At 46.7% G+C, this 128,551-nt stretch overlaps 5 protein-coding genes across 14 annotated transcripts; 2 read left to right on the forward strand and 3 right to left on the reverse strand.

Annotated features, from left to right (window-relative positions):
* Positions 1-19,396: 19,396 nt before the first annotated feature.
* Batf3 (basic leucine zipper ATF-like transcription factor 3) lies at positions 19,397-30,761 on the reverse strand. Its single transcript, XM_048439415.3, has 3 exons — positions 30,595-30,761; positions 28,240-28,344; positions 19,397-19,857 (listed from the first exon to the last, which is right to left on the reverse strand). The coding sequence occupies exons 1-3, from the start codon at positions 30,661-30,663 to the stop codon at positions 19,678-19,680; spliced, it is 354 nt and encodes a 117-aa protein (XP_048295372.1). The 5' UTR covers positions 30,664-30,761; the 3' UTR covers positions 19,397-19,677.
* Positions 30,762-45,182: 14,421 nt separating this feature from the next.
* Positions 45,183-62,468, reverse strand: Nsl1 (NSL1 component of MIS12 kinetochore complex). Its single transcript, XM_048439425.3, has 6 exons — positions 62,183-62,468; positions 60,123-60,201; positions 57,311-57,441; positions 55,661-55,715; positions 48,436-48,503; positions 45,183-47,473 (listed from the first exon to the last, which is right to left on the reverse strand). Exons 1-6 carry the CDS (start codon positions 62,414-62,416, stop codon positions 47,195-47,197), a joined length of 846 nt encoding a protein of 281 aa, XP_048295382.1. The 5' UTR covers positions 62,417-62,468; the 3' UTR covers positions 45,183-47,194.
* Positions 62,469-62,539: 71 nt separating this feature from the next.
* On the forward strand, positions 62,540-76,901 carry Tatdn3 (TatD DNase domain containing 3). 8 transcript variants are annotated; one of them, XM_048439417.3, is made up of 11 exons: positions 62,541-62,664; positions 64,780-64,812; positions 65,232-65,305; positions 65,581-65,601; positions 66,264-66,348; positions 69,123-69,185; positions 70,304-70,413; positions 70,783-70,838; positions 72,568-72,680; positions 74,454-74,534; positions 76,372-76,901. In XM_048439417.3, the coding sequence occupies exons 1-11, from the start codon at positions 62,593-62,595 to the stop codon at positions 76,513-76,515; spliced, it is 852 nt and encodes a 283-aa protein (XP_048295374.1). In that variant the 5' UTR covers positions 62,541-62,592; the 3' UTR covers positions 76,516-76,901. The 8 variants fall into 8 exon arrangements, with proteins under 8 accessions (XP_048295380.1, XP_085543653.1, XP_085543654.1 ...); XM_048439418.3 differs by having other exon boundaries at positions 74,457-74,534; XM_048439419.3 differs by having other exon boundaries at positions 74,460-74,534.
* Positions 76,902-80,008: 3,107 nt separating this feature from the next.
* Spata45 (spermatogenesis associated 45) lies at positions 80,009-96,546 on the reverse strand. 3 transcript variants are annotated; one of them, XM_087906028.1, is made up of 5 exons: positions 96,082-96,546; positions 92,643-92,740; positions 92,411-92,487; positions 82,391-82,702; positions 80,009-80,120 (listed from the first exon to the last, which is right to left on the reverse strand). In XM_087906028.1, exons 4-5 carry the CDS (start codon positions 82,662-82,664, stop codon positions 80,101-80,103), a joined length of 294 nt encoding a protein of 97 aa, XP_087762154.1. In that variant the 5' UTR covers positions 82,665-82,702; positions 92,411-92,487; positions 92,643-92,740; positions 96,082-96,546; the 3' UTR covers positions 80,009-80,100. The 3 variants fall into 3 exon arrangements, with proteins under 3 accessions (XP_087762154.1, XP_048295384.1, XP_085543655.1); XM_048439427.3 differs by having other exon boundaries at positions 96,066-96,546; XM_085687529.1 differs by lacking the exons at positions 92,411-92,487; positions 92,643-92,740; positions 96,082-96,546 and adding an exon at positions 85,800-85,921.
* Positions 96,547-96,580: 34 nt separating this feature from the next.
* Flvcr1 (FLVCR choline and heme transporter 1) lies at positions 96,581-114,694 on the forward strand. Its single transcript, XM_085687526.2, has 10 exons — positions 96,581-97,396; positions 101,114-101,258; positions 106,934-107,074; positions 108,099-108,166; positions 109,004-109,107; positions 109,563-109,673; positions 109,931-110,036; positions 110,777-110,888; positions 111,760-111,827; positions 111,985-114,694. Exons 1-10 carry the CDS (start codon positions 96,677-96,679, stop codon positions 112,054-112,056), a joined length of 1,647 nt encoding a protein of 548 aa, XP_085543652.2. The 5' UTR covers positions 96,581-96,676; the 3' UTR covers positions 112,057-114,694.
* Positions 114,695-128,551: the final 13,857 nt, after the last annotated feature.

Here is a 128,551-nt window from a genome sequence, read left to right on the forward strand (position 1 = left end):
GTTGTCATTTCTGAGATACCGTTCAACTTATTTATTTGTTTGTTTGTTTTTTAAGACAGGGTCTGACTGGCTTGCCTGACCAGCTAGCTCTGGGCCCCCACCTGCCTCCACGTCCACTGAACTAGGATTACAATCTCACCACAGCACCAGTGCCTTTTCCACCTTGAGATCAAGTCTTTCCTCAACAACCCTGCGGCTTGCACTGCCCCATGCCCAGCGCGTACTCCCGGTGCCCAGACAGATGGCTGGCAGCACACAATCGTGCTGTGTGTGTTGGCGGGTCACCTGACACCCTGGCTTTCAGGCCTGATCAAGTTGAACCTCAGTCAGTTCTTATTTTGTTAGGGGGGTTGTTTTTCTGTTTTTGAGACAGGAGACAGGGTTTCTTGTTGGTTGTCCCGGAATTCTCTGTAGATCAGGCTGGCCTCGAACTCACAGAGGTCCTCCCTCTCCTGCCTCCTAAGTGCTAGGTTCAAAGGTGTGCACCACCATGCCCAGCTCTCGGCCACTTCTTTTTTTGTTTTGCTTTTTGAGACAGGGTTTCTCTGTAGCTTTGGAGCCTGTCCTGGAACTAGCTCTCTTGTAGACCAGGTTGGCCTCGAACTCACAGAGATCCGCCTGCCTCTGCCTCCTGAGTGCTGGGATTAAAGACGTGCGCCACCACCACCCGGTGGTCCCAATCAGTTCTTAAATGAAGCTGCCATCCATCATTCTGGATTCTGTCAGAGGGCCACGCTGAAGCTGCTCTCATTGAAAAGCTAACCACATATGCAAATGCAGTGCTGGAGGGGTGAGGCCCCCCGCAGGGTAGAAAGTACCGCTGGTTTGTCTAGTAACACTTCCTGGTGGTCGGGTGAGCGGCTCAAGCCTTCACTGAAGCCATGCCTTTTGATAAAGACGGGGGAGAGTGTGGTTTCAGGCCATAGTCCACCCTTTACTGGTTCAGGTCTCCACTTGAGTCATCCCAGAGTTCCCCTGACAGCCGCTGGGAACATTCCAGAGTGTGACATCTCCCAGGAAATAAGCTCAGTTCCTGGAAGTGTCCACAGAGAGCAAGCCTCACCCCCACACGTCTTTCTTAGAACCCTACCTGCCAGCAGCTGGGATGAATGGCAGAGGTCAAGGGGTCATCCACTGGGGTCTGGAGAAACCTGGCTTCTGTCTGCCTTTCAGAAAGGTCCCTAGATAACTCTGCTCCCTGGGGAGTCACAGTCAAACGAGAGAAATTAATTGAGCACAGGGAAGGGTGGAAAGGCAGTAGGAGTCCTGGCCTCTTGCTGGCTAAGCCAACAATTTCCAAGTCCTTAGTCTTTCTGCTTCCTTCCAGGGACCTGGAGAGGGGCGCTGAACCCACTCTGACTCATTTAGATGAGGTTTGGCAAGAGTCCATGGGAGTCTTGGGAGAATTCTTATTTTGCCTTCATTTCTTCTTGTAGTGTTTCTCTTGAAATAGAAAGTCTGGTTTTACCAAAAGCGGATGGAAAGACCAGAGTTGTTAGGGGCTGCAGACCCCGGCCCCTTGACTTTCTTTGCCTGCCTCAGACCTTTGGCCTGCTCGAGTGAACTGGGCAAAACAACTTGTTTACCTGTGCCTGCAGCTGCTCTGAGCACGAGACCCTGATGGCAGGGGAGTGGGCTCTGGTGAGGCCTGCAGCTGAAAGATCCCAAGAGCTGGTGCATGGCAATCAGTTAAGGATCCCTATATAAGCTTCCCTGAGCACAATAAAGTTGGCATTCTTGTATCAAGGATGACCTGAGTCTCTGTGTCTCTGTCTGTCTGTGCGCGTGTTTTTAATTCTCCAGCCTAGTTCCCGGCTTGCATACCCTCCCATAGTGGAGGCACTACACAGAGTATTGTTGGATCAGAGCGGAAGAAACTAAGAATTTGTCCTTTGTTTCCTAATTTGGGGGGAATGTGCAAGCTTGTGTTTGTGAGTGCGTGCATGTTCACCTGTGTGTATGTGTGTGTTTGTGAGTGTGTGCATGTGTGTGGAGGCCAGAGGTGGATGCTGGGTCTCTCAGGCATTTACTATTATTCTTTTGAGACAAGGTCTCTCACTGAACTCTGAGCTCAGCTATTCTGCTAGAATAACGGGCCGCAGGCCCCGGGATCCTGCCTCTGTCTATCGAGTGTTAGCGGTACTGGTGCACCTGGCCTTTTTTTTTAAGAATGGGTTCTGGGGGATCAAACTCAAGTGCTCGGACTTGTTTAGGAGACAGCTTCCCAGCTCAGCCATCTCCCCTCCCCTGTTCTCCACTGGGGTTTGAGGCAAGAGGATTAAACAAGTTCACAGCTTGGTGGGGAGAGGGTGGAAACCAATTTCAAAATTACCTTTAGGCAGGGTGTGATGGCATATGCCTAATCATGGCACCTAGGCAGAGGCAGGTGGATCTCTGAGTTTGAAGCCAGCTTGGCCTACACAGAATGTTCCAGGCCAGCCAAAATTAAATGACAAGCCCCCGTGCAAACACACAACAACAAAAACCCCTACCTTTAAGGTTTATTCTTTTTTATATTTCACACTGAAGACTCACATTTTATCTAGCACCTGTTTCATCCATCACTATCAGCTGAAGTCATGTAAACTTTTTGTTTGGTTGTTTTTCAAAACAGGGTTTCTCTGTGTATCCCTGGCTGTCCTGAAACTCATTTTGTAGACCAGGCTGGCCTCAAACTCAGAGATCTGACTGCCTCTGCCTCCCTGGTGCTGGGATTAAAGGCGTGTGCCACCACCACCCTGATCATGCAAACACTTAAGTGAGTACCTTGCATCACCGGTTAACAGGAGTGTATTTATTGTTCCACCCCATCAGTGATTAACTAATATTCATTCCTGGGGAGTTCTTGTTTGCCAACAATAAGCTATCTGTCCAAAGGCCACAAGAAGCCATCTCACTTCCTTAATTTGCATTTAAACAACATCAAGCATTGCAGCATGGTTTCCATGGAGCGGACCAGTGGTTTACAAACAGCTCAGAGCTGGGGCTGGGGAAAGATGTACAAAGAGACAAGCAGAGCAGGAATTCCTCTGGGTGGTAGTGGTGGGGGTAGCACACATTTATATTTTTGGTTCTGAAAGCATCCAGAAAAGTAAACATGAACTTGAAGGACAAGCTTATTTACTCTCTGCCTATTCCAGAAATCTCTAAAGGTTTCCATACTACACACATAAGGCAGCAAGACTCTTTTAATAAAAAGTAACTGGTGTCAGGCAGATCAGCAGCCTGAGCTACATACTGAGCCGCTGACACACAAAAGTGGGAAAGAGAAAGAACGGGCTATGATTAACCCTCTTTGTCATCTTCACTGGATTTGAGATCACCTAGAAGACTCACCCCTGGCCACATCTAAGAGAGCATTTCCAGCATGCTTTAACTGGGGAGGGAAGAGCTTCCCTGGTCAGGTGCTTGCCACGATGAGCAAAGCAACTGATAACAGAATGTAAAACAGTGGTTGGGAAATTCAGAGGTCCTTGGTAAGACTCACGAGCAAAACTAGGCTGAGAGCAAGGGTTGCAGCTGGCGGGCAAAGTTCACAGAAAGGGCAAGAGGACACATTGTTTCTTTTAGAATGCTCTCACATCCTGGAAAGGAATCTTTGTAGACGCCTCATGAGTCTCCTAGAAGAATTATTTGACTTTGAGCAAGCACGCTCTCCATCCTGACACCATCACAGTCCGTACGGACTTAGCAAGTAGAGTCTGCGCTGCATGTGGCCATCCTCATTCTTTGGTCACACCTCCCTCCCACAGGAGCAGACACGCTCCAGCCTCCCTTCAGCCTCTGGTAGTAATTTGGTCAACTTGACTAGACTGAGACTTGCCTAGGAGATCAGTGAAGCATAACGCTACACGTGGTGGGGTTTCAGAGGTCACGAAGGTGCTGAGCAAAAGAAAGGATTAACCACAGGTGGCTTCAAGATGCAGGGACCTTACTGGAGGTGACACCGAGAAGGAGGTGTAGCTTACTGGAACAAGAAGGTCATGGGAGTGTGTCTTTGGGGATGTATATCCCCATGGCCCCTCCTGGTAATCCTTTCCTTTGCTTCTTGTCTTCAATAATGTCTCCTTGCTTTTCTATTGTATTTTAAAACACCATGACCAAAGTACCTTATTTGGACTCACGGTTCTAGAGGGATAAGAGTCCGTACCATCACGGCCGGGAAGCAGAGCAGCTGGCAGGGATGGTGGCAGCAACGGCTTGAGAGCTCACATCTCAAACGGAAGAGAGAGAACCAGCCTAGGTGGTCATGGTGGTAGGCTTTGACACTATGCCAAAGCCACCTCCAGTGACACTCCGTCAAAGCCCCATCTCCAGTGACACACTTTCCACAGCAAGGTCATGCTGCCTAATCTCAACTAGGGATAAAGAATCCAAATTCTCACTCAAAGCACATGCATGGCATAAAGTTTCTACACACAGTGTGAACTTTTTACACATGGTGTGAACTTTTTACACACAGTGTGAACTTTTCTTTGCACAAGTCCTCACTGCTGTGATGTTCTGCCTAAGTGCCTTGAGCCCAGTCATCAGGAATAGAACCTTTCAAACAAAGCCAAGCACCTCTTTCTTCCCTTCAGTTTGCCTCTTGGGTATCTTGCTCATAGCAATGGCAAGAATAACTAATGTGTCTACCCCTATCCAAAAAGATTAAAGATGGGACTGAAGAAATGGCTCAGAGATTAGAAGCACTTGCTCTTGCAGAGGACCTGAGTTCGATTCCCAGCACCCGCATGGCAGGTCACAACCTTCCCTAATCCCAGCTTCAAGAGTCACATGATAGATGTATGTTTGAACAAAACAATTATACTTGTAAAATAAGATTAATAAATCTTAATAAAATCCCCCCACAACAAAGAATGTGCTTCAATGTAACCTAATGGTAGAATACTTACTTGGTATAGTTAGGGCCCTGAACACTACAAAAGATTGTGTGTGTGTGTGTGTGTGTGTGTGTGTGGTGTAGAGAGATAGAGAGATAGAGATAAGAGAGAGATGGATGACTGACAATCACGAAATTTCATGCCCTGTAGAACGGTTCATGTCTAACACGCACATCAGGCAAACACCGCGACAGACACTGGTAAGGTCCCTGCTTTGATTCCAGGAAGGAGGATGGGCAAGGGAGGCTGTGGAGTGGAAGGGATTTCAAAGATAAGAAATACTTTATTTGCCAGCAGAGAGGTCACTAGACAGGCAGCCGATCACGGGGATCCAGATACAAGTCAGTACAGACAGGCTACACAGGCAGGCACAACATACATACAGACCACTACACAGGCCCCATGAAGGAGGGCACACAGTCCTACAGAGGTTCCTGACCTCAAAGCCATTTTTGTGTTTTGTTTTTGTTTTAATTGTTTTTATTGAGGTATATATTTTTATCCATTTCCCTTCCTTCCTCCTCCCTCTCCTTCTACTCCCTCCATGATCCCCATGCTCCCAATTTACTCAGGAGATCTTGCCTTTTTCTACTTCCCATGTAGATTAGATCCATGTATGTCTCTCTTAGGGTCCTCTTCATTGTCTAGGTTCTCTGGAATTGTGAATTGTAGGCTTGTTTTTCTTTGCTTTATATCTAAAAGTCACTTATGAGTGAGTACATATTATATTTATCTTTCTGGATCTGGGTTACCTCACTCAAGATGTTTTTTTTCTAGATCCATCCTTTTGCTGCAAATTTCAAGATGTCATCTTTTTCTGCTGTGTAGTACTCCATTGTGTAAATGTATCACATTTTCCTTATCCATTCTTCGGTCGAGGGGCATTTAGGTTGTTTCCAGGTTCTGGCTTGACAAATAATGCTGCTATGAACATAGCTGAGCACATGTCCTTATGGTACGATTGAGCATCCTTTGGGTATATATCCAAAAATGGTATTATTGCTGGGTCTTGAGGTAGGTTGTTTTTTAATTTTCTGAGAAATCACCAAACTGATATCCAAAGCGGCTGTACCAGTTTGCACTCCCACTAGTAACAGAGAAGTGTTCCCTTAACTCCACAACCTCTCCAGCATAAGTTGTTATCAGTGTTTTTGCTCTTGTCAAAGTTATATTTGTATAGAATCAATAAAAGTGGCATTCTACAGAAAAGTAGTTATACTACAGATTACATCACTATTTACTTTTGGGGTCCCCAGACAACTGGTGTCAGTCACTTGGTGCTGACTCATAGACCCCCCCCATGTCCTTTGTCAGCTATATTTTTGATTATTGATTCTGAATAAACCATGTTGTCTGAACATGTTGATCCCTTACACGTGTGTGTGTATGTGTGTGGCGAGTACATGCATGCATGTTGCATGTGTTTATGTGCAATATATGTGTGCATGATTGTGCGTGTATGCATGTATGTGTGATATGTGCATGCGTGCATGTGTGTGTATGTGAGTGCACACACTCAGACATGTGCATGTTTGAAACCAGGTTTTCTGTATTTTATTTATATTTTGTGCAGTTTTTTGAGACAGTGTTTTTCTGTGTAGCACTGGCTGTCCTGTAATATGCTCTGTAGACCAGGTTGGCCTCGAAATCACAGAGATCTTCCTGTCCCTGCTTCCTGAGTGCTGAGTTTAAAGGTGTGTGTCACCTCTGCCTGGCAGTCTTCTGTATCTTAAGAAGACCTCAAATTTCCTATGTATCAGAGCATAACCTTGAACTTCTGATCCTCCTGCCCCTACCTCCCAAGTGCTAGGATTATAGTCATGTGCCACCACATCTGTTTTTGCAGTGCTGAGGACTAAACCATGTACTTTGTGCATGCTAGGCTAGGCATGTTGTCTACCCGCTGAGCCGGCTCCTTTCCAGTTCTTTACACATAGACTCCTTCTTACCACTGTGGCAATGTAAAAATGGCCCCCAGAGACTCACACATTTGAACGCATAGTTCCCAGAGTGTGGCACTATTTGAGAAGGATTAGGAGGTGTGGCCTTGTTGGAGGAGGTGTGTCACTTGGGGTGGGTTTTGAGGTTTCAAAAGCCTATGCCAGGCCCTTTGTTTCTCTCTTGGCCTATTGGTCAGGATGCAGCTCTCAGCCAAGGCCCCTGCGTCATTCCTGTCATGGTGTTCTCACCAGAGTCACAATAGACAAGCCTCTGAAACTGCAAGCAAGCCTCCACTTGAATCCTTTCTTTTAGAAGGGTTGCCTTGGTGTTTCTGCACAGGAACAGAACAGTGGCTGAGACCCAGCATAACCACTGTGTGGTGCTAACGCTGACTTATTTTTATTTTATTAGTTGTTTTTGTTTTGTTTTGTTTTTTGAGATAGAATCTCTCTGTGTATCCCTGACTGTCCTGGAACTCACAGAGATTCACCCACCTCTGCCTCCCGAATGCTGGCCTTAAAGATCTGCACCATCACGCCTGGCTTAGTACTTGAATTTAATAGATCAAGACACGGAAGCATACGGAAGTTAAGCCAATCATTCAAGGTGTATGGAGCTCAGAACTGAGTACAGTTTGGCTCCATACTCTGTCTACCTTCCAGGGCAACCTCTCAGTTGCCAACATGTGACAACTTCTGACCAAGGCTGGGAACTCTCACTGTTCCCGAAGCCGAAGCCCCTTTGTTTTAAGGAAATATCCCTCCAGTCAAACCGCCACCATCCTCAGCAGCTCTTCTAAGCCCGTTTGAAAAAGAGCATCAGGGTTTGGCCTCTTGACTGTCTTTTCTCTTAGAAGGAGACAGGTTAGGGAACCCTCACCTGAGTGGTCGGCCACCCAGTTGGAAGCAATTCTGCCCTAATTGCACATGGTCTTGAGGGAGGAGCAGAGCTATAGGTGGGCAAGATGGGAGGGGAGTTCCATTTGTGTGTGCGGATCGTCCCTGTCGGGTGCAGACTTTCCAGTGTGGTTGCTTTAAGGTCATCAACACACCTGCCCATCCCCCTCACCACTGCTCAGTAAGGAAACCTAATAAATTCATTGATTCCACAGTGAACTTTGTGGAATCATATCTCAAGGTATTGTCAGGACCTTAGGAGGGGAGAGAAAGGATTTTCGGAGCACTCACTTAGCCACAGCACGGTTTCTCTTACGGGGAGACCTCCAGTGCCTCCCTGGGAGAGTGCAGCCAGGAAGCAGAGTCTATCTGCTTGGTTCAGAATTCAGCTATTCCCAACGACAATCATCTGAAGACAGGCAACGTTTGTGGGTATTGTCCTATCTAACCCTGACCATGACCGAGCAAGGAAGCTCTTACGGGCCTCACTGTCCTCGAGGAAGCTGAGGCCCTGAGTACCCAGCTACTCCTATCTCACCTCTGCTTCAGTTTGGTTTGGTCTGGCCCCTTTGCACAGAAGTTTCTTGGCAAGCGGTCTCTGAGTCTTACCTAAGCCAAGAATGCCTGTTTCCTAGCTGCCTTCCTCTCTCTCTCCTCCAATGCCAAAGGCTTCCTATGGGATTCTCTGTAAGCTGGACCCTAGTACACTCTGTGACCTCACAGCTAGGCATGCACTGGTGTGACAGGTCTCTTCGCTGGAAAGGTAGAAATGAGGAACCAATCAAAAAGAAAGTCCCTGTTTGGCCTGGTGAGCTTCAGAGGTCAACTTGTCACAGCCTAGAGCCATCTGAGGGAGTCTCAAGTGAGGGACTGCCCGGGTCAGCTTGGGCTGTAGAATGATGTGAGAGCCCAGCCTAGGCAGGTAGACTTGGGCTGTGTACGCGCTGGTAGAGCATGAGCCTGGGAGAGAACCAGTCAGCTAGCCAGCCGGCAGTTCCTCCATGCTACTGCCTGGAGCTTCTGCCTTGACCCTAGCTGGGAAGTGGCAACTAAATTAACCCTTTCCTCCCTAAGTTGCTTTTAGAATGTTTTATCACGGTCACAGAGGAAACCAAATACTCCCCACTCCTAACAGCCCCAGACTCTGCGCAAGCACGAAGCAGGACCTTCCCATAGACCCCTGGGATAAATCTCCCCAGAGAGTCTGAAGCCAGACCAAGCACCTCCTCGTGCAAAGAAAGGGACATTTGTATTCTCTCATACCCAAACACAAGCAGGAAAACCCCTTGCTCCAACCTCACGCCTGCCCTGATGACCCAGGAAACCACAAAGCTGTTTACTTAGCAGCCTTCAAAGAAGTCTCTTCCTTTCCCCACCAAGTTGCCTGTGCCTGTTCCTTCCCAGGTCCAGGAGCAGTGGCCGCAAGCAGGCCCTTGTATACCTGGTGCCCTCACGGGACTGAGACTGACTGTTCAGTCCTGCTCAGAAATCACGCCCACCCTGGGGCACACCTGTGTGTCGCCTTGGAAGGTGTGACTCTGGGCTTGATTTTATGGCTGGGGGAAAATGTCATTAGTCTAGACTGTGAAGAACGTGAGGAGAAGGGAGCTGGCTGGCGTCTGAGCAGATGAACCCTCGCTTGCTCAGGTTCATAGATACGTAGATGAGAGAAGGCTGAAGGAGAGCTAGAAAGATGGGCAGTGGTTCACTTATTCAGAAATTCCAACTGCCCAGGAGTGAGGCCTGGGGAAACGGCTCAGCAGTAAGAACATTTGCTGCTCCTCCAGCATGAGGACCTGAGTTCAGATCTCAGCTCCCAGGGAAGAATTCCTGCTGTGTTCAATCCTGGACCTGCATGGTGAGAAGAGAGAACCAATCCTGCAAGTTCTCCTCTGCCTCCACAAGCACACTGTGGCGCAAGTGCGCGCTCCTGCCGATAAACAAACAAACCAATGAATAAACAATGTAATAGAGATTTCTAAAAGCAAGGTGTTGGACTAGACAGATGGGGACTGCAGACCGCCAATTGGAAGAGACGTTGGAATCAAACCAGACCAGAGGAGCTTTGCTCGGTCAGGCACTTGGGCTTTTATGACTGCAGTCATTAATAAGAAGAACGGTGAGGGGGCTGGAGAGATAGATGGCTCAGTGGCTAAGAGCACTGACTGCTCTTGTAGAGGACCCAGGTTCAGTTCCCAGCACCCACATGGAAGCTCACAATCCTCTGTACCTTCAGTTTCAGGGGATCTGATGCCCTCTCTCGCTTCCATGGATACCAGGCATGCAATGCCTTCACCTGCATGCAACAAAGCCCTCATACACATACATATTAAAAAATACTTTTGTTTGATTGTTTTGTTTGTCTACTTTTTGAGACAGGGTCTCACTATGTAGCTCTTGCTACATAGTAGCACATAGTGTAGAACAGGGGGCTCACTATGTAGCTCTTGCTACATAGTAGCACATAGTGTAGAACAGGGGGATCTCCAGCTCACAGAGATCCGCATGCGCTGACTCCCAAGGACTGGGGTTAAAGGCGTGCATCTCTTCACCTTCCTTTAGAGTCTTTAAAAGTTAAAAGGAGGCATTTCACAGGCATAGGAACCCCTTTCAAACCTGGACTTCGTCTCTGCAGTTCGCCTCTATCGCCTCCCTGGGCTGTCCAGCCAAGGTTGGTGGTCACCAAAAACTGCCTGCAGCTCATTGGGTAAGAAAATAGAGAAACCTGGGTTTAAGAACCGAAACTGTCTAGGGACGGGAGAAAGCGATAATCTGATTGGGCTTCTAAGCAGATAGTTCTGAAAGCAGATGGAGGGAACAGCGGAGGACAGAGGTCTTCTGCGTTTGACGTGATGGTCACAATCAGGAGCTGATGAGCATGCGCAGCATAGACACACTAATAAGCGGAGGGATGCGGAGCAGCCAGCAACCGGGAGGAGCTATTACCATACCGAAGCTGTAGGCTGCGTGACCAGGGCCCGTGGGAGCCCATCTGAGCTCCAGGAAAAAGCTCATGGTCCCGGAAGAACTCAGCCGTTGTCACACACCAAGGGCTTGGGACAGAAAAACAAAAACAATGCCCAGACTCCATTCTCCCTGCACCCTCCAGGCTCACAGTGCTGCCTCCCACAAAGTCAATCCTCGGAAGCGTGGGCAGAGAAGTGTGGGAAGTAGATCTGGTCAGTGTGGACCTAAGGGCAAGTGAGGTCAGTCAGTGCCTGTGCCGAGCATGGGTAACTGGGATGGTGAAAACGTCAAAAGCCCTGGTCCCAAGTCCTCTTGTGTGTGTGCTGAGTAAGTTGGACCAGGGAACCCGGGGTGCCTTCCTGCAGAGGGTGCCAGGGCTGCAAGGTACTGAAGTTCACCCTCACTGGGTCCACACTGGGATCCACCCATGCAGCCAGGGGTGTGTGGGACAAGGCCGATCTGCGGGGTTCGTGGGATTGGTCAGCATCTGGGAGTTAGTCCTGGTGCTCCCCTTTTCCAGTGAACCCATAGGATGCGTAGAGTCAGTCAGGGACTTTCTCAAACGTCCTGTACACCACAGTGAGGTACATTCAAAAAGAAAGAAGACTGTATTCATCTCCAGAGTGCAATGTCTTCACGGAGCTGTGCGGCTGCAACTCGCTGCCTTGCCCCCCACCCCTCCCCACCCCCACTCAGTTCCTGATAACCAGAGCTGAAACTTGAACAGCAAAAAGGAAGTCTCCAGGCTCCTACGGGGCATCAAATCCTGTTTCTAGATGGTTTCAGTTCTTAAAGACACAGGATTCCATATTTTCTCACCTAATGAGCAGGAGACATCTTCAGTGACTGCCAACCACATCAGCATGGCCCGGGGGGAGGTGGAGACAGACTTTAGAGGCTGTCTGGAATTTGGGTCTGAAAGGGTGTGAAACATTTCATCTTCTTCTTAATGTGAAGACTTGCACAGTGGGCTCAGGGCTCTATTAGCACGCTCCTGCTTTTCCTTTCCTAATCCGCTGCAGGGTTGCTCCGGGGAACCCAAACAATGGCTCTGATTGAAGATGGGAAGACCCAAGCACATACCCTTAGGGTCACTTTGCACGGTGACCTCAGAGCGAGGCCAGACTCATCATAGTGTCTCCAAAGCACCCGAGCATCCTGAGAGAAACCGCCAGGGGTCCTGCAATCTTCAAAGTATTTGTTCACAAATACAGATTCTGTTTTGGCTTTTGTAGTTGGGCTAGGACAGAGCAAAACCAGAAGATGAAGCAAAAAAATAAATAAATAAAAAAAGTGGGGGTGATGGGCTAGGAGAAGTAAGGGGCCCAAGCATGGGAAGATGGCTCATGCAGCACCTGTCACACAAACATGAAGGTCAAGGTTGAGATCCCCAGACACTCGTGGAAAATGCCAAGTCGGTTCAGTGGCTCACCTATAATTCCAGCCCCGAAGCTGGAAATGGCTTTACAGAGCCAGTGGGGCTCGTGCCATTCTCTGTATCCTCGAGCTCCAGGATCGCCTGAGAGACTCTGCCTCAGTGGATAAGGCAGAAGAGCAGTGGAGGATCGCTTCAGGCATCAACCTGGGGCTGCCACACGTCTGTGCACAACCGTGCAGAAGCTCACACATGTGCACACGCCAGTGTGCATGAAGAAGAGAAAAAGACGAAAGGAATAGGATCCACTGAGAAGGAAGAGAGGAAGCGTCTCTTCAAGTATTTCCATGAGGCCCAAGAGGGCCTTCCATTGGGAAGACCCTGGTAAGGATCTTAGAACAGTGGGGTCTTCCACATCAGGACGCTGACATGTGTGCATTTGTTCATCTCAGTGAGCAATGACAACAGGAGGCAGAAAAGCTGTGTCTGACCCACAGGTCTGTCAGAAACATGGAAGGCTCTGAAGAAAGCAATAGCTTAACCTGTGACCAGGATGCCTCCAGTGTGTCAGGAAACACAGAGGAAGGGGGACTAGGCCCTAGATTCAGGTGGTGCTTCCCAGGGCAGCAGAACAGGTGAGGCCACCAAAGCCTCTGCCTCTTGGGAATGTCACTCAAACATCAATCAATATTCTGCCTGCTTTCATCCTTGGTCTCACACAGCCTTTCTGAAAGTCAAAAGCTCTAGCTGCAACAGATTAACTTTACGATCGAGGGTCACCACGCACGAGGCACTATTGAAGGCACAGCATCAGGAAGGCTGAGAACCACTGCTGTAGAGCATATTTACTTTCTCGTTTGTTTTAGATATTGTTTTTTTTTCGTCTGAGACTGGGCCTCCAGTACTCCAGGCTGGCCTCAATCTACGCAGCTGAGGATAACTTTGAACTATAAATGTCTGATCATCCTACCTTTACCTCCTAGTGCGAGGATTACAAATACTACCACACCTGGTTTGTGATACAGGGGATTGAACCCATTGCTGTGTGTGTTACACAACCAATCTGCTAAATGAGCTTACATCCCGTTCTTTTTATTTTCAGATAATTCTCATTTTGTAGCCTGGTACTTTTTATTTTTTGGTTCCTTTCTAATGGATTTTATCAAGCTCTACATTTTTCTCTGCTCCCCTCCCTTTCTGCCCCCTCCCAAGGTCCCCAGGCTCCCAATTTACTCAGGAGATCTTGTCTTTTTCTATTTCCCATGTAGATTAGATCCATGTATGTCTCTCTTAGGGTCCTCATTGTTGTCTAGATTCTCTGGGATTGTGAATTGTAGACTGGGTTTTCTTTGCTTTATGTCTAAAAGCCACTTATGAGTGAGTACATATTATATTTATCTTTCTGGGTCTGGGTTACCTCACTCAATATGATGTTTTCTAGATCCATCCATTTGCCTGCAGATTTCAAGATGTCATTATTTTTTTCTGCTGTGTAGTACTCCATAGTGTAAATGTACCACATTTTTCTTATTCATTCTTTGGTAGAGGGGCATTTAGGTTGTTTCCAGGTTCTGGCTATGACAAACAATGCTGCTATGAACATAGTTGAGCACATGTCCTTGTGATACGATTGAGCATCCTTTGGGTATATACCCAAAAGTGGTATTGCTGTGTCAACCCCACATTAGACAAAGGGCTGATCTCCAAAACATACAAAGAACTCAAGAAAGTGGTCATCAAAAGAACAAATAATCCAGTAAAAAAAAATGGGGTACAGACCTAAACAGAGAACTCTCAACAGACGACTCTCAAATGGCCAAAAAGACACTTAAAGAAATGCTTAACATCCTTAGTCATCAGAGAAATGCAAATCAAAACAACTCTGAGATTCCATCTTACACCTGTAAGAATGGCCAAGATCGAAAACACTGATGACAACTTATGCTGGAGAGGCTGTGAGGTAAAGAAAACACTTTTGCATTGCTGGTGGGAATGCAAGCTAATATAGCCCCTTTGGGTGTCAGTGTGGCGATTTCTCATAAAATTAGGAAACAACCTTCCTCAAGACCCAGCAATAGCCTGGTACCTTTGTAGTCTGAGCTGGCCTCAAACTTGTGGTGATCCTCCTGGCTTGGTCTCCCAAGTGCTGGGGTTACAAGTGTGTAACTCTACACCCAGTTCTGCGTCTGTCCTTTAAGTTACCACTGACACATCTCAAACCGCTTTCTCTCTCAACTTCAAGAGGTGCCACCTGGGAAATTGAGCCTGCGATGTGTTTGTGAATTTGGGACATTCTGGAAGGGGCTTTTGGGCCCTGCTACTGGTCTAGAGGAAGGATTTGGAGTAAACTCCATGAGATCTGGAGATTCTCAGAAGACCTCACTGCCTAAGAACCCAGAGGGCTGGGCACAGAGCAGAGCACTGGGCACGGACTGCTCCAGAAGTCTTGCCTAACAGGCAGACTAGCATCTGGTTGTTAAGGGAGTCAGGGACATCCCAAGGACATCTTTGGCCTTTCAGGGTGCAAACACTGGACTCTCCCTCACACTTTCCTGCGGGCTGTGGTCAGAATTCTGAGCCAGTAGTGTTCGGTCTGATCTGTGGTGACATTTCTGGTCTTCTTAAGAATGCTGGACTTGAAAACATCATGCTAGAACACCCAAAAGTGGAGGTAAGCAATCTCAAGGGACAGGTGTGTACTGAGCGCAGCCGGGACTCCGGATAAGAGCCCATCAGGGAAGTCCCACTAATGCTCACTGACTACAGACAGACTTCTGGTAAGGGTCACTCTAATGACAGTGGTGAGGACAACAGGGAGGCGGGAAGCCACACTCATCTCCCTTGTCCCAACAGACGTGGCGGGGGGGACACCAATTTTAATCTATTTTCTAATAGCTGTGACCAAATACCTGGTAAGAAGCAACTCAAGAGAGAAGGGTTGATTTTGGCTCTGTTTAAGAAGGGATAAGAGAGCTGTTAGATGGTTTAATGAACAAAAGTGTCTACGGCCAAGTCCGATGACCTGACTTCAATCCCTGGCACTCGCATGGCAAAAGGGGAGACCTCCACTTGTGCACAGTGGCATGTATGTGCCCCTCCTTCCACAGACAAATAAATGTAAGTTTTAAAATTTAGAAACAACCAAAGAAAGGCTCTGGCCCATCATGTCGGGGAAGGGACAGAAGGCAGGGTAGCTGGTGACATCTGCATCAGCCTAGATGATCGCTGCTGCTCAGCCTTCTTTCTCCTTTCTCTTCAGCCCGGGATCTTGGCGTCACATTTAACTTGGGTCCTCCCACCTCAGTTAACTCAATCTAGGAAGCCCCTCCCTGACAAGGATAGAGGTTTGTCTCCCAGATGACTCCAGACCCTGTCAAACTGACAGCGTCATGGTGAGGTTTCCGGTTGGGCAGTCCTGAGACTTGACTGTGAACATTTCAAGTTGTGCTGCATTTCTGAGGGTTTCCAACAAAGCTTTGCCCTAAGGGGGCCTCCCAGGTCCAAAACTCTTGAATCACCACCATCTCCCTCCCTCTGCCCTTTCCCCTTTTCTCTACGCGCCCCAACCTTAAATGCCTTCTTGTGAGGCATAGATGACCCCACCAGGACCTCCTGAGTAGGGGAAGGCAGGCACATTAGTGGGTATTGGGGCTGCACCTTGTCTCTGAGCTCCAGCTGGGGCAAAGCCTACAGTCTCCTGTCAGTAAACAACACCCCAGGGATGCGGAGAAAGACCCCCGTCATTGGGTAAGAGAAGAGGGTCTCAAATCTTTCACTTTCCCATCCAATAGAGTCATTTTCTTTACAAGGCTCCAGGTCAAGCTGGGTCCTAATTCAGCAACCCCGAGCTGTTCACAGCTAAGCTGGTGCAAAATGTAGCAGGATTTCGGACAGGAAGCTGTGTGGGTGCGTGGGTGTGAGGGACCAGTTTCCTCCCTCTCTGACACTTTCTATGCTTTGGGGACCTTGCTTAGTAACCGCCCTTCCCCCAAGCCCAGCAGACCCCCCCTGAGGCCTCTGCTACAGCAGCCGTGAAGACAGCAGGATGAGTCCCATCTTCAAACACTAGTGCTGGCCCTTGTCTCCCCTAGACACAGGTTCGCTTCTGACACCAAACAGGACTTTCACTTCTGCAGAGTGGGGGTAGCTTGGCGAGGGTTTGGTTTTCAGGATGCCTGTCCTCTCCTGCTTTTTCAGAGAGGATTCAATGCCCTGCACCCTGGGCTATCCTTGCCTGGGTTCCCTGCCTACATAGCACTGCTTAGGGAGCAGGCAGAGGCCATCTGGGCCATGAGTACTCTGCAGCTGCGGAGGAAGTCTCGAGAGTTCAGAGACTAATTTGAATACCGTAGTAGATAGAGCAGTTTACACATTGGAACTCAGTGGGTGGATCTGGGAGCCTTAGGAAACAAGCAGCCGAATGTGTAGATTCAACCCCTCACAGATGGGCTAACCTCAACCCCTCACAGACGGGCTATCCTCAGCCACAGTCCCTGCGAGCATTCTGCTGCCAGGAGAATACGTCACACTCAGACTCCAGTAATAGGAGCCTGCCCCAGCCAGCTGCTGGGCAGGGACCTTGGCCTAACTCTAGGCACCCAACAGGGAGCACTCTTGAACCAGTGACTTCCTCTTCTTGGGCCTGAGACCCTCATCTGTAAAGTGAAGGGTAGACGGGATGACTTGAACATCTCTTGTACTTAAAAACACACCATTCTGTGGGAAAAGATCTTCACCACCCCACACTGGACAGAGGGCTGATCTCCAAAATATACAAAGAACTCAAGAAAGTGGTCATCAAAAGAACACATAATCCAATTTAAAAAAATAGGGTACAGACCAGAGAACTCTCAACAGACGAATCTCAAATGGCTGAAAGACGCTTAAAGAAATGCTTAACATCCTTAGTCATCAGAGAAATGCAAATCAAAACAACTCTGAGATTCCATTTTACACCTGTAAGAATGGCCAAGATCAAAAACACTGATGACAACTTATGCTGGAGAGGTTGTGGGGTAAAGAGAACACTTCTGCATTGCTCGTGGCAATACAAGCTAGTACAACCCCTTTGGATGTCAGTGTGGCAATTTCTCAGAAAACCAGGAAACAACCTTCCTCAAGACCCAGCAATACCACTTTTGGGTATGTATCCAAAGGATGCTCATTGTGCCACAAGGACATGTGCTCAACTATGTTCATAGCAGCATTGTTTGTCATAGCCAGAACCTGGAAACAACCTAAATGCCCCTTGACCAAAGAATGGATAAGGAAAATGTGGTACATTTACACAATGGACTCATAAGTGGCTTTTAGACATAAAGCAAAGAAGACCATCCTACAATTCACAATCCCAGAGAATCTAGACAACAAAGAGGACCCTAAGAGAGACTTACATGGATCTAATCTACATGGGAAGTAGAAAAAGACAAGATCTCTTGAGTAAATTGGGAGCCTGGGGACCTTGGGAGAGGTTAGGAGGGGAGAGGAAAGGAAAGGAGTGAATATATATATATATATATATATATATATATATATATATATATATCACAATAAAAACAAACAAGCAACCAAAAATCCCACCATTCTGTGGTTCTCCCAGCAGATATAAACCCCATCTTCTAGCACTATCCTTCTTAGGCCTCATAAAGGAATTATGCAACTTTAACCTTTGCATGGCATTGACCCATATGGGGGCTGCCTTTCAGGACAGGGGGATCTCAGGAGTGGCCAATCTCAAGTCCTTTGCCTAGGACGGGTCACAATCTATTCTCTTTCCTCTTGTTTTTTCTTTCTCTCCTTTTATTATTTTTTTTAGTGTGTGTGTGGTACATGTGTACGTTTTCATGTGTGCCAGCACATGTGCTTTCATGCATGTAGAGGACAGAGGTCAGCACTGGATGTCCCCTAACATTGCTCACGACCTCGCCCCCATTTTTTCTTCTTTCACTTTCTTCCCTGCCCCCCAGACAGCGTTTTCCACCAAACCCAGGACTCACGGATTGAGCCAGACTGCTAGCCACTGAGGTCCAGCGACCCAGCTGTCTCTCCTCCACTGAGGTCACAGGTGTGCTCCACAGGCAGCTGGCTTTCCCACTTACACAGATGCTGAGGGTGGAACACAGGTCCTCCGGCTCGCACGGCAAGTCCCTCCCTGGTTGCGTGACCTCGCCCGCATCGTCTCTCTTCCCTTTTTTCTTCTTTCGTTTTTCTTCTTTAGCATCTACACCAAAGTCCTTTCCTTTCTGGCCCCACTTCCTGTTCCCTTTATAAGATGACTCCACCTAGCCGGACAATGGTGGTGCAAGCCTTTAATCCCAGCAGGTGGATCTCTGTGAGTTCGAAGCCAGTCTGGTCTACAGGGTGAGTTCCGACCGCCAGGGCTACACAGAGAAACCCTGTATTGGAAAACAAAATAAAGCAAGCAAACAAACAAAAAGACAATGTTGACGGTCCAAGGAAAATGTAAGAGGCAGAGACCGCTTTCCTAGGGCCTTTCTCCCACGCTGTCCTTGGCTTGATTTGGCATTTCTGCAAAAAGAGTAAGCAGTTCAGGGGGGCGGGCAGTCTGTTTACTGACTCTGTTCTGTCTTACAGAATGCCCAAGCTGAGCAGTTGGGAGCCCCAACCAGGAACAGAAAATTCTCAGGGCTGGAGAGAAGGCTCAGCAGTTAAAAGCACTGGCTACTCTTGCAGAGGACCCAAATTTGGTCCCCAGAACTCACAGGGTGGCTCACAACTGCCTGTAACTCCAGTTCCAGGGGATCCAACAGGTTCTTCTGACCTCTGGGGACTCCTGCTATTAACATTGCAGCGTTAGTTTCTGGATGTGAACAAACAGCCATTCCGGCAGATACATAAAATAAAAAATCATTATTTTTTGAAAAGAAGGAAAGAAAAGAAAAAAGAACCATACCACCAGTGTGGTGTGATTCCAGAGCTTAAAAGCCTAAAGCAGGGGGATTTCTGTGAGTTCTAAGCTAGCCTGGGAAAGAGTAAAATCTTACTTCGAAGAAAATAAATAAAAACAAAAATAGAATTCTACAGCTGAAGTAAGATAAGGTGGACCAGAGAGAAGACTGCATAGTAAGTGAGCCAAGCGTGAGTCACAGTCAGCTCGCCCACTGGGACCAAACTGGGTCAAAGACTTATTGGAAGCTTCGGTGGCAAAGGAAATCCCACAGTCTTACGTTCTGCCATAGCCAAGGGTACTTCCCCATCTGCTTTGAATGTGGCTGTCAGGGGGAGGAACAGCAGAGGGACCTGCCTGTATAGTGTGACCTTCCCAAGGAAGGAACTCTATGTGCTCTCCAGTCCAAGAAGTTGGACAAATGAAACACGGTAACTATCTTTATTATCCAAATTCTAGATGAAAGAGCCTGCCTAAGGCCAGGACCGGTTAGCTGCCAAAGTGGGTGAGGAGTGATTCCTGTGGGCGCCTTCTGGGTCCACCGCTCTAGAGCTTAAAGACAGGTTCCTTCTGAGTGCATGCTGAGCCCAGGCTGGCCCCAGAGCTCCTAGGAGGGGCACAGGTACCTCTGCACTCGTGTGCGGAGGGAAACTCTTGGGTGTGCAAACCCAGGTTCTGAGCTGGACAAAAGAGGAGCGAGCTGGGGTGTCATCGTGGCAGACAGCTGGCCACAGGGTCTGGCCGAACCTGCACAAAGTTCATAGGGCACAGCAGCGGGCACATCTTCTCATGCTCCTTCAGGGCCTCGCCCAGGTGTCGCAGTTCCTCCTTCAGCTTTGAAATCTCCCTGCGCAGGACGGTGTTCTCCTGCTCCAAGCACTCGTACTCCTGTTCAAGAAAGAGGGCAGGTAGAGACCAGTGTGGAGGTGCAAGACAGCAGTCCCAGCGCTTGGGAGGGAGAGGCGGGAGGGTCGAGAATTCAAGTCCAGCCTGGACTACAGAGGACTCTTCCCTTTTATCCTGAGACAGGGTCTCACTCTGTATCCCGGGCTAGCCTGGTGCTTGCTGTGTGTCTCAGGCTCCTTCAAGCTTGTCATTTTCCTGCCCACCTCTCGGGTTACTAGGGTTTCAGATGCGTACCGTGATGCTGGGTCATCTCGTGCTTACTGGCTTCAGATCTCTCTCTCTCCACAAGAATGAAATAGTCCTAACAGTACAGCTTTCCTTTTTGAATCAACACTACTGGAATATAATTTACACGAAATGTGTTTATATTAAGTACCTGTAATTCAGGGAGCAGTGTCAGAAGTATCTATACCCCTGTGTTAATATACAGACCATCTCTGTCACCCCAAAGTGGTCCCTTCTGCTCATTTCCATCAGCCCTCATCCCCAACACTGACCTGCTTTTTGAAGGTGTCTGGTGGGTTCTTGGCCACCTTACTACCCATAACAGGACCTGGAACAGCATGCCACTGGCTGCACTAATAAATGCATGGACGCATGCCATTGGCTGCACTAATAAATGCATGGACACATGCCTTTGGCTGTACAAAGTGCATGGATGCATACTGTTCCTTACAACACTCTCTTGCTGTCTCCTTCTGCATCAGAGTGTAGAGGTTCAGAACTGGAGGGGATCAAAGAGCTCCTTTTCATCTCCCCCAAACTGTGGAGGTACTTCTCACATGCAGGGCTAGTTCACACATCCATCTTGGGCTGGGCACCTCACCTTCAAGGGACAGTCCCTGCCATTTCTGCGATACTCTGTCCTCTTTGTAGTGACTGAAAACTCCTCCACATCCGCTCAATCGAGCTGGGCTCTGCCTAATGGGGCCGCACAGAATGAATCCAACCTCGTAACCTCAGTTCTTGAAATGATAAGCGACAGACTTGTCCCTCCCCCTTAGATGTTCTCTGAGCCTAAATTGTTCTCTCTCTGAGTTCCTTGTGTGGGACTACTAGCCCCTCTGCCCTCCTGACCACCATCCCTGGCATACGCTCCAAGTTACCAGATTCAGAACGCAGTGAACATGCAAGGGAGCACGCAGGGGCCTGACGTATGGATCGCCCTCCCTCATGCTGGACCTCAGGCCCTGGAAACGTCCGAGTCTGCAGAAAGCCGAGCTCCACGCGCAGGAGCTGCTGACGCCTCTTGAGTGACTGATAGAGACTGAGGACAGGGCTTCCCCGACCACTGAGTCCCCACTCCGTTCATTCTGAGTCTCCACGGTGTCATCTCATGGACACGTGCGGTCACACAACCTTGTGCCATCCAGGAACGTGGTTAGCACTTGTCTCTCTTTAATCCAGGCCATTGATAAAGTCTATGGGACTCAGTCCATGGCACTCTATCGATCACCATCAGTGGCCCTCTCTGGGCTGAGATGTCTTTAGATATTGCTGAGCCATCATTCCCATTCATGCCTAGCTCAGTTTGTTTGGATAGACTGTGACGCAAGCATACGGGGCACTTACTGTGCTGAGGACCCCACCTCATTTCCCACTATATCTTCTCAATTACTAATCATTTTTAGTAAACATCAGTAAGAAGTCTGGCCTTAGAACCCCTAAGATACACGAGCATCCCTGGTTTGCACTGGGTTCCATACTCCAAACCACCTTTCTATAGTTCCTGAGTCTGCAGCAAGATGCCCGGAGCTTCTGAGATGTGTCTCTGGACTCAGAAGGGAGCCTAAGCCTGACTCCACTCTAAGGTGTCACGGCTTCCCCAGACCACTGTTCCGAAGGTTGCCAGAGGATTCAAGCACAGGGGACGGACACCTCCGTGTGTGTGTGTGTGTGTGTGTGTGTGTGTGTGTGTGTGTCTGGTCTCAGTACCTCAGTACCACCCCTCCCTAGTCTCTTTCCACATATATGCATTGTGCAAAATGATGGATTTCATCACGATGTGCGCCGAGTACCTTGCTCATATCTGTGCTCCACCCTCATCCTCCTCTGCACCCCATGCCTCACCGCTGGTCCCTTCCTGTTACCCGCAGGGACTTTCTTTCCTGGGATTTAAGTTTTATTCTTAAGTTGACTGAGGGACTTTTACTGATCTGGTGGAATAGGAGGCAAAAATAAAAAGAGAAGCACTAACAACATCCAGGCAGGACTAATAAGAGGCCCTGGGAGGGGAGGAGGGGGGCAGAGAACACCAAAGTGGGAGAAAGGAGCAAAGAACATAACCATCTCTCAGTGAGGAGAGCGGAACTACAGCTCAGTGGTGGAGCATTTGACTGCAGATCAAGAAGTCACCGGTTCAAAACCAGACAGACACCCTCTGTGACATGCTTTCTAGTTCAAAGTCTGTTTACTGCCTGGGGAGTTTGAGGCTCCTTGGCTAAGAGAGCATCAGAGAGCACTACCCTCCCCCAGTTATTTAAGTCACACTCTCAAAGCAGAGCCCTCAAAAACATGGGTGGTGGAAATGACTAGATGCCAGGTATGCCCTCAAAACTCAGGTTGCTTGAGCTGGGATGTGGCTCAGTTGGTAGAACGCTCGCCTAGCATGCACGAAGCCCTGGGTTTGGTCCCCAGCATCACACACACAACATATAATGTAGTCCTGTAATCCTAACACTCAAGAGGTAGAGGCAAGAGGATCAGAAGTTCAAGGTCAACCTCGGTTATATACTAAGTCTGATGCCACTGTGGGTTACACAAGACACTGTCTCAGAAGAACCTGGTGGGTAACAGGTGCAAGGTAGGAGAGAACTGGCTCCTGCAGGTGCTCTCTGACTTCCAGGTGCCCTCTGACCTCCACACATATGCACTGGCACATATGCACTCAAATGCACACAATAACATGTAATAAAGCTGTGGTCTTCTGCCAGGATTTCGGAGTATGTATCACTGATGAGTGGTAGGTGATCTTGTATCCAGTGGGCAGAACCAGGGATCCTGTTCAACATTCTTGAGGGCCCAGCCCAACCCCCACCCAACACATACAGCAAGGAGGCTCAATGCCACTTGTGCTGAGATTGAAGTCTAGAAGTCTGGGATCTCTAGAGTCAGAGTCATTTAAGGCCGGGGACACAAATGGGGATGACTAGAAAAAGTGACGCGATGGACCGGAGGAAGCAGAGACCCCAGGAGGACATGGCCACACAGAGAACCCATTTCACAAGTGAGACAGCTAAGCTCTGAGAGGCCCAGAGATCCCATCCCCAGTGTCAAGGTCAACCCCAACTCAGGCATCACCAACTTTGCCTTCTTTTGGCAGTGTGGGCCCATATTTCCCCACAGTAGTTACCAGAATTGAGATCGCAGGACTCTACAGTTGGTCTGTCCTGAGTACTGAAGGAAGAGCGTTCCCACCTGAAAAGCAGGGCTATCAGCAAGAGCTGTGCAGATTCAGTTTCTAAACCTGTGTGCGCTGTCACCAGAATTCTCTCCGAACACGCAATAGTTGACAACCCCAGGGCAACACTCACCACATCACATTGCCCAAGCCATCTGTCAGGTTGACATTTAAGGTTCCCGAGGCTGGCACTGTTCCCACCCTCGTCTGACTCAAAATTTTTTCTCAGTCTGACGTCTTTGGGTGCCTGGTCAAATCTGGCCCACTTCTAAGCCAACGTTCAGTGTGGCACAGCCCACTCTGTGGCTCCATCTTGGTTTCCATCGGGGAATGCTGACTCAGCCTAACTGTCTAGAGAGAGATGCAGATCCAAGCCCCAGAAGAAGTGTGAACACCAAACACCGAGGGCCAGGGACCCTTCTCGTCACAACTATCAGCAACCATGACCTTGGGGGAAATTCCTGACTGTCTATCTTGAGTGCCAGGCTGCAGGCTTTGGTAATGGACAACCAGAAAGAGAGGGAAGGAGCCGAGAAACACAAACGTGGGAGGCCCAGGTATTGGGTTCAGGACAACTGGGCTGAGTGAGGAGCACAGAAGAGAGAAGTAGCCTTTGTGAGCAGTCTTGCTCCAAACACCCCCTTTCGTGACATTCATAGAAAGTCGGAAGCACACAGCTACTGTGCTATTCAGGGCTCTGCTCTGTGCTTCAGGACTGGGAGAGGAGAAGATAAGGAAGCGCCTAGGTCACAGGTCACTCCCCACACAGTATCCGGTAGTCTCAGCTACCAGCAGGCCTCTCATCAGGTGTGAAGTTTCCAGGCCTCACATCGTGTCCTTTCCTCAACCTAGGTGTGGCCTGGGAGCCCCACAGGTCCCCTGGGCTTTCCAACATAATCTACCGCCGTGTGCCAAGTGTCCTGCATTTGGGTCACTGGGTCTCAGCGACAATACTATTTACCCCACTTTCTACCAGCACCTCACCTCCAGGATGCAGTTAGTCAATCAGTGCCCTACTCAACATAAAACACAGATTCTCCATAGCTATGGCATCCTATGGAAGGAGGTTGGGAGGTGACCATGAAGGGACTCCCCACAAGGTGTCTTTGGGACCATAGCTGACAGCTTTAGATTCGTGGACAGATGCAGCCAACGCAGTCATTGCTCTGACCGACTTGACAGCGTTTCTCAACAATGCTGGCCCTGCAGAGGTGAGGCGCACAGGTGATTTCCTCAGCTGTGTGTCAGTCCTGGTGAGGCAGAGAGTGACTCATTCTCTCCTGAGGAGACTGGCTTCAGATCAATTTGCCCTCTTCTGGGAAGGGCACAGCTGCTAGGCCACACAGATGTTGGGCAGAAGAACATCTCAGGGCACTGTGCAAGGAATGCTACCCCTGGCTTTCCAAGGGGCAAGGCGGGCAGAAAGACAGTTCTCCTTAGTTCCTGGTTTGCTTGGTTATCACGGTTAGCTATGAGACACTGAGAGAGAACGAATGTGCCCTTTGCATGCCCTTTCTTGGTACTCATAAGGCTATAAGGTCATCTGTTACCTTCTGTGGCAGGAAAGACATTGGCCCCTAAAGATGCTTCCATCCTAATATCTGGGACTTGTGAACAGGAACCTTATTTAACAAAAGGGACTTTGTGGATGAACATGAAATGGGGGAGAGGAATCATCCAATTGGGTTCAGTGGAATTGGGGGAGTCCTAAGTCAGGAGGGAGAGGAGCAGATGCCACAGTGGGACAGCGTTGCTTTGAAGATGGAAGAGCACAAACCAAGAAACAAACTAGAAACTCCCTAGACGTTGACAAAAGCAGAGACATGGATCCCCTCCAGAGCCTGCAGCAGGAACGCAGCTCTGTCAACATCTCCACAGTAGCACGGTGGAATGCGTTTTGGACAGCTCACTGTCAGCACTGGAGGGTCATGAATTTGCTGGAATTCATTACAGGAAACGAAGCCTGTGCTTCCCAAGGACACACACGAGGTCTCTTCTCCCTGTGACTCCACAGCAGGGCTGCGCCCAAGGAAGTGCTTAGTCAGTGTTTTGGATTAACTGTGTTTTGTTGCATGAAAAACCTTGTCTAAGACACTTGGTCATGTCTGCATACACGATCACTCTGAACTTACAGATGGCAATACACCTGACTTAAACTGGGAGTTTCTTGAGGGAGGGACCTGGCTGTCCAGTGGGCACACATGGCCTGAATTTGGGGCTAGGCACTAATGGGGAGTCCCTGGTCCTCAGGAGGTTACTTGGCAACACAAAGCCTTAGGACCTTAGGACTTAAGAACCACGACCTTAGGAACAAGGGGGAAGAAGGAGGCGAAGGGTATGTCACGCTTCTGTGGAAGGTTTAAGATCTCATGAAGATGGGGAAGCCCATCGGGAGATCCTGGCCTCCAGGCCTCAGTCTTGCTGCATCCAGTAAAGACTCTGACACTTTGAATGTATGCCAGGGTGTGGGTTTCTGTCAGTGAGTCTCAGCTCCCTGCGTTGCATGCATTCTAAACATGTTTGGTTGTGGTGAGGGAGTTTTTAGATATTCTCTCCTCTCTAAGGACTGAATTCCTGAGCTGTCAAAGCCTTGGCCAGCTTTGGGGAAATGTGCCTGGTGAGAGAGCAGGGCAGCGCCGTCCGGCAGGAGAGAGCTAGACCACATCTTAACTCCCACACCAATGGCGCACAGCAAAGTGTAGAAACACCACCCACCCCTCACCAGTCCTGGCGTGGGATTGTGTGGGTTCACACACGCGGGTCAAGGAAAGCAGAATCATGAGGACAAACGGCAGTGCTATGGCTGAATGTGCCCTGAAAACTTGGTCCCCAAACAACAATGCTGGGAGGAAGAACCTTGGGGAGATCAGTCACGGATATTCTGCTCTGACGAACAGATTAAGTCACTAATGGACAGTTGAGCTACAAACGGAGTGGCTGCGTATGGAAGCAAGTTCTCTGATTTGTTTGCTGTCTGGCCTTCCTGTCCTCCACCATATGACCACATAGCATAAAGCCCTCACTAGGTGCTGAGCACAAAATCCTCACTAGGTGCTGAGCACAAAGCCCTCACTAGGTGCTGAACACAAAGCCTTCACTAGGTGCTGAGCACAAAGCCCTCACTAGGTGCCGAGCAGACACCAAGTAGATGTGGCACTGTGTTTTGAGACTTTAGAGCCTCCAGAACCCTGGGCCAATAGTCTCTCTTTATCGATGACCTAATCTGTGGTATTCAGTAATAGAGAAAACAGACTCAGATAGAGGCTCCTGATGTGAGAGATAAGGAAGGTGGTTTTAAGTTCCACTAGCTACCGTATGGAGGTAGTGAGAAGAGAAAGTCTCAGGGTGAAGAGACCACATTCTGCCTCGGAAGCGCATGTGAGGAGCCTGCAGCAGAGCCCGGGGGATGCCTAAGTAAAAGTGAAGTCCTGGCTGAGCAATGGTAGGACCAGTTCGTAGAGAAACATCCCACTGCAAAATGAGAAAGCAGCGGAGTATCAAACCTTAGTCAACACTAACACTTAAGAAATAGAGTTGGGCGGTGGTGGTGCACACCTTTAGCCTTTAATCCCAGCACTCAGGAGACAGAAGCAGGCGGATCTCTGTGAGTTAGAGGCCTGCCTGAACTACAGAGCAAGTTTCAGGAGAGCCAGGGCTATTCAGAGAAATTCTGTCTTGAAAAGAGAGAGAGAGAGAGAGAGAGAGAGAGAGAGAGAGAGAGAGAGAGAAGAAACAAGGAGGAGGGGAGGAGGAAGAGTGTTGGCACAAGCTGCAGCAGGCTGCAGCAAGACTGAGTCTCTAAATGCTGGGCTACATAGTGAGACTGTCTCAAAGAACAAACAAAACCAAAAACCAGAGGCAGAAAAGCTTGGCACCAGACAGGTGGTATGTGGAGCAGTAGCAGAGAGTTTATATCTGATCCACAGGTAAAAGGCAGCAGGAGAGAGCTAAATGGGAAAGGTGTAGGCTTTTGAAACCTCAAAGCCCACTCCCAGTGACACAGCTCCTCCAACGAGGCCACACCTCCTAATCCTTCCCAAACAGTTCCACCAACTACTGGGCATTATAACGTATGAGCTTATAGGGGCCATTTTCATTCAAACCATACACACAGGATGAAGCAAGAATCTGAAAATTAAAAGCACCAAGAGCCATTTTGTTTAGCTTTTCAATTTTTATTTTTGATTGGGAGAGGGTCTCATGTAGCCTAGGTTGGCCTCAAATTTGCTATGTCGCCAAAAAAAAAAAAAGGCCTTGAACTCCTGATCCAAGCAGGTGTCACCTCACCTGCTTCTTTTATTTATTTATTTTATTTTCAAGACAGGGTTTCATTATAAAGTTTAATAGAGCTGGGTGGCCTCAGACTCACAGAGATCTGCTGTCTCTGCCTCCAGAGTGCTGGGGTTAAGGCTTCTATCATTGCCCCTGTAACTTTTCTCTTTTTCTCTTGTCAAAATCACTATAAAGCCAAGGCTGACCTTGAACTTGTGGCTCTGCCTCTACACCTGAGTGCTGAGATTACAGGCGTGCACCGCCATGCCTGACTTAAGTGGTGCCAAGACTCAGACCCAGGGCATCTGTATGCAGACTAGGCAAGCGCTCCACCGAACTGCTCCCCCAGCACTTTAACTATTGTTATTGTCACTTATTGAGACAGTGTTTCTGTAGTTCAAACTGGGTATCCTCGTGCCTCCACCCCTTCCCTCAGTGCCAAGTATAGGCGCGTGCCACCACACTCGGCTTCTGTTTGGTTCTAAAGTTAGAGAAAATGGAGTGTGGGAAGCACCCAGGGCCTGGGGTTGAAGGGAGGAGGCCCGGGAATAAAGAAGCAAGACAGTGGGCTGGAAAGATCCAGCACAATCAGATGTGCAGTACCGGTGACGGGCACCGTGGTGCCATCCCCGGAGCCCTCCCCAGGGCACAGGATGGCTGCCCCTGTGGTCCTGCCCTGATCTCAGCCTCACCTCATGGAGCTTGTCAGCTTTCTGGGTCTGCTTCTTCCGGCTTCTCTGAGCAGCAACCCGGTTTTTCTCTCTCCTTCGAACCTTCCTGTCATCGTCCTCAGGGCTCTGGGGAGGACATGTGGCAAAGAGACATGCTCAGTCCACTCAGCTTAGTCCACTCAGCTTTGCTCCCTGGGCTCTGCCAGTTCACCTGCTGCCATGGACAGTACCCACTGCAGGCCCTTGTCGAGGGGCCACCCACTCAGTGCTGGGGCTTTGCTGCACGGCAGGCTCTGCCCCCATCCTGAGACATGTACAGTGCAACCGTCATTTTAAAAGGGTGCAGCCTGGTGGTGCCACGTTCGTGCAGGATACGTGAGGCCCTGTGTTCCATACCCAGGACCACAGAAAAAAAAAAAAAGTACAAAGAGACGAGGAATAAGAAACTCAGGTTAGGGAAGTTCTCCAGGTATCACGGCCGGCATGGCGGTGAGTGGGAAGTGGAACTCAGGTCTGCTGGTCTCCAAACCAACGTTCACAAACCTCTACCCCACAGGGCGTTTGCCTGGAAGAGCTGTGGAGGCACTGCTCATCTGAGAGCAGGAAAGACCGGGGTACCTGCTCTCTGGAACATTCTGCACAGCTTTTATACTGTCACACACCGGCAAGTCCTTTTGAATCCGTGCAGACCAGGACCATGCATTTATTACTAATTGCGACCACTCAACCCTACCAGGGCTCGGAGTATCTGGACCACCAAGGACGATGTGCTGCCTTGAGCAATGGCTGACATTTTCTTTCAGAGGTCAGGGTTATTCCAAATGCAAATTTGTGATGTATCTTGAAACTTTTTACCAAATATCCAAAAATTCTTCATGAGGAGGCATGAAATGGTGCAGGCAGAAAAATGCAGCTACCACAGTGAGGGCTTATTCAGCCGAAAGGGCTTGCCTTCCAGCACTGCCTTGGAACCATCAGGGGAGAGAAAAAAAAAATCCTTCAAGACTGGGTCCAAAACATGTCTACAGGGGGAGGGAACTCAGTGACAGGGCTCACGTCCAACCTGTGTGCGGCCCAGGGTGAATCCCCAACCCCCGGCACAGGTAAGAAGAGACAGCACACACAAGGGGAGTGGAGCATGGAGATACTGTTCAGGAGAACACGGAAGGGTCTTGAATTTTGACTTCTAGAAGTAGTCTCTTTTTTCTTTTTTTAACAGAATTTCATATAGTCCAGATTGGCCCTGAACACCCGACCTTCCCTGTGCCTCCCTAGCTCTGGGATCATAGGCCTGCATCTCTGCATCCAGCATCAACATCAGGGGGGACAGGCTGTATAAACGACAAAACATGAGCTTTGCGCCCTTGCAGATCCTACCATAAACCCAACTCATACCCATTCTTCCAATGCATGTATTAACTAGGAACCTGTCACATACTCGGAACTCTGCTAGGCCCTGGGGACAGCTGTTCCCAACAGTGGCGGGTCTCGGCTGCTGAGGCTGGCCTGGGATACACAAACCTCACTCATGCTTGTCAGGAAATAATACTGCGTTATTCTCCAAAGCCAACAGGTCTTGGGGCAGGGGGCAGCCTGCCTTCTGTCCTCAGGATCTGTCACTGCAAACTTGACGTATCACCTCTCCCAGGTGACCACACCTGCCCACTCAGCAGAAATCTTGAACGGAGACACAAATCCTCCTTGGTTCACCTAATCTGTACAAACACCCTCAGGAGTTGATGCTATAGGGTTCAACTTATAGATAGGAAAACTGAGGCTCGGAGAGGCGAAGCAAATGGTACAAGGCTACTCCACCTAGGTGGCTCAGACTTCAGGGTCATCCTGGGACACTACAGGTGAAGCACAGAATTGGGAGGCGGGGGACTAGGAAAGATAAGACCAACTGTTGATAATGCAACTAGCTGGTTAATAAGTGTCCCAATAGCTGTCTCAACTTCTTGTGGTGCAGCTGTGAAAGCTGGAGACAACAGAGGGGGCTGACCGAATGGAATCGAGGAGTTTCCACCCGCGCTGGGGGTGGAGTCTGCCCACTAGAGGCAGAACCCCACACCCACAGGTTGACCGGTCCCACGGTCCCTCGTTCCCCGTGCGAACCTTAGCGGGTGTGTTGGATGCAGGGACGAACCGCCCCTTTGGGCTGAATTCCCAGTATCGGAGCTCCGGCCCCCTCCCTCCAGCGCGGGCAGCGGGCAAGGACGCAGTGGCCTCCGGCAGCGCGGACCCACGTGTCTGGCGCCGGCAAGTCGGGGGGGACCACAGCCTTCCCAGGCTCCCGGGGCGCACGGCGGGGACGCACGTCAAGCGGTACCCTCACCCTTCACTGCCCTCCCCGCACCCGGCCCCCGTGTCCACTACCTGAGGCTGGTTCCCAGGAGCTGCCACACTCCTCTGCAAGACGCTGCCCGCCGGGGGCCCTTGAGACATGCCGCGCGCTAACCACACGGGGCGCCCTGAACGCGGGGCTCTGCTACCCGCGCTTCGCCCGCATCCCCGCACCTGCCGCCCCGCCCCGCCGCTTCCCGCTCTCCCGGCTCCGCCGCGCCCGCCTCCCCACCCCGCGCGTCCCGTCCTGTCCCGTCCCCGTCCCCGCCCCCTGCTCCTACCCCGCCCCCGTTTCCTCCTCTCCCCGCCCCCTCGCCGCACTTCGGGGTCCAGGATCCCACCCAAGTTGCTGTTTTCCGCTAGGGGCCCCCGCGCTTCGTGGAAGTCACGTGGCAGCCCCGAAGCCCACCCACGGGAGGGGACGCTGGGTGGTTGGGGTCGGGGTGCTGCCGGGTCCTCCGGCCGCTCTCGGGGAGTTCGGGTGAGAAGCACGAGTGAGTGGCTTCCCTGTCCTAGCACGGGTCACGGGCAATGGGGAACTTTCTTCCGGGCGACGCGGCACCTGGACCGCTCTAACTCCCTCCGCAATACCCGGGTAACGGGCGCTCTAGGGCTTCCTCTGCCGCAGCCTCGCTGCCTCGTCACGTCCAGTAGGAGGGAGGGGGTGGGGTGACTCGGAAGGTGAATTCTGATGGGGGGTGGCGAGGGGGAAGAGGAGGTCGTGAGCCATAACCAATGAAAGGCGTCCCAAGAAAGTATGTGCCGTGCTAGACGGCTCTCCTCGCTCATTCGGGGATCTAGGCAGAATATACTAAGGTTTCATGGACCAGCTACTATTGCTTCTTCATTAAGGAGGCACCTGGCGAAGGACTAAGATACATGGTTGCTATGGTCATGCCAGACTAGGTACAGAGGCATAGCGCACCCCCCTTCACCTGCCTGCCAGTTTTAAAACTGTGAAGTCAAGATGATTGTGCCCAGCAAAGAAAAACAAACAAAAAAAGCAAAATAAACAAACAAACAAAAAACATCTAGCGGTTGCAGGTTTGTGGTCTGCACCCAGGGAAGGAAAGCTAACCGCGAGCTGGTGGTGGGTGGGAACCAGACAAGAGGGGCCTTCCTAGGGTGTTCATTTTGGCCTTCTGATTTCTGGACAGTAGGGGAGGTGGCCTTTCTGAGTCCCAACCCAGTGTGCATGGGTCTCTGTCAGGATATAAGAGGAGCTTGCTTGAACCTGGCTGCCTGGCTTCCATGCTGGCTGTTCTGCCAAGATTTCAGCTTTGACCCCCATCCATCAACAACGTTGTGTGTGTGTGTGGGGGGGGGGTAGACAGAGACAGAGAGACACACAGAGACAGTTACATCTCACAACAGCCCAGGTCCTTGGTTCTTGAAAATGTAAAGTGACTCTATTGAGTGTTGGTGGCTCAAGTCTACCAACTCAGAAGGCTGAGGCAGGGTTTCCATGAGTTCAAAGCTAGCCTGGGCTAAACTTTAGGCTAGCTAACGATATATACCAAGACAAGATCTCAAAACAACAGCAAGAGACTCGAAAAATAAGCAATTTTGGGGACAAATAGTCATAACTTTCAGAAGCTTCATTCTCACATGTTTAAGAATGGGGGAAATTCCTGGACATATTGCCCCCCCCAGGCCTTCATTTAACCATGGCCCCTTTCCCGTTCTTGCTAAGCTACACCACATTCTAAGTCCTCTGGGGGTGCTCCTCACAGAACCTGGGGCTTGTATGCACAGAGTCTACTGATATGAGCTCTCTTTGTAGACCAGGCTGGCCTCGAACTCACAGAGGCGGCTGCCTCTGCCGCCTAAGCACTGGGACTAAACACGTGTGCCACCTTGCCTAGCATGGGATGGCTTCTTTCTCTTCATGAATGTCTGGTGCCAGAAGAGGGTGTCAGACACCCTGGAAATGGAGTTATGGACAGATGTGAGCCACCATGTGGGTGCTGGGGATGGAACCTGGGTCTTCTGTCTCTGAGCTCCTGGAATTAGCATCTCTTTTGCTTTCTTATATTTCTTGAAAATGTTGGTGCTGGCTTCCTTACACACTCCACATTTATAACCTAACATATTATATCTATTTATATTATTCTTTTTTTTAAATATAATTGGTCTATCTTTTTTTAAATATTTATTTATTAAGTATACAATATTCTGTCTGTGTGTATGTCTGCAGGCCAGAAGAGGGTACCAGACCCCATTACAGATGGTTGTGAGCCACCATGTGGTTGCTGGGAATTGAACTCAGGACCTTTGGAAGAGCAGGCAATGTTCTTAACCTCTGAGCCATCTCTCCAGCCCCCTATTTATATTATTCTTATAATACTATTATAGTGCTCAGCCCATTTGCCGCACCAGAATGCCAACCCTTTTCTGACCAAGATGGATACCAGCCTGGCCTATAATATGTATCAAGTTCCAGGCCAGTCAGAGCTACCTAGTGAGATCCTAAAAATAATATCTGGGTGTGGTAGCACAGGCCTTTATTCCTCACACTTGGGAGACAGAAGCAGATGGATCTCTGTGAGTTTGAGACCAGCCTGGTCTACATGGTGAGTTCCAGGACAGCCAGGGCTACAAAATAGACAGACCGTGTCTCAAAAAACGTAAAAACACAAATAAATAAATAAATAGGAGAGAGGGAGGAAAAGCAAATAAATGTTTCAAATAGCTGTTTTAAAAAATGTATTTTTCCCTTGATCTGGGAAGACACATGGTAAGATGTGTCCACATCCTAGTTATGCTCTTTGACCCTGATTCCGTCCCTGGGGGTGAGGGTGCCATAGCTCAGAGCTGGGAGGGGGTGCTGTAGACCTGAACTGGGAGGGAGTGCCAGAGGTCAGAGCTGGGTGTTTTGGTGATTCACTTCACAAGAAGATGGTTCTGTCCAATACCAAGCGGCTTAGCTGCCTGAAAGTCCCGTGAGCCGTTCCCTCCTACTGTTCTCTTTGGGAGCCGTGCCTTCTGCTGAGTGTCCTGTCATGACTTTTCTCAGAAGACAATCCTGTGGACTTCTGGGGAGACTCCAGGAGAGAACCCCAGGGCTGGAGAGACCTGCGCCTTCACCAGAGACTGGTCACTGTGTGTCAGCCACACCTCGGGGACCACACCGTCCAGATAGATAGACATGAACACCATAGAGTACTTTAGACGTGGTCTGTGCCCCATGATGATGCAGAAAAGGAAGGGTGGCAGAGAGGGTGCACTGGAAGAAGACGCGTGTGTTTCAAAACAGAGAGACCAAGCAAGGCTCCTGTGCAGGGCTGTGGGGACACCTGGAGGACATGGTCCAGGCTGCACCAACACATAAATAAGCAAAGGCCTTGTGGAAGGGCCTGGCCATTCAAGAAACTGCAGAGACTCCTGGGTCTGGAGTGGCCTAGGGAGAGGTGGGCGCCCGACCCTGATGAGGTCAGAAAGGCAGTGAAAGCCCTTCATCTGGGGCGGCTTTGTATCTGGAGTAAGGTGGAAAGCTCAAGGCGTCTGAGCAGAGGCATGACAGGAATAGACTTCAGTTGTTATGGGGTCAAGTTGGTCACCTCACAAAATAGTGCCACCAAGTGGACATCCAGCATCCAAACAGGAACCTGTGGGTGTCCTTCCAAGCCGGGACAGCAACACTTGCAATGGGATTTTTAAATCCTAGGAACAAATGGAAGACAACAAGACACAGGAGGTGAGGACCAGGATCCGAGAAAGCTGGGGTAGGGTTGGGAAGATGGTGGAGGCCAAGGCCCGGCTACAGGGAGTGTGTTGAATGGGAGGTTCCTGGCGGCTCACTACCACAGGCCCATGCTGACCCCGTGTGGGCCGTGCCTGTGTGTTCGCCTGGTGACATGTGTTCACAAATGCGTTGGTCACTTTTGCCACACAGCAAACAAAATATCCATCAGGACAACCTAAGGGGCCTGGGGAGATGGCACAGTGGTTCAAGCGAGGGGCAAACCTTGGTGTTTGACCATTCGATCTAATGACCAATGGAATGGAATGGGTGGACCAATGGGCGGGGTCTTCTCTAAGGATGCATGACCCTCTGAGAAGGGAGGAAGGTCATATGCTCTTAGATTCTCAGAATCCTTGTAAATTCGGAATGAGTGTGGTGGCCTGCCTGAGGTCCAGCCTTCTGAGGCAGAGATGGAGGATCCCCAGGACAAGCAGGCTAGTGAGACGAGCCATCTCACTCAGGGAAAGTGACCAACATTGATTCTCTACATCAACCTCAGGCCTTCACATGCACCCACACATGTGTGTCTCACACATGCAAACATGAATACACACACACGTGCACACCACAAACACTGACCAGAAAATGGAATAAGGAAAGGAAAAACAGAAGGAGGGTATACTTGTTTTGGTCTCCAAGTTTCAGAAGCCCCAGTCAGTCATACCTCAGAAGATACAGAACAGTTCCTGCCATAGACTGGTTATATCACTGCAGAGAACACCAACCTGAACCTGGGGTGGGGGGGCACAGTCTCACCAGTGTGACCCCACCTAAGTTCCATAACATCTCAACGTAGCACCACCTACTGGGGAAATCTTTCATAGCAGGAGCCTGTGGGGGATCATTTCCAATGGTTAACTTAGCTGTAAAATGAGATCTTTAAACTACAGATGGGTAAGATGATTGTTTCTTTTCAACTCACTATTCCTTAGCCTCCTAGAGTCTACCAGTGTTGAGGTGACTGCAAGCATCTGAGGGATCCCAGAAAAGATTTAACCAGGGAAGTCTACACATGGAGATCTATGAATGTGATTTACACTTCTGTGAAATGACAGGTTTTTTTTCTTTCTTTCTTTCTTTCTTTCTTTCTTTCTTTCTTTCTTTCTTTTTTTTTTTTTTTTTGTATGACCTCCAGGAATATTTCCACTGTCCTCTGTGCTAAGCCGGGCAACAGCATATGTTCTGCTAAGACAAAAACACCTCCCACACATCCCAGCACCAGAATTATGTGGGCGGTAGAGGGGAAGTCAGATTTGAACCAAACGCCCCAAGCATCCAGTCTGAAAATTCTGTGTCATCAAAGAGAGATCTTAGTTAAGCGTCAGAGTCCTTCTTGTTTACAGGCCTTGCTCTTGTAGGGCTGTAATACAAACAGCACACACGAGCGTGCAGCCCCTCCTGGTGTTCGCATGTGCTTCTTGTTAACATGAGTGATGCTTCACCAAGCTTGAATATAACTTAACCTTTTTACTACGATTTAAAGTGAATGAGTGTTTTGCTTGCACGTATGTCTGTGCCTGGTACCCATGAAGGCCAGAACAGGCCACTGGATCCTCTGAACCTGGAGTTACAGATGGTTGTGAGCCGCCACATGGTTGCTGGGAATCAAACCTGCCCCTCAGAAAAGTCAGCCAGTGCTCTTGGCTGCTGAGCCATCTCTCCAGCCCCTTGAATATGATATTTTAGCTGCTATTTGGAAGTATATTAGACTATTTCAGAAAACAGGTTAACAGAGGTAGACTCCTGATCTGTCTATCCATTTCTGATGGCCATAACATGTGTCCTTAAATTGTTTATATATTAAAGAAGTGGAAAATTTTAAATGTGTGAAACCAAGGAAAAGTAAAACAGAGACAACTGGAGGGAATTACAATCAGTAGACATGTCATACCCATAGGCCAGTTATGAGAAATCTCAGATTATGCCAGAGCAAACCGTCATTTAGAGAAGATCAAAGACGATTGGCTGTTGGACGGTCCGGTGGCAAGGAAGAGTGGGCTGGAAAAACACAAAGGCACTAACAGTTCTCTCTGCTGTCACCCGGAGCCCTCTCAGGTGAGGAAAACACCCAGCCTGAAAGCCACTGTCCCGGGGACACCAGTGACTAAACACCAGTTCTAAGAACGTCAACATGAGTCACAGGAAAAGAAACCATGAAATGTCCTGAAAATTACAACTTAGGTATTAAAAAAAAAAAAAAACGAACAGGGACTTTTCCAAGCCTGCCAACTCTTACAGATTACACAATGTTTCCTCTACACACACACACACACACACACACACACACACACACACACACACACAGTCTTATGGAGTATAAAAATTATCTGGATAGTTATTAAATTATCACGCAATTACATGGGCTGAATTATCTTTTTAGTCTCTGTGGAATGAATCTGTTGTACATAGAAACAAAGCAACTAGTTAGAAATGGATAAGAAGCCACCGCAGAAATACGAGGAAGTTATTAAATACACAGGGTTTTTTTGTTTTTAGGGATTTGTCATCTCTTTAAATTTATGATGAGCTGTGCTTTTTATTTTTATCCTCTATTAAAATTTCTAGACTTATTTCGCTTGCACGTATGTATGTGCACCACATGCATGCCTGGTAGTTAGAAGAGGCATCAGATCCTGGGAACTGGAGTTACAGATGGTTGTGAGCCCCCGCCATGTGGGTGCTGGGAACTGAACCCAGGTCCTCCAGAAGAGCAGCCAGTGCTCTTAGCCTCTAAGCCATCTCTCCAGCAATCCCGCCAGCTGGTTCTCCATCCTTGCTGATTTTGTGGTCCTGTTAATCGTGTTTATTTTTCCAGTTTGGCAAACTCACATTTCATTCCCCGTCATCTTAATTTACTTTTACATGCATTTTAGCAAAACTGATCATGGAATTTAACATTCTCTTCCTTCTCAATTTTACTTCTCCAAACACGTAGCTGAAGGTTTTCCCAGTATCCAAGGCTATGTGAACATGTCCGTATGTTCATGTGCTGTGTTCACATGTGTGCACTTGCATGTGGAAGCCAGAGAGGTAAACCTCAGATGTCATTTTTCAGGTACCTTCGACTTTTTTTGAGACAGAATTCTCAGTTTCCTAAAATTCACCAAGTAGGCCAGACTGTCTGGCCATTGAGCCCCAGGTATCCCTCCTGTCTCAACCTCCTTAGTGATGGGATTACAGATTTGTCATCCTGGCTCTTTAAGGTAGGTGCTGGGGATTAGACTCTTTCTTGCAAGGCAAGCACTTACTCAACGAAGGAGTCTCTCCAGCCATTGTTACCCAGGCTTAATCCTTTAAATGAACTCCGCTTCAGCTTCACCTTGGGGCTTGTTTCTGCAGGGGCCTCTCGGATGCGGCCCAGTTTAGAAGACCGGACCGTGTCTCACCCTGGCACAGTGCAGTGATACACAGGTCAGAAGTCCTCATTTCCTGATCAGTAGATCTGTAACCGTCTAGGCCTCTCTCTGCAGTGCGCTTCGGGTCTACCTAAGTCATATGTGTCTGTGCCCCGCCATGCTGCAGTCCACAGTGTTGAAGCTGCAGTTTCTCATGATTATTTTTGGCCCCACATGCTCTTCAAATGCTTTTCCTCTTACTCTGCCCTCAGTGGACACGGCAAAGGACCAGCCCCTCTGTCTGTCGCCCGGTCTTGGACGCTCCACCGAGGTCTCTCTTGGTATTTGAGCCCTGTTTCCCAGGTTGGCTGTTTCTGTCACTCGGGCGTGGCATCAGTGGCCTGTTTTTCCTAATAATCACTTCCCTGGGCTATTAGAAATTGGCCTCTCTGAAAGCCAGGCGCTCACCCTCTCTGACCTGGTTTAGGATCATCTTGTGGCCAGTTCTTGCTAAGCCTTACAGCCTGTGACTGCAGCGTGGACTTCCCATAAGAGCCGCAGAGAACCACACAGGCAGTTCCCAGAACTGGCCAGTTTCTCAGTGAATGGGGGATCGAGAAGGAAAAGCAGTATAGATTTCCTGTTTCCAGCCAGGGCTCCTCCCAGCTGTCCTGGAAAGCCTGGTTACAAAGGACAGGCCAGGGCTCACAGGCTCCTGGTTTGGGTGCCCTAACAAGGGACATGTCTGGGGGCCATGTTCTTAGAGAGCTCTGGCCACCAGCTGGAGTCGTAGCTCGGCTGGGAAAGGCTTGTCTAGTGTCCTAGTTTCCTTCCTGTTGCTCTGATAAAACGCTGATCAAAAATAGCTTGGGGAGGAGAGACTTTAGTTCATCTTATTTGGTTCATCACTGAGGGAAAGCCAAGGCAGGAACCTGGGGGTGGGAACTGAAGCAGAGGCCATGAGGAACACTGCTTACTGGCTTACTCAGCCTGCTTTCTTACAGCACGCAGGACCTCCTGCCCCAGGCAGCACCACCCACAGTGAACTGGTCCCGCCCACATCAATCATTAGTTGAGAAAATGCCCTGCAGGTTTACCCACTGGCCAATCTGATGGGGGCTATTCCTCAACTGAGGGTCCCTCTCTTCTCTATAAACCCTAGTTTATATGAGACTGACAAGGACCAAGCAACCCAGCTGACATGTTCTCATCCCTGGGTTCCGTCCCCATCACAGCATAAGCCAACTGTGGAGCATCCCTGCCTGCTCCAACTAGGACTGTGACTCCCCAGTCACAACTAGGGCTTCAGGGTCATTCTCAGCTACCCCACCCCTACCCCCACCCCCAGAGAAGCTCTGGTTCCCTGGGGGCAGCTTGGAAGCTCCAGGAAGCTGAAGTTCATTTGCTCCCTCCTGCTTCCTCATTTCTTTGCGAGCCACTTCTAAATGTAGTGGCACTGGGTGCCAGAGAAGCTAAGGGATACAGCCGTGGCTACTCGGGGCCTCAAACTGAATCCTGCCGGAGTAGCTGGAAGGCTGTGTGCACAGAGCCTGCCGGAGTTGCCGGGAGGCTGTGTGCACAGAGCCCTGGCAGTGCTGACAGTGTGGATGAGACACCTGGGGGGAGCCCAGCCTTTGCTGAGACACCTGATTGTCCCAAGTGACCTTCCAGATTTTGTGGAAAGGGGGTTCATTCATCTCTATTATTATCTGACTCTTGGGTCTCTGGATTTTATTTTACTTCCTTATTTTACTCTACCTAGCTCACACCTCCTTCCCAAAAACCCACAGTGAGCTTTTTGTGTCCTCTCATTATTCAAGAGGATCTTGAAACCACCTCTTCTAGGAGGCCCTCCTTGGCCAGCCTGAATAGGAGACTCTCTAGGCGTCGTATGCATGACCAAGCCCTCCTAGATCATCCTGTTTCCACAGAATATAAATTCTGCAGCTTACCTATTAGCTCACTGTGTGTCTCAAATGGATTACAAAAAGGCCCTAATCATAGAGATGGCCTTCTGAGAGGCTTGATGGTACCTGACTGCTTATAGGATGACCCCAGCAATGTCAGCCTGACAAGGCTGCTACTGAAGAAATGACTGCACAAATATCTGCGGACACTTTGCCTATTGAACACAAACTGCATTTCCAGCGGGCTGCTGCTCGTGTGCAGCATGTGTGCTTACCTCATGTTCGTTCAACGGGGGTCTGTGTAGGGATTGATGGGAGTCGTGCGTTAAGTGCGGGGGATGGAGTCTCGGTGAAATTTGAGGTGCTTTATTTGTCGTTTGTTATTTTGAGACAGTCTCACTAAGCAGCACGGTCTGGCTTCAAATTTCTGACCTCTCTGCCTTAGCCTCCTGAGTGCTGGGAGTCCTGTGACTGTGGCTTTTTCAAATTTTATTTTACGCACATAGGTGTTTTGCCTGCACATATGTGTGTGTATTACATGCATGTCTGGTGCCTGCAGAGGCCAGAAGAGGGTGTTGGATCCTGTGGCATTTCAGACAGTTGTGAACCATCATACAGATGCTGGGAATTGAACCCAGGCCCTCTGAAAGAGCAGCCAATGCTTTAACCATTGGTACTAATCTCTCTCCGGAACTAGTGTCCAGGTGTAGTCTTTAAGGCTGTGGCGGAGGGCCGTGAATCTGGCGGCCACAGTAAGTCACTCTTCAGTATCCATGCCTTTGTGGGTTTCCCTGCGTGTTGTGGAATATTAGTTTCAGATGTGTTGCATTTGTTTATGCTGTTGGATATTTGTTTAACGATGCAAAGATGTGTTGCATTCTTTTATGTTGCATTTGTTTAATTCCACAAAGCTGTGTTACTTTGCCTGCCTACAACACCGGACTGATCTAATGAAGAACTGAGCAGCCACTAGCTAGGCAGGAGAAAGGACAGCTGGGCTGGCAGGCAGAGAGGATAAATGGGAGGAAAAAGCTGGGGAAGAAGAGCAAGGAGCCAGAAAGGAAGTGGGGGAGAGGCATTCATAAGTCAGAATAAGTTTCTCTATAATTTGGGGGGAGGGAGTTTGTGGGGCCCCAAAGAGTTAAAAAGCAAACAAACAAACAAAAACCCACAAAACTACACCTGCCTGGCCCAATTTTGAGTCTGGGTGGGCCTGTGATCTTTTACTAACAGAATGGAGTGCACTGGGCTGGAGAAATGGCTCAGTGGTGAGCTGCTACTGCATAGGACCTGCATTCCGTTCCCAGCCCCATGTGGAAGCTCATAACCACCTGTAACTCCTGCTCCAGGGGCTGTCACCCACTCTTCTGGCTCTGTGGACAATGCACACACATGCTGCACACACATACATGTGAGTAAGACACGTAAAAATAAAATTTTACAAATAGTCTTGAAGTGAGGAGTCATGAGAAGGCCACCAGGCCTGGGTCTTCGGTGTCAGACCGGGCTGATAGAGATGGAGGAGTGTTCCAGAGAGGCGAGATGCGGGGCTTGTACTGCATCTGTCAGGGCCTGTGCCAGCCAGCTTTCACAGTTCCCGAGACTGCCCCGGCAGGCTTACCCCAGGAAGTGGACGGAAGTCGGCATGATGTTCTCAAGGCATATGTACTTGGAAGACTGGTAACGATGGTCAGCAGTCCGCTAAAATGGTTAGAAATTTAGTTTCTCTGAAGAGAAAGGATAATTGCTGTGAGCCACAAGCATTATACAGTAAAAGTACAGCTGCCAGATCACTAGACAAACTCACGGGAGAAGTGAGGAACCCAATCTGCAGAGCTTGGGAGCACCTGTCTTTTGGACATCAATTCTATAGAGATCTTATGAAGTCATGGCTTTTCTCCCTTCCATAATGGGATTCATCCTGAAATACCCCAGCAGTGTATAAATCATTCGCTGAGATTTCTTCCTATACAGACAACTGGATGACTTTTCCCTCACCGTGGGGCCCTGGAGTGAAAGATTCACTCAGCCAAACCTTTGTTCTCGTAGTCAAATCTACAGAAAGCTGGTCCACCACAATTATCCTTATTGACAGGAAAGGAGCCCTGAGCAGGAGGCACTGAATGGGAAGGACAGTATGTCTGTACTTACTGATAAAAAGGTCTAGGTGGCCCTGAATTCTGTAACAGCCAACTCAGGAGAGCATAACCCACTGGTCTTTGCTCTACCCTAACAAGCTATTACCTTATATTATATATAATATATATTATATTCTGCACTTACCTTCACCTTTCATGTGACACAAGGTCTAGGAAATTAAGTGTTTGTACCTTTACTCATAAAATATACAGAAAAAAAAAAAGCTTGGGTCGCTAAACCAGCCCCAGAGAAAGAAATTCCTTCTTACCTTGGTGCCAGTGGATACAGCACCCTGATGCTTAGCCTGGGGTAAGGGCGGGGTGGGGGGCAAGCTCCATCCTAATCCTCCCAGTATCTGCTGGGAAGCTCCACAGCCACCCCCCTTCTGAGACACAAGGCGCCTACTTTGCCAGTCTTATCCATCCTGTTAGTTCTAAGGAATGCATGCTTGGTATCACTGTTATTTACCAGAGAATTGTTAACTATGTCTGTGTGGGTCTATAAACTGGAAACCTTGTGGATGGGAAAAACAGCGAGGAACATCCAAAGAGGAGCATTGAGGAGAAGCATGGAGAGGGGACACTGAGCATGGGAAGAATAAACGGGACGTGGTAAAGACTTCTGTGAGCTAACTTGTTTACCCTCGGACCTTACAAGTCAGGTTCTCGTCTGTTATAGTGATCCTTCTGAATTCAGAGGCTTTGTGGGGCTTAACTCCAGCATAAACCTTGATAGACGACGGATTAAACATGAGGCTTGCTCTGTTCCTAAAGTGTGATGGCACAGTTGTCTGGAAATCCCTTCGAAACCTTCAATCAGTTCAGTGATTCAGAGTTTCTTGTAACTGGTGACTCTTCACATCCTGGAATGCAGCCAGCCCGGCTTTGGTGGCTGGTAGACCCTGAGCCACAGACAGCAAAACACACACAACCTGCTTTAAACAACTGTTCCCTTTCACAGATGCCTCTGTTGCTTTATATGAGCCATGCCTGAGGCCCAGGAAACTCAGAACTGTTTATTGTCAGCATATGTTGGTTTATTTTGCTGAAAAATAAGACAAAACAGTCCCGTGATGCAACACTAGGGACATCTGAGACCGGACTAGGCCAGACCTCTCTGGCCCTGCTCAGCTGCCTGCTGGACAGCGCCAAGGGGCTTAGCCTTTCTCAGCTCCATTTCCTCTCCACCACAGTGGGGGTGGATGCTGCCCAACCCCAGGAGGTTCTGAGGATGAGAGATCTTAGCACATGGGGGAAGAAAACTGTGTGCGGGGACTACTGGCATCTTGCTGTCCCCTTTAGTGAATAAATTGGTAATACAGACTGGAAATGAACTCAGAGGCAGGTGCTCACTCACTGTGCCCAAGGCCTTGGCTTTGATCCCTAGTACCACAAAACTGAAAACAGGGACAGATCCCTGGTAGGAGTTAGGTAGAAAGAGGGGCCACAAAGCTATAAAGACGGCAAATGTCTGGCCCCTTCCTCACACTCCTGACCAAAGGCCTGGTGGGCTCTCTCCCCCACCAGTGGGCTGCCCCTGCTGTAGACTGGTCAGAAAGATCAGGATATGTTTGCTTCGAAGTCTTGGGCCTATCAGCTCCCTGTCTTTGTTCATATTGGTTAGCCCTAACTTAGGGGCTGAAGGCCCCTCAGAGGCCCTTAGAACCCCTCAAGGAAAGACTGGGTTTGGGGCTCAGGAATCCTGCTTTCTACAAAGCAGAGGGTCTTTGTGTACCTTGCTGTGTGTGCCTCACTTCTAATAAAGAGCCTTTCTCCACTGGCTGACTCCAGCTGCTGTGTCTGAATTCCCTGCTGCTACCAGTCATGTTCTGTGTCTTTTAACACCAACCCAGTCTAGACCCCATCAACAGTGACACACACCTCGAATTCTCAGCATTTAGAGAACTACATAAAAGGATCACCAAAGGTTTGAGGCCAGCCTAGGCTACATAGTGAGCTCCAGGCCTGCTCAGGCTGCAGAATGAGACTTCATCTCCTAATAAAACCAATAAAAAACAAAAACACAAACTGAAATGGTTATAAAATCTATTTTTGTACAATTCTGGGGTCCAGAGGATTCTAGCTAGATGCAGCGACCCATGCCTCCCAGATACTTGGGAGGCTGAGGCAGGAGGATCACTAGAGCCCAGGAAATTGAGGCTAGCACATGCATGTAACCCCTCAGGAGGCTGAGACAGGAAAATGTCGAGTTTGAGGCCAGCCTGAGCTACACAGCGAGACTCTGTCTCAAGAATAACAAAAACACCAAAAGATCAGCCTGGATACCATAACAAGACCGATATAAATAATCATTATTATTCATATGCTGCTTTAAACAATGTTATTATTGGAGCTCAGGGCCCTGAGCAGTTAGGCAAGCCCTGTACCACTGAGCTGCATCTCCAACCCAGCTCACGCTGTCTGTCAACCCCCTCCCCCACCTGGTATTGCTTGCGGTTTTTGAGCCACCTTTTATTTTGAACAAACAAGACTAGAATCAACAGGTAACCTAGTGGCTAGAGCAAATCTGTTCGCATAACATTTTAATCAGATTTCAGGGAGGCATGAAAGAGAAAGGGAATTTCATTAGGAAATTCATATTTTTTGAGAATTCAGATACTGGGCTGCCGAATTAAGTGGTCTTACGCAGCACTGGATGAGATCTCTGTGGGGGGAGCCATTTTCACAAATGACACCAGGTGAAGCTGGTCACGGGCCCCTTGCTGCCTTACCTTGATATCATGTTTCACTCCACTGGAGACTCCAGCACAGGCCCCCAGCTCGAAGCCACTGGTGTCCCAAGGAGTACAAGCCTGGGGATGCTGGGGTTGGGCTGGGAACAGAGTCTGTCACCCCAGGCAGGGGGTGTTTGTTTACGAATTTCTTAATGCTCTACTGCGGTTTCTAGAAACAGATTCTTGCAAACATTTGATTCCACAGAAATTGCCAAAGCCCCAGTTTCACGCCCACGTTCCCTCAGGAGGTCAAAGTGCAGGGAACTGGCTCCCTGAGATCATAGTACCCTACTAAGGGGTCCTCAGCTACCACTGATGTCCTGTGGTGTTGGGGACTGCAGACCCTCAGCCCCTGAATTTCCTGTGACCCCTGCCTGCCGGAGTAAACAATTTGTTTTCCTGTGCTTGCAGCTGCTCTGGGCACGAGACCCTCATGAGTTCCTGATGGCAGGGGGAGTGGGCTTGCAGCTGAAAAACCCCGAGAGCTAGGATATGGTCATTAGTTAAGGAGAGCCCCTATATAAGCTGCCCTGGAACACAGCAAAAGGGGCATCTCAAGGATGACTCGTGTCTCTGTTTTGTGTGTGTTTCAATCTCCGGCCCTTGCCTGACTCGCGAACTGTCCCATGGTAGACAGGCGGGACTACACTGTGGCAGGACCACAGACAGGTGGGGAGTGGTTGCACAGGCAGAAGATCCCCACCCAGCCCCTAGTACTGTAGTCACTGAGTATGTGTGGTATAAAGGAACACACATGAAAATGACTACTGAATTCAAATTTTATTGTAAAACCTTCCAGCATCAGAAGCAAATTCTAGACTCAACAGCTTAACACTTTGTCACATTAGTCTTATCTATTGGGCTGGGACACACACGGTATTTCCAGGTAGCCCAGGCTGGCAGGGCCACACACACACACACACACACACACACACACACACACACACACACAGGGTATTGCCAGACAGCCCAGACTGACAGACGGGGATAGACACAGACACACACAGGATATAAACAGGCAGAATGCCACAACAGTTGCACGCCAGTACAGACAGCGCTTCCCAGATGGGTCTGAACGCCGCAACACCTTATGCTGCCACTCTCCCCTCAACAGGCTTCTCTGCCTCAGGATGACTGGTCTGGGACATCTGCCATCCAGGGCATGTGCAGCATCTGCTCACCGATGACAGTAGTACCCACCTCTCGACACACACACACTCCAACATCTTAAGTTACCGTAGGCAGAAGCGCCTTGGCCTTGACAAAGCTCCCTTGGAAGACAATCCTCCACTGAGAACTGTTGCATGTGGGCCCCAGTCACTCAGCTTCTGCACCGAGGACTGAACACCTCTCCGAGGTCACTGCTGAGTGAGTGTTCTAGCCACAGGGTCAAGTCACATTCATGCCAAACATTTGTGAATCACTCAAAACTCCTCTTGGCACCACCTCGGATCCTGAGAACCATCCAGCGGGACGTCTCCGAGCTCATGCTCCCATCGTGTTCTATAGCACGTGCCCATCGGAAACCCACTGCATTGCCTTGCCTGCTGAGGAACTTCTGAAGTGAGATCACAGAACGCAAATGCGTGAAAGGTACAGAAGAACAGCCACCTCCTGAAGTCGCCGAGTGATTCTAAGGCAAAGGTCAGTTCACTCAGAAACGCGGAGTGCCGACGACCTGCTGTCCGACTCAGGCTGGCACCAAGAATGCTTTGTTAGCTGGAGAGAGCACGAGCCAGGAATTTGGTCTTTATATGTTACTTTAAAACACAAAACAAAACCAAAACACTGCTCTGTAGGAGCACTAAAACAGAATCTAAAGATTCCATAAGTGGCCTCACCACAAGGCTTTTTCAAACGAGGAAACCAGACAAAGCTAGATGTGCATGATCATGAGGACATACCAAGTAAGAGTATTACAGAATTTCCAAGCCCTTAGTACATTCCTCTGGAAATGGACAAAAGTGTATAATTACCCAAAAAGGAAACAAGTGGTAAGCTAGAGGCCCTATCTACAATGCACCGTGTGAGACACAGTGCAGGCTCTGAGAGGCTGTGGCTAAATCTCCGAGTGTAAGTTTGCTGAGACCCCTTTTAAGTCTGACACTATGTCAGATATGAACGCCCTTAACAGGGGTAGCTTGCTCCGCCTAGATCTGCTGTACATGGCATGACAAACAATCCTAATGTATACTTTGAACTGGAAGGATCTATTTGGAAATGAGGACTTCAAAAGAAACTATCAGTTCCCAGTCAAGTTATATTAAAAAAAACCTACAGACATGAAAGTGTAGGCAGGAAACAGAGGCTCCAGCCTCAGGTTTGCTTTTTAAGAATATTCCCTGCATAAATACTAGCCTTCTCCTTTATCTCACAAAACAAAACCCTAAAACTGTAAATTAACTGACCATGGAACAGAGCCAAGGCCAGCCCGTCTTCGGTGCGCTCACCTGATGAACTGAACTAGCCATGCACACACTGTCGTGCAGAGCCACCCCAGGGCATCAGCGCACACCCCTGCAATGCCTCGGCAGCTGCAAGGCTGCAGAGACAGATGGCATCTGAGGACACAGGCAGGGCTGTGCAATCCTCAAAAGGCTTTTACCTAGCACAGAAGGAGATCAAGGGCGTAGAGAACCCCGCCACAGCCGAGGACAAGCAGAGTGGTGCGCTGTGCCTGCAAAGAGTCACAGGCTGTTTAAGTGACATCCCCCAAGCAGCAGACTGTGACCCAAATGCTGAGAGCATTGACTTCAACTCCCCAAGCAACAGCTTATCCGTCGAGATTGATTCTCTTTAGCCGTAGCGGGTAGCACTTTCTCTGAGAGCAGTCCGATGCGTGCTTTCTCTTTAGCACAATGTTCGAGGCTTTCCTGGCTGCAGTCTCGGTTGGTGTGGTTTCTATTTGTGTTACAGACTTGTCGGGCTTGGTATCTGCTCTCCTGTAACAACTGGAAAAGACTTCCTGATTGATCCTCTGTAGCTGGATGACAGGCTGCATCTTCAAGACCTGGGAAAAGCCGTCTCCTTGTTCAATTAACACAGGCAAAGCCTTGGGAAGGAAAATATCAGGTTCAAAGGTGAATGCAAGACAAAGACACGGAATACACAGACACAAACATGCTGCATTGCAATTCTTTAGGTCAAGTCTATTTAGAACATAAAAGAAATAACACAGAGGAAGTAAATGAATGATTCCATCTCTGTTCCAATAAAGTTTTGTTTATAAAAATGAGGCAAGCTGAATACCCAGCCCACCAACTCTGGATCAAGAATAGGATGAAAGCAATAGACGATCAACTATCAGAAAAACACAGAATCCATACAAACCAAAAATAATGCCACAGAACTAGGGAGGCACTGAAGTTTAAAAATCATTTCCATGTACCAGGAATTTATTTTTATGTTTAGGTAAAATAAATGTCCCAGTAGAACCCATGTTAGGATGAGCTTGAGGTGACCCAGCTGTAGTGTAATAACTAGAGTGATGAAGAGCAAACTCCCATGTCAAGAACATGGCTCGGGTACTGTGTGATGAGCATGTGCAGACCTGGGTCTGAGCCTGGCACGAAAGCAGAGACGACAGACAAGCTCCGAAGCCAGAGCCTGGGTCAGAAACCTGGTTGGGCAAATGATTGAGGCTCTTAGTGCCTCAGTTTCCCCGTCTATAATTCAGGGGTTAAAATACTTATCCTATGGAGTTAGTGTGACAGCAGACACAGAGCAGACACCACATGCTCTGTAAATGTCACAAACAGTGTCATCCCGGTACAGTTCAGAAAGTATAATCTCACTAGAGAAACCAGGGGGATACACAGCTTACGGTAAGCACCCGCCAGGTAGAATATGTGGTACACAGTAGACACCAGATAAAGGGAACTTTGAATATTATTGCTGCTTAACACACTTAGAGCCACTGAACAGACTCCTGATCATCCTCCTGCAGCCCAAACACGCCTGGCACCGACAGCAAGCGCCGTCTTTTCCACTCTACATACACAGCACAGCTTTTACCTTCATGGCGTCACTGATTTTCTTAGCTATGGCGTCCCCACGGCATTTCAAATTTTCCACATGAGAAGCTGCAAGAAATCACCAAACAGTATTTTAGGTTCTTTATCTAATTAGCCAATCACAAAGACACTTAGATGCAATCCAGGCCGGAATCTGTCAGGACCGTTCACCTTAGTCTAATTTTTCTTACAGTACTTTGTAATCTACTGAAGCCAACATCCTATCCAATTTATCAAGACGAATAAGAGGACCAGGAGAACAGCAGAGTGCAATTCAAAGGTGTGCACACAGGCTGGATGCTGGGCAGTCCCCGCTGTGCCCCAAGAGCACCTGACATCCATTCTATACACATTCCTGCACCTGACCCCTCTGTACATCAAGTTTTAAGACAAGCACAGGCTAAGACTTTATATTTTTAAATGATTCTGAACTTTATAAAAGCAAAACATGGGCCAGTGAGCTGACTAGGCAAAGTGGTTGCAAAGGATTGGCAAACGTTCGATCCCAGAACCGAGGTAAGGTTGCAAAGCTGCAAGGTTGTGGAGAGAATCCACCTCACAATGCCGTGCTCTGATCTTCACATGTGTTCTGTGCCTCCTGCTGCTGAGGCATCCCTTCACTGCTGCTAGAACCCACGTCTCTAGGGCTTCAATGCAGACTGAAGACCAACAATGCAACCGGAATTCCCTGGGACCCAGCACCAGACTGGAAACTGACTCAATGGCTAGCCTGGCCTCTCTGTCAGGAGACAGCCATAGGAGAACTACCCAGACCGTAGCCTGTAGGCCACCCTGGTAATACCGTCTCTCTCTCTCAAGTTCATGTCATCAGCTGTTCCTTCAGAGAACCCTAACACTGCAACAACACGTTAGCATCCTTGTGCGCATGAGCCACTTTCACAATGGTTCACAAGAGCCCCACTGCAGTGTGCACACTTGCACGCAAGCAGCCCTTTCCCTCTGCATGACTGGTAACTGACCGCTCTAACAGCGTGCCACCTCCACAATCAAAGTGTTTTAGGACAGCTTCCGTCATGGGCGGGGGGGCACCCTGGGCGGGGGGGTACCCTCTGTCATGACATTGGGAGGAGCAAGTTGAGAGGTGGCAGGAGGCTTAGAGGCCCATGCTGGGAAGAACTAAAGCCACTTCTACCAGGTTAACGACCCAGAAATCAGAAGGGATAGTTTATTGTTTTATAGATGTGTTTATTGTTTTAGCTGTAAGTAACCATAGACATAAGAGTAGTATGTTTTCAATCAACATATTTAGTCATAAGTGTAAATTAAAATTCTCAGTAAGTGACCATCTAGAACATTCCAGTGGATCTAGAAGGCCAACGTGTTAAATGCTTGGTTGCCAGGTAAGAATATCAGAAGGTTTTCAGGTTTCTGGGGGTGTGTCTGATACATCTTATTCCTCATTTCACTTTCTCCCAGATAAAATACTTCCAAATTTAAAGAAATAGGTTCAGTAGTTGACATGAAGAATGCAATAGACTATTTTCATCATTATTCCAGGACTTATGGATACTGTTGTATTCCCTGTATACATGACAACATAATGGGCACAGCTGAAAATGGTTAAAATGTTTGACATGTTTCTGGCCATCAGACACTCATATCTAGATAGTGGTGGTTATATACACATGTACGGATACATAACTTCATCAAGTTGTATACTCTATGTTATTCTATTACAAACACATATGCAACAATGACTCTTCTCTGTGTGAACAAGGCAGCAGCAGTCCTTGGCCTGAGCAAAACCTCCTCTCTAGGCTCCTTAAGTAAGAACTTTATTTACAGACTGAGTTCTATCAGCTCCCCCAAATACCCCATGCCACCTTGTCTTGGTCTTTATCTTCCCATTGCCAAACAATACCTGTTTTTCATTTGTTGTACAAACAATGACAACATATAAGCCCAAGAGGGGTTTGGGCTTGACTGTAAAATAGAGCTAGACTCTAGGCTTGCATACTTATAGATTACAGCACCCGAGTATATGATGGGGTACCCTAAAACTGGGCCTGACACATAAGGCATTTAGTATTTCTGGCATGACTACAAATCCCTTTTACAAAGTTTACAAATTACACCATCCCTTATCCCCCAAACATCCTCCAACTTTTTCAGAAGGGTCACTAGAGGGCAGTATGTACACCAATGAGAAGCCTGGCACCTCCTGGGAAGAGGACTGTTCTGTAAGGGTGACCCCAGCACCTGAGAGCAGGTTCTCAAAAGCTATAACAGCGCACAGCCATGGCACCAGGCACTTCCTTAATCAAAGAGGGTGACACCAACTCACAGGGACCTGGTGCCAAATGGACAGAGGACTACAGGGTTCAGAGGATAGGATACACTTTACCCAAATAAGGAAATATATCAGAACCAGGAGAAAACAGCAACCAGGAAAGACGATCCGCAACAGGAGAGAAGAGAGGAAATTCCAGGATAATGAGGAAAGGGCGGACAGGATGAAGGTTTGCAGCAGGAGAGGGCAGCTGGTGAAGACTGGAATAGGAAGATGGAGAGCCTCATGTTTGCCACACCCACAAGTTCACAGTTCTGGGAGGAAGTCAGAGAGATGGGACGGAACTCAGGGAGAAGCAACTGTCATGTCAGAAGGGCTGCAGTGACAGCTCACACTGAAGGATGTCATAGCGTAACAGGTAAGGACCCAACACCAGACTGATAGTTTTCTACAGCCATGAGAAGGATTAAATGAAGCTAGTGGACAGCCAGGCACGGTGGCACACCCTTAAACCCTGCACTTAGGAGGCAGGAGCAGGTGGATGTCTGTGAGTTTGAGGTCAGCCTGGTCTACAGAGGGAGTTCCACGACAGCTGGGACTACATAGAGAGACCCTGTTTCAAAAACAAAACAAAAAGTGAAGCTGGTGGGTGCGATGAGCCCTCTGAGGAAGCTCCAATGAGAGCGGAGCAGGAAGAGACGCCCTGGAGCCTGTCCTGTTGCAGCCACCGCACACCCTGTCAGAGCAGGCCTCATGGCCGCCTCTCACAGACAACCCGAGAAGGGGAACTGCAACTAGGAGTTAGAACTCACATCTGAAATCCACCCTGCCAGAAATCACACACTGTCTTCCCAAAGATGTACATTCACAACTGGGAAAGACTGAGCATCAGGAGAATTGGTTTCCTGATAACATTCTAAAACTAAATGTTTAACTATAAATTTACGGTACCTCTTCTTTTTTAATTAAGTAAACTGAATCCTTTGCCTTCAAAACTAAAAGGTGTCTGCAGTATGTGATGGTGCTTGCCTTTAATCCAGCACTTGGGAGGCAGAGGTGGGTCGTGGGTCTCTCTAAATTTGAGGCTAGCCTGGTCTACATAATTGAGTTCCAGGCCAGTCAAAGATACAGTGTTTCAAAAACAAACAAGATAAAAACTCAAGTTATCAATAATTCTAGGAATAGAACCAAAAAAAAAGTTTTCAAAACTAAAGACAAAAAGGGAGAAAGCACACACACTTCACAATGACCTCTAACAGAAAGGAGACAGACACCTGTGACCTCAGCACCCAGAAAGCAACAGCAAGAGGCCATACATTCCAGGCCATCACAAAGTTAAGCAAAACTCATAAAAAATGATATGATATACTGTAGAGACATAAAACTTATTTTCTGGGCTGGTAAGATGGCTCAGTAAGAAAAGGAACTTGCTGCCAATCCTGACAACCTGATTTGATTCCTGGAACCCATGTGGCAGAAAGAGAGAATAGACTTCTGTAATTGTCCTCTGACCTCCACACACATACTAGTGCATGCACATGTGTGTGTGCACAAACACACACAATAAATAAAAATTTTTAGGAAGTTAAAAACATCATTTCCCAACATGAATACCTGAAGAAATTCCAAAGCAGGAAGCTTCTTGCTCCCTGCCCACAATGATCCTAAGTGTATCTGCCATGTCTTATAACTGGGAAGAACACAGGAACGCTGCCTGAGGAAGTCTCCTAGTCTGTGTGAGAGACGGTGGGCTTCCCCAGAGCGTTCTCTGTGCCTCCTCCCCTATAGCCTCCACAGGAACATCTCTGACGGCAAGGGGATACCATTCTTATCAATGTCAACCACACCTCAGAGGGAGCCTTCTAAGACTGATGGACTTAATACAACCAGGAAACGATAGTGTTTCAAGTCCAGAGGCAAATTATCTGAGCCACCTTTACCGCCCTTCCCAGCCAGGTATGCCCACCGCTGTCCAGACAGCATCTTAGGCGTCACCAACCTGCCTGACACTTCCACCAATGTGTCAAATAGATAGCCCTGCTAATGATCTCTTTATTGCTATTGTAAAACTCCACAAAACTGTTAACACATTGCAACATGAAACCAGCAGTAGGGCCTGGAGGTGGTGGCACACATTTTTAATCCCAGCACTTGGAAGGCAGAGACAAGCAGATCTCTGTGAGTTCAAGGCCAGCCTGGTTTACAAGAGCTAGTTCCAGGACAGTTACAGAAGAAACCCTGTCTCGAAAAACAAAACCAAAAAAAAAAAGAAAGAAAGAAAGAAAGAAAGAAAGAAAGAAAGAAAGAAAGAAAGAAATTTGTAGTATGGGGCTGGAGAGATGGCTTAGCGGTTAAGAGCATTACCTGCTCTTTCAAAGGTCCTGAGTTCAATTCCCAGCAACCACATGGTGGCTCACAACCATCTGAAATGAGATCTGATGCTCTCTTCTGGCCTGTAGGCAGACACACAGACAGAATATTGTATACATAAGAAAGAAAGAAAGAAAGAAAGAGAGAGAGAAAGAAAGAGAGAGAGAGAGGGAGGAAGGAAGGAAGGAAGGAAGGAAGGAAGGAAGGAAGGAAGGAAGGAAGGAAGGAAGGAAGAAATTTGCAGTAACCTAAGTCTGCACTCCCCAGCCATGGTCACTCATATTATCTCCAAAATAAACTCTTTTCCTCATTAAAGTAAAAGTTCTGCAGCCCAGACAGCAATGTGAGCCCTGAAGTGTGGGTGTTTGTGAGCACTACCCAGACTGCTCAGCGGTGCCTGAGGCCAGACAGCACTGCCAGGAAATGAGGGGTTGCCTGAAGGCTCTGCTCACAGGGCCAGCCTAGACCTCAGGCATCGACTACAGGAGAACTCTGAACATCTCTGCCATCACTCTGTGTAAGGCAGGGTAATGGGGAAAGAACCTCTTCATTTCAGGGGGTTTTCAAGGCTGCTCCTGACAAAATCTTATTGGTAAACAGTTAATCAGTGGATAGCTGGGGGAAAAAATATTGCCCTTACAAAATGTGGAAGTTCAGAACCTCTGAGAACAGTCTTCCCTGGCTGCTTGCTTTCTAAAACACGGGGAAATGAAAATGTGGAAATGAAAGATTGAGCAATGAGCCCAGTTTTGCTTCCGGGTCACTGCTTGACTAACAAGGGAACATGAACCTCCCAAGCCTGCAGATTCAGCAGAAATGCACCAGCTGGCAGCCTCACATCTACTGCCAGTGTACTTCCTGAGCACAAATAAGCAAGCGTGCTGAGAGGACGCCAGGCTTAGATCAGTTTCTGAGGAGGCAACCAATCCCACCGATGCCATGAGTCATGAGGATGGAAGTCAGCATTTCTGCTGAAAATACAAACAGGCTACAAAGCTGTGAGCCCAACACACCTTGCCCTTCTACAGCACTGTGGTGCCAATCTTGCTGTGGAATATTATTTTCAGAGTTGTTACATTTCAGAGTTGTATTTCAGAGTTGTTTATGCTGTGGAACATTTGTTTTCATGATGCAAAGATGTGCTACGTTCTTTTATGCTACATTTGTTTACCTTTGTGAAGCTGTGTTACTTTGCCTGCCTGAAACACCTGACTGGTCTAATAAAGAGCTGAACAGTCAATAGCTAGGCAGGAGAAAGAATAGGCGGGGCTGGCAGGCAGAGAGGATAAATAGACGGAGAAAAAGAGGGATTGAGGACCAGAGAACAAGGAAGAGAGGACACCAGGGCCACCCAGCCCCAGCCAGTCACAGAGTAAGAGTAAGATAAACAGAACTAAGGAAAGGAAAAAGCCCAGAGGACAAAAGGTAGGAAATTTAAGGAAAGCTTGCTAGAAATAAGCCAAGCTAAAGCTGGGCATTTATAAATAATAGTAAGTGCCTGTGTGTGATTGTGTGTGATTTATTTGGGAGCTGGGTGGCAGGTCCCCAAGAGTCAAAGAGTCAAAAAAGTTAAAACAAACAAACAAAACTCAACTACACAGTCTCCCTTGGGCCTGTGAAAGTCTTAACCCAGGGGTTTTTATCTGGCCTCAGCCAAGTATCTGATCTTATTTGTCAATTCTTTTGTCCCATGGACTCGAGTTCATTCCTCAGAGTTCTTCCTCTTGACAGTAACCATAAAAATTCCCATCTAACATTGCCACAGAAGCTTCCTCTCATCCAAGAACCCTGCTGCAGGCTCATGTTCCCCCACTCAGAGCACAGTGCTACTGTAGACTAGATGCTGCTTCTAGAGTCGGGAGGAGGAGACTGGCCCTCAGCCATGGTGACGCTGGTAGGAAGGACTTCTTTGGAGCACCAACCCGCACAACCTGGCCAGGACTGCTTCATTATGCAGACCCTAGCAAGGGAACAGTAGCTGCAAATCTGCCTCTCTGTAAAATCAATCAATGTGTTCCAGCGGGGCAGGAAGTGGAAATTGTAAGCTTCCCTTGTTTAAACCCAAGGCTGAGATGAGCCTTTCTACTCTGAAACAGAGACTGGAAAAACACAGCATGCCTCTTCCAAACTGGGGAACAAAAAACAAGACAGTAAGGAAGACTGCATCCACACAGCTGGAGGCGGCAGAGCAGGGCCTGGTAAGAGAGAACTGGGACTGGAAACTGGAAAACATGTAAGAATTCAAATATAAAGCAGGGCTCATCAACTGTGGTCTTCACTGCATTTATTAAAACTGTATCTGAGCCAACTCAAGAAGTTAAACATAACAAAAATGGAGAAAACCAGGAGGACCACATTAAAGATAAAATCTGAAATCATGAAAACTGAAAACTAAGACAAAAGAAACCTAAGGCAAAGCTGAAAGAGAATCGAGTTCCTGTTAGTAAAGTCAACAGCTGTGCAGCCGCACGCAGGAGCACCTGCCATTTGTGTGTGTGACACTGGAGGGGACCAGGTGCTCTGCACAGACTGTGGAAGTGAGGGTCACACAGCTGGGAACCAGGACAGAGACCCTTCACTGTCAACACACACTCAGCTGGCTTACCTGGGTCAGGGTCGCATCTCAGGTCCAAGGGATGTACAACAGGACGATACTGCTTCTAAACACAGCACAGATCCAAACATTAATTTAGACAGGTGATGCCCAGATAAATAAGCACATCTTTCAGCTAGTGACAGCAAGTACACCGATACAGTCAAGAGTGTCAGAACTGAACTCTGTAGGGAAAATATCCTTAGTTTTTAATAACTCTTTGTTTCCTCCCCCACCCCCTCCGAGACAAGGTTTCTCTGTATATTGGTCCTGGCTGTCCTGGAATCAGCTTTGTAGACTAGACTGGTCTTGAACTCACAGAGATCCATCTGCCTCTGCCTCCTGAGTGCTGGAATTAAAAGCATGTGCCACCAGCGCCTAGCTGTTTGTTTTCTGAGACAGGGTTTCTTTGTGTAACAGTCCTGGCTCTCCTGGAACTCCCTTTGTAGACCAGGCTGGCCTCGAACTCAGATTGTCTGCCCGCCTCTGCCTCTCCAGTGTTGGGATTAAAGGTGTGTACCACCACTGCCTGGCTCTGAATACCTTTTACCTACTGCCACCTGCTGCAAACAGAGGAAATAGCACGATGAAGATTATAATCAGAAAAGACAAAGTGAAGGCATGGTGGTGTTTAAACTACAGGGCGGTGACCAAAGTGTGACGGAAGGTTCACTCAAGAAAAATGTCTGAGACTCAGAATTCCAATTTCCATGGAAACTTTTTAAAAGCGGTCAGATTGTCCCACAGTTCATTACTGCCCACACCTGCAGCACACAGGGCAGCTGGCCACCCCAGAGGCAGGCAAAGGGAAAAGGGAAATGTCCGTCCTACTTTCACTCAATGGTAACCTGAGCCAAAGGGTGAAAAGAATGCTCTCAGTTCTCTCTCCACCCCCGCCCACTGCTGCAGGGTCTCCTTCAGGGAGGAGGCACTGCAGTCAACACACGTCCAGCGGTTCCATGAAGTCTAGCGAAGGCTGTGTTTAAGGCCAAGTGCTGTGAGCCGGATGGAATGTTCTTGTGGAGGTTTCCCCATCGTCATGTGACTCTGGATGTTGAGAGCAACTGAAGACCTCTCATGCCCTGAAACACTGTGGAACGAGGGACGACTGGAAGGCTCACATTTAAAAAGCTCGCTGATTTAAGAAAAACTGAAGGTATAGAGGATTGTACAATCTACAGCCCGCATATAGTCATTAAGATGGGCAGTGCCAGCCCAGTAAATCTCCTCAACACCCAGGAGACTCAGGTCTAATCTGCCAGGGCTTACCTCATTTGCATTTGTCCCAGTCTGAAACCGAGAAGACAAGCATGTGATTGGCACCTACAGGAAAAAGCAGGGCCAGCCAAGTGTGGTGGTGCACACTGTAACCCCAGGCAGGAGTGCTAGTGGTAGTACACACTGTAACCCCAGCATTCCAGGTGTGATAGTGCACACTGTAATCCCAGCCAGGTGTGGTAGTGCACGCTATAACCCCAGCCAGGTGTGATAGCGCACGCTGTAACCTCAGCATTCCAGGTGTGGTAGTGCATACTGTAATCCCAGCACTTGGGCTGGGGGTTGGAAGATCAGGAGTTCACGGCCAGCCTGTACATATAAAAGGTAAGCTAATTTTTTATTGAGGTAAAACACTGCGTAAGGATTTCAATGTGAACATCTCACCAGACTCTCGTGCTGTGCTTTCAATGTCTTGATGACACTCTCGAGGATCCTTCTAGGGTATTGCCTACGTTTTGTTGCCACATCTACTATGAGCTCATCAAATTCATCTTCAAGCACTTTGATATCAGCATCTATTTCAGAAAAAGTCCATATTAGTATAGAAACATTATATACACTCAATTCACAAAATAATTACAGAACAAACATGGCAAACTAATAAGCCCCCTCTTTTCTGTACTGATCACTTATTGAGAACCTACAGGAAATGAAAAGATAAATGTAGCATGACCCCAAGAGACAGACAATTGTACCCTGATAAATGCAACAGGTATAGAAAGACACAAGACACAGAACAACGCAACACCACCAGCAGAAGTTAATGACTAAAAAGAAACAACATTTAGGCTGAAATCTAGGTGTAAACAAAGACATTACGTGAAGAAGAGCCAGGGAGAAACATCTTTGGGACAAGAAACTGTAAGGACACGGAGACTTAGCGCCACCAAGGGGTAGAATTGTAAAAGCACAATGTATAAACAGATGGCAAATGCTTCTAAAAGCAGAGCTCTGCTCTCAAGGAACTGCCCTTATAAATTTGTCTGCCCACACGTCCTGTGACCAGAGCCATCCAGGGCAGTCACAATGGGAGGGAAGAGGCTGCCTCACATATATGGTCTACTTTAGTTCCAGAGCAGTACTGGGGCAGGAGCTCATTGGAAACCTCAACAAAAACAACAATAAACAGATTAAACCTCTGTCCCCGTGAAGCCTGCACTTTGTTTCCATCCATCTGCCCTGAAGCAAAGCCTATCACACCTATTCACATAACTCTCCTTACAGTTCTCCCCTAAGACAGTGCTTGCTTGACATAAGTGAGTCTGTAGACTCCTTCAGCGGCACTAAACACACACCCCCACTCCTGCGAGTCCTCCAAGACCACGTGATAAAGTACAAATCCCTTACAAAGCCTCTGAGGCATGTGGCAATCTCAGCTCAACTTAGCTTTCTTGACACATCCGCTCTTACTTCCCCAGCTCACTATGGCTTTCCATTCACTCCATCATGCCTTTCTGGGTGACGTTTTGTTTCAAATAAAGATCCACTGAAAAGCTATGTGGTGTAGAAATTACTTCTGGCTACTTTTTAATATATTCCCTACTAATCAGTAATTATTGTGTTAATATTTTACAAAACAGATGCTGTTGGTTTTATCGTTATAGTGTGTAAACTCAAAATCTGTTTTGGTAATTGTAAAAAGACAACTAATATAATTCCAAATAATAGACAAGAAACTCTGGGCAGAGCCCTCTCTTATGGTTGAGAAGAAGTTACAGTCACAGAGAGTTGCTGGGAGGCCTGTAATCAGCTCAAATGATTGGACAATGTGAACACAAAGCAGCGAGTGACATCAACGATGTCAGCCCTGAGTGATATTACCAGACGCACAGACGGCACACATGGCTCTTGTCAAGGCAGCCCTTCTCTGGACAGTACTGCAGATACAAGGACGCCTCTCTCGTCTCAAACTGATCACTCCTTTCTACGGATGTTTCCTTCCTACTCTGACCTTTGTTTCTCTTTCTGTTAACACTTTTTTGGCATGTCGGCGCCATTAGTAAGGTATGATCAAGTCTAAGACAGGCGTGGTGATGCATGCCTTTGATCCCAGCACTTGGCAGGCACAGGTAAGTGGGTCTCTGAGTTTGAGGCCAGCCTGGTCTACAGAGTTCGAATATAGTCAGGGCTACACAGAAAAGCCCTGTCTCAAAAACAAACAGAGGTACAATCAAGTCTTTGGTGTGAACTAACAGTCTTAAGACGCCGTCTACAAATTTGTAACACCCTCTGCACACCACGCACACGGGTTAACTTGACACATCAGAAGACACCACTGTCCATCCTAAGCATCATCTCAGCATTGCAAAAACATAAGCCTGGCTTATGGGGAAACACAGGTGTCTCTGGGCCTCTTTAAGTGAGGACAATTCTACAATAACTTCCAACAGTTTACTGACAGAAGCACCTGAAGATGAAAGACCGTTCAGGATACCAGACAGGACAGATCAAGGTACCCACTGAGCTTCTCTTGGGCTATGACTTCAGTAATCTACATTACTTTCTTCTTTTTGTTCCATAATAATTTAAATGTGTTTTAAAATAAATGATACTGAAGCCAGTAAGATGCTCAGCAGGTAAAAACACTTGCCACCAAGCCTGAATGAGGACCCGAGTTTGTTCCTGGAGCCACAACTCCTGAAGCTCCAAAGTGCGCCATGGCTGCACGATTCCATCCAATAGATGAAATGTTGATAGAAGAAAGTGTGTTTTGGTCACTGTTCTACTGCTGAGAAGAGACATCATGACCAAGGCAACCCTTATAAAGGGAAGCTTTAACTGGGGCTTGCTTACAGTTTCAAAGGCTTAGTCCATTACCGTGGCAGGGAGCATAGTGGCATGCAAGCAGGCACTGAAGTAGCTGAGAGCTACAAGCAGAGAGAGAGAGAGAGAGAGAGAGAGAGAGAGAGAGAGAGAGAGAGAGAGAGAGAGACTGAGCTTGGTATGGGCTTTTGAAATCTCTAAGCCCACTCCCAGTGACACATTTCCTCCAACAAGGCCACACCTCCTAATCCTTCTCTAACAGTTCCACTCCCTGGTGACTATGAATTCAAACACAAGCCCATGGAGGCCATTATTATTCAAAACAACCACAAAGAGACAATGAAAACAGAAATTACAAAATAGCATTCAAATTAAAGTTAGCTGCAAAAACAACCTCAGAAATTAATGACAGAGGAAGAGTTAAGCCACATACCCATAAGACAGTGATCTGTAGCTTCCTGCCAGGCTTGTCCCTTGATGCTAACATTCTCCTGCACAGCGGACTCAAAAGTCTGCAATAAGTTTACAGCGGCCAAGTCAGCAAAAGTGACTCTAAATACTGAATTCAAACATTTTAGCAAGACAATAATGAAATCTCTGTGGAACAAAGTGAAAACTGAGGAAAAAAAAATAAAATCTAAGTTAACCATTAGGAGAAGGCTAAATGCTCTTACCACACAGTGGGGACTGCACCAGCTCTATCAGTGACCACTCAGCAGCCTGGCCACATAAAAAACAAACAAGAACACTGTGGCAAACTGTGAAGAAGAACAGAAGGCTGAGGCTCCACGTGTTCTCCAAAACAGTAAGTTATTTCCAGAAGGGGTTCAGACAGATGGGCAATTCAAAGAGGATTTAATAAATGCTATTATTTGAAAATTTTTAATGAGCATGTCTTTTGTATCACTTATATAATAATAAATGGCTGATAATTATGAGTCATAGTTCACGTCCTATTCTATTATCTTATAAAAAGGGCTACAATACAGCTCTGCAGAGCAAGGCTCTGCATCCAATCCCAAGCACTAAAGGAGAGAAAAAAAACTTATAGAAAAAGATTCTTACTATGTTAAACTCTCAAAGAGTAAATGCGAGTACAAATTGTCTTTGAAACACTCATTGCAGCTTCACCAATCATTAAGAATGTGCCGCTATATTACTCAGTTCTACCTCGAGGTATCTCATCATAATCAAAACTCCACTACAAAGGATTACTTCCCATTCTCTCTAAGAGCTCAGCCTTTAGGATGTAAGAAGTTAAGGAGCAGTTGTCTTCTGTATGTAGATGTTCTGAATATCTTAGCAATTTTCTAGAATGAGACAAACCAGTTCTCTTATTTACAGCTGTCTCCCAGAAGAACTACTAAAAATGTTATGAAATGTTTCTCTTCCTGCCTTGATTCCAAAAAGGGAGTAACATAGAAAACTGGAATACAGAATTACAATCCAAAGAGTTTCCTCCTTATTCTTTCACTTAACCTGTCTCATGCATGTCACAAGAACACTTCCCACCAAGTACATCTCCAGTCCCTCCTCATTTTTGTTTTTTGCGAGTGATAACCTGTATTTTTACCCTGCACTGCTGTCATCTGGTCACAAATGTGCCACATTCCCAGCCTGAAAGTTTCCCCTACATATAGACTGTGTATCTGTTCAAGAGGCAGCAATCCCTCCACTTCTAGTGTCTTTCCTCTGAAACCATCATCTTCAAGGTTTTGCAAAACATTAGTGAAAGGGGAAGTGGCTTATAAGGGTCAATGGAGTAAGGGGCATAGGGTCTCTCTATGTAGCCCTGGTTGGTCTGGAATTCACCGTGCGGGCCAGACTGGTCTTGAACTCGGACATTTGCCTGCCTCTGCCTTCCAAGTGCTGGGCGTGCACTGCCATGTCCAGCTCAGCTAGTGATCTTAGCAAAATTTACCATTGAGACAGCTTCTTCTATTTTCAACTTAAAGTAAAAGGCTTTTGCTGCTCCATTCACACGATGTTATAAAGCAACAAGTAAGAGCAAAGACCCAAAACCTAGCCAGGTGACTGACTTTGAGGATTACCGGATCCTGGAGAATTCCTGGTACCAGCCAGTAAACCTGCGCTGGTCCATACAAGAGTCACTTTGTATTTAAGTGAGCACTTAAGCAATGGCTAATACCAAACACGGGATCTTTTGTAGACATAAGTCATCAGATATGAAAGCTTAGTATGAAAACAAAACGTTGAAGCCTTATTTATACGTAGAGCGCTGCCCATATTAAAATATATGGGTGCACTAATAGTGCCGGTCTTTTAAGATTACACACGCGCTCGCTTGCCCTGTATGTTCAGCGGACAGGAAGCACCCGGGCGGCACTGGCATCTAGCTGCCTTCCCTGACACGTCCCAGTCACGTCCCAGTCCAGTACGGACAGCATTCGGGTCGCGGAGGCCCGGCGTGGGGCCGGATCAGGGCCGGGCTGTGCGGGGTGAGGGCCGGGAAGGAGCGGGGCCCGTCCTTACCCACTGCGCGTCCCGCAGCGCGAGCTCTCGGACGTCCTCCGGCAGCGCGGCCCCGAGCTCCTGCACGAAGCGACTGCACTGCTCCATCACTTCCGACACGGCCCTTTTCAAGGTGCAGCGCACTCGGAAGTCCTCCGCGGGAGAGGCGGGCGCCGAGGTCTGGGAGTCTGAGGAGGTCCGGGAGTCCTGATCCTGCGAGGCGGAGACCGGCATCGCTGCGAGATTACCCGCCATCTCCCCGGTTTGAATTGAGGCGGTGACGCTGGGACCGGAAGGACGTTTCCCACGGTGGGACGTCACTGTACGCGTCCGGTCGGAAACTCGATCCGAGGCCCATGGTTCCGCCCGGGCTTCCGTGGCCCCAGACTTCCCCGCCCCCCCCCCAGCTTCCGGTCGAGAAGTCTGCAGAAATGGCAGTGGGTACCGTGGGTTCGGGGCTAGTGGACTGTCACTGCCATCTCTCCGCCCCGGACTTTAACAGCGTATGTGAGGGCGATTTGGGGCCTGCGGGAGTCGGGAGGGCTGCGTCCTTTCCCGAAAGTTATCTTTCCTCCCCCCAAATCCTAGTCTGTGACGACCTGACCGGTTTCTCTTTGCACCTCCGTCGTCGTCCTGGTTGTTCTTTCTGATCTTAGATAGCGGCAAACTATCTCCACGAAGCTTGTGTTTTTCCTTTCGACAGCCCTTTCTCTTATCTTGCCTGAGATGTGCTGATCCATCCCCGCCCTTAGCAGAAGTCCCAGTTCTGGACCGGCAGAGGGACAAACAAGAATAACACGTGTGTGTAGGGGTGGAAATAGGTTTTACCTGCTACGTTGGGAAGACTGCAGATGGAGAAGCAGGTGTCTGTCTCTTAGGAGATAATGCTTATGGTGTGAGTGTGCAGTAGTAAGGACCGCCGGCAGGTTATAGACACCCATACAGTTTGGAATTCAGCCTGTTTTAGTTATCCAACAAATGGAAGCGATTAATAAAATAGAATTTTCAAAGACTAGGGAGATTTCCAGGGTATGGGAGAGGTAGGTCAGTCAGACATTCGGATTGCATTGAATTTGCACTTTTCACCCATTAAAGTTTTAAGACAACTCGTTTAAAAAAAGAAAAACAGAATATTTTGAACACAAATTTGCTGCTGTGTGGCAGTGTTATGCCCAAATCCGCAATCCCAGACGAACCGACAAGGAAACCAAGAGTTCCGTATGTAAAAGCAAAGAGCCTTTATTTTAATCAAGTTTGCAGACTCGGTCTCCCCACACGTCCAACGTATTGGAATAACCGGAGAGTCCCGAGCTCAATTAGAATAAGGTTCGAGATGGCTCAGAGGATAAGAGAACTGGCTGCTCTTCCAAAGGTCCTGAGTTCAATTCCCAGCAACCACATGGTGGCTCACAACCGTGTGTAATGAGATCTGGTGCCCTCTTCTGGCCCACAGGAATACATGCAGGCAGAATATTGTATATATAATAAATAAATTTAAAAAAAAAGAATAGGGTTTTATAGTAGTAAAGGTGGGAGTGAGGGGTTTCTAAGGTTTTAAGACCCCTGATTGGCTGACATTCGTCTAGGGTTTCCTGGTGACGGTGAGCTGCAGGTGTTTCTATCTACAGTGCTGGAAATGCCAGGAATTCCCTTTGAATGGCCTGCTCTTGGGTTGGGGGTCGGGTGGTCTCAGCTTGTGGTTTCTCCTGCTGTCGACTCAGGGTAAACAATTGAGACTCCAGCCTCTATTGAAATTCATGGAGGGCCAGAGCCCCAGGTGATAATGGTTGGAGGAAGAAAAGACTTAGGTTATCATGGCTGACCTTTACAGCAAAAAGATAAAGGAAGAGAAAGCGAGGCCACTTAAGAAGTCTCAGTGTACAGACAGGAGACGGTAGAAGCTAGGATGATATCGTATCAGAGTAAAGGTACTCAAGGTATTTTAGAAGTAGCTCCAACAATACATGCTGGGGACTTGGCTGTGAAGCGCAAGGGAAAGGAGGACTCGAATGTGCTTACGTTTCTGATTTGTGCTGTAAGGTGGTGATGCCCTTTGCTGAGATGAAGACCATGGTGTGGGATGGGAGTGGAGAGACAGGCAGATAGAATCCCTAGTGGGGACATATTGGTGAATTTGATCTCATCCAGATGGAAAGATTATGTAGGGATTAGAATGTGAGTCATGGGTTCAGGAGAGAGTAAAAACTGAGGTGAGTTGGAGATTCGGTGTGCTACCTAAAATCACAAGTGGCTCAGTGGTAGAGAAATGGCATGACATGGCCAAGGGTGCTAAATAGACAAGACAGATGAGATATTGTGAAAGCAAAATGTGTGTGTGTGTGTGTGTGTGTGTGTGTGTGTGTGTGTGTGTGATGTCTAGAAGTTGCTAGGGGTAAAGAGGGACAGAACTGTCCTGTGTATTCAGCAGCAGAAGCTTCTGTTGTGCGCGAAGCGTGTCACTGAGGGTAAGAGTAAGCAGGAAGCTGGTCTGTGGAGACATTTCACCTTCTGCCACCCTGTGGCAGTATTGTCCCTTATGGTGTCCCAGCAGCATTTATATGGCCAAAGAGCAGTAAGTACTCATGTAAAGTAAGCGTAGTTGTTTATGTTCCTTGTAGGATCTGGATGATGTGTTGGAGAAAGCCAAGAAGGTAAGTTAGCATCCATTACTGCCCCTCTTTCATTCCCCTCCTGTTTTGCTTGACATATTATGTTGAGGTACTGTTTAGACATGTCTTTGTTTCCATGGTCTATGCGAGCCACAGAGCTAAGCCATTCCTAAAGTCAGCTCGTTTAAAGTCTCAACACCTTCTGAGGAAGTTGCTCTTTTCTAGTCATACGTGTCTGTCCAGCGAATTAAAGCAATGCCTACCTTTGGTCTGTGTAGGTTAATGAGGTGCCATTTGTATTCATTGAGCATAGGGCCTGAAATAATTACTCAGTGGTAGTCGTTTGGTTTATATTACTGGGGCCTGGTAAAGAAGAAGAATAAAATTATGGAAAACTTTTAACATTTCCCCCAATTTATATTAAATGTGCATATTGTTTGGAATTTTGTTCTTTTTTTTAGGCTAATGTTATAGCCCTTGTGGCAGTGGCTGAACATGCAGGAGAATTTGAAAGAATTATGCAACTTTCAGAAAGGTGTTGTTTTTTTTCTTCTTGATGTATATGTGAGTGTGTGTGTGGTGAGTGTGTGTGAGTGTATGGTGTGTATATGTGTAAGTGTGTGTGGTGAGTATGTGTATGTGTGAGTGTGTGGTGTGTATGAGTATGTGTGGTGAGTGAGTGTGGTGTGTGAGTGTGTGTGTGTGTTGAGTATGTATGGCGTATGTGAGTGTATGATGTTCACATCTGTGTGCATGCATGTATGGGAATATGGACTTCCAAGGTTGACATTAGGTGTCTTCTTTTGACAGATTTCCTCTTTATTTATTGAGGTAAGGTTCCTTACTAAACCCAGAGCTCACCGGTTCTGGCAACTGTAACCATAGTGACTCCCTCCTGAGATCCCTTGCCCCTGCCTCCCAAGTGCTGAGTTATAGGAAGCCACCATGCCTGCCCAGCTGTGGAGCTGAACTCCAGTCCCTAAGTTTTACCTACGGAGCCACCTCTCCACCTCTGGTGTTACTTCTAATTAAGATTTGTAATTTGTGCTGCTGAGGCCAGTTTTGAACTCATGAACTCAAGCAGTTCCCCCACCTTAGCCTTTTAGTGCTGAGACCAAAGTGTATACCCTACACTAGCTCCAATGAAGATTTTAAAGAGTTGCTAAGAAAGATAGTTATGTCCAATTTAAATAATATCAGGGAATTGTTTTTTTAAAGAACAAAGAGAGCCAGGCATGATAGCATATCTTTTAACCTGGCACTTAGGAGGCAGGGACAGGAGAATCCCTCTGAGTTTGAGCCCAGTCTCGTCTAAGTTCCAGGCCAGCCAATGCTGCACAGGGAAACTCTGTCTCAAGGGAAATAGAAAGATCAAGGAGGAAAAAGGGCATGTGAACATAACCCGAAAAGCAAAGCATTTCCTTTCTGTCCTCAGGGAGACACTGTGGTCTTCTGGCCTATTCTTGCTTTCTTAACTTGTTCTACATTTTTAGATACCCTGGATTCATCCTGCCATGTCTGGGAGTTCACCCAGTTCAAGAACTTTCACCAGAAAAATCAAGAAGTGTGACATTAAAGGTAAAAGTCGTGTAAAATAAGAGCCATAAAAATTGTCACTGCTGTCTTGGTGGCCACCCCCACATCACTCTCTAATTTATAGGCTTGTGGTGTGGGATGGGAGTGCCGGGGGTTAGGCTAGGGCCTCAGGCGTGCTAGGCAGACATTCTCTCACTGAGCTGTAACCTCAGCTACTTTTATTTTACTCTAAGACAGGGTCGCCCTGAATTGCCCAGCCTGACCTTGATCATGATCCTCCTGGTTCAGCCTCCTGATTTGTATTAATAATCCCACAACAAGCGGGGTGGTGGTGGTGCACACCTTTAATCCCAGCACTTGGGAGGCAGAGAGGTAGATAGATCTCTGTGAATTTGAGGCCTGCCTGGTCTATAAGAGCAAATTCCAGGAGAGCTAAGGCTTTTACACAAAGAAGCCCTGTCTCAAAAAACCAAACAAAACAAAACAAAAATAAAAAAAGCCAAAAACCCCCAAAGAAACATCACCTTCCATAAGGTCAGGATTCTATGACATGATGATATAGTGGAATTAAGGATTTTTTTTCCCATATTTTTAACCATGTCGTGCTGCTTGTCCATTAAAAAGGATGATAGAGGGCTGGGGAGGTGGCTCAGTCAATAGAGCCCCTTGCTGCACAGGTGTGAGGACCCGAGATTGACTCCTGGGACACATGCAAGATAACCATAGCTGATGCACACACCTGTCTTCTTGTGCTGGGGAGGTGGAGACCGTGTCTTAAAGTAAGACTACCTTAAACTGAGAAAACACGAAGATGGACGAACTCTAACTCAGTGGAAGGGGACTTGCCCACCATGTATGAAGTCCTAGGATCAATGCCCAGCTAAAATAGTAAAAGTCCAGGGGCCAGGAAGACATCTCAGTGGGTAAGAATCCATATGGCTTTGCAGAGCACCCAAGTTTGATTCCCTTTACTCTCACTGCGCAGCTTATAACCACCTGTAACTTCACCCCCGGGAGACCCAGTGCCTCTGGCCTCTGAGGGCACCTGCATACACACAATTTAAAACAATAAGAGCCCATAAAATAAACTTGTATGCATTAAATAAATGTGGGGGTTTGAAAGAAAATGGCCCTCACAGGGAATGGCACTATTAGGAGGTGAGGCCTTGTTGGAGGAAGTGTGTCATTGTGGGGGGTGGGCTCCGAGGTCTCAAGCTTCCTTCAGTGTGACTTTTAGTTGGCTTCCTGTTGCCTCTGAGTCAAGATGTAAGACTCTCAGCTCCTTCTCCCGCACATGTCTGCTTGCATGCTGCCTTACTTCCCACCATGACAATAACGCCCTGAGGGAGCTACCCCAGTTAAATGCTTTCCCTTATAGGAGCTGCCATGGTCACGGTGTCTCTTCACATAGAAACCTTGACTGAGACAGCAAGTAGTGTGAATCAGGTCATATAGTCTCAGTCTTACATCTAGCACTTGACTTGCCAGAAACCTCCCAGCTCTTTCAGTGGGGTTTGCACAGTCTCCTGTGGTCTTTGCTGCTTTTCTCATAACTTCATACTGCAAGGAGCTGCAAGTCTCTGCATCTGACCTTCAGCCTCATCTTCAGCCTCCTTCTGAATCACACTTTCTGAGTGAGCGATTTCTCCCTCCTCTCCAGGGCCCCTGGTCCCAGAGGTAGATTGTGTGGATGCTGGCCATGCAGCTGTTGCCATGCTTGTCTGCTATGCAGGGTCCAACACTTCTGGCTCTCCCGGGGAGTGTGCATTCTTCTTGACCAAGTCTGCTTGATATCTTCCTAGGGCCTTAACTTACTCCTCTTGGCCTCCGCCTCCCTCTCTCCATGAGCACACACCTCTTCTACCTCCGTCATCTCTTCACCTCCTTCCCTTGGTACTCTCGTTCTGATTTTCTTCCGTAGAAGACCTTTACAGTTTACATATTCTGAAAACAATCCACAGAGTGATTTAAAGAGTTCTACGGGGAGTTGAAGAGATGGCTCAGCAGTGAGAGCACACACTGTTCTTGTAGAGATCACAGGTTGGGTTCCCGACACCAGCTTCGGGGTGACAACCACCTGAGGTATCCACTTCTGATGCCCTCTGACCTCCTCAGGCACCTGCACACACATGGTGCATGTAACTCACCGAGACATGCGCACACACACACAGACACACACACACACACACACATACAATAAGCCAATCTTTTGAAAATTATCTACAAGTGATTTCTAACTTTTGTCTTTGCCTTAGAAGGACACCATCATAGGTCAGATTCTCTTGAATGCAAAAGGCAGTACCACTACTTCAGTAGTTCCCTGACAAGATTATATGTGACATGCATTGTTTATATTGCTGAACTCATATTACAGATAGAACAAGCAGGATTATAAAGACAAATCAATGAAAAACAGAGCAAAGGGAAAATATGGAACTACGACTATTATCAACTGAGACCACTGTTTAGACGGGGCAGAGCCATGTACATGACGACCACCCACGTCACGTGGCGACCACCCACGTCTTCTCACCCCCTCCAGGAACTTAATCAGCTTCCACTCGAGGTTCCTCCAAACCTGTGAGGAAACGTCTCCTAGCAGAAGGCCAGTTGTAAGTGGGACCTTTGTGGGCCTGCAAACAGAACCTATGTGGTTAGAGTTGCTGACGTGGTAGAGATGGTGATTCCTGTGTCGTAGGTTGGTTAAACGGTTTCACTTGTGTGCAGTATCAGTGTGGCACAGGACCTGGCACATAGTCCAAGACGAGCAACTATTATTCCTACCCTCAGCATTAACACATTTCTTTTCCTCGCAGGATTTGGATGTAGCTTTGCCTATTATTGAGAAATACAAGGATCGGTTGTTGGCAATTGGAGAGGTAAACCCCCTTTGCTGATCAGATGGTGTCTAATCCGGATCTCTATGGGATAGATGCAGTAACCAGTACTAGTGATTATAGCCAACTTGGATAGTTATTTTCACCCCATTCAGTATGCTAATAATTTGGTACTATTGGGAATGAAGCAACAGAAAGCCTTATTCTAGACTTACTTTAATAGGAGATAATGAAATAATATTTCTAAAGACTTTACTTTTGCTCAAGTGTAGCCATTGCGCTAAGAAGCTAAAACAGTCTGCAGAGGGAGGGCCAGGGAAATGGTTTAGCAGGTGGAAGCCTGCGCCAACAGCTTGAGGACCTGAACCCACATGGTGGGAGGAGATAACTGACTCCCAAAAGCTGTCCTCTGACCTCATGTGTGCACGGTGGCATCCATGTGTCCCTCCGCCCAACAAATGTAATTTAAAAACAAGAACGGTGCTCAGTGGTGGTGGTGCACGCCTTTAATCCCAGCACTGGAGAGGCAGAGACAGGCAGATCTCTGTGAGCTCAGGGCCAGCCTGATCTACACAGTGAGTTCCAAGACTGCCAGGTGGTTATACAGAGAAACCCTGTGTCAAAAAAGAAAAACAACAAACAGCCTTCATAGGGTATACTTCATAGGGTATTTTTCATAGGGTATACTTCATAGGGTATACTTTAATCTTGAGTTTGTAGTGAAAGTTCATGTTACTTAAACTATTGATAATGGTAAAGAATTTTTATCACAGTAAAAAAAAAATCTGCTTCCTACTAATGTAGAAGATAAGAAAACGCTTTCTGAATAGAGGTCATAGAATACATGCCCAGGTAGCATCAATGGGAGGTGGTCACCTGTAGTCTGTGCTGCCCAGCGCAGTGACCATGTGTGACTTTGGAATACTTCCACTGTTAATGCACCAAACTGAGGTGTGTGACATACACATGTCTTAGAGTTGGAGTGCCCCACAAGAGGAATATAAAACAAGTTAGACGTTGGAGTACGTCAAGTGTACTTTTAATTATATCACTGTGGTAATATTTTAATGTGGCTGCTGTGTATGTATATGGTCTGTGTGCTGACCAATAGTCTTCTCGGGCTCATGGAGATGCAGTTATCTTCTGTCTTTCTGTTACAGGTGGGGCTAGACTTCACCCCCAAATTTGCAGGCACTGATGAAGAGAAGGAAGAACAAAGACAGGTCCTGATCAGACAGGTCCAGTTGGCCAAAAGACTGAATGTGCCTTTGTAGGTGATCTGCCCTTCTGCTCAGAACTGCAAATTCCCTAACAGCTGGGTCTCTTAAAATGAGTTCTGTATCTCCTTACATCTGAGTTACCTTTTAAAAATTCGTTCTGTGTGTGAGGGTGTTTGCCTGCATGTATGTCTGTGGACCTGTGTGTGCAGTGCCTGTGGAGACCAGCAAAGGGCACTGGATCCCCTGGGACTGGAGTTATAGTTAATTACCAGCTGCTGCCATGTGGGTGCTGGGAACCAAACCTTGTCCTCTGCAAGAGTAGCTGAGCCATCTCTGCAACCTCCTGAATTATTTTTAAAACAATAAAGAGTATTTTCCTATTTAGAAAGACTTTAAAAGAATTTTGCTGTGTCAAACAGAAACGTGCACTCACGCTCAGCTGGAAGGCCCACCATCAACCTCTTACGTGAACAAGGTACAGTTCCTACTTTTCACGCTTCACAGTTCCAGCTGAGGGTAGAAGGAGCAAGTGTGTTCCGTCTGATCTCTTAAAGAGCAGGGAATGCATAGAGGAGAGATAGAGTCTCACTGGGATGAGTTTATGCCGGGCTAATACTTACAAGGTTGTTTTTGTGCAGTTTGTATCTATCAGGCTCGACTCAAACAAATGGAAACTTGAAGCTCCAGTTTTTTATTTTTCTTTTAGATTTATTTGTTTGTTTTTTTTTTATGTGTGTGAGTGTTTTGCCTGCATGTATGTATGTTCACTACATGTATGCCAAGTGTCCTCAGTCGCCTGAAGAGGGCATCAGGTCCCCTGGAGTGAGAGTTACAGACAGGTGTGCCATGTGGGTTTTAGGAACCAAACCCAGGTCCTCTGCAAGAGCAGCAAGTGCTCTTGACCATGTAGCCATCTCTCCAGCCCCTGGCTCTAATAAGAAAGAGAAAATAAGGGAAACGACTGTCCTATTGCTCACTGTGCTTTTTTACACGGTTTTTGTCTGTTCCTTTTGGGGCCAGATAATAGAGAGGCTTGTCACAAACCTGATGGCCAGAGTTCAGTTGTCCTCTGACTTCTTCCATGGCTCACGGATGCTTGCACAGGCACATGTATAATAAATATGTGAAAATAATGAGTGACGAGCAACAGAGGATGCTTGCACAGGCACAAATATAATAAAAATATGTGAAAATAATGAGTGACAAGCAACAGAGAGCTGTGCTGTGCAGACGGTGGCCCTCGTGTGGCCCTCGTGTGACTGACAACACGGTCACCTGCTCTGGACTTTCTGGACATGAACATAACTTACAGCATTCTTCTCTGAAGTTTAAAATGCCATCCACAATAAGAAATACAACTTGTTTTTAGACTCTTATTTGCATAAAAAACCTATCAGACATTTAACAGTACATGTATGTGTATGTATACAAATGTGTTTAGTCTACAGTAGTTGTGTGTATACAAAAAAGCCACATTGGCTGATTATGACCTATCAAATTTTACAACCAATTTATGATCATAATGAAGATTCACACTATTTGAAAAAACAGCTGCTGAAGTAAGGAAGCTACCTGTCAGTAGAGGTGTGGTCTCTGATGAATTCGTCAGCAATGAGTACTGAGGCCTTCTGGAGTCACCGAACACATGATTTTATTCAGGCTGAACAACTCCCCTTTAAGGGCTGGAGTTTGTGTGGAAGAATGTACCTTAGTGCTAGGGGGATTGCCTGGTATGAGTAAGGGTCTGGATTTAGTCCTCAGCAAGACACATGCACACACATGCACACATACACCACAACACAAGTACAAACAGAACAGGGATTGGCTTTATGAGCAAGGTCTGTTTGATTTGTGAGTCCATTTTTTCTACCAGCATGTCTGTTAGGAAAACAGTTTACCCAAAATCCTCCTATTAGGAGCAGTAATTTGACAGTTCATAGATGTATAGAAAGATCTAGTATAGACAGTTCTGGTGATTGTTTTTAAAAATTGCATTTCAATGTTATCCATTTTATTCTGAAGATTAAAAACTTAGGAACACTGCATGTTTATTGAAACTTTAGAGGTTATGGAATCTGATCTTTATATCATGTTGATAAATATTTACTTAAAATTCAGATCTGTTTAATTTCACTAATGGGGAAACCCTTTGTTATGGGACAAACCCTCTGTAATGGGACTCTGATTTCTTTTTCATTTGAGAGGTGCTGAACAGGTCCTGCTTCATGCCTTTGACGGTCGGCCGTCGGCGGCCATGGAAGGAGTAAGGGCAGGTTACTACTTCTCGATCCCACCGTCCATCATAAGAAGCGGGCAGGTGAAGACCTTTCACTGTGACTCACTGAGCACGGGTGACACAGTTCAAACCTAAGCGTTGGGACAAACTGGTGATGCTTATATTTCAAAGTTAATCTGAAGTCTCTACCAGAACAAAAGTCCTAACTCAGCAAAGGATCTGAGGCTGGGCACGGTGGCACACACCTTTAATCCCAGCACTTGGGAGGCAGAGGCAGGCGGATCTTTGTGAGTTTGAAGCCAACCTGGTCTACAGAGCGAGTTCCAGGACAGGCTCCAAAGCTATACAGAGAAATGCTGTCTCAAAAGACAAAACAAAACAGAAGGATCTGAGAGGGACTGGAGAGACGGCTCAGTAGGAACGAGTGCTACTCTGATGCTGGACACGGTGGCACACCTGTAATTCCAACACTGCTGAGGCAGGGGAGGCGGATCTCTGAGTTTGAGGCCAGCCTGATCTACATAGCGAGTTATAAGAGAGCTAGAGCTACATGGTGAGACCCTGTCTCAAATAAAATAAAATAAAATAACAAATAGAGTCAGGGGGCGAGAATTCTGTCCCCAGCACCCATGTCGGGTGGCTTACAACCAACTGCAACTCCAGCTTCAGATAAACTGAGACCCTCTTCTGTGTATACACACGCACAAGCTCTGTCTCTCTTTCTCTCTTCCCACCCTCCTCTCTCTCACACATACACACACAAAAAAATAATAAAATTAATCTTTAAAAAAGAATGAATCAAGACCTAAATCTAAGAGCCAGTATTTTTGTTGTTGTTCTTGTTCTTGTTTTTCAAGACAGGATTCTCTGTGAACAGCCCTGGCCCCTCATACTACACCTGCTTGTCCTAGAACTTGCTTTGTAAATTAGGTTGGTCTCAAACTCACAGAGATCCGCCTGCTTCTGCCTCCCAAGTGCTGGAATTAAAGGCGTGCACCATCACTGCCCGGCAAGAGCCAATGTTTTTAAACTCTTGACTTTTTGATCCTGGATTAAGCAATGGTTTCCTAGAGATAACACCAAAACCACAAGAGATCAAAGAAAAAATGGTGAAATTAGGCATCATTAAAATACTAAATTTCTACAAAAAAAGAAAATGAAGCTATTATATTTCAAAATATACTGTCAATAAAATGAAAAGACAACCCAGAGGAGGAAAACCTATTTCCAAACCGTGTCCAGTGAGGGTGTGGTGTCCGGGACATGTAAGGGCTGCTGCACTTCAGTGGTGAGAACTGGGCCCGACCGCAAAGCCGGGAAGGATGCTTTTTCTGGGGGGGTGGGGGTAGAGTTGAGACAGGGTTTCTCTGTGTAGCCCTGGCTGTCCTGGAATTTCATCTGTAGACCAGGCTATCCTCAAAGTCAGAGATCTGCCTGCCTCTGCCTCCTGAGTGCTGGGATTAAAGGTGTCCACCACCGCCTGGTGCATGAAAGGGGTTAAGTAGGTACTTCTCTAAAGAAAACTTTGAATAATGTTTGTAATTTTATGCAATACTTTGAGACATGGTTTCTCTGCCCTGGAACTCTCTCTGTAGACCAGGATGGCCACTTCCAGCTTACAAAGATCCACTTGCCTCTGCACCTACCCCGCATGCTAGTATCAAAGGCATGCACCACCACTGCCAGGCTGACTGTTCTTATCTGAAGTGGAATGTGAGAGCATGGTAGCTGTCCTGATAGCAAGGCGACTTAGTGGTAACAATGGGTGCTAGAGCCCTGCAGGCCAAGACTTGTCCACATGTAAGTTAATGCTCTCCTATTCCCTGTTTAAGCTTGCTTTCTCTTCTCTCTAAGAAGCAGAAGCTTGTGAAACAGCTGCCTTTAAGCTCTATCTGCTTAGAGACAGACTCCCCTGCACTGGGACCAGAAAAACTGGTAAGTGGACCTCTGGTTTATGGGTTACAGATGCTTCTTGTGAGGGCTATGCTGGTTTAGCTGGGACTCACTGTGATACGCGATACTAAGTTGAGACCATTCTTTTTGGTTTGGTTTGATTTTGTTTTTTCAAGACAGGGTTTCTCTGTGTAACATTTCTGGCTATCCTGGAAATCACTTTGTAGACCAGGCTGGCCTCGAACTCACAGAAATCTGCCTGCCTCTGCCTCCTGAGCGCTGGGGTTAAAGGTGTACATCACCACCCCCTGGCTGGAGAGTCTTTTCTGAATACTGGTGTGGTTCAGAGAATATCATTTGACAAGAAGCATGCTTTCAGTTGTGTAATAGTGAGTGTCCTAGACATGTATGGAGTTATTGAGACTTCCATTCAGATCCTTCTTGACAGTTCAGGATGTAATTGCCTGACTTTGGAAAAGCTACTTCATTTCTCCAAAGCTATATTTACCTGTTTATCCATCCGTTCATCCATTCTTTCATTGAAACTGAGACGTTTATAATACAGGCTGGCCTCAGACTCACACTGTATAGCTGAGCCTGGCCTCCGACTCACACTGTATAGCTGAGCCTGGCCTCCAGCTCCTTTACATTTGATTCCTGAGAACTGGATTATTGGCATGTACCACTATGCCTGCCTGACTTTTCAGTTATAAAACATGGCTAAAATAGTAAAATATTTTATAAGGTTTACATGAAGAAATTTATATGAAAGTACCTGGCAGTAAATGAACAGTCTTTGTTATATAGTCCAGGCTGTCCTGGAACTCACAGTGTAGACCAGATTGGCCTCAAGCCCACAGAAATCTGCCCACTTCTGCCTCTTAAGTGCTGGTTGTTTGTTTTGTTCTGTTTTGTTTTTCCAAGATAGGGTTTCTCTGTGTAGCCCTGACTGACCTGGAATCATTTTGTAGACCAGACTGGCCTCGAACTCACAGAGGTCTGCCTTTCTCTGCCTCCCAAATGCTGGACTTAAAGTCATGCACCCTAACACCCATCTTCGAGTGCTGGTGTCAAAGCCACCGTGCTCAGCTTCATTATCTTGTTAGGATATCATCTTTCCTGTGAACAGTGTCCTGTCTCATAGATGTTAAATGAGACATTCCAGGAAGGGAATGAAGCCTTATTTGTGAAAAATCTCTAGGTTTAAGGTCTCTTGTCCTTCCAGATCATTCTATCCATATACAGGTATACAGATATATAATTTTATTCCTCTAGTTTTTATCCCAAGTATTCACTTATTAATAATTACAGGTATGTTTTTCACTAAGTCTAGATGCTATTGCTTGCAGAAATACTGTTTTTTTTTCTGGAGGGGGTCATTAAGACATACCCCTGAGCATAAGCAAAATACCTATTTATTTCATGAGTATTAAGTAAGAATCAGATGGCGGAACCTAATCGAGCAGTCTTTCCAGTCCTTGGGCATTTTAAATCATACTGGGCAGGTAGCCTATGAAGGGAGAGGCCAAGGAGAGTGCAGTGGCATTTCCCAGCATTTGTGTTTGCAAAAACACAAAGGCTAGCTAACCTTGAGACAAGCTGCCCTTGCTGGATGGTGGACTGCTTCACACGCTGGGGGCTCAAGGCTTCACCTGCAGATACCACTAGGATCTCTTCTGAACAGCATGGGTAGCGTCAGCATGTAGCACGCCCTGCCAAACTCATTCCCCCATTTAAAAAGCATTAATAAGGAAATGTCAGTTCCTTCGGAGTAGCAAAGGTGTCATCAGGTGTTTGACCCACTGGTTCTCGTGTGCGTGTCCTAGCTACAGTCTCCAGGATCTGTAGACATTGAGTGTTCCATTTTGTTCTCTCTCAGACACGGAATGAGCCCTGCAACATTTCCATCTCAGCAGAATTCATTGCCCAGGTGAAAGGGATCTCAGTGGAAGAAGTTCAAGAAGTGACGACACAGAATGCCTTAAAACTGTTTCCCAAGCTTCAGGACCTGCTCCAGAAATAGCTTCCAAACCTCCCGCAGCTCGGCCAGGTCAGCTCAGGACCTGGGGACAAGTGGGGACAAGTGTTTGCTTGAATGGTCTGAAGAGAAGAAGCCACTTCATGTGGGCAGCAGTCATAGTTTTACAGAAATGTTTCTCTTAAAGACAAACTCTGGGCTGGAAAGATGGCTCAGCCGTCAAGAGCGCTCAGTCGCTGCCCTTCCAGAGACTCCCGCGGTTCCCAGCACCCACGTCCCGTGGCTTACAACTGCCTGCAACTCCATCCATCTCCAGAAGATGCAACCCCCTCTTCTGTCCTCCTCTGCCACTAGCACATGTGTGGCATACCCCTAAACAGACACACATAAACATAAATAAAATAACAATAATTTCTAAAAACTTAAAAAAATAGAGGAGTTTGGCTTGGTTACTGAAACTATGGGTTCCAACTTTCAATTAGCCAATCCTGGAATAGACTGGGAAAACACCACAGACACACTAACTTCTGGACTTACTGCCCACTTAACGGGAGAAAGCCTCAAGGAACCCCCCAGCCCTGCTTTTCCCAACTTAACAATAAGCTTATAGAAGATCCATGGATTTTTTTTATTTTGAATATTTAATAATTAGCGTGTGCATGGAGAATTCGATACCCTTCAGATGTGGTCAGTGTGCCTCTGGTATGATTCCTAGCCAAGGTGTGATTCTAGCCAAGGTGTGATTCCTAGGCGTCCATGTAGGAGGGAACCAGGTCTGAGTTGTACAGGGGAAAGGGGGCCTTTTCCAGAAGAAACAGCAGTTTTGAGAGCCCAGAGATACCCACCCCTTTAAAGAGACAGGCTTCACTATGAGGCCTAGGCTCTGTAAGGCTGACTCAGCTTTCCAAGCAACTGCACCTGAGCCCCACACCACAGCACCTGGCTAGTTAAAAGCTTACCTTCGAGGACATGAGCAGGCCTCTGTGATGCAGGTTGGAGATGTTGGCTGTTGATGGAGAAGATTAAGGGGGAAGAGAGACTGACCTAGCTTGTTCATACACCTGTTAATTGATCCTTGAATTAGGAAGCCTGTCATCTTGTGCTTAAGCATTAAAATTAGGGCACCATGATTTGGCCCAGGATATTGGGCTGGAATGGGGTGACGGTAGCCATTGTGATATGGTACTAGTCCTGGCATCTGGGTGAAGATATTTTTTAGACTGTAATGTTTACTCCATCTGGTGCTTGGTCACAGTGCCTGTGGCAGTCTTTCTCACAGATGCTGACAGGCATCCCGCAGAGAACACTGTGACCCTCTAGGTAACACTTCCAAGTTCCGGGACCTCTCATCTGGGGGAGTGAGTTTACATCAAAGGGTACTGGTAGCCACTCATTCTGCTCCCTGTGAATCAGAGTCTGACTACGGGCCTGTGCTGTGACACCTCCACCGTGCTCACAGATGAGCAGAGACCTCCACTTCTGCGGGTCCCGATTCCTCCTTCAGAGTCCCCACCATGTTATCTGAACTTTCCTCAGAATCCCTGCCATGCTGTTGTCTGTCCTGACATTAGTACCCCTCTTATTAACAGCACCGCAGTCTGTCCCAGTGTCCCCGGGAACCCCCATTCAAGACCTTTTGTTATTCTAGAGACACTTTGTACTTTCTCCTTTTGGTTGGCTGTCAGAAACTAAAACAAGGAACTAGAATTTCCCCAGAAATCACAAGCTTATAGAAAAGAGACTTTAATCTGGTGCCAGCTAAAGAAGGAACTTGTCTCGCAAGAAGAGATTATACAGGTCTGACAACTTACCAGATCGCCTTCCGGGACAGATCAGAACCTGGACATTGTCAACAGTGGCTGACAGTACCTCTTGACCAGGATGACGTAGATATACACTCCCCCTCTGTTTAAGACTAAACCCCATGCACATATCCTGATGATGGCCTCTTGACTTCCTCCCAGTGTGGCCACAGCAAATTGGTTTTCATTTCTGTCCCCCAACCCCAACCCCCTGAAAGCCTGGCAAGCCTGGAACTCACTCCGTATACCACCCAGGCTGACCTTGAACTAACAGACATTCGTCTGCCTCTGCCTGCTGAATGCTGAGATTAAAGATGTGTGCCAGCACCCAGCCTGGAACAATGGTTGAGGTCCAGACTGCTCTGTAACTGGTCTCACAGGCTCCTGGAGAAGGAAGAGCCTACAAAGAGGGTCATAATTCCGAAGAGTGTTTTCAGCAAAGTCTCCAAGAGAAATGTGCAGATTCTCTGGTCTCTGCTCCTGAGTGCTCTTCTACTCAAGGAAAAGTACAACCTTGAAAAAGGGCTTTTAAGTCTGAGTATCCTCACACAGCCCATTCATGCTGAGGAATCAACCCAGGCCTTGTACTGATCGGGGCCCTTCTTGGTCACTGTCTAGTTGGTTTTGTTTGGCCTCTGGCTCTGCCATCCCGTCTCTCTGAGCACACTACAGTGCTGAGAAAGGACACGTAAGTCTGTCGGAGCTTAGAGAGGAAGTTCCCGTTGTCAGTGGCTACGGTGACAATGCTGCACCACTAATGTTCATCCCAGAGTACTGGGGAAGCAGCAGGAATCCTGTGTGCACGTTAGTGGGCTGAACTGAGGGCCCGCAGGAAGCCAGGGCAGAAAAGAAACACCTGTTACCACATGCTGACTGAGGAAGCATTCCCGGGAGGTGAGAATGTCTGCTGTTTCAGGTAGGGTCAGAGTTCAAATACAACTGTACTTCTGAGTTTCTGGCTTCAGCTCAAGAGTGCTATAGGGTACACAGGGCAAAGTAGAAGTAGGTAATGGGACGGGCTGAAGGAAGGAATTAGGAAGGAGGTAGCATTTAAACCACAGGAAGGCGAGGGAGCACAGAGCCAAAGGCAGCTTCAGAGAATTGCAGCCAGTTCTAAGAAGGCAGAGCCACCCCTACAGGAAAGCGGGATGGGGTCAGGGAAGGGAGGCTGTGTATAACCTGGCATTCGTTGCTCTGTGCTCGCGCCTAAAAAATATTGTGCCTTGTCATCTCTAATGGGGCTGCTTAGGGTACAAACTCTGTAGATCTGGCCTCTCCTTCCTGTGCAGGCGATCACGTCAGAAGACAGAGATAAGGTCTCCCTCTGGACCTGAGGTAGGCCTCACACAATAAGATAAAGTCTCCTTATCGGCATAGGTTGGGCTGTTTATGCTCAGCAGGGATCCGCAAACCTGTGTGTTTCTACCTGGAGCTTTGCCTAGCCTTGGGGGTCCTGAGGCAGTGCTCTGGGGGCCAGAGAATTAGCTAGAGCCAGAGTTGTCTTGCTGTGAACTAAGAGTTTCATCTCTTCTACCAGTACCCAGGTTCATGAAAGTAGGAGGCCACCCTTCAAGGTTCTTGGAACCAGCTAGTTACTGTTGAGAAGAGAAAAGTTAGCTTTAGTCTTATTTTGTTACACGTCCCCAGCCCTGGACAAGGACCTGAGATATGACCCCGGCTGGCCTGAAATTCACTGTCCTGATGTTGAGGTTACAGGCGTTCACCATGACACCAGGTCAGTTTCTTTTATAATTAGTATTTCTAAGTAATTCACAGACATTGAAGATTGATGGGAGAGAATTTACTTGTGTGTCTCTGGACATGTACTTTATCCAAATATGGCATTATCTGAAAGATAAAAAATACATTTATTAGGCTAGTGAGATTCCTCAACCACTAAAGGCTAGCCTAGCAAAACATCAAAAAGATACATTTCCGTAATCTAATCTATTGCAGTTTTTAGGATAACCTGAAGGGCAGAGAGGATCATTGCTCTTTCATTCCTTCGCTCTCATGCTGGGATTAATAGTGGACAGAGAGCCAGCGAGGTGGCAGGGTTCAGATGCATCATTGACTCTGGAGAGGGGACAGATAGGACTCACTCACACACTGAATGTGGACTGTGAGGGCAGAGCTTTCCCAGACGAGGAAGGTAAGGCTGGTGGTCACAGGAGTTTGTCTCAGCAATACTAAACTGCAGTTTAGTATTAGACTGACCTCACGTAGAGCAGCAGTGTGATGATGGACAGCATCCATAGCTGAAGGTCAGAAGAGGTCAGGAATGAAGATGCGGGCTATCAGAAAAGAGATGGAACAGAAGGCCTCTGGCAGGGGTTTGAATGGGAATGTGCCCATAGGCTCATGCATTGGAACACTTGGCCATAGTTCATGGTGCTGTCTGGGGATGTTTAGTGGATGTGGTCTTGCTGGAAGAAGTATGTCGCTGGGATTGAGCTGTGAGGGGTTAAGGCTTCACTCTCTCTTCAGATAGTGCTCAGCTTTGTGGTCCAGGTTCAAGATGTAAGCTCTCAGCATCCTGCTCCACCTGCCAAGCTTGCCTGCCGCCTCCACCCTGACATATGGACTCCCATCCTCTGCAGTTGTAGCCCACAGCGAGCTCTGCCTTGGTGACAGTGTCCTATCCCAGTGACAGAAAGTAACTCACACAGTCTGCCAGCTGCTTGTGAGGCTCCCTGAGAGGACAACAGGGCCAGCCTTGTCCCTCCTCACCCTTCCACACTCAGGATGGGAGAGCACTGTCTTCCAGAGAGGCTCTCACTATGTAGCAAATCATGTGTATAACTTAGTATTTGCTGAAACCTACCAAACTAATACCTTTATCAAACCATAGTCCCAGCTCCTGATTTAGCAGATGATTTTCTCTGCACCTGCTGCCCCCCAGGCTCTCTCTCTCTCTCATCTACCCCTCTCTCAACCAAGAGCAGCAGACCTCAAGTTCCGCTCTGGGAATGGCCGCAAGACTTCTTTTTAGTGAGCTTCTTCAGTAAAGGTCTGCTTTCTCACGAAGTCAACATTTTATCTCCATCCCATTTCTCAGTTGATCAAAGCTCAAAACAATTTCTAAATATGAAAGAGTTAATGTTTCGGGGTTATTGGTTTACGATTTTAACATGAAAGTTAGTTGTGGGACGAGATGTGTCAGACTCTGTGTTGTATGAAATCATGCGTGTTCCTCTAAGAGATGAATTTTCTCTCCACCACCAAAGTGAGAACCGACACACTGTTGTTCTGAGCAATTCCAGCAGAAGGAAGAACTGTACTTTTATCATTAGGAATGCCAAGGCATTCTTTTGTAAAGATGATTGGGTTTTTTTTTTGTTTTGTTTTGTTTTTAGAAAAGAAACACACTTGTTAGAGATTAACCTCAAATCACAGCACAGTGTTTGGGCTTTCTGTGCCACGCTGGCCCACCGCCCTGTACTACTCCCTAAGGACACTGGTAAAATGCAAAGTCATGGCCACAAATGGCTAATGGGGACCATTCTTTGTGAACAAAATTGATAATGTATTGGCTATATTGAATATATATGTATGAACACTTTCTCCAAATAAATGAGAAAACATTGCCAGTTGCCTGCCTTGACTACACAACAGAATCACAATTCCCATTTGTAACAGTACTAAAGTAGTCCCCACCTAGCTCCCCTCCTCAGGCTTATGACCGCTTCTTATGACACTGTATGTCACATTTGCTAAAAAAAAAAACTCCATTTTACTTCAATTTGGAACATAAAATTCTGTAGACAACAGAAATTGGTGACACGGGAGGTCTCTAAAGGGAATGCAGCTCTTCTCAAAATGTGGCTGTCACACCATCAGTAGTTAAGAGCCACCAGGGTCTGCTGGGAATGCAGACTGCAAGGCCCAAACACCAAACCACAGAGCGAACTGGCCTGGCCGTGGTGGAGCCTGGGGTCCTACAGACACAAGAAAGTGACTCTCTGGTCTGTGGTGGGTCTTACCCCTGATAATCTGTTTTGCCTTCAGACCTATCACTTTCAGAGATTCCCAGAGCAATCCCTAGAACCTCTTTTAACCAGAAGTTCTGCCATTTATCCCTCCTGCAGGTTGGGCGGAGTCCCACCAGACTATCTTACTTTTGGGTGCAAAGTGCTTTTTCTCCTTGTGAACAAAGAGAGGCTGTTTGACCCAGGAGGTCCGGCTGCTTTCAGGAACAGACTCTTTGATGTGCACACTCGCTAAGGACTGGTAGGCCTGGCTGAAGTGCCGCTTCTGGACTCGCAGGAAGCTGACTTGATTGCTCCTCTCCACCAGACAGTAGGACTCACGCTTCTCGTTCATCTCTTCTAGGAGCTGCCTTTTGCTTGCTCTGTTTTTTTTCACATCGATGCTCTTGTTCCCAGATGCCATTTTGTTAAGACATCAGTTTTCAGCTGACTCTTGCTGTCCTGCAAACACGTTGAGAATGCATACTTGTTTTCTGTCCAACTCAGAAGCCAAATTCACCATCATATCCACATTTACCAGTACTTTCTTTTGCAAGACCATGTTTTGAAACATGCCAAAGAGTGTAGCTACAATTACTCTCTATTCTGCTGGTCCCCCTGGACCAGTTTCTCTCCACTCAGTGAGTCCACTCACTGGCTGCTGCATCCACTTATGAAATAACCATTCTGATGCTTAATATTAGTTACATAATCTTTGGTCTATTAGCTCAAGCTTTTTATTAACTAAGTCTTACATATTAAGTTCACCCATTTCTATTATTTTATATTTTACCACAAGGCTCATGGTTTGTACCTCTTGCTTCTTGGGCGGCTACATGGTATCTGCCTGACTTTGTCTTCTTTCTTCCTCTATCTCTGCTGGGATGTCCTACCTTGCTATATTCTGCCTTATCATAGGCCAAAACAGCTTCTTTATTAACCAATGGTAATAAAACATATTCATAGCATACAGATGGGAATCCCACATCAACAGAACCAACTCAGGTCATTATTGCCCCCCAAATACTGCCAAATCCAGCAATGCCCAGCAATTCATGTTATTCTCCTGCCACCGCAGCCTGGGATGAGTCTAAGATGAGCTCACCTGAAGTTCATGTTTTCATCTCTGTCTTACGCACATTTCCATTTTATCTCCCTGCGTTGGGAAATCTGCAAGCTTAAAGCCATATCTTTTACAATATCAGACACAGTTTGGAACAGTAAAATTATAATGAAGAAACCCATTAAGAAGCAGTTGAACCTGGGTGTGGTGCTCATGTCTGTGACCTCAGCATTTAGGAGGCTAAGGTAAAAGGATTGCATTGAGTTCATGGCCAGCCAGCGTTGAGAATAAGTTCTGAGTCATTCTGGCCTAGAGTGAGTCCCTGCTTCAGAAAAACAAAACATCAACAAAACCACATATAAATGATAATGTATAAACTACCTAAAATAGTCTGCTGGTATTCAAGTGATTTAAATGGATCTCTTTAGACATCTATGGAAGAAGTAAGAAAAAAAATCCTCTCAAAAATTGCCAAGCCAATCCTCTCAAAGAAACATCTAAAGAACCACCTTAGGCTGTTGGGAATGCAGATTGCAGGGCCCGGCATTTGGAACTGGCAATTTTTAATTAAATGAATTAAAAATGCTTTATAGAACAATTAACATCAAATTATTTGAGTTGCTTTAGTAAAACTGATCATTCTAAGTACCAATTAATATTGTGACAAAATTATTAAAAATAATTTGCCTGGGTGTGATGACATACACCTTTAATCCAGCACTTGAGAGACAGAGGCAGGTATATCTCTGTAAGTTCAAGGCCAGCCTGGTCTATGGAGCGAGTTCCAGGATAGGCAGGGTTGTGATAGAGACCTTAATCAAAAACAAAACAAAACAAAACAAACAAAAAAACCCACAAAACTAAACAAACAAGATTATGGATAAACCTAGTTAGCTCAAATACCTCATTTGATCATTAAATAGTCTCTTACTAAAGATACAAATTTACCAGAAGTTAAACTCTAAGTTCTATCTCTTTTGATACTTTTAGGGTATACTGGAAATGGCATATTTGAGACAAAAACTCTACCACTGACATTCTCAGCCTAACTTCTAATAGTATCATTATCCTCTGGAAGCTGTACACATGAAAAACAAATGGGATAGGTTCCTCGAGATTACAAAATTAATTAACCCTTTATATTACTTACAAATTTGAGCTCAACACTCAGCTGTAGATTCTAGTGTTAGAACCATGGACTTCTGGTTGTGTGGGTTTAGATGCTAGCTATGCTGCCTGCTACACACACACCTTCTCTGGGCCTCAGTTTCCTGACAAGTCAGTGCAGACACCCAGCTCAGAGTATCACATGCACTAAATGAGCTAATACATATCAAGAGTTTATTGCCCATCAACAAATGGTCATGTAATTTACCACATAATTCAGCTCCTTGAAAAAAAAAAAGGTTATTTTATCTGATAAGTAAACAATATATTTTGGTCTCCCTAATTACTTATCTGTTCTCCCTAATTACTTATCTGTTTACATGTGTTGTGAGGAAAAATTGGTGGGATCCATTGAAGCTGAAACTACCGGGTCCTTATTTAAGAATAAGTTGAGATGTTCAGGAGGTCAAAAGTAGAACTCCTGCCTTGTCTGAGGCTCTGATGAATGTCAGCCTGCCGAGGCTGTGAGCCTGGAAACGTGGCCCTTTGTGTGACTGGCACAGGAACAGGTCAGTCTCCACCACTTGTTCTCCTTCTAGATGGAGATAAGATGTGTGTGTAACCTATGGCATTGAAGATATTTGACTTCATTTATATAGTCCGTATTAAGTTTTCCTATCACAAAAATCTGTAGCCCAGGTCAGTACTTGTGGCTACAGTACTTGTGGCTCCATGGACGGGAGCTCAGAGCAGCAAGAAGTTTCCTGCAGCCATACTCCCTGGGTGAGGAGTGTGGCCATTCTACCTTTTTTCCTCAGCTCTCAGACTTGACTTTCAGTGGTCTACTTAGCATCCTATTCTTCACATTTGTGGGGTTTTGTTTCTCTCAGCGTTTAAGATGACCCGAGTGCTGCGATCTGGTATTCGTACACATGCAAAGGTGTGACATACCATGTAGAAGAATGTGTTAGAGTAGCTTTGTAGAAATCTGAGGTGTTAGCTGTGAGTACAGGGAATCAAATTTGAGTTCTCAATATAGCTCAAGTAAGGTGTCTCTAAACAGAAAGAGGCTTCATTGATACATACCTATAGTCCCAGTTACCCAGGAGGCTGAGGCAAGAGGACCATTCGAGCCCAGCAGTTGAAGAACAGACTAGGCAATATAGTAAGATCCCATATCAAAATAACAACACACTACAAACATACACTAAGTAAGGATATACACTGACTGGTTTACCAAAGCTTATAGGAACTTAATAATAGGAGACTGGTATTTGCTAGTTCAGAGTTCGCGGTGATTTTGCCGAGACAACTACCAGAACAAAGAGAACAGGTGATACACAGAGAGATAGTGTGACTATTTCTACAGGGATGTCAACTGTAAATTACCTTTAACAACACCAAGCCTTTGAAGCCCGAAGCCCTGGAGGTCCACAGTGGGAATCAGCCCACTGTACTGTCTCCGGGTGATAGAACATTCTGAGCTTTGCCACCTCAGCTCTGTTCTGTTCTCGGAACCCTGCTTAACAGAGGAAGTCTCCTCAGAGACCACGTCCTTCCTAACCACATGCCCTTTGGATGAGTGACCTGACCTGTGTTGTCAGTGAGACATTAAATCACCTGTAAAATGTGCACAAAGACACTCATTGAGTTGTACAGAAGATGACAGGGAAGAGGCTGGGATTACGTAAGACACGCACGGACATGGAAATGTGCTTGTGCTTCTGTCTGCCGTGTACTGAATTTCTTGAGCGCCCATTCTGTCCCGGTGGCAAACAAGAGTGTGTTTCCCTGAGAAGTGCTAGGAGCTCGCTGAAATTTTGAGCCCAAGGCGTTGGCATGATCCTGAAGTTCCAGCTACACAGAGATTGAGGAACAAAGAGACCAGGAATTTGGGGCCCACCTGACTAATATCACATGATCTTACTGCCAAAAGAAAAGAAATACCTTCATATTTTGCACAAAGGACTATCAGATATCTTTTTTGTTTGTTTTTGTTTTTTAGACAGAGTCTCACTGTGTAGCTCTGACTGTCTTGGAACTCACTATATAGACCAGGCTGCTTCAAACTTGCTGAGATCCGCCTGCCTCTGCCTCTGAGTCCTAGGACTAAAGGCTTGTGTGTTATTACACTAGATCAGATATCTTTCTTCAGACGAGATCTCCTGCTTTGTTTGTTTGGTTTTTTGTTTTTGTTTTCTTATGTTTGTTTTTCAAGACAGGGTTTCTTTATGTAACAGCGCTGGTTGTCCTGGAATTTGCTTCATAGACCAGGCTGGCCTTGAACTCACAGAGATCTGTCTGTCCCTGCTTCCCAAGAGCTGGGATTAAAGACATGCACCACCACTGCCAGGCCTCCTCCTGTTTTTAAAGAAAATCTTAAGTAGTAAATTTTAAAAATATACAAGTCAGAATTTCTTTTATCTCCTTGCAGGAATTAGTGATAGGGAAAGACTGGTGGTTTGCACATCTAGAGGTGTGTGACCGTCAGCAAACACATGTTAGAGCACGCAAGTCTAAGCATAAATTGTGGTAACTAAGGAGACCAATGCAGAATGGTTGGAGGGATGGGAACAGTCTTGTTTTGTTTAGGATGCCATAGATAATGCAAAGGGTTATCAAGAGAATACACATCCATTGGGCGTGATCTTGGCATTTTAAACCCAGGGCTATATCTGGATTCTCTCGCTTCCAGGGCAGCTGGAGGAAGGGTTTTACCCTATCAGCTTCAGCTTACCTAGCATAGAGCTAACCACTATAGGTCTTTGGAATTTGATAACAAATTAAAGTTCCCGATGGAATTAGGTCAAAAAGCTGAAAAAGATGTTCAACATCAGTTTTTCTAAAACATATTTGAGATTAGGTTATTAATTCAAACAGTTATGCATGCTGTGCCCAAATACCATTATTTTACAATGTGATAATTTGTCATATATGTAACCTACCCTGGATTTTTCTCAAGCAACAAATTTTCCTTTCTCAGAAATTATTTTCCATGCCTTGATCCTCATCCTCCAATACGTTGGTTTACTAACCACCATCATTCTCCATTCCAGTCCAATGTGAGCACTGAGCCACACCAGATTTTTCACTCATCTGACCAAAGGGATGGTGTGTTAGCATCCTTCTTGGTGTGATAGCAGCCTCCTTGGTGTGCTAGCATCCTCCTCAGTATGTTAGCATTCTCATTGGTGTGCTAGCATCCTCCTCAGTGTGCTAGCATCCTCCTCAGTGTTCTAGCATCCTCCTCAGTGTGCTAGCATCCTCCTCGGTATGTTAGCATCCTCCTCGGTGTGCTAGCATCCTCCTCAGTATGTTAGCATTCTCATTGGTGTGCTAGCATCCTCCTTGGTGTGCTAGCATCCTCCTCAGTGTGATAGCATCCTCCTCAGTGTGATAGCATCCTCCTCAGTGTGATAGCATCCTTCTCAGTGTGCTAGCATCCTCCTTGGTATGTTAGGATTCTCATTGGTGTGTTAGCATCCTCATAGTCTCAGGTCTGGATCTGAGGAATTTGTTTGCTATAATGGTGTCTTAGGGTTCCTATTGCTGTGATGAAACACCATAACCAAAGCAACTTGGGGAGGAGAGGGTTTATTTCATTCATAGTTTCATATGACAGTTCATCATCAAAGCAGTGAGGGCAGGAACTCAAACAGGGTAGGCATCTGGAAACAGAAGATGATGCAGGGGGGCATGGCTACCTTACTGGCTTGCTCCTCAGGGCTTGTTCAGCCTGCTTTCTTACACAATCCAGGACCACCAGCCAGGGGATGGCATCACTCACAATGAGCTGGGCCCTCCTCCTCAATCACTAGTTAAGAAGATGCTCTAGGCTTGCCTGCAGCCTTTGCTCCATTGAGGCTCTCTCCTCTCAGACGACTGTAGCTCATGTCAAGTTGACATAAACTAGCCAGTACAGGTGTCTAATACATATCTACTGCTATGCTAAGGATACACATTCACTGAACTGCTACTGAGCATGCCTGTCTAGACCAATGCTAGGGGAAGGAGATTCGAAGATGACTTAAGAGAATTGTGTGTGGGGCTACACACCTATGATCCCAGTACTTGGGAGGTTGAGACAGAGGCAGGAGCTTGAGGCCAGTTTAGGCTACAAAGTAAAACCCTGTTTCAAAACAGTGGGAAAAACTTTACTTTAAATAAGCAGTATAAAAAAACATTTTAAAATATGATTTTAGATGGTTTTAGCCCCAACCAGATATTAGTTATTTGTGATACCAGTATGCACTATTAGTGCTGAAATACTATTGTATCTTTAATGATGGAAGAGGCCCATGAAGGGACATGTAGGATTTGTTTGCATTTATTTCCTCAAGTCATTCTGCAGACAAGTGACCATATAAACACTGTCTTGTAATAACTATACAAGCTTCTCCAAATACTTAAGGGAACAAACATGGCACCTTCAGTAAACCACAGGCCAGGCCAAAGTTACATCATGAGTTTTATTGCTTACTAAACACCTTTGTCTCCTCTTCTACCTCAAGTTCATCTTGTAGACCTCAGTGTGTTTTGACTCTGCTGCTCTGGTCAAGAACATTAGTGGTTTCTCTGTGTCACAATCCTAGCTGTTCTGGAACTAGCTCTTGAAGACTAGGCTGGCCTCGAACTCAGAGAGATCTGCCTGCCTCTGCCTTCTGAGTGCACCGCTGTCTGGTTAAGAATGCCAGTGGTTCTTTAATGTAAGAGAATGAAGCTGAGACTGAAGTTCAAGGTCTTACCAGCTTGGCCCCAGACCATATTCTTTACTTTTAACCATCCCAGCCTCCCTGAGATGCCATTTCTACTCTTACTAGCCGGCTTTTCTTACTGTCTGGAGAGGGCTCCAGAGTGAAGGTGTAGCAATGTCACTAAGTTCACTCTACGCTGTTCCCCTACCACATTCCTTCCTGAGGCTACAGAGGCCTTATCACCCCTTCTTCACGAAAAGACTGTGTCCAGGTGCACACGTGTGTGTGCACACACACCCATGCCTTGCCGAGACTGGCTCCATTCCGCTCTGTCTTCATCTCAGAACTGCTGGCTTCCCCAGCTCATTTCTGGACTTCATCCTTGCTCTCTCCTTTGCCTCGACCTCTTCTGATTAGGTGACTGACTTCCATGTGGTAGTCCTTCTAAATACAACTTTCAGGGAACACTTATTCTCTCCACTCTACACAAATAGAAGCCTTAGGATCCCTCTGGAGTCGTGCTTTGGACTGACCAGGAGTAGGGAAGAAGCTTGAAAGCCTATTTTTGTCTGACTAATTCCTTCTCCAAGGTTTTAGCATATTAGTTCAGTGTAGTGAACTCTAAAACAGAGAATAAAGAGATTGCACATGTGTTTTAGCGTGAACTTGGCACGAAGATACCAACTGCCTGGTGGGAGGGTGAGCAGTAGATTTACCGTAATATTCAGGATGTCTTTGAATGCTAAGTGTGGTATTTTGTATTTAACTACTCCCACTAAGACAAACTTCAAGCAAGAAAATCAACAACTCTGTGAATAAGGCTGTAGAGGTAGCCCAGGGGTTAAGAGGAAACATTGCTCTTGCTGAAGATCTGAGTTCGGTTCCCAGCACCAATTTAGATGCCTGGTGATCACCTAAAATTGTAGTGACATTTTGTTTATAATATAACAAAAATAAAGCTTGCCTGAAGATCAGAGTGCAGAGCTAAGCCACTAGAGGCCAGACAGTTGTGGCACCCACCTTTAATCCCAGCACTCGGGAGACAGAGGCAGACGGACCTCTGTGAGTTCAAGGCTACCCTGGGCTACACAAGTTTGATTCTGTTTAAAAGGGAAACAGAACTCACACAAAGGTGATTCCAGCACTTGGGATCCCATGCCTTTTTAATCCCAGCACTAGGGAGGTACAGACAGGAATGATATGGCTGGGCAGAGAGAGGAATATAAGGTGGGAGCAGACAGGAGTTCAGATGCAGTCTGAGGGTGCAGTCTGAAGTTTTATAGAGACAGAATTCAGTCTGAGGATTCGTGGAGACAGAATCACCCTTTGGTTTGAGGTAGAGGTCAGAGCTAGTGGCTGGATGTTCTGCTTCTCTGATCTTCAGCATTAACCCATATACCTGACCCCAAATTTTTATTAGTAAGAACAGTTAGAATTTGTACTATGTGAAACTCCACTCCAGGGCCTCCAACACCCTGGTCTGGCATCCTTGGGTACATGCACCCATATACAGAAACCCATACACAGACACAATTAAAGATAAATATTTTTAAAATACCTTCAACTGCTGGGTAGTGGTGACATATGCCTTTAATCTCACCACCCAGGAGGCAAAGGCAAGTGATCTCTGAGTCCAAGGCCAGCCTGGTCTACAGAGAGAATTCCAGGACAGCCACACAGAAAAACCCTATATCAAACCCCACCTCCCCTGAAAAAAAAAAAGAACAAACACAATACACTTTGATATACTTTTGAACTTGCTAAATTTCTAAATACTATTTTAAATAATTTAGATGGTAGGATAGTCAAGTTTTCCATGTCTGGGAAAATACCTGAGAAAATAATCTCCAAGGGGAAAAGGGTTTAGCTTGCTAATTTTAGAGGTCCAGGCCCTGTGTTGGCTCCATTACTCTGGAACTATGGTGGGGTGGGATAAGGTAGGGGGCATGAGGCAGGGCAAAGCTGTTCAACTTCATGGTAACAGAGAAGAAAAGAGAAAGAAAGGGGCTGAGGACCCTAAGGGCTCCACCACCTCTTGACACAACCATCACCTGAGGATCATGCCTCTAACACATAAGACTTTGGAGAATATTTATGATTCAAACCATAAGACATTATCTGTTTTCTTAGTAGTGTTTAACAGCTAAATGTAGCATTTTCCCTCTTCCATTATATAAATACCACCATTATGAATAATTGAAACATTTTAGATTTATCTTATTTTGCCATAGGCTTGCCTATTGACTGCATAAGCCAGAAGAGGACTTCAGAGCCCATGGGACCAGAATTACAGATGATTGATTATGAGACACCATGTTTGTCTTCAAGAGCAAGTAGCTGCTGAGCCATCTCTCTAGCCCCATGATGGACAATTTTAATCTACCAACAGTGATCTCACTAGAGACAAATCAGTTAGCTCTCCTGTGCCTGTGCAAGCAGACTACAGTACAACACTGCTTATGTTCATCTTTTTATAAGTCAGATATTATATTTAAGAATCTCTAGGGGAATACAGATCCCATCTTTAGTCTTAAATAGAATTTAAATGTTTCAAGGAATTTGAAGTTGATAATCACAGTGCTTGAACAATTCTCGTCACTTTCACAGTGAGGTTAAGGTGGAATGGCTGACCCTAGATTTGATGTACAATTCTAAGATTTAGAAGAATGATGTGTTCTCACTCACCAATTTGGTTTCATTTAACTGACAACTTCAACTTCACTTCAATTGCTGTAAAGGACAAAGAGGAAGAAAACCAAAAACACACGAGGGAAAATCCTAAAAGTTTCATTCTAGGCATTCAATGTGTGCGCAGTTAAAATGTCTCAGTGAAGTGGGGGAAGAGTACACAGCAGGATTTTAATTTCTGGACTTCCCCACCTCTTTCCAGAGCCGAATGGCAAAGCTGCTACTCAGGCAGGTGGAACATGGTTACAGCAGCGTAAAAGTGAATCTATCCATCCCCATAAAGCATGATGAACCGTCTGTCTGTTAGCACTGGTCCCCGTCCTCTGAGCTTCTTGGACTGTAGGAAACCTTTGCTCAAGAACAGCCACATCACTTCTAGGTGTCGTGAACCTTGACTCCCAGGTGCTGGTCAGGTTCCATATTATCAAACTGTTACTATTCAAACCTCTATGGGTTGGCATTTAACACTAATGATACAGCTCCATCTGATCTTGACTTCTGGCCAAATGATGCTTGTGGTAGTATCCTTTCCAACAGAGTAAGGTTCATGTCATAGTCTACACCCTAACACATGGCATAGAGTATGACTCATGCCCATACTGGTTAATAAGTACCTACCTCAAGACGGAAAATTCAGCTAAAAAGAGACATTGCTGAATTTTCTTCTTTTTCTATATTCCATTCTTCGTGGAGCTCTGTTGAGAGAGGCATATGAATTTCATCTAATTATTCCATTAACACATCCTCCTTTACTTCGCATATAGCAATAATGTCGGAAGAAATCTCAGACATCACACAGCTCAGTTTTCTGAGAATTCCGTGGAATTCAGGAGTTGTATCCATAACATACCTGTTCAGACAAGTTTTTAATGCTCATGGGGATGATGTCGATAGTCACGTGGTCGCCTAGGTAAGGAAAATGGTGTTTCGTCCGGCCGTTGACTGCCTCTGATGAAAGAAAGGTGTCCTTGTCAGGCAATGGGCTTGCGAGATGAGCCACCCAGTGCTTTGCTTCAGGAGAACCAGGAGCACCCTGAGAGCACCCACTAGGGATGGACCCTACCACTGTATGGCCAGTCTGAAAGTGCTTGGCATGAGCAATTGCATGGTAATCTGTCGGGGAAGATTATTTTAAGGTATGTTGCTTTTGTTTATGCTGCATTTGTTTTATGCTGTGAAGCTGCGAATCCTTGTCTATCTGAAACACCTGATGGTCTAATAAAGAGCTGAACAACCAGTCGTGAGGCAGGAGCGAGGATAGGCAGGGCTGGCAGGCAAAGTATAAATAGAAGGAGAAAAAGAGGAAGAGGAGGAACAACAAGAGAACAAGAGATGAAGGACATCAGGGGCCAGCCACCCAGCCAGCCACTGAGTAAGAGTGAAAATAAGATAAAGTCTAGACAATTTAAGCTAAGAAAAGCTGGCAAGAAACAAATCAAACTAAGACCGGGTATTCCTAACTAAGAAGCCTTTTGTGTGATTTATTTGGGAGCTGGGTGGTGGGCCCCTGTACTGCCCTCCTGTTGTACTACATGACAGTACGGTACTACTCCTGTATTGCGGCGCCAGCACTACAGGACCACTCGCGAGCCGGGCAAGGGCCTGGAGACTTAAACACACAAAGACACACAGACAGAGACACGGTCATCCTTGAAACAGGAATGCCCCAAGAATGCCCCCTTTATTGTGTTCAGGGGCAGCTTATATAGGGATAGCCATGCCCCAGCCAAACCCGCCAGAATCCACTCCCCTGCCATCAGGAACTCCCGAGGGTCTTGTGCTGAGAGCAGCTGCAAGCATAACACATTGTTTACAAGAAATTCAGGATCTGGGGGTTCACAGCTCCCAACGGCCCTCCCCCAAAAGCCAAAAGAGTAAAACATCACAAAACAACAATCCAAGCGGGTTTAGACCAACTGGGGTATAACCTAAATTAATGAAAAAGAATAAGATATGAGAAATACAAAGACATGAGCAGATAATAATGGTGGTAGTAGTTACTGAATATTAAAATAGGACAAGTCAGGCTCTCCTAGGTGTGGTATTAACTAATCATTTATTTTTCACAACAGTGTCATCAACAGTGACCTCATTTTACAGCTGCACATGCAGACACGTGTACACACGGTGGTGGGGGAGACCATTTCAAGGCCATGTCGTCCTACAGTGAAGGAGCGGGATCGGAACCCTGGCCTTCTGAAGCCCGACATCCCCCACCACACTGGATCACTCACTATCCCGAGAAAGCCTGGTACATACCAAGTCTTGTTCAACCTCTTACTCATCACAATCGCCCCACAGAGGACTCTGCCGTCCTGTTACAAAGCAGCCGTGTAAAGTGCCCCAGGTCACACACCCAGTGAGAACTAAAGATGGAGTTTAGCTCTACATAGCCAGCTGTGGTGTCCTAGACCTTTAATCCCAGCACTCAGGCGGCAGAGGCAGAGGCAGGAGGATCTCTGTGAGTTCAAGGACAGCCTGATCTATGTAGTGGGTTTTAGGACAGTCAGTACTATGAAAAGAGACCCTGCCTCAAAAGTATGTGTGTATATAACCCTAACCATACACACGTGTGTATTCTGTGTGTATGTGTGTTGTGTATTTTGTGTATGTACCTATGTAGCCTGTCCTTAGTTATGATATGCTTTCCCACTTGTACAGACTCCGCTAGGTAGTGGGGTCCATGTACAGTTATAGTGTTATAAACAGAACTTTTCATGTGCAGGAAAGGCACGTGAGAAAGAACAGGAGTAACAAACATCTGTGGAGGAAAATTAAAGCTGATTGCTATGCCAGAAACCTAGGCAGTTGTCAACCAATCCTTGTCAGCAATGACCTATAAGCGCAGCATCCAATCCCTGGATCCCCTTCCTGAACACTTTTGTTTTAGGGCTGGGATGAAGCTCAACCAGTAGAGTGGCTGCCTGCTATGCACAAAGCCCCAGGGTTGCTCCTCAGCACTGCATAAAACTGAACACGGTGGCACACGGCTGCAATCTCAGTCCTTGGGAGGCTGAGGCAGTGAATTCAACGCCTGCCTAGACTACATGAGACTCCGAAAAAAAAAAAAAAACCTCAAGTAAAATTTTCACATGTGGTCCCTGCTGTGTTGTCTAGGCTGCCACGCTAGCTTTAAAGCTGTGGAGTTGAGTGATTCTTCTGCCTTAGCCTCCAGGTAACTGGGACAACAGGCCTGTGCCACTGTGCCCAACTCAAACAGGTTTCTTCTGAGCCTTCACAGAACATTCCATGGTACCTGAGAACATAAGCAAGACACTGATGAATCCTTAATATAAATTATGTTGAGTATTAAAAGCACAATCAACTCGTGTTTTGTTTTGTTTTGAAACAGGGATTCTCTATGTAACAGTCCTGGCTGTCCTGGAACTTGCTTTGTAGACCAGGCTGACCTCAAACTAAGAGAGCTGCCTGCCTCTGCCTCCTGAGTGCTGGGATTAAAGGTGTGTACCACCATCCAGCTAACTCACATTTTTATATATTCATGAAATATTTTTTATGTAAAGATGAATCATTAGATTCCACATTTATTTATATTTTTTCAGCCAATAGACCATTACTCTGTAATGTAAAATGTCCAAATTAACATTTACAAAATCATGTTGCGAAAAATTTATAAGTTCTCTCTCTCTCTCTCTCTTTTTAATCATAGACTCTGTGTGTGTGTGTGTGTGTGTGTGTGCACGCACCCGCGCGGGCTGCTCCTGTGCGGAGGTCAGAGGACTATAACTCTCAGGAGCCTGTTCTCTCCCTCATCATGTGGGTGCTGAGGAATCAACTCAGGTTGGTAGACTTGGCAACAGGAGACTTTACCCACTGAGCAGTCTCGCCCTATACACGCTTTTTCTTAAAATGAATTCATTTACAAAGTACTTTGTGGAGATATTCCCCGGAGCGCGGGCAATTCCCAGCAGCTGCATCACCATCCACAAAGACTTGCTATTAATTCCCCTCCTATCTCCCAAAGACCGAAGGTGAAAGCTCAGTCTTGCTCAGGCCCTGTGCAGGCACCTGCAGCCACTGGGAGTTCATTAGTGTCACAGCCGTGCCTTGCCCATTAGACAGATTTCAGCCAGGCGTGGGGGTGCCCATCTTTAATCCCAACACTCAGGAAACAGAGACAGAAGGATCTCTATGAATTCCGGGTCGACCTGTCTCCACAGAGTCCTGGGCTAGCCAGGGCAACAAAGTGGGACCCGGCCTAAAAAACATAGCGGAAAGAAAAGGGGTGGGGGAGTCTGTCAAAGTCTGGTACCCGTGTTTCCACATACAGCTTCCCAAAGGGATGCAGGCTGACTTTGTCGGTGGTCCAGTAAGCCCCTAAGACTTCCGGAGCTCTGTCCTCATCCGGTACTGGTCACAGGGTGGGAACAAGAGGCAGACAGGGACTGCGCCTTGTCCCATCGCCTTCGGTCCGCTGGGTGGATGGAGGCGGGCGGTTTCTGGCCACACGAGCCTGCTCCTGACCTCTTCCCTGGCTGGACTGAAGCCCTTCCCGCGCTCTCCTTCCAAGGTAACCCGAAGTTACCTCGGAGCGAGCGCTGTAAGAGGCCTAGAGCAGCAAGCATCCAAGGTGGGCAGAACACCTCCCTTTACCGCCTCACCCGTTTGGTCCGCCCCTCTTCCAGGCAACTCCCTGATTGGCTTTCCAGCCTGTCAATGCGTCCAATGATTGGCCGGAGCGCCGTCACTCTGTGATACGCGGCGCCCCGGGGGCGGAGCCTGCCGGCGAGAGCCCGACTGCCCGGTGAGGCGCGCGCAGCTCCACTTAGTCAGCGGGCGGCGCGGGCTAGCGCTCGGCCCCGGGCTAGGAGCGTGGAGCCGGCCGGGAGAGTAAAGGAGCGGCGGGGCGGGGAGCTGGGAGGCATGGCGCGGCCCGACGACGACGAGGAGGGGCCGGCCTTGGCGCCCGGGCACCCGCTGGCAAAGGAATACCTTCCGGTGCTGAGAGGCGCCCCTGACGGGGAGACGCACGCGGAGCTGCAGGAAGGGCCTGAGGCGGAGATCGGAGGCCCGGAACACGGCCCCGTGATCGCGGGAGCCCCGGACAGACCCCAAGCCCTGCTGGCAGCGGAGGAGGAGACCCAGGCCCGGTTGCTGCCCGCAGGCGGTGGAGAGGACGACCCGGTTCCCACGCGCTCCCCGCGCACGGCACTGTCGCCGCGGCGCTTCGTGGTGCTGCTCATCTTCAGCTCGTACTCGCTGGTGAACGCCTTCCATTGGATCCAGTACAGCATCATCAGCAACGTGTTCGAGGGCTTCTACGGCGTGTCGGCGCTACACATCAACTGGCTGTCCATGGTGTACATGCTGGCCTACGTGCCCCTCATCTTCCCGGCCACCTGGCTGCTGGACACGCGAGGCCTGCGGCTCACGGCGCTGCTGGGCTCCGGCCTCAATTGCCTGGGCGCCTGGGTCAAGTGCGGCAGCGTGCAGCGGCACCTCTTCTGGGTCACCATGCTGGGGCAGAGTCTGTGCTCCGTGGCGCAGGTCTTCATCTTGGGCTTGCCCTCCCGCATCGCCTCCGTGTGGTTTGGACCCAAGGAGGTGTCGACGGCTTGTGCCACCGCGGTGCTGGGCAATCAGGTAAAAACTGGAACGACTTGCTACTGGGATCCTCTTAAGGACAGTAGGAAGTCGTAGGCGGGGCTGGGGCGACGGTCGGTGGGTAAAGAGCATACCATAGAAGCGTGAAGACTGAGCGCCAGCACCACGTGAAAAGCCGGGCTTGGTGGCCCCAGGTTGTATTCCCAGCCAGCACTGACAGGTGAGGAGGACAGCTCCTGAGAAAGAACATCCGAGATTGCACTCTGGTTTACACACAGGCACGCACGGAAGTTTTGGCAGTGAAGGAGATCTCCTAGGTAATTTTGTCACCATTGCAGAAGGAAGGTGTTGAATTCTGTGAAGTTTGTTTCCATACTGAATGCCCTTGGAACAGCCCCGATTTAATTGTACTAGTAGTGAAGACAGCGCGGTAGGTGCCGAGCAGGTCTAAGTGAATGCTCAGTAAATGGTCTGGTCATAAAGACTTGGCAATATTACTGAGTTCAGTTGTTAGCTCTTAGCAGTCAGGCAGTGGAGGGCAAATCACTGATCGTGGAATGGTTAGTGAGAAATGACCTTGTTTTCCCCTCCGTCATAAATTCAAATGCCATTGGAATTCCAGAAGCAACACTAGGCAAAAGGTTTGTTTGGGGGCGTGTGTGCGCTTTGTTATTTATTTATTTATTTTGAAACAGGGTTTCCTTCACTCTGGCAGGCTGGCCTGGAATTGTCTGTGTACCCCTGGTAGGCTCCAAGCTCTGGAGAATCCTGCCAGCCTCCCAAACACAGGAATGTGCCAAGCCGCTGTTCTTTTTGCATTTGTTAATTTCAGCCTAGTTCTCTTATTGTGATTTAAATTCTTAATAGAGGGCACTTGTAACACCAGATGTTTTTGTCACTACTGTAAATGTCACCGTTGTAAAGGACATTTAGTATTCATTCAGTTGAAGGAAATCTAGTTACCCCTCCCTTGTTATACATATATTGCTACATGCAGCTGTTGTGTAACCAGAAAATGTTACTTTCCTACTTCAAATCCCACTTGGATCAAGATAGTGGTTTAAAAGACCCCAAAAGACTAAATGTGTGTGTTTAATTTGTTAGATTTACTTATTTTCTCTAAAACTGCAGAAGAAAGGGTCACCTAAACTATAATTGTCATGTATTCAAAATAATTTTATACTGATACTTTGATTGTTTCTTTATATTTGGATAGCAGATGTTTTCTTAAGATATTTTTGTTTCTAAATTCTATTCAAGATTAATGCTTCATTGGCCATAACAAAAATATTATCAACTCCATGTCTATGAAGCATCAGTTTTATGGGTAATAAATGAAGCATTTACTTATGGGTGGACTTCCGTCTTGTCGCACATTCTGGGTCTTCCTGTATTCTCCTAAGGTGTTCTGTTCCTTCCTAGGCTCCTGTAAACTGGACAGTTGCTCCTCATGACCCAGTGTGCATTTTCAGCCTCATTTATGGAATGACCATGCATAATAATATTCAGAGGTATCATGCAGTTACTGAGTGGCATTAAAGTGGTTCATGTGTCATTCAGCTTCCTATTATAAGGTTAGGACCTATTAGTTTCCACACTCGATAGACAGGGAAATTGAAACTTTAAGGAATGGAATCATTTTCCGAAGGTAATAATACAGCTTGTTCACACACAAGTGTGTCTGGCTCCTGAATGGTAGCTTTTATCTTTTCAGGTCTCTAGAGGGAACCTTTGAAAATACAAATGCTTGAAGTTCACCAGTGGTTTCCCAGAGTCCTTAAATGTGAAGTCTTCGCTGTGAATTACAAAACCTATTTACTGTGTATTTGGTTTCTTAAGCAGTGCTAAGCTTGCACTTGCACAAGGACCTTTGCAGAAACCTTCCTTCCTATGCTTAGCGTATTCTTCCTCTTCAGATTGCTTGATTACATACATAGAGCCACTCAGCTCTCTGCAAGTTCAATTTTTCTTTCTTTCTTTTTTCTTGGGTTTTCGAAGCAGGGTTTCTCTGCAGCTTTGGAGCCTGTCCTGCAACTAGCTCTTGTAGACCAGGCTGACCTTGAACTCACAGAGATCTGCCTGCCTCTGCCTCCCGAGTGCTGGGATTAAAGGCCTGCGCCACCACCAGGCTCAAGTTCATTTTAAAAAGCCAGTAGCGTTCTTGATTCCGAGTAGAGCTCCTCAGTCACTTCTTACTGCATCATTAAATGTTATCTCTCTATGTTGCATTTATCACTGTCTCTTTATTATTCATATATTTTAAAATACACACATTTAATGCTCATTACTGTCTGTTATTTATTTTTCCCCCCGAGTAACTTTCCACATATCTTTGTAATTGTTCATTTACTTTTTTTCCTTGAATTTCTTTGTGTGTGTGTCCATGTATGTGTATAGGTGTACATGTAGGAGGGAGGTGGTTGGGTGAGTACACACTTGAAAACGAGAGGGGATTTTGGATGCCCGCAAACACCCTATACCTTATTCTTTTGAAGAAGAGTCTCATAAACCTGGAGTTGAGGTTTTTTAGCTAAGCTGTCAGCCATCAGGCCCTGGAAGTCACCTGTCCTCACACCCAGGGCTGTGGGTACAGGTGTGCACAGGACCCTGCTCAGTTTATTATGTGGGTGCTGGGATTAGAACTTTGGTCCTCATGCTTGCTCGGCAGGTGCTCTTACCCACTGAGCCAGCTTGCCAGCCCCTAATTGCTTTGTGTATGACTTTGTCTATGCTGACTATTTTGTGTAGATGGAATTATATAATGTATGTCTTTTTGTGTCTGACTTAGTTCTCTCTTGTGTTTTCAAAGTCCATGGTATACATCAGTACTTCATTCTTTCTTACAGATGAATATGCTTCATTGTGTGCACATGCCAGATAAAAGTCTAGGTTATGTTTTGGGTCTGTGAATGGGGTTGCTGTGAGTATTTGAGTGTAGTTTATTTGGCTATCTATTTTTTGTTTGGGGGCAAGTACCTACAAGTGAAATTGAAACTTCGTATTTCAGTTCTGTGTTAAATTTGTGAAGAAATTGCCAAACTGTCCATAGTGGCTATATCATTTACATTTGGACCACCAGTCTATGAGGGTTCCAGTTTCTCCCACTCTTGTGAATACTTTTCCTTTGTTTGTTAGTTTGTTTTGTTTTGTTTGAGACAAGGTTTCTCTGTGTAGCCACCCTGGCTGCCCTGGAACTCACTTTCTAGACCAGACTGGCCTTGAACTTCCAGAGATCCACCTGCCTCTGCCTCCCAGGTACTGGGGTTAAATAAGTTAATAAGTATTCACACCAGGTGTGCCACCACTACCTGGTGTGAATACTTATTTTCTGTTTCTATAATCACACTCATTCAAGTGGATGTAAGATGGAGTATCATTGTCATTTTGGTTTGTATTCCCCTTAACAACATTATATTGACTTTTTTTTTCTATATTCTTCTTAGCTGTTTGCGTGTCTTCTTTGGAAGAATGTCTTTTCAAGTCTTTGGCCCACTTAACATTGGGATTCTTATGTTTTTGTTGTGGATTTGTAAAACAACAACAACAACAACAAAAACCCTTTTTAATCCCTCATCAGACATAAGGAGAAGTTTGGCGGCAGTTTTCCTTCATCAGTAGAACAGAGACAGTAGAACGGACTTTTTAGGGTTACCGTGCGTCTTTGTATGTACTACTGTTCTTCATCATATTCTGTTAAATGCCAACTTTTGCTCTGTTTGCTATTGATAGTTCTTAACAGGACTGTTTATTTTACAGCTTGGAGCTGCAGTTGGCTTTTTGTTGCCACCTGTTTTAGTGCCCAACGTGCAGAATAACACAGACCTTCTGGCTTATAACATCAACACCATGTTTTACGGAACAGCATTTATCTCCACACTTTTGTTTTTTTTAACAGTAATTGGTAAGTAAACTGTTTGCCCTAAGACTTAGATGAATGCATGACACATAGACGAGAGTTTTGCTAATGGTGTCTCCAGTACTCTTTGTTTTGTTCTTACCATGCAACGTCTTGCCCAGGTCCTGAGCGGAACCGCTCTAGGGCCATGTTATGGGCCACTCCATGTTTGTTTGTTTGTCTTTTTAATGTTCTAAAGGGTTTGAAGACTAATCAGTCCCATTTCTCTTTCTACTAACTCAGCTTGGTAAGTGTTCATTTCAAACGTGCTGCCTGGCTTCCCTTTCCATATTCATCTGTGTGGTGTGCATCCTGTACTTACCTAGCCTGCAGCTAGTGCCCGTCATGCTTTGAAATGACGCTCACAGGCTACCACCTTCCCTTTCCTAGGACCCCCCCTCCCAGGGATCCCCAGTTTAGCATTAACTGGGTTTAAAGTGTTGACCTGTGAATGATCCTGGGCAGCATCGAGCTGTTCAGAATTTCAAACTGTGGCAACTGTCTGCTTGCTAGGCCACCTCAGCAAAGCCCGGCTGCCATCCTTCGTCCCCGAGTCCTCCCGCCTGGGCCTGTCTTTTGAAGGAGTCAGTCAGAGTCAGCTGCAAGCAGCCATCACCAGCTTGGAAGAAGCTTTGGGAAGGTCTGCTTTTTTTTTTTTTTTTAAGTTTATTTTTAAGGGGAAGCAGTTTTGATTTTCGGGGAGAAGCTAGACGTATCTAAGATACATCGCCGTGACTGGAGCAGCGCCTGTGAGACACTCAGTATCTCCTGCATGGGTTTTTATCAGAAAAGGAACTGTGAAGTTCACAGACCAGCTCTTAATTAACGTTTATAGTTAAAGCTTGTTTAGTTGGAGGTTTTAGACTTGTATATTGAACTTTTTACCTTGCTATGATATTAATGAAAACTTCATATTTTGTGATCTCCAGATATAAAGTTGAGTTTTCAGAGAAATATCTGCTGACTACCTGGGTAGGTGAGCGGCAGGGTCAGGTATAGGAAGCTCAGTCCACACCTGCAGTTTCCCTTGAGATAACGAACAGAATGTTCTCTTGGTGGCATCTGAAGTATGCCAGTGCGCGCGGTTGGCGTTAGTCAGGGAGTGGCATGTTTGCCCTGCACACACTGCCGAAAGGGGCAGGTTTTCCTGGTGCTCTTTTAGTATTTAACAAGACGTGTACTGTGGGGACCTCCTGACTCTGCCTTTCCGGTTGGTGCATTTGGTTGCCTGACAAAGTAGGAAATGTTGCTTCTGTGCATTTTAGAGAAGTGGATCTTGCCCTTAACAGTAGGGTTAAGTATAAAATGTCTTTCAATCACTTATGTGTAATCACATAAATTTCAGACTCTCATCTTATTGAATCTTCTGTTGAGCTTCTCCTTACAAGAAATGAATAATTAATTATATAAGATGTCTTTATGAAAAGAAAGGACTGGAGAGGTGGCTCAGCAGCTAAGAGCGCTTTCTGCTCTTGCAGAGGACCCAAGTTGTGTTCTCAGCACCCATGTCATTGGGTGACTCACAACCTCCTGTGATTCCAGTTACAGGGGACCTGGCTTCTATATACTTCTACAGGGGACCTCTATGTACTGCATTCACATAAACAAAACCCCAAAACCCAACACGCACATGTACAAAGCATTAAAAGCTGAGATATTTTTAATTAATTAATTAATTAATTATTGGAAAGATAGCTCAGTGGTTAAGAGCACTTGTGTACTTGCCGCTGCAGAGGACCTGGTTCGGTTCCCAGCATGCACATGTAGCTAGCGCACATCCAGAGTTCCAGAGATGCCCTCTCCGTGGACACCAGACACTAATGGTACACATGAAGACATGCAGGCAAGTCATGCATACACATGAAATAAATCTAAAATAAAAATGAAACCTTAAAAATAATATCTATAATTGAAGTTTTTACGTGATATGTGTGTGTGTGTGTATATATATATATATATATATATATATATATATATATATATATATAAACTATTAGAGTAGGCTTTTAGTTTTCAAAGACAGGAGTAAGAACAATAGAGTAGGTAGGACCGTGGATTTATTATCTTTATTAGTTTGAGAAATTAAAGAGTGAGCTATTTACATATCTAACTAGTTATTGATGTACTTGTAGCTTGTGGGTTGAGAGTGGAAACAGAACTGGAGGTCTGGAAAAATGTAATAAAGAAGGGCTTGTTTTCAAGTTTGTTTTAGTGTCCTACTTTTTAAAAAAAAATATTTATTAATTATGTATACAGCATTCTGTTTGCATGTGTCCCTGCAGGCCAGAAGAAGGCACCAGATCTTGTTACAGGTGGTTATGAGCCACCATTTAGTCACTGGGAATTGAACTCAGGACCTCTGGAAGAATAGTCCATGCTCTTAACCTCTGAGCCATCTCTTCAGCCCTAGTGCCCTACATTTTTTTTAATCTTATGACTCTAGACATAGTATAAAAGCAAAGTAAGAATTAGTCAAGGTGGCATATACTATAAACCCAGTACTTGCGAGGTGGGTACCAGAGGACCAGGAATTCAAGGTTATCCTTGACTACGTGAGGCCCTGTCTCAAAAAAAAAAAATACCATTATTGTGTGAAAATTGTGACATTAACTAGAAAGGCAACTTGTGTCTTACTCAGATATATTTGCTAAGGTAGAAAACTGAATTTGGAAATTCTTATTTGAAGTGCCTTATTTGCTGGAAGAGATGAGCTTACTATCCCTCTAAATTCTACTGATAATTACTTAAAAATTCAACCAGATCCAAGTATAAATTACAGTTTTTAGTGACATGACATATATTGAACTAGGATTCATTAGTCTCCCTCAAAGACTTCCTGAAAGGTTCACTTTGTGTGACCTTCCTTGTCCTCGTGGGGTGCAGATGTAGATGTGGATGGAACCTGGCTGGGAATCCAAGGAACTAACCCTAGCCTTCTACTGAATCCATGCTAATTCCTCATTCTTGGAGAATCTGGCCTCTCACATTTGGATTGTAGGTGTGCACCAAAACCTGAGTAAGCACACACCACACGACTTTGATTCTCTTCACCAGTACCGGGGAGGCAGAGGCAGGTGGATCTCTGAGTTCAAGGCCAACCTGGTCTACAGAATGAGTTCCAGGATAGCCAAGGCTAGAGAAACCCTGTCTCAAACTCCCCCACTCCCCAAAAAAGAAAAAAAAAACCATTTAATTCAATATTAGTCTACGTAAACACAAGAGAGTATAGTATAGCTGTGTAATTGTACTTTTGATTCTTCTATTCAAGATGTCTACATAGCTATAAAACTTTTAATAGAGATGCATTTTACTTACTTAATCTGTAAGTATTTTAAGCTCTTGAGGCACAGTCTGTTTTTTAAGTGAATATTGCATTTATTTATTTTTAATTTTTGGTCTCTCTGCGTAGCTCTGGATGTCCTGGAACTCACTCTGCAGACCAGGCTGGCCTCAAACTCACAGAGATCCACCCACCTCTGCCTCCTGAGTGCTGGGATTAAGGATGTGCCCCACTGAGTTCCACTTTAAGTGAATATATTTCAAACGAGACAATACATTTTATGTAGTACTTGATAATTATAAGAGTTTACATATTTTGTGTGATCTTTATAGCAGCTTGTTATTGTTGTTTTCATTTAACAAATGAGAATCGATACTGAGACATACATAAGACTGGCAGGGGCAGAATTCACACGTGTATTTATTTGCCTTCTGATAGACAGTGTGTAATGTCTGTCTGAGGCTCACGCAATCACAGAAGGGCTCTGAACAACCCTGGTTTGCTCTGAACGTTCCAGTTTCTTATACTTCGAGGAGTTCCTCAAGCTCTTGGCAACTTCATGTGCTGCTGCTTAGAGTGGATAATCAGTTCTTTTATTGGCACAGGTTTTTAGTGGAAAAGAAAGGTCCCCATTTCAAAGAAAAAATCAAAAGGCCCTATCTCCTACTTTGAAATACTGCACAACACAGAAAGGTCATAGAAAGATGACCTTTCAGTCCTTGTTTTCCTCAGGTAGCACTGAGTCTGACCTGATGGTGTGTAGTTGGTATATTCGGGAGTCTGACTTTCCACGGTGTGTAGTTGATAGGTACGGAAGTCTGTCTTCCCACGGTGTGTAGTTGGTATATTCAGGAGTCTGACTTTCCATGGTGTGTAGTTGATGGGTACAGGAGTCTGACTTCCCACGAGGTATAATTAGTAGGTACAGGTTACATTTGCCAAGAGATAACTTCATCTCTCTGAAACTAGAGGTTGATTCTTGTATTCAGAAAGTAAACCTGAATAGAGCTAAAGACTGGTGAGGACTATTTTTAATTTATGTGAATTTTTAAATCCATTTTTGGTTTATTTTGATTTGTTTTTTATAGTAAATTTAAATCTAAGAAAGATATTTAAGACTTATTGGAAACTCATGGCTACAGTTATTTATAGTCTGAAACCTTGATTTACTACCGTGAAAGTTTTGTATTACCTATGCTAATAAAAAACAATATCTCCTATCCGACTGGAGCACAGAGAGACTTGCAGGACAGACACAAGCCTCCTAACAGTGCAAGGACCAGATAGGGAGAAAGGAAGAGGAGGAGCTGCGGCAGCTAAAGGTTCTGTGTCTACCGGGCTCCAGTAAGGGCGCTACAAATAAGTACCTGCGCTTTCTGTCCCTTTGAACCAGTTCTGAGCTCCAAAGTAGTTTGGTTTCAGTTGCATCATTATTAATTTTAATTATTAATTTTTCTTTAAAAATTTTAAAATTTCCATTATTAAAATTTTCTTTCCAACAAAAACTTTAATTTTTTATTCTTACCAGCCAATAGAAAGAGGACTCATACCATTTCGTGGGAGTTACAGGATTGTTTCTTCCCCAGTAACTCTCAAATATGTCTGCACTGGGAATATCCAGGAATTTTTCTCTTCAGCGTAGTCTCATGTTCCGCCCTGGAGATTCTGCTCATTAAACTTTACATAGAGTTTCAAAATCAGTATTAATTGTAAATTTCCAGATGATTCCACTTGACAGCCAGAGACATCAGACCTAACCCACTTCAAATTGAAAATAAAGTTGGCCTCTTCCAACCAAGAAGAAGAAATTGTTAGGAAAGGGATGAGAAAAGGGGAAATGATGAGAGGGAGCAGGGGGAGGCTCCTCTGTGCACAGGTTAGCTCTGAGAGAACATGACTTCTCCCTGTGTGCTCCCCTTCTGAATTTACCTGTTAGCTCTAAAGTGCATTTTCCATGAATTCTCTAAGGATCAGGGACTTGTACGTCTGTGGTGATGGAAACATGGTTGGATGACTGCTGCCTGGGAAGGCCACTGAATCTCCCAAGGGACTGAGCTTAAAAGTCAAATCCTTGATGTAGTAAACATCGATCTGGGTTGTAAAAATGCAGTAATCAGCGGGCAAAAGTGGTGTCATTGCCAGCGGTTTTTCAGCTCAAATGAATTGGCCAAATCTCTGAGTTTTAGTTCAGAGAGCTAAAAGGAAAGTGCCAAATTATTCATCACTTAGAAGTCAATGAAGAAAACAACAACTTGGCTATAAAAGACTTTGACTACCTCTTTAATCCTGACCTAAACTCGCTCCTCTCACTAAGAAAGATGCATAGACTTAATCACGTGTGATGTGTGGGTATTGTAGAGGAAGGTTATTCATATGTGTTCTTTTTCACACATGTTCCCAGCGTTCAAGGAAAAGCCTTTGTTACCGCCAAGCCAGGCTCAGGCAGCCCTGCAGGCCAGCCTCCCTGCGAAGTACTCCTACAAGAACTCCATCTGGAACCTGTTCAGGAACGTCCCCTTTGTTCTCCTGCTGGTTAGTTACGGTAAGTGGCGTGGTACTCATCGGTGGCCACACGCCTTAGAGCGCTACGGATTCTTTTTATTGACACTAGTGACTTGAACATTAATGAGGTTGGTTCTTGAACTCCATAGCCTAATTATGAATGTAAGTGTTGAGCAAAAGTTCCCAAAGGGATTTTTTTTCTAATGTTTTTAAAATAGAAAAAAAAAAAAAGCAGATCTCAGAAGTACTTTATGCTTTTTTGAGTCCTGGTGGAGTATTCCATCTAGAATGTAGAAATTCCACTTGCAGTTATATTTAGAGAAACCCACCCTTGTGTTTAGGAGTAAAATCTTAATATCAACTGCAGTCTTATTTTAAATTCTGAAAACCTGGGGAGAGGGGTGTTAAATGTCTGTTGATAAGACAGTAGGTAACTCACACTGTGGACTGTTACACAGTAGAGAAACCAGTGAACTAGAGTGGACTGTGTCACCCGAACCACACAACTGAGTGGGGAGACCGAGTTATAGATGCATACTACTTATAAAGCTTATTATATGCAGAGTAATTCTAATTATTCATGAATATGCATATGAAATTCAAAATTCCAAGATCAAGATGTTTTATCAAGAAAAGAGGTGTATTTATTTCATATCTTTGGAAAGTTCGAGACCAGGTAGCCCCATCTGCTTGGTCTCTGTTGAGAAACCCTGGAAGCATCATGACAGGGGTGAACTACAACTTTGTGCCAAGTATGCCGAGCTGTCTGGCGGCCTTATTTTACAACAGCCTCCTGATAACTGACTCTCTCCAGAGAGCCCTGTGCCGCATCTCCTTGTTCTAGGTCCCCCCTCTTGAAGGTTCCATCACTTTTGCCCCTCCCCTAGGTGGAGACCAAGCTTCCAGCACAGGTCTCTAGGAAACCTAGTGTTCGGTCCTTTTGTCCAGTTCCCAAGGCGGCACTGGTGCAGTCAGTCTTCCTGGCTGGTTATTAGGTATTTTACATATTGCATAGCGTTCCCTGCTATTTCAGAGAGTGATGGACTTCTATTTTTTCTTTATAGGTATCATGACTGGAGCATTTTATTCTGTTTCAACATTATTAAATCAAATGATACTGACGTATTATGTGGTAAGCTTTCATGCCTGGCGAGCTTCTGCTTTTATATTGTATGCTTGACCAAGACATTTTCTTTAACAGTATAATTTACATTAGCATGGTCCTAAAATGAAGGATTATGACCTTGTTGATGCAAAAGATTGACTTCCGTTTTTTAAAAGACAGCATTTACTCTACAACTAGGAGGTGGGAAAAGCTGAAGAAAGCAGATTCAGGACTCAAAGTAAGATGGGTCTCACAGTTAAAGCGGAGGGCCAGTTATCCGTGTGATGCTGGTCTAGTTTGCTCTGGTCCCCTGGACTCAGTGTGTAAACTCAGTTCAAAATCACTATCTCCCATACTTGTTATTATGTGTATTTAACCTAATTTGCAAAACACACATTGAAAGTAAAGATGATTAAGCATTGTGGTAAAGCCTTAATTTGGTTATATGGAAAGACACAAAACCTTGTAAGGGATGTCAGCTTAAACATAGGTCAGTCTGACCTCTCTCTTCAAAAGGAGCTGGCCCTTTTACTATGTAAAGTCGGTGCCCTTAACTCTCTCTTTGCACATATCTAAGTGATTTCAGAGTCCTAACAAACAGTAAGTACAGCCATGAACTACCCCGGAAGTATTGCCTTTTTTATTTCTTCCATTATTTTATCATCGTTTTTGTCATTGCTGTTGTTTTACAATAGAATGCTTTCTTCAGTAAACCACCCTCTCCAAAAACACAGCTCTAGCCTGTGTAGTGAGTCTTCCTAATTGTGTGCTTACTTTTATATGATTATTTCCGCTAACTGGGAATGTATGGGAATATGAGCCATAAGCTTGAATTAGAGAGATCTGATTATCACATTGTTTTAGGGAGAAGAGGTGAATGCTGGAAGGATTGGGCTAACACTGGTGGTAGCTGGAATGGTGGGCTCCATTCTTTGTGGCTTATGGCTGGACTACACCAAAACCTACAAGTAAGTTACAGTAGATACACGCATGGTACATAGGTAAAGATACATTGATTTTAAAGGACGGGATTTCACTAGGTAGCCCAGGCTGTCTTGGAGCTGTCGTCCTACCTCAGCTGCCTGGCTGCAGGACAGCAGCATGTACCACCATATCTGACTAAGACTTGCCAGGAGTGTTTCAGTGGTCTACCTACATGAATGCTTTACAAACCTTCCTACCCCTTTTGTAGGCTGTTTCTGTTTAAAAAGAGCCCTCCTAGGGAAGCACCAGGTTCTTTTATCTTGTCTTTTTTTATTTTGTAAACTTTGAAAACAAAAATGTTCTATTCTATGGCAAGATTATTGTTGAGCTAGCTACGTTATCCGCAGATGAGAGGAATAGTTTATGGTAGCCAGCCACGTTCTTCTGTGTGCCTTAGGAGAATAGAAGGGAACCAGTGATGATTTTGTCTTTGTTCTAGGCAGACGACTCTGATAGTGTACGTGTTGTCTTTCATTGGAATGCTTGTGTTTACTTTCACACTGGACCTTCGGTACATCATTGTGGTGTTCGTTACTGGTGGGATCCTTGGGTAAGTGTCAGGTGTGCGGAAGAAATGACATCTTGGTCCTGCCGTTCTGAAGGAGTGTGTAAAAGGCCCTCCAAAGGTCCTTTTGATAGTTTAAACTCAAAAGTTCCATTATGTACATTTAAATATACAGTTCCTCAAAAGTATAGCAAAAACGTTTAAGCTATTTTGGTGTGCTGTTGGTAGAAATAGATGCGCCTCCGCAGTCCAAGTGCCCGCCCTTCTCATAGCCCACCTGTTCCATGGTCTTGCTCTCCTAGCTTCTTCATGACTGGTTACCTCCCTCTGGGCTTTGAATTTGCTGTTGAGATCACTTACCCTGAATCTGAAGGCACGTCCTCTGGGCTTCTCAATGCTGCTGCGCAGGTAATCCTGGGCTTCTGCTGTTGCTGCTTTTTAAAAAGATTTATTTATTATGTATCCAGTGTTCTGCCTGCATTTCTGCCTGCAGGCCAGAAGAGGGCACCAGATCTCATTACGGATGGTTGTGAGCCACCAGGTGGTTGCTAGGAAATGAACTCAGACCTATGGATGAGCAGGCAGTGCTCTTAACCGCTGAGCTTCTCTCCAGTTCCCTCTTAACCCAAGACAGCTAACCAGGTGTGGTGGTAGCAATCCCCAGTACTTGACAGGTAGAGACAGGAGGACCAGGAGTTCAAGGCCAGTGTCAGCTACATAGTGTGTTTGAGGCTAGCCTGGGTGTATGAAACTCTGTCTCAAAAGATGGAACAAACAGAACCAGGAAAAGCCAGGTGATTCCTATGGTCAGTGAGCAGTGAGCTTGGCCTGACTTTGTGGGTTAATGATCCTGATTTTCAGTGGTTGTTTCTAGAAGCCAAATCATAAGGAAGGTCAGTTAAGGAGGGCTCTGTGGGTGTGTGTACTTGTTGTAAAACAGTAGACCAGTGGCCGTGTGGTGGTGACGGTGCACACCTTTAATCCCAGTACTCGGGAGGCAGACGCAGGTGTGAGTTTGAGTCCAACCTGGTCTACAAAGCGAATTCCAGAACAGCTAGGGCTGTTACACAGAGAAACCCTGTCTCAGAATATAAACAAACAAATAAAACAGAAAATTAATAAAAATTATTTCCCGAATTTTATTTTAGATATTTGGAATTTTGTTCACTTTGGCTCAAGGAAAGCTCATGTCAGACTATGATCCTACGGCAGGAAACTTTTTCCTCTGTGCCTGGATGTTCTTAGGCATCATTCTGACAGGTCAGTGCTGAGTGTGTGCACCGTCTCCTCTGTATTCAGTCGTGTGCATTGTCCTCTCGGATGTGAGTCTGTTCTTTCATTTTGGTGGTTCTAAATTTCATGCCATTACTCTGTGTAAAAGACAATACTGGACAATACAGGAGAAATGACTCACTGAACCCGGGTTTAATTCCCAGCACCCAAATGGTCGCTCACAGCATCTAACTCTGGTTCCAGAGGATCCGATGTCCTCTTCTGGCCTCCTCTGGCTCTGCACATAAATGCAAGCCACACACCCACATACGTAAAATAAAAATAATCCTTCTAAAAAGCTTACAAGAATTATATGAATTATTTATCTCTTATCACCTTCCACTTGGACCTATGGGCACCTTAGGGCTCCCTGTCCAGAACCCAGTTCACTGTGTTCCCGCAGTGCATGCCTGTTTCTCTCGTATTTCCCTTAGCTCGGTCTGTCCTCCACTTACCTGGCCAAACAAGGAATTCCGAAGTCACCACTTTTCCTCCTTTACTACATCCCATTGTCACACCTGTATCTGTAGCTGACGGATGGAGGTGGTTAAGCCCAACACCTAGGTGTCTTCCCAGCTCAGCAGGGTGGTTGGCGCTCACAGCACTATGCACCGTGTTTCACGTGTTAGAATACAGTTGGCTATCAGCACTATGCACCGTGTGTCACGTGTTAGAATACAGTTGGCTATCAGCACTATGCACCGTGTGTCACGTGTTAGAATACAGTTGGCTATCAGCACTATGCACCGTGTGTCACGTGTTAGAATACAGTTGGCTATCAGCACTACATACCGTGTGTTCCATGTATAACACAGAAGGAGATGGCGGCCCTTTTGTGGTAACTCTGCTTCTGTTTTAGCCCTGATCAAGACTGATCTGAGGAGACACAGCGTAAACATGGGGCTGGTGAATGGAGCCGTCAAAGCTGTAAGTAGCGTTTCTGTGGCTGTGCTCCGAGCACACAGGGGGCGAATGGGGCCATTACTCTTATTTTTTATTCTTTATTCTTTTGAGTCAGTTCACCAATTGTCTGTTTAGTAGCATGTCAGTGTGGTCCATCCCTTCAATGCAATTACTTTTGCAGGTGCCTGTTGATAGTCTAACAGATCAGAAACCAGAGGTGATGCTGTCTAAGCAGTTGGAATCTTCACTCTGAGGAGGGGACAGCGCCTGCCCCTCAGCGTGGGCGTGCCATCATCCCTGGGGAGCTGTGTGAGCAGTGAGGACACTTACTTGAAAATTACTGTGTGAACTCTAAATATTATTTTGTTTTACTGTTAATTTAGGCAACATTTGGTTAAAATGCCCTCGCTGCCCTCGCTGCGCCTTGTTACCACTACCGCTCATCTAGATTGTCCGTCTTCAGTTGTGCAGTGTGTCCATGAAGTAGCAATCTTGACATTTTTTCAGAATGTTTTGTTTTTTATGGGGCTCTAATTCCTGTAAGACATGTAAGAGTGCGTGCAGTTCACATACAGACCTGTCCAGTGCGTTTCCAGTTAACTGTCGTCTCACTGGGCTGAGCAGTGTGAGCGCGGAAGCACCAGCTCACTTGAGGTCAGGGCTGGGATCCGGATCCCAGAGAAGTGCTCAGACTTTTCCCATCTTTCATGCTCTTGTTGTACAGTGTGTGTGTGACAATTCTGTCCCACAAAACAAACAAAAAAACAAAAGAAAACCAAAAATCAAACAAACAAAAAACAGTTGTATAAAACATCACAGAATCCATTACACTCTGGTTAGCTAAGGAGCTGAGGCACACCCAGGTCGTCTGGAGTTCCTCTCTGTGCTGACTTTATACAAATAAATAAATGCTAATACTGTATTTTTTCAGTGCAACTTAAAAATAGAATAGTTTCATGCCCACTGTCTGTTTTTTACTCTCTTTCAAGAAAATTTCATCATCTATGTTACGTGCTAGCTTGAGATTTCTTATGTCACATCAATATTTGCCTTGGAGATACGTAAGATAAGGAGTCTGTGCTAACTTCAGAGAGCCCACGCGGCTTTCCGTGGAAAGCCCTTGAAATTCTAGCTGCTGTGTTTCCAGGATCATTTCTCTGACCTTTGCTCTCTGAGGGTTGCCAGCCTCTGCACGTGTTCTGTGAGTGCTGGGGACAAGTTCTCCTCCACCTCAGAGTGTACGTGGACACCACTCTGTGGGTGTCGAGTCTTTTCGTGCTCAGGGCAAGAGGAATGGGACCAAGTGAGCTTTCACATTCCCTACTGCTGTCTTGTTCACAGTGAGACAGACATTGGCGTTCCAACTCTAAGCATACCGCCATGACATTTTAGCAACAGTAGTGTAATTTTGTAAATTTTACCAAAAAATTACATCAAAAAGCATGCAGAAAAGCCAATCTTGTAATGAATATATTTGAAACACATGCAACTTTGATTTAGGCAATATATACATTGATTTATTTTGATATTATTCATTTTCATCAAGTGCTATAAACTATGTAAAATCTGACACTGGAAAATGTCCTGGAAGAGTTACTATCACTCGGGATCAGGGCCTGGTTTTGTGTTCTTGGTGTGTTCTGTCATGGTGACTCTGGACACATCATTTAGCCTCGCTGGCAGCATTTTCGTTATTCATGAAATAAATATTTAACTTTGATCTAAAACAGTGGTTCTCAACCTATGGGTTGTCACCCCTCTGGGAGTTGAATGACTCTTTCACAGGGATTGCATAGCAGATATTTATATTACGATTTGTAACAGTGGCAAAATTACAGTTATGAAGGAGCAATGAAATAATTCTGTGGTTGGGGGTCACCACAACATGAGGAACTATGTTAAAGGGACATTGTATTAGGAAGGTTGAGAACCACTGATCTTAAAGACCTCTTAAAAATATTGTTGTTTGCTGGGCAGTGGTGGCACACGCCTTTAATTCCTGTACTCAGGAGGCAGAGGCAGGCAGGTCTCTGAGTTCGAGGCCAGCCTAGCCTACATAGTGAGTTCTAGGACAGCCAAGGCTACACAGAGAAACCCTGTCTTGAAAAACAAAAAACAAAAAATTGTCATTCATCATGGAGTAGACTGAATCACTGTACCACGGAAAATCTAGCTGGAGTAAAACTGCACAGACAATTGAATAGACAGTGTAGTGCTCCTGTGTAAAGACAGGGACTTTCAGTAGCTTTTTAACCTTTTCTCCTGTCTGTAGTAGTTCAGGCAAATCAATCTGTGTTATCAGTCACTTCTTTTGATATTTATGCCACAGGTTAAAGAGGACCAAAAATACAGTCTCCCCCAACTGTTTCTATCTTTAAATGTACAGTACTGTTTACAACAATCATGTGCTTGTTGAGTTCCTGAAACTCTGAGCAAATCACAGACAGAAGCTGGAATATTTAATGTCTGAAAAGCATGTGTGTGCTTTGCCATTGTCTGGAAAGGGATAAAGTACAAGGTAACAATGCAAAGTGAATTCCTGACGTCTTCAGTATTTTAAGTGAATGCTGTAGATAACATAGAAAGTGGGGATTTGATTTAATTTTGTGTCGTGGCTTTAGAAGTAATTATCACCCGTGTCAGTTTAGCAGACGACTTAGGAGCTCAATTGTGTTCTCAGATGCCGTTGCACTCGGAAGCGCTGTGAACATGGCTGTTGTCGTTGGGAATGTTGGAGAAATGTCTCGTGTGAAATGTTTGTGTTAGTAACTGGAACAGCACCTGTGTTTGATGTCTTCATTTCTAATCTTATTTTTGCTATTTTTATAATTTCCTTATGTGTTTTTTCTTCATTATTTCATACTTGAAATAAATTTATTTTTTTAATGCTACACTCGTGTATTTTAATAACAAGTTCTGGTGCCTGGTATATGTGGAAGCTAGAAAGTGATCGTGTGATCTTAGAGTGACTGCAGAGGTAAATAAGCCCACTGGGACCAGCCCTTGACAGAAAACAAGATGTTTACTTAAAAATCGTGTAAGAGTAAACTGGGAAAGCACTCAGCTGAGGATGCGTAAGGCCACCGCCGAGGACCTGAGTGCTGTTTCTAACACCCGCATCAAGCTCACAACCGTCCCAGGGATCCAACACCCTCTTGTGCCCTCCATGGGCAACTGCATGCATGTGTATATACCCCACACAGGTACATATTTTAAAATAATAAAAACAAGATTTAAAAAAAAAAAAACTTAGGGAGGGTGATATGAGCAAGACAGCAGAGCATTTCTCTCAAAAGCGTTGTTTCTCACACTCCTCATAGACGGCACTTTTATCGGGGATCCGGAAGTCCAGTGGGGAGGTTTCAGTACAGCTCTAGCAGAAAACCTGTGAGCAGACACTGAAGAAGGTAAGACGAGCCGTAGTGGTGCATCACAGTGCAGAGGAACTCCATCCGAGGGCACAGAGCCAGCACTCACTTCATCAGCTGTGCAGAAACCTGTGCTTCCTGCTGGCCCAGCCAGGATAATGAGGTGGTTGGGAAAGTGGAATGTCGGAAAGGCTAGAAGCAGAGAAGGACGACCTGGGAGCCTGTGGCCCACTCCAGACTCCATCGGGGAGCCACTTGGGATGCTTCGCCTGTGGACTATGGGCTCCCCATTCCTATGTATGCTGTACTCTTGGTCAGTCAGGTTGGCTTCCCAGGCATGTCCACATGGACAGAACCTCAAGTATCTCAAGCAGAGAGTCACTCAACTTGGCAGTGTTAGAAGGTGCCCAGACTAGGGAAAGCAAATAGGAAGTGTCGTACACCTAGCCTGGTTTTTCAGGATGGAGAGAAGACAAGAAGGAGCAGATGTGTGGAGCAGGTAAGTCCATGGCAAATGTCTGTGTCTCAGAGTCCATGGCCAGGCTAATCGGTAAATTCTCTCCTAAAGGTAGTCAGTATAACCTGGAGGAGGGACCAGAGACATGGCTCAGTGAATAAGGTGGCCCTGCCTCCAAGCCTGACAACCTGAGATCAATCCCCAGGATCCATGGTCAGAGGAGAGAACTGACTCACCCAAGCTGTCTTTTTGACTGCCACACATGAGCATGTATGAGCCAGCATGTCCATGTATATACACATAGACGCTCAAACACAAAATTAAAAAATAAAATACTTTAAAAAATTAATCTAGAAGAGGTGTAGTTTCTTATACATATACAGCAAAGTAAAAACGGCTGTGTTTGTGTGTGTGTGTGTGTGTGTGTGTGAGATAGGTCATGCCTGCCTGCCCAGCATCTGAGAGGCAGGAAGATCAAGTTTCCTGGTCATCTGCAGCTTTGTGGTAAGTTTGAGGCCAGCCCGGGCTACGTTGAGACCCTATCTCAGAAACCTAATGTTTATTTAAAATAAAAGCTAAAAACAAATCAAGGAAACATGATACCATAAGCGAATAATAGTCCAGTAACAAACTCCAAAGAAATTGAGATCTGTAAATTTCCTAACAAGGAATTCATAATAGTTTATTTTACAGTGCTGGGATCAGATCCAAAGAAAACCATTGTTCTAAGTAATCTCAGTGTGGTGGTCTGAATGAGCACCACAGGCTCATGTGTTTGAACGCTTTGCCCCCGGCTGCTGGTCTATTTGGAAGCTCTGTAGAGTCTGGAGGAAGTATGTCACTGGGCTACAAGTTTGTCGTCTTGGCCCCCTTTCTCTGTATCTTCTGTGTGGCGATCCCATCACTGCTGCCATGTTCTCCCTGACTGCTGCCTTCTCCCCACCGTAAACTCTGTGCCTCCAGAACTGTGAGCCTTTGAATACCAGAAGCCCAGCTTTCTGGACTGTGCTAATAAAAGCTTAGGAGACAAGAAAGCTGAGAAATGCAATCATGATATTCCGGAGGGAAACAAGAACTTTCTTAGGATTTGGGCTAGAAGCAAATCATGGGATATATAACTGAACCTGACTGCATTCTGCCCATAACCTGAGAATTTGCCTATGACTAAATAATAGACCTTAAAAAAAAAAAAAAAAAAAAAAAGAGGGCATGAAAGGGGTAAGGTGTGGGAGGATCTGGAAGAAGTTGGGGGAGGAATGCCAAAAGATATGAAATTCTCAGCTAATAAAATATGTTAAAAATAAAAACGTATGCACTTTCTTTTTTTTAAGATTTATTTATTTATTATGTATACAACATTCTGCCTCCATGTATGCCCGCATGCCAGAAGAGGGCACCAGATCTCATTACGGATGGTTGTGAGCCACCATGTGGTTGCTGGGGATTGAACTCAGGACCTCTGGAAGAACAGTGAGTGCTCTTAACCACTGAGTCATCTCTCCAGCCCCACTTTCTTTGGCAGGGGAAATTTCAAAAGAGCATTGCATTGAATCTTTGCCGTGCTTATTCCTAATTATTCTTATGCAGGTTCACAATGAGAAAGGAACAAGGGAGGCAGAAGGAAATGAAAAATGTTCAGTTGGAAGAGGAATGCATTAAGAATTTAAGATTTCAGGCTGTAGTTGTGAAAGGGATTAGCATTAAAGAATGCCTGCTGTTCTGCTCAGGACAGTAGCAAAGGTACCTGAGGTCACACCACACCCAGCTAAGCTCCCACCGCTCGTGAGACTTCTGATCCCTTCAGTCAAGGACTTGGGGGTTATGAGCCCCAGGGTATGGTCTGCATACTGCCACTTCAAATCTCATGACTCTCTTGCCCTCTCTGCTGGCCAGAGAGGCAACATGGTTGGTGCTCTTCACCCGTGGGCAAAATGACTGGGCGAAGGCAGCTGGATCAGCAGTGGCGTCTGATTTGTCTGTATCTGTGAGTTTGTCTTTTCATTGCACCCCTTAATAGATTGGTTATTAGACTTTTGTGGGTCCTCACTTCACCCACCTTGTAAAAGAGAGCCTTAGGAGTTGTTTACTCCCAGAAAGCCACTGCCAAAGCAAGTTTTTCACCAGTTTCACTGCAGAAGCTGCTGCCACCGTGGTCCACGGGATCAGAAATAAAATTAAATTAATTCATTTAAAAAATGAAATTAAAGGGCTGGAGAGATGGCTCAGTGGTTAAGAGCACTGCCTGTTCTTCCAAAGGTCCTGAGTTCAATTCCCAGCAACCACATGGTGGCTCACAACCATCTGTAATGAGATCTGGTGCCCTCTTCTGGCCTGCAGGCATACATGCGGACAGAATATTGCACACATAATAAATAAATAAATTAAAAAAAAAAGAAATTAAAAGCAAAACTGCCTGCGTCAGTATTTCCCCAGGTTCAGATACAGAGCATGATGTAGCTGTGGTCCAGTGAGGCCAGATGCATCCTTGGCTGCAGTAGAAGTTTGTGGTGCTGTCCATGTGGCACTGGTGTATGGGTATAAAAATTCAAGACTGAAAGGGAGTCATGTGTCAAGGTTCCAAAAAGCCACTGAGGCAAGACAGTGTGCGTGACACAGTTGGGGGCCATGTGAGGAGATCCCCAGCGCCCACTGCATGAAAATGAAAATGAAGCCTCAGGTGCATCGGGGACGCCAGAACCATCTAGGCACAACTCTTGGTACATTCTGTCAAGGAATTTAGCTTTATTCTGCCCAGGCCCTGAAATTTTGTGTCAGGCTAAATCAAAATATAATGAATTAATTTTTGGCAGAGGAAATTTCCAGATAGAACAATTAGGCTATAACATGGCTTCTGCTTGCTGTTCTTATCCAGAATTTCAGTGGAATGAAGCCAAATACTGGGCAAAACATAAATGTAAAAAAAAAATGCATTTTTGTGAGGAAGAAAGAAAGTTTAAAGTTGCAACCAATAGGGATGCTAAAGAGAGACTGTGAGTATTAAAGAGAAACCTGCCCTGCACTGGGACAAATAGGCCCCGAGGGAAACCCCCCATCTAAGGCTGCAACTTGTGAATATACAAATTCATTTTAAAAGAGCTAAGCTTCAAGTGTAGGAAGGGTTCCCTACTTCTGGAAAGCAACTGTCTAGGAAAGTGTCTCCCCCAGAGAAAGCACACATGGAGTACTTCAAGAAGTCCCAAGTGAACCAGGCTAATAAACGCTTTACTCCCAACAATTCATCTTAGTGTCCCTCTTGAACTTGCATCTGAGACATTTCTTAAAGTAGAAACACAGTAAAGACCTTTTCTCAACCTTCCGTCTCAGTGAGATGGGAAAGGCAGAACACAGCTTCAGATGTGATCTGGGTTGTCAGTGTTGACCACAGCAATAAACCTCAGATAGAAAGCCCAGCTATCCAGTAGGAGATGACAAGTCCAGACTCATTGGTCTGAAATCCATCTGTCAGGCCTGCTACTGCATACCACTTCTCCAAGGCAGAAAACTCTGTCGGAGTTTTTGTCTGGGGAGCCGTTGTCACATCAGCAATGTGAAAGCCCGGCCTCTACTGGGCGTTTTTATAACTGTTTGAGGAGAGAGAGGTATATTGAGATAAAGAGAGAAAGGAGAGGCTACAGGACCATATACTGAGGCAAGCCACAACTAAAACTTTGGAGTCCCCACTGTAAGAATTAGCCTGCCTCTTGTAGAGTGCCTTGAAACCACCCAGGAGGTTGGATAAAACAGGCTCTAGCTAACAATCTGGAAAGCAGCTGTGGGGCCTTGTGGGTTACTTTTCCTCCTCAGGTTCAGATGTGCTCCTGACGTGGAGCTGGGAGTGACCTAAGGAACCAAATCTCGACATTGTTCCTCTTCAGTATTGTCCGCCTCTCAGTTCCCAAGCCTAACAAGTCGACTGAACCCTGGCGTGTAGATTTAGACCCATTTCTGGTATCGCCATACCCTTCCTTAAGGATGACTCTTATAAAAAGAAAGGGAAAACCTTTGGAAGGTTGACAGTGTAGCTCAGTTGGTAGCGTGCTTGCTGAGCATGTGGGAAGCCCTGGGTTTGATCTGCAGCATCACGTACACTGGGCAGAGTGGTGCCCAGATGTGATCTTACCTATCATTTAGTAGGTGCAGGCAGAAGAGTCAGAAGTTCAAGGTCATCCTTGACTATAGTCGTGAGTTGGAGTCTGAGGTACATGAGACCCTATCTCATTTTTTTTTTCTTTTGGATCTTCACTGATTGTAACCACTGGACAGAATGAGTGACCTGGGGCCCCACTTTGCCGCAAGACATAAAATCAGAAAGTCATGGCATCAGACACAGTTTTGAAAGTTTCTGAGGGAGGGCAAATCCGGTCACTCTCATGCAGCTAGTGGCTGGCAGTAATTCCAACTTCAGGCCAGTAGCGACAGCATCAGCCACCAATCCATCCTAGTGTCCCACAGAGACAGCTTCAAGTCGGAGCTGGACTGTCACCAGGTCCCTCTGGATCTGGGCCCGCTCTCAGACACTTGGCTGTGATCTGCCACTGGCTTTTCTGTCTCCTGGGATCCAGAAGATGCCTGCTCAGATTGTTCCGCAGGGCTGGGCCTGTGCAGACCCTCAAGAAGGAAGGTGACCTGAGCTGTCGTTTTGGACAGCTGCCCAAGTTGCCCTGAAGGCTGTCCCTCTTCTGCGGCCACCCTGTCCCCCAGCCTTGCAGCAGGGGTCTGAGTCAGTGAGTAACCAAGCGGAAAAAGGTGGACTCTGTGACCTTCCAGTTACCGTGATGACGACAGTAAGTCACACTAATGAGTCTCTAATTTAGCCCTTGGGATCTTTGAAAAGGAAAAGTCCAGTGAACCGTGTCTACCTACTCCCAAGTCAGATTCCTGAAAATCACGTGTCTTCCACCTTTGAAGACAGATCCGTACTGAATCTCTTCTTGTGCTTGTTCTCACGTGTGTTTAGAACGCCCTTAGTCTTATGTGATTTGTCCACGTGGTGGACTCAGGATACCATAGGATATCTGTAGCCTAGTATCCCAGGCTCAGATGGGCTGGGCAGCAAAGCAAGGGTTCCTGAGCAAAGTTGAGCTGCTCTGTGTTGGCTTGGGGATCCCAGCTATCCCATAACCATCCTTACAAGGAACAGTCTAAGAGACACTTGTATCCCCTCCCTTCAGTTGTCAGACTATTCAATCTACGGACCCACCCCCACTCCCCAAATTAAAATTTCATGTTGGGAGAAAGGAAAGGCTGGAGCCCTGGTGTTAGCGAGGGGTGCGGGAGGGGTGCCTTTTCCCTAGGAAGAGATCTCATACAGTTCTGGAAACTCCTGGGGCCACTTATGTGAGAGACCCTGAAGCTGAGGCAATGGTGGCTCAGCCATGAGTGTGGCCACATCTTGACCCTGACTGCGTAGTCCCACACACCTCTTCTCTAAACCTCGTGTCAGCTCCCTGAAGACTGGCTTAGAAAGGTGACACGGGTCCTGCAGCAGGTCCTGCAGAGGAATGTCGCTAAAAAAGCGCCATGTGCAGCCGAGTAGAGCAAGAGGTTTATTGGGGGGGGGGGGGAGTGAAAGTGTGAAAGGCCATGTCAGGGTGAGGACATGAGAGAGGCAGACGGACGGACAGACAGACGGGAGAAACAAGAGGAAGAAGAGAGACAGAGGTAAGAAGAGGTAAGAGTGAGCTGTGCCCTTAAAGGGTGCACATGTCACATAGCCAACCGTGGAAAGGCACCTGGTGACAGGTGATGATGTAACTGCTGCTGAGGCAGGAAATAAAGGGCATCACCGGGCCTTTCTGTCTGCTCCTCTTCCCGATCTGATTGAATACCTCTCCTTTCTCTGCACCTCCCCCTTGTGTGTGTTGTGTATGTAGACATGTACATCAGTCCATGCATGTGTGTGTGTGATATATGCATGTATACATGTTCATTTGTCTACATATGTGTGTATGCTGTCTGCACATATACATGTTCATCTGTCCATGCCTGTGTATGTGCTGTATACATATATACATGTTCTTCTGTCCCTGCGTGTATGCTGTAATGCATATATACATGTTCATTTGTCCATGCATGTGTGCACACTGTATGCATGTATACATGTTTATTCGTCTATGCATGTGTGTGTGTGCATGTGAAGTCAGTGGGCAATGTCAGGTTTTTCAATGAACCTGGAATGAACTCCAAGTGTTTACCAGGGAGACCAGAGTTCCCTTTAGGGGTTTGTAGTCTCCGTAATGAAAGAGTTTAAAAACTGGCCCAAAAAAGATGAAAACAATCTTATTAGAGTTTGGGAGACACACGACAGGACTAGCATGCCGGGAGTCCTGGGAGTTGCTGGGAGGAGACAAGGAAGAGGAAGAGACTAGAAACTGAGATTTGTAAGCTGCTGCATGGCAGAAGGAGAGGAAGGCTGCACAGAACCAGCAAGAAAGTCCAGAGCACCTGGGAAAGACAGAGGTGTAAAAAAGACAGGAAACAGAAAGCCACATTTTCTGAACTAAGACCCTAAGCAGGCCTGCAAGGCCTGCAAGTGGCTGCAGAGTTGTAATCCCTGCAAGGAGGCCATGAAGTTAGGGGTAATTTATTCTGCCCATCTCCTTGGCATGGCTTTAGGTCGTCAGCTTTGCTGGGTAGGGGAGAAGTAGGTGGACTCCTGGCTAGATGATTGACAGGTCCCACTAGACCAACTCTTTGAAGTGGGAGAAAACAGCATGCCATATGTGAGTGACTTTTGGGCCTTGACTTTAGCTCCTAGGGTAAGTGTCTGCTCTGGCTTACTAGTGGGATGACTCTGTGTCCCCATCTGCCTGCTCTAGTCAGGTATGAGGGTTTTAAATGAGGCCACTGGTGTGTCCCACGGACACTGCTTTCCAGGCCTCTGTCCCCTGTGCACTGGCAGGACAGGTGTCCACGATGGTTTCCAGACTCCCCTGTGAAAACAATCAATCATGACATGAAGGCCTCCTGAGCGCAGAGGGCAGAAGATAAGGGAGCAGGCATTCCCTCTGTCTCTGGATCCTCCCCTCTCCTTTAGCCTAGGGGTGTCTGACTAGGAGGTGGGGACAGGACAGTGCCCTGAGGGGCCATCTCACTTTCACTCCTTCCACACCTACCCTACCTATTCCCCGCCCCAGGGGCCACACGTCCCTGGCAGAGGCCAGGGGTTCCCAGGGAAGACAGAGGCAGCATTTTAGAGCCTGAGCCTGTGGGAGCATCACAGGGGCCTCTTTCAGTCAGCCGCACCCGGCTCCTGAAACACAGGTCATTCTGCCCTTCTGGAAACAGCTTTGCGTTTTGGTTGGACTCTAGTTCAAACCTTAAAAACGACGCTCCCGGCGGATCCGTGAGCCTAAGCTGGCTGCTGTGATCTCCCTTGCAGAACTCGCTGCCTAATCCATGCTTTGCCTCTGCTCTGCTGCCCCTTCCTCAGATCCCAGCAGTCAGAGGTGGGACTGTCCTTCCTTCTTGGACACTAGGTGGCAGTAAGAAACACTTTTCTATCTGCACCGGGGTGAGGTCTGTCTCTGAGGTGGGTGCTCAGTACGCCCAACACTTTTGCTTTGTGTCTTTGGTCAGGTGACTGACTTTCTGGACTGAGATGTGCACCAGGGTTGACCATCTGCATTTCGAGGCAGTTCTTAAGCAGTGTGGCGACTGCTGCTAGGTAGGGCTGGGAGCCCCGCAGTCTCTTAGTCTGGAGTCTCACAAGAAGAGGTACCCGTTCTCTCCTTCCGGAATGCTCTCTGCCCACATCCCCTTTCTCTGTCAGCTCTCATCTCAGGATCCCAAGGGGACCCTCCATCTAAGGCCTCAGAGACCAAACAATCAACCTTTCTCCAACACAGGAGGTCTCAACAGCAGGCAGACGCCATAGAGAGCACACAGAAAGAGGAGAGCAGTAACCGGAGAAGGTCATGAAGCAGGAGTCTCGTCCCAGACAGGATGGCCAGATAGCTGCCTCTAGCACTGAGTTCCTGAAATAGGGAGGCGAAGCCCAGCAGACCAAGGGGCCCCTCTACCCTCCTGGGCACCTTTCCCGGGCTCTGCACTGCAAACTGACCTCAAGAGCCATCTGCCTGACTCTGCTCTCCCCTTCTGCCATCTGGGCGGGAGAGCCTGGGCTGCCATGGGAACCATCTCTTGAAGATGATGGTATCTCTGGCACTACAATGGATGCTTAGAGCAGAAAACCTACAACAGCGCCCCTAAGAAAAAAGGTGAAGCCAATGAGATTCAGGGCTTACATGTTACAGCATCGACCCCACCCTCAATGCATTGAAAGCCTCTCTGACTGGAAATGAGAAAGATTTTGAATACCGGTGGTTCCTTTCTTGACAGTCTCTCTGTTACCCTCACCAGAGTGAGTCCGTCTCACATCCACCACGGACTGTTTGCCTTCATTAAGTCCTTTCCTCCTTCACTCCATATTGAAGAAAGTTGGGGGAGGAACTGTTAGCCTTGTTAGGCAGATGCGGGCTGTGGGGGAACCCGCCTGTGCTGTGCTCACGGTCCTGGCCTGCAGCTCCCCAGTAGAGGAAGACGTTTGATCTTTACACGGTTAGTTCCCCAAACACGCCAGTAACTGGGTGACAGCTATCCTTGCACTGGGAAGACACACTGTGGGTTTGGTTAGAATCAGGAGGCAGAATTCTTCTGGTCCTAGGATTATTTACTAAATCCAACGTTAGAGGATCATGAGGTAGATTCAGCAGGACAGATCCATTTTAGGAGGTTGGACATATCAGTGTGGGGGTCTCGGGATGAGCAGGTCCTTACTCATCTCTTTTCTTGACTGCAGCCCCTTCCTCCCTTCTCTTTAGCCTCTTGGTTCTAGATCTGTCCCAGCAGTTGTGTGCTGATGACTCACCCATGTGCTGTTGGATCCTTAGTACCTAATACAGCACCAGGCACATAATAGGTGGTCAGGAAACATCTATGGAATCACTAAACCAGGAAAACAGCTGGCTGGAATTGGCAGCAAACTGGTGGCCACTTGAGAGTCCTAATGTGTTTAATGTTATTACCCTAGGGATGTTGTCTGGTCCCTGCCTTGTCTATCCTGAGGACAGTCTCTAGTGACCCCTGTTATTTCCCTAAAACTCTATAGACCTCTGTATTAATATCCAGGCACACCTTGGTCCTGCTGCTTGGGAACCCCCTCTGCATATGACAAGTAGTGTCATATAAGGGGTGTATGCACCCCTCTGCATATGACAAGTAGTGTTCCCAGACTGTACACAGGTCCAAGCTCCCTTTAAGAGATGGCCTCCACCCACTCACTCCCGCTCTTATTCTCTCTCTCTGTGTGTGTGTGTGTGTGTGTCCCTTCCCTCCCTCCCCACTACCCTCCCAATACCCACCTCTCAATAAACTTCACACTCAAGCTCTCTCTCTGCATGGCATATTCTGCCCCCCAACTGCCCCCCCCCAAGGTTCTCACCTGACCCTCCAAGGTCCCAACTTGGACCGTATCTTAATACACAGGGCTGACTGAGTCCTCTAGACCTTTGAGTTCCAAATTTAACTGGGTTCAGGACTAAGGAGTGTAAACCCCAGCCCTGAAAATTCTGCTTTCATGGCTGGACTCCAACCTGGACATTGGTGGGACCTTTTCCTTTTCTTTTCTTTTTTCCCCCCACTACGTCAGATGGTTCTGTTGTAAATCCCAAGTCTAGCGCTAGGGACCTGATCCATTTCATAGTCCAAACCCCTGAGAGAGGAGAGGGCAAGGCCAGGATTGGGCAGCTCCTTAGCAACAGAGCTGAGCACCCTACCCACCCAGGAAGCCCTGTTTTCATGCTTGGGGCATCTTCATTACCTGCTCAGAAAATGCCGTTGAAGACAACTGGTTTCAAGTCACATCCAACGCCTCCATGATCTGCACAGAGGTTTTAGTTTTAATTCGACTGAGGATACAGCCACCCTTGGGTCTTTGGCCTTCAGCTCCACTCAGCCCTGATTTTACAGACACAGCTCTTGATTTGCTCAGTTTCCTGGGTGCACGCTGCCCCTGCCCCAATGTCTCCTGCTGCTGCCCCTCCCCAGCCTTGCTGGGTTGCTCCTGGGCTGCCTTCCTCCACCCCAACTGATCCTCTACCCACTTCCTTTTCTTCTGTCCAGTCCTAGGCACCTCATCCCTCTGCCCCCAAGCTGCTCTCAGGCAAGATGTGAATGTCCCGCGCTACTGTCTCGCCAGCAAGAACGACGCGGGGCACGTAGGATCCTTCTGCAGAACAGCTTTTAAATGCATCTTGAGAGCGAGAGCATAAGCCAACATGGCGGAGACCCAGAGCGAGGTGAACCCAGCCCTTATATAGGAAACAGTCCCCACCTCGGACGTGTCACTCTCAGATTGGTCAGCTGCCCATCATCCCAGATGACGCCTCGGGAGAGGCAGGGACTACAGCGTTGGAAATTTGCCAACACATGCGCGTTATCCTGTTCACCGGGCGGTGGAACCCGATGTCAGCGCCATCTTGGAATGACGAATGTGGTTGCGGTCCTCTACATGTGAACATTCCTGACTTGCCCCCCACCTTTTCTGTCATAGCTGGTGAGCTCCCTCTGGCTCTGCCAAGAGAGTGCCAGCCCCAGGAGACTTCTTGCTCACAACTGGCAAGTAGCATACTTGACTCATGGTTCTGGAACACAAACATGCTGCTTTAGTTTACTAAAAAAAAAGGAAGGAACAAAGAAAGGAAGAAAGGAAGAAAGGAAGAAAGGAAGGAAGGAAGGAAGAAAGAAAGAAAGAAAGAAAGAAAGAAAGAAAGAAAGAAAGAAAGAAAAAGAAAAACACCAGCAACCAAAAACAAAACAAAAAACTAAACCAAAAAGCCCACACTGATACACTGATGACGACTCCAGGAGAAAAAGGATCCAGGAAGATAAGAAGGTGAGGAGTGTTCGGTAGCAAGCCCCCATGCCCCACTCCACCCCCAGAGTATGGTGAAGGCTGTTAGAGAGTTTGGACCCTTGTTAGCACCAGTAGAAACGGGACCACGGGAGTTTTTACACACGGTGTGGCGTGGAATGTCAGCACACTGGTACAAGCACACTAGGTGTACCTCTCGTCCCTGTGGGTAGGGGCTGTTTGGTTCCCATCTCCCAGGGTGAAGCCACTGTTGTCACGTAATGCCCGGTCTTTCTCCACCCTCCAATCCTGGCTGCACAGATGCCTTTCAGAACTCGTCCTCCCCTTACCTGCAGGACTTAAAGTCAGCCACAGACATTGCATCCTTTGCTGCAGCAGTACAGGCAGAAGCCAAGGCACAGAGTCGGGTGAGGCACCTGCCGACGGAAGAATGTGTAAAAGGATGCGGGGGATGCACACACGGAGTTTTAGTCTGCTATACAGAAGACTGAAATTATGTCATTTGCGGGAAAATGGGTGCAACTGGAGACCATCCTCGTTCACAGAATAACTCAGAATCAGAATGGCCAATGTCTTCCTCTCACTTGTGGATCCTGGATTTTATATAGATACATAAAAGCCGTCTTCTATGTGATGAAAGCAGTGGAAGCGGAGTAGTCTGGGGGAGAACGGGAAGCACTGGGAAGGCGGCGGGAAACGGGGGTGGGATGTGGTGGGGGGAGAAGGGGAACTACCGGGAAGGTGGCAGGAAAGAGGGGGGATTGTGGTGGGGGAGAACGGGGAGCACTGGGAAGGTGGTAGAGAAAAGGGGTGGGATGTGGTGGGGGAGAACGGGGAGCACTGGGAAGGTGGCGGGAAAGGGTGGATGTGGTGGGCTTGGTCACGGTATGCAACACACTGAGAACATCTTTAGATAACCCATAGCATGTACAATAACTAGACACCAAAAACGTTTTTAACATTTTTTTAATGTGTGTGAGTGTTTTGCCTAGACGTAAGCCTGTGTACCACTTTTGTGCCTGGTCCCATGGAGGCCAGAAGAGGGTGTCAGAACCCCTGGAACTGGAATTATAGACCACTGTGAGCTGTGAGGGCTGAGGATGAAGCCTAGGTCCTCGGGAAGAAGAGCCAATGCACTTAACCACTCGTCCATCAAGAACATCTTTAAACTCCTTTCTCTTTCAAGCACACGACAGTAAAACTGACGTCAAGGACATGGACGACATGAAGTCTTAACGGTGAGACAGCTGGATGTGAGGGGGATGCCCGCAGCATCTTGGAGCAAAGGCTGAGCGTGAGACAATTCCTCATATACCAACTGCTCCCTGGTGCAACATCTAGTTGGGATTTTTGGGAACTTGTGTGAGGTGGGTGCTGCTGGACCAGTTTTCAAAAGAGGAAACATTCATAGTCACCTGAGCTTACTCTAAACAGACTCTGTGTAGGATGGTCTGTCTGCCCTCAGGCCGGGGAAGTGTTCTGAGCTCTCTGAGGTGAACTGGGGCAGGTGAATGTTTAAGAGGCTAGGGGTGTTCCGTGAATTTTTTCTTTCTGATGCTGGTTCTTTCTACATAGCCCAGAGTGGCTCAGAATTCTCTGTCTTCCTGCACTTGGGCACGGAGCCCACTAGCACAGAGTCGGGAGAGGCCAGCGGGCTCCTCACAGACGGCCATTGTAAGAGAAGGCTGTCGTTTAACAGTAACCCTCTTCCCTGCACAAACAGGAACTGTCATCCAAGAGAGTCTTCTGTGTCTGCTCGTTCTAGCCAAATGTCCTCAAAGAACCTTATGATGCTGGACCCTAGGAATGACCAGTGCCGGGGCCCCAGGTGCCTCCTGTAGGTTTGGGGGACCCAACTTCTCTTCTTGTTCTGGTCTCAGGCTTTCAGTTGCTGACTCTCTTTCATGCTCCCCCTCTTCCAGCAGTCCCCACATGAGGGACAAGTTAGAGAAGTAAACAGTGGGATTAGTTTTGAGTTTTTCACTGCTGAGCACTAAACACAAGGCCTCATGTGTGCCTAGCAGCACATCTCCTTGACAAAGATAGTGTG

The sequence above is a fragment of the Myodes glareolus genome, chromosome 5, assembly GCF_982192425.1.
Source record: "Myodes glareolus chromosome 5, mMyoGla1.1, whole genome shotgun sequence".
Taxonomy (NCBI): domain Eukaryota; kingdom Metazoa; phylum Chordata; class Mammalia; order Rodentia; family Cricetidae; genus Myodes; species Myodes glareolus.

Excerpts from the sequence above, each read along its gene's own strand:
- Tatdn3 (XM_048439417.3), top strand. The coding sequence starts at position 62,593 with ATGGCAGTGGGTACCGTGGGTTCGGGGCTAGTGGACTGTCACTGCCAT. Across the intron at positions 65,306-65,580 it reads ATTATGCAACTTTCAGAAAG|ATTTCCTCTTTATTTATTGA; the intron begins GTGTTGTTTTTT and ends TTCTTTTGACAG. Across the intron at positions 66,349-69,122 it reads CAAGAAGTGTGACATTAAAG|GATTTGGATGTAGCTTTGCC; the intron begins GTAAAAGTCGTG and ends TTTTCCTCGCAG.
- Flvcr1 (XM_085687526.2), top strand. The coding sequence starts at position 96,677 with ATGGCGCGGCCCGACGACGACGAGGAGGGGCCGGCCTTGGCGCCCGGG. Across the intron at positions 101,259-106,933 it reads GTTTTTTTTAACAGTAATTG|CGTTCAAGGAAAAGCCTTTG; the intron begins GTAAGTAAACTG and ends ACATGTTCCCAG. Across the intron at positions 109,108-109,562 it reads GACTACACCAAAACCTACAA|GCAGACGACTCTGATAGTGT; the intron begins GTAAGTTACAGT and ends TCTTTGTTCTAG.
- Spata45 (XM_087906028.1), bottom strand. The coding sequence starts at position 82,664 with ATGGCATCTGGGAACAAGAGCATCGATGTGAAAAAAAACAGAGCAAGC. Across the intron at positions 80,121-82,390 it reads AAAGCACTTTGCACCCAAAA|ATAATGCCATATTTGGATAA; the intron begins GTAAGATAGTCT and ends TTTATCTTTCAG.
- Batf3 (XM_048439415.3), bottom strand. The coding sequence starts at position 30,663 with ATGTCTCAAGGGCCCCCGGCGGGCAGCGTCTTGCAGAGGAGTGTGGCA. Across the intron at positions 28,345-30,594 it reads CTCCTGGGAACCAGCCTCAG|AGCCCTGAGGACGATGACAG; the intron begins GTAGTGGACACG and ends TGTCCTCCCCAG. Across the intron at positions 19,858-28,239 it reads AAGCTGACAAGCTCCATGAG|GAGTACGAGTGCTTGGAGCA; the intron begins GTGAGGCTGAGA and ends TTTCTTGAACAG.
- Nsl1 (XM_048439425.3), bottom strand. The coding sequence starts at position 62,416 with ATGGCGGGTAATCTCGCAGCGATGCCGGTCTCCGCCTCGCAGGATCAG. Across the intron at positions 60,202-62,182 it reads CGCTGCGGGACGCGCAGTGG|ACTTTTGAGTCCGCTGTGCA; the intron begins GTAAGGACGGGC and ends AACTTATTGCAG. Across the intron at positions 48,504-55,660 it reads GAGATGCGACCCTGACCCAG|CTTCTCATGTGGAAAATTTG; the intron begins GTAAGCCAGCTG and ends GATTTCTTGCAG.